The sequence below is a fragment of the Dysidea avara genome, chromosome 4 (genome assembly GCF_963678975.1).
Source record: "Dysidea avara chromosome 4, odDysAvar1.4, whole genome shotgun sequence".
Taxonomy (NCBI): Eukaryota; Metazoa; Porifera; class Demospongiae; order Dictyoceratida; family Dysideidae; genus Dysidea; species Dysidea avara.
The window spans coordinates 29,980,376-30,124,554 of NC_089275.1; the positions used below are offsets into that span (position 1 = coordinate 29,980,376).

The following is a 144,179-nucleotide window of genomic DNA, read 5'->3' on the forward strand; positions in this document are numbered from 1 at the left end:
TTTGTAGCTGAACTCCCTACAAGGTAACTTATTCTAGCTGATCTATCTACAGGGCGATTTGTTTGCAGCTGAGTTCTCTACAGGGTGTTTGTTTGCAGCTGAACTCTCTACAATGTGACTTCTTCTAGCTGAACTCTCTACAGGGTGACTTGTTTCTAGCTGATCTCTCTACAAGGTGACTTGTTTCTAGCTGAACTCTCTACAGGTGATTTGTTTGCAGCTGAACACTCTACATGGTGGTTGCTTTGTAGCTGAACTCTCTGAAAGGTGACTTCTTCTAGCTGAACTCTCTACAGTGTGATCTTTTCATAGCTGAACTCTCTACAGGATGATTTGTTTGCAGCTGAACTCTCTACAAGGTAACTTCTTCTAGCTGATCTTTCTACAGGGTGATTTGTTTGTAGCTGAATTTTCTACAGGGTGATTTATTTGCAGCTAAACTCTCTACAAGTTGACTTCTTCTAGCTGAACTCTCTACAGAGTGATTGATTTTTTTGCAGCTGAGCTCTCTACATGGTGGTTTCTTTGTAACTGAACTCTCTACAGGGTGATTTGTTTGTAGCTGAACTCTCTACAGGGTGATCTGTTTGTAGCTGAACTCCCTACATAGTAACTTCTTCTAGCTGATCTTTCTACAGGGTGATTTGTTCGTAGCTGAGTTCTCTACAGGGTGATTTGTTTGCAGCTGAACTCTCTACATGGTAGTTCTTTGTAGCTGAACTCTCTACAATGTGATTTCTTCTAGCTGAACTCTCTACAGGGTGACTTGTTTCTAGCTGATCTCTCTACAGGGTGACTTGTTTCTAGCTGAACTCTCTACAGGGGACTTGTTTACAGCTGAACTTTCTATATGGTGGTTTCTTTATAGCCGAACTCTCTACAAGGTGACTTCTTCTAGCTGATCTCTCTCTGCAGGGTGATTTGTTTGTAGCTGAACTCTCTACAGATGATTTGTTTGTACCTGAACTTTCTACAAGGTGATACTTCTAGCTGATCTCTCTACAGGATTACTTTTTCCTAACTGAACTCTCAACAGGGTGATCTGTTCATAGCTGAACTTTCTACTGGGTGATTTGTTTGCAGCTTAACTCTCTACATGGTGATTTCTTTGTAGCTGAACTCTCTACAAGGTAACTTCTTCTAGCTGATCTTTTTACAGGGCATGTTTGTTTGTAGCTGAGTTGTGATTGGTTTGCAGCTGAACTCTCTACATGATGGTTTCTTTGTTGCTGAACTCTCTACAAGGTGACTTCTTCTAGCTGATACAGGGTGACTTGTTTCTAGATCAACTCTCTACAGGGTGACTTGCATGTAGCTGAATTGTCTATCAGATTAACTGTTTGTTGCTGAATTCCGTACAGAATATCCTGCAATGTAATATAATTCTGTAATGGAGTAAGTTATAAACGTAGCTGAATGCTCTATTAGGGTGACTGTTCTATTAGAGTATCTCTATCTCGCATTTGCTACACGTAGTTGCCTTTCGAATCATAACTCAGTGGTTTGTAATCCGATTCTTCTGTACTACTGCAAGGACTTTCTATGATGATTATTCCAGCTACACACTGATTTTCAGCTCATTGCTCTAAGCGGTTTGCCTGATAGACACGAAAACTAATAGTATTTATATTCATAAAAATCGATCGCGTAATTTTGACACGGGTCGGGTTTTGTGTCATATCTCCGTGGTCTTTATCCCGATTCCTTTCAAACCACAAAAAGGCACTCCTACGATGGTTGCTCCACCTACATAGCAATTTTCAACTGATTCCTCAAAGGAGTTTACCCTGTAGGCGTAACAGACCTTCGACCTTATTTTACGCAAATAATCGGTCATAACTCAGTGAATGTTCATCGGATTTCTACCAACGTTGGTACAGAGATCCGCCTTAATGAGCCCTTTAAGTGTGCCAAATTTCAGCCCGATCCGAGCACGCATTCGTGTTTTATGGCGGATTTTGCGAAATGTGCGAAATGAAGAAGAAGTAGAAGAAGAAGAAAAGAACGAAGAAATTAAAACGAAATTTTGTTCGCTCGTATCTCGGAAATGGCTGGAGCGAGTTTCTTCAAATTTGGTGTGTAGACTCCCCTTGCTGGCCGGAACCTCTCTAGCAAATTTGGTTCCAATCGGATAAGGGATCACAGAGCTACATAGGTGTGAAAATTGCGTTTTCTTTCTTCCTGTTAATATACTTACGGGTGGCACGCCGGCTTCTTGGGCCGCACGACACACTACCGTGTGTCTTGATCACAGAAAGTCCTTGCAGTAGTACAGAATAATCGGAGTACAAACCACTGAGTTATGATTCCAAAGCCAACTACGTGTAGCATATGCGAGATCGAGATACTCTAACAGAACAGTCACCCTAATAGAGCATTGAGCTACGTTTATAACTTACTCCATTATAGAATTATATTACATTGCAAGTTATTCTGTAGGGAGTTCAGCTACAAAAGTTAATCTTACAGACAATTCAACTACAAGCAAGTCACCCTGTAGAGAGCTCAGTTAAAAACATGTAGCTGTAGAGATTCAGAATATTATAAGTCACACCGAAGAGAATTCAGCTATAAACAAGTCACCCTGTAGAGAGTTCAGCTATAACAAGTCACTCTGTAGAGAATTCAACTACAAACAAGTCACTGCGTAGAGGGTTCAGCTACAAAAAAGCTACTCAGTAGCTAGAGTTTATCTAGATCAGCTACAAACAAGTTACTTTATACAATGTTCAGCTACAAGTATAAGTCACTCTGTAGAGAGTTCAGCTACAAACAAGTCACTCTGTAGTACAAACAAGTCACCCTGTAGCTGGAGAGTTCAGCAACCAATCAAAAAAAACCACTCTGTAAAGAGTTCAGCTATACAAACATGTTATAACTCTATAGAGAAAGTTATAACTCTATAAAGAGACCAGCTAGAAACAAATCATCCAGTACAGAGATCAGCTACAAGACATCATCTTATAGACAGATCAGTTACAAAGAAACTACCATGTAGAGAGCTCAGTTGCAAACAAATCACCCTGTAGAGAGTTCAGCTATGAACAGATCATCCTGTAGAGAGTTGAGCTAGAAAAAGTCATCCTGTAGAGAGATCAGCTAGAAGGATCACCTTGTAGAGAGTTCAACTACAGACAATCATCCTACAGATTGTTCAGCTACAAAAAGATCATCCTGTAGAGAGATCAACTAGAAGAAATCACCTTGTAGAGAGTTCAGCTACAAAGAAACCACTATGTAGAGAGTTCAGCTGCAAACAAATTATCTGTAGAGAGTTCAGCCAGAAACAAGTTCACCCTGTATAGGGATCAGCTAGAAACAAGTCACCCCATAGAGAGATCAGCTACAAAAAACCATCCTGTAGAGAGTTCAATTACAAACATATAACCCTATAGAGAGTTCAGCTACAAACAAGTCACTGTGTAGAGAGATCAGCTAGAAACAAGCCACCCTGTAGAGAGATCAGCTAGAAACAACCTGTAGAGAGATCAGCTACAAAGAAACCAAATTTAATTGCAAACAAAAAACCCTATAGAGAGTTTAGTTAGAAATAAGTCACCATGTAGTGAGATCAGCTAGAAACAAGTCACCCTGTAGAGAGATCAGCTAGAAACAAGTCACCCTGTAGAAAGATCAGCTACAAAGAAACCATCCTGTAGAGAGTTCAGAAACAATCAAGTTACACTGTAGAGAGATCAGCTAGAAACAAATCATCTTATAGAGAGTTCAGTTGCAAACAAATCACCCTGTAGAGAGTTTTGAACAAGTCACCTTGTAGAGAGTTCAGCTACAAAGAAACCACCATGTAGAGAGTTCAGCTGCAAACAAATTACCCTACAGAGATTTCAGCTAGAAACAAATCATCTTGTAGAGAGTTCAGCTAGAAAAAAAGCCCTGAAAAGAGTTCAGCTACAAACAATGAGAGTTTCAGCTACAGTTCAGTTACAGTATGTAAGAAGTCACCTTATTAACTACAGTATGTGATAATCATCATTCAATGTTAGATATACAAATGTTTCATCAGACAAAAGCTATACACAATTACTTCCTTTGTTCCACAATTCATGCAAAAAAAAAACAAGTTAAAAGGAAGCAACAAAGCCATATGGCCAGGTTTGTGGCTTGCAATACGTACAAAAAGAAGTGATATCTAAACCAAAACAGCCAAACTGTAAAAAAAGAGTGCGCCCCCCCAAAAAGGCCAAGGTGAAAAAAGATGTGAAATTCAAGGTGGTGGCCAAGAAATGGCTGTGATGGTAGGAAAAAAATTTAATTACGACAATTAAGGTAAATTTGGTGCCGAATCCTAGTGGAGAAGGCAACACAAATTCACCTGAATTGTCGTAATTAAATTTTTGCCATTAACCTACCATCACAGCCATTTCTTGGCTGTCACCTTGGATTTCACATCTTTTTTCACCTTGGCCTTTTTGGGGGGCCGCGTTCTTTTTTTACAGCTTGGCTGTTTTAGTTTAGATACCATATATACAGTGGCCTAATTTTAATTTTGCTATTGATACTGAAAGCACACTTAGTTTCCAGTCACAAAATAGAAGGTACTGAGCAGTTTGATTATGTGCATTTGGGGAACATCTGCAATTACAGCTGGATATCAATAGATCTGGACTCCTAGAATGGCCTATATAATAAGTAGCTACTCAAATTCAATACATTGTTAAAAATGAAGTGCTATTTTTTGACTGGAGCAGTCAACATTTAGCATTTTTAGGTGCTACCGTTGCATATCAGTTTTAACAGTGTACTATGTACATAATTATGTAGGTAAGTTTAATGCATTTACTACACTGTGGTACCCTTTAGACATAATTATGGAGATTGCATGTTAGATGGTTCTTTTAACTTCTATGAAAAAAGTAAGTTGTGTGTTAAGTGTCATCAAAGAGTCATTTGTACAAGCTTGTACCAGTAGATCATGGAATTGCATGTCACAGAAAAAGATTGACAGACTGTACTGTATACATGCATTTCCTCCAGATCAAAAGTTATTATTATCAATAAAGAAAGTGCAAGAACATGAGGCAGAGGCAAAAAGTTGAGCATAATATGCAGATTTTTTTGCACTGCAGTGTAGCATAATTAATTAAAAACATAATAGACTGGCACTTAATTTTAATTTGTGATTCACAGGAGTTTGTCATCCTTTATTCCAAAAAAATCACCATACTACAGTTAAGAATACGTACTCTTACTAATGGTAACACATATACACATTACATCGATCCTGTATCTAGCAGGATTGAAAGGAAGAAAATCTTGCTGCATTGGCCATTGCTGGACTGAAAGTGCAGCAGCCAGCAAGTCATACAGCTAGCAGCAGCAGAAGAAGAAGCAGCACCTGGCACTAGCAGAAGAAGAGAAAAGCAGCAGCATTAACACGCTTGCTGGCTGCTATGTATCTAAACAGGCATCATACCACTGGACATCTTTCTGTTAGCTATGTACTAGTGTTAGACTATTATCGTTTGATAAATCTAAGGCTCCTGAGAGAAAACCATCAATTATGAAGTGATGAAAGTACATAAATTACAGAAAATATGATAGTCCTCAGTCACATGCGACCACGTGTATGGTCCTAAGGCTCTTTCCTTTAATGCACATATTTGAATTACAGAACATACTGTTTACTATCAAATCCATCATTGACAAGTTACAAACTAATCAGTTCAACATCAATGACTACATCACTTTCAATTCTACTAATACTAGATCAGATGCCAGCAACAAACTCTTGTTACCTCAACATCTTAACAACATATTATCACGACATTCTTACTTTCATCGTTTACCACCCCTGGGGAATGTCATGCCTATTCTAGACTTAAACATGTCAGTTTGTTTGTTGAAATCTAAACTGAAATCATATCTGTGGGATCATTTTCTGAGAAACTTAGATGAGAATAATAACTGCACTCTACACTATTTATGTCCATGCTGCAGATGTCTTAAAACAAAACCCACTTCAAACACTTAAAATTAATTATATACTTTATAATTAACTATAATTATTATTAAGTAATTAGCAATAACTGTACATTGTTATGGCTGTTGGGTGCTACCAACAGACCTCTAGTGCTTTCACACCATAAAGCATAACTAAATAAATTGTGTAGATGGCTAACAATGCAGCTATAGCTATGTAAAAAAAGATCTACAGTCTACACCGCATCAAACGCTGGGTCATCATTACTATTGCACAGCTAGCTAGCTAGATGGCTCAGTTAAGTCAATCACTTCATTGGGTTTGTTTACAGCTTCGCAAACAGTGCAGTAAGCTACCAAACTGTACGCAAACCATATAAATTCCCCCAATCACTTATATCTTCGTAGCTCAGGCTAAAGTCATAGATGAACGCACCTATCAATGATGTCATGCCCCACCCCCTAGTAGGGTGGGACAATACAGGAGATTTGACAAAGTCTAATGTCAAATTCCCCGGCACTGGGGCTAGGAAGTTGTCAAAACCCCACTAGCTATGTCCCAACATCGATAGAGGAGTTGAGTTTCTGTCGGGGATTTGATTTACCTATTAAAAATAATTTTGGTTCAGCAAACTACCGCCGTAAAAAACCCCAGGGGTGGGGCAAGTGTAGCCCAGTAGGTGTATGGTGACCCCCGGGATAGATGCATAAAAGTGCTGTGGCGCACGTGACCTTGAATTATTTATTATCAAAATACATTGTATCTCGTCTAAGTAAATTTGTGGAAACAACAGAATAGCTACTGATAAGAAAACTGCTTCATTCAGATACAACAGTAAGTTTAGCAATAGTGTACAGACTTTTGTGTCACGTAGCCGAAGCTAGGCCCTCAGCCAGATCTGCGATCGCGCCGGGTCAAAGCGGCTGAAATTTCACCTTGATCTGTGACTTAGCGACCAATATTTCATATTTGGTCTCAAATTATCGTCCCTGACCCTTAAAATTTAGAAACCTTGACCTGTGACTGTGAGTTTTACCGCAGTCGCAAGTCTGCCTACTGCATGTACAGCCGGTAGCTATCACCCTCTTGTTAACCATCAGACTGAATCAGTGTACGCGTCGTCTGGCTGTAGTGGACCGCAGCTACTGTACATACTGTGCTATGTTTGGTGATTGAAAGTGGTTAGCTATAGCCACCATACGTATATAATAAAAAAAAGGTGCTTACTTCACTACTGTCACAACTAACACCCAAATGGTTACATCACTGTGATGACTACCAGTAAACCACCTATGTTAGTACTGTACATAGCTACATGGTTAACTGATTAATAATGTACATGGCACCGGGAGCTTATGAGCTTCCGAAGGGATGCAATTGACTTCTGTGACTATATCCAAATCACGTCATGCATTTTATTATTTTGCTTACTAAGGTGATAAATGCTCGCATACTGAATTAACTGTGATTGTAGCCATGAAGAAACAGCACAATAAGTTGATTATAGTGATGAATCTATCATTGTCAAGAAGCTACACTCAAATTACAGTAAGAGTAATAACGATTTATATGTGGTGAAGTGGGAACTTCTCCCTGATATTTGTCCTGTTGTCAGATTGAATGCATCATATAACCATTCTTGTCAAGTTCTCACTTGCTCAGTACTAGTTAGTGAAAGTTGGCTAAAAGAAATCCTTGGTTGTGCTGTTGTCATTCGTGTGGTTACATGCACAATCCTTGCATGGCTGCTTTCCACATAATAAAATATTCAGTGCGGATTTGGAATGCGATGGCACCTAGTAGGCAGCATAAGTCGAATGCTTCTTCTTTGCTTTCAGCAGCTCATAAGTTCCTGTTGGAATATGTAGATACAGGTAAAAAGCTTATTTGCGCTTACGTAGTTGGATCTGCTCCACAGTGAAACATTAAGATTAACCTTTTGTAACTATTATAGCGTTGCTGTAGTCAAATCATCTCTAGCCTAATAGCATGAATAGCCTATGGAGAAATTACTGGCTATACGATAATCACTAGTAAAATTTAGAGATAAATACAATGTGATGAGGATTGTCTTCTCAAAAAATTAATGTACTTATCGAGTGTTTGATAACAGTGCCAGTCCATGCACACATGCAATTCTAGGTCGGGAAGACTGTATAAAAATCAGAGGAAGATATAGTTACAGTAGATAGCCTAGTAGTACAGTTAACCACACAAAGTTTAGTTTGCTGCTTAGCACATTGTTGCTAGCCTTGTTCATGTGAATGTTTACTAAATACGTATCATTGTGCAGTAGTGATGTGGCATGAAATTGTTTGGTCTGACAGTGTGGGAAGATTTAATGGACAGTTTTACAACATCCTGATTGTTTATATTCCAGGAAGACATGAATTACATTAATGGTGTTAAATAACTTCCTTTAGTAAACCATGCATGTAATAAAGCATATCAAAACATTTGTCTTAATGTCAATATAACTGTATAATTATTGAAAAACCTGTAAAGTCTAAAATAGCACTCTCTATTTAATATTACATTACCGGAACATCTGGTATGGCTTATATGAAAGGGTGATTTGAGTCATGTATGTGCAGTGACTAGCAGATTAATTAAGCAGGATGTAGCCTTGTATCGCCAGATTATGCACTCAGGTATGTAAAATAATATGGTGTTTCGCTGAAAATAATCTGTGAAGCAATACCTTTAGGCAGAGTTTTAATCAGTACACACACCAAGTATATCACATTGGTTGAGGTCAACACATGGGGTTTTCCCCAACCTGGTTATTCAGTAAAAAAATTGTTTAGAGTGCATAATTATGCTGTAATCAACAGTGAATAAATGTCACTAGGGTAATGTTGGACCAAACCATCATGCAGGTGGCATTGTATAGAATAATTCAAGGACTTTATATTGTGCTATAGAGATTATGAGTAATAATGATTGCTTTTACACATTTTTAAGTATTATTTTAGGACAAGAAATGATGCCTGTCATAAGGTCTTTCAGTCAACTGGTTTGACTAAGCTAAGGCTACAAAAGAAAGAAACATTCAAATATAAAACATTGACATTGATACAGGTTTTGTCTACAAAGTTGCGATGCTTCACATGTGTATGCTATTATAGACGTTGAGATAAATTACAGTTTGGCGATGTTGATTACTGTTTACTTGAAGCATGCAGGTAGAATGCAACATATTCAAAGCTTCTGAATCATTGTAAACACATTAGTTATGTGTGTGCAGCCCACCCAGCTGTAAAATCAAGGAAGCAGATGTCCAACTGTCCTTGTGGTGTTGGGGTCGTTGTGGTTCCATGACCTCTCTCTGTGAGACCTCCTGCAGGTTACTAGTCCTGCTCCAGGAGTGCACAAGATTCAAGTGCCCGAGTGGTACACAGGCATCCCAGTGCTAGTTTACTGGGTGGAAATAGCTGTTTCACATGGCTGCCATAGGCTTTGCTGTGTGTATGACACACAGAGAGAGGCAGCACAGTCAAGGGGTTAGAGTACTGGTCTGGTTATCACAAGGTTCCAGTTTCAATGCTCTGTGATGTCCAGTTATTGTTTCCTTGAGCACAAATATTTGCTCATATCTACTTATCCGTATGATGGGGATCTAGTGAATTACTGTAGGATGCATATGCTTTTCTCGCTTAACTATATTTTTTGTGGACATTGAAGAATAATATTATTATTTTATTATCCGTACTGTTTATTTAATAAAATGTCTGTATAGAAGATTACATACACAGGGGGGAAAGGGATAAAAAATAATTGGTGTACATGTGTGCGCAGCTTGCATACAAAACTATTGTAATTTCCTGAATCAGTAACATACAGTACTATGGTAAATTGCTCTATAATTGAGTTGAGTGAGGAAAGAATGAATGCTTAAACATATATTAACAAAAGGGGGAAATTTTGGATCGTTGTGAAATCAAATGTTAGGAATACGTATGAACCATGGAGACTCAATAGGAGTTGGATATAGTCATACTATGTTATTAACAATCTTGTAACCTTATTGTGTTTTAAACCAGGTGCGCGCCCACATCCGGCCGAAGGCTGGCTGTAAGCACGCGCCTGGTTTACTGAAATTGTTTTCGTAAAGTGTGTGTGTGTGTGTGTGTGTGTGTGTGTGTGTGTGTGTGTGTGTGTGTGTGTGTGTGTGTGTGTGTGTGTGTGTGTGTGTGTGTGTGTGTGTGTGTGTGTGTGTGTGTGTGTGTGTGTGTGTGTGTGTGTGTGTGTGTGTGTGTGTGTGTGTGTGTGTGTCCGTACGCACCCACGTGAGCAAAATCGTTAAATGGAAAAGCAGCTTTTACGTAAGAAGTAAAAGTTCTGTATTAAACTTCCCTATAGGTAAACTTTGCTCTTCGGCGGTCTGAAATACGGGTGTGGCAACTCTCTTCCGACTTCGTGAATTACCTTCCCTTCGGGTTTTACTGGCGTTTAACAACTGAACAACAACTGTGCAGGCCTCGTAGACTACTAGGAATAGCCTACGCCCGAGGGTCCAACACTTTGGAAAGAGCGTACGAGATTTACAGATTTTTACCTTGATTTCTGATTCCAGGGTTGATTTCTGCTGATATCCGCCTACGCAAGCTATAGTTTACGGAAAATATTCTCCAATTTACAGAGAAACACGGAGGTTAGATGCTTGATTTCTGATTTCTACTGCAGGGAGCGTACGACATTTCATAGTGTCGGACCCCTCGCCTATCCCTTCAAGTTGGAAATGGGGCGTATCCTCTACGTACGCAAACGAAAATGAAAAGCAGCTTTGAGGCTTTGTCGAGAGAATTTGTGGAAAACAACTATAAAGATACTTCTATGCGTAATGTGATAAAAGCGGTTTGTTTAACAAGCGCTTCCTTAGCAGCGCATAGCAACGTAATTGAAGGAATTATGAAAATTTCGTGTATTACGAAATACGAGAATTTTAATAAATTATGTATTATTTCACCAACCAAAAACCTATGTAATACATATAGTTGGTTAATAGAGCAGTTTCAAAACCATGGTAACCAAAAATTACGCAATGGACACACCCAAATCGCCATGTTTTTGTACCAGACTGTTTCATGTTGCAAGTTGAATTCGTCGCTAAATTCATGCCAAGACTTATTAATACGTAAGTAAAAGAGATGCCAGTGATAGAATAAAGCATGTAGGTAAGTTATTACGCGTTAAAAGATCCGTACTGCCTCCCAACAGGGTAGTTTCGTAGGAAGGAGAAATGCGTAAAGATGGATTTGGCCAAATTTCGACGTATTCACCGCCCAAAGGTGGTTAAAACTAGGGGAAACCTGCAGTATAGGTCTTTATCCAGCACCACAGCATCGTACAGCCACATCGAGCTATCCCCGAGTTAGCCAGAATCGCTCATGTGCTGGGATTCCCACTTCGTGTGAAAAATCAGACAGCAAAATAAGACCGCTAAAGTTTAACTGATGGTTGATTTCGACAATAAAACTTAACTCTAGCAAAATTCACCACTAAGAGTCTTCTTTTGCTGGCGTTTTATCACAGTTTGGTAGTACGCCATTACCGGTCTCATGCCTTTCAGGAGCTCTGGCTAACCCTGGGATAGCTGGATGTGGCTGTACGCTGCTGTGGTGCTGGGTAAAGACCTATACTGTAAGTTTCCCCTAGTTTTAACCACCTTTGGGCGGTGAATAGGTCGTAATTTGGCCAAATCCATTTTTACGCATTTCTCTTTCCTTCGAAACTGCCCTGTTGGGAGGCAGTACGTATCTTTTAATGCCTAATAACTCACCTGCACATTTTATTCTATCACTGGCATCTATCTACTCACGAATTAATAAGTCTTGGAATGGATTTAGCGAGGAATTCAACTTGCAACATCAAGCAATCTGATACAAAAACATGGCGATTTGGGTGTGGTCCATTGCGTAATTTTTGGTTACCATGGTTTTGAAACTGCTCTATAACTTCATTTCAGATGAGTTAGCTAGCTACATTGCGCCTTGTTTTTAGAAGTAGCACTACATCAACTTGTTTCTTCTACTGTTGTTCCAATGTAGGTCATGGACTATATTTATTACACTGGGGACCTGTTAGTATTTCTTGTAACAAACTGAGTTGCTCAACACTAAGTACATGTCTTCGCATAGCCATGGTGCCTGTCCTAAAACAACATATTTAATTTGTGATTGAACCATTAATTTGTTTCACTGCCTCTATCCATAAGACTACAGTTCTTCTACGAGTTATGGCCTGCCCCAGGAAGCTTCACAGACTTGGGTGCCTGAGTGGTGCACAAGCATCCCAGTATTGGTTTGCTGGTTAGTAATAATTGGTTTGCTTTGCTTTGTGTATGGTGTACCAAGTGAATATACAGTAGTGCTGGATTTTGAAAGCTGCTTGAGTTACAGTAGTCAATTAGCTAAAAACAATTGCCACATATTTGCAGAAATGCATAATTATAAATTACATCATTTGTTTTATAATCCACCTCACAGATATGTCACTCTTATCATACTTTTACCTACTATTAATGACATTTGTTGAAGTCAGCATGCAACAATGTGATATTGCTGATTTTAATGCTAATGATCAAGTGTTGTCTACAGAAATTATTAATCCTAATCAAACCATCACTATCAACAGTACATATTACAATTGTTTGTCCAGATCTGATACTAGTGATCATTACAGTTCCATGTCAGTGTCAATATTGTACATCAGATCAGATGATCCTAATAACACACGTGAAGTTTGTTACAACCTACAGTGTAATAATAGTGTTTGGGAAATTGTTGGAAACCAGCCAACTGCTTTGAGAAATAACAACACAAGATATTGTGAAGACTGTACTGATCAAACTGTGAATGAGTGCCATTGTACAGGTTAGCATTATCTAAAACTTATATCCCTCAAACACAAGTTGGTCATAATTACCTGTGTTGTGAATGTAAAGACACAATTATTCCTTAATATATATTTCTATATATATATATATATATAGACAAAGAGATCGTATATACATACAGATGTATGTAAGAATAGCTCGAAAAGCTAGACAACAATCATTTGTAGAAATTGGAGCTTAATAGTTTTTGAGTCATAAAACAAGTATGTATAGCAAATTTGTGATCGGGAAGTAATAAAAAGTATGTAGTAACTTCAACAACCACGGGCCTCACACTTAACACACAGGCCACTATATACCACTGGAACACCATCTCCAGTTGTATAATAGTTATTAGACTCTATTTAGGCTGTTTTGGGTGGGTAATAAATCTCATATACTCCACCTTGTTTTCTAATATACTCCACGCCTTTAAGCACAATATGACATATGCTCAAAATCGGATTTGTCCAATCGTTATGCGTTGTTCACGTGCAGTGATTTAACGAGCGCGATTATTTAGTCACGTGAGGACGCATAGTTGCCATGGCGCTAGTATTATCGTAAGAAAACCAGCCGCTTTTGCCGAGCCTACAGCAGAAACAGCCATGGATAAGGTAAGTGATCTGAGTGTAATGTGAAATAGAGTCTAAAGCAGTTATACGGGCACAATGTGGAGTCTATGAAATTTATAAACCCTCAGGCCCTTAGTAGCGCCCTCGCTTCGCTCGTGCGCTACAGCCCGGGCCTTCGGGTTTATAAATTTCATAGACTCCACATTGTGCCCGTATAACTATTATTTATAGTGTAGTAGTTTGGTTGTTGCATATAAATGAAGTTCCATAGCAATGAAGCTCTGAAATTACTGTAAAAGCTCATTTAAGTATCTATGACTGCTGTATTAGAATGCAAAAATAACTATAACCAAATTAAAATGCTGTTTCGTTTCTAAAGAGAGACGTAACCCAATGCTGGTCTACAGTAAGCTTTTGGGCTTACAAATAGCGAATGCAAAACACAATGATAACTACACTGTATAAACAACCAAACTGCAAAAAAATACGAAGCGTACAAAAATGGCACAAAAATGTATAAAATCAAAGGGAGCATGGATTTAGTGATTTAGATTTTGATCACATTTATACTATTGATGGTATACTATTGACAGTATTATTACACCATTACTGACATTGACATCATTGTAGTACCATTTCTTGTCCACCACTGTTGATTACAATATTAAACCATGAAGCTTAGCTTGGCCATTTTGATATAGATTTATGTAACACAGGTTTCACCTGCTGTAATCCTGAGAAGGATGATACATGGAGCATATCATGGTCAGCAGCAATGATTAATGAAACAGTTTATGAGAGATGTCCTGGTGGAATTGAAGTGATGGGTATGTACATACATATCCATATGCAGTGTATTCATATAAGGTGTAATTTTATTTTATGCTATCCATCAAGCCAGATTGTACTAAAATTTCAGATTCAGTAAATGCACTACAGTATATATCAAACAGTATGGTAGTACTGTTTCATAGGGTTCCACCCTAAAATGATGGTCGCCATCTAAAATTCTGCTTCTAAAAACCATTATAGAACACAGTATCATACATGATTTGGAAATCACCTTCTCAGAATATTCTTACTCCATCCACTGTAACATCAATTACAGCATTGACACCAGGAGGCGGTGGAGCAGGCCAAAGAGTGAGGGGGCCAGGCCAGCTGTAAGTTGAAGACCAAAAAAATGGTCACAGCCTGCTGACAATAGCTGTTCTCCACCAATTATATCTCATTAGATCTACACATACGTAGCTAAGTAACTTACCACACTGCTTCTCTAAATACTGCTCTATTAGAGTATGACTGTTCTATTAAAGTATTTTGATCTTTTCTTGCAAATAGTGTCCCATAAAAGTGGGGAGGCCACCTGGCCCCCTTGTCTCCACCGCCTATGATTGAAACACTTAATGTACAAGTGATAGAATATTGAGCATCTCTGTATGGTTTCCTTGCATGAAAGATGACCATGTGAATGAAGATAAAATGAATGGCAATCTGCAGAAGGCAGACATTAGTTGAAACTATAAAAGACACATGTCATCTGTGAATTTGTTATTGTAGTGTGAAATAGTGGCTATACGCTGCTAAGTTTTGGCCTTGCGACTGTGGTCAGATAAGCAGACCCAAATTCAGGTTTTGGCAACCAGTTAACATAATTTTTTTCCATATCAACATTTTCCTTAGAAGAGCATATGAATACCACAAAACTATTTGAAGCACTTAAGAGGGAGTAGATAAGTGTAACTGCACTTAATAAAACAATTGCATGGGATCACATCCTTAAACAATCACAACACACCACAATACTTTGATTGGAGCTGGATGATCATCGCCTTTAATGAACTAGCTGCAACCAGTGATAACCAAGATAATTATGGCAATAAACTAAGCTCCTTTAATTTATTTATATAGCTCAACAGCAAGAATGAGATACCTGTACTCTATTATCTTACCCCTACAACTATGCTAAAGTTAATAAACACCTGCAATTTAAAATTTAAATTTGAAATTCCAGTGATCTAAAGTAGTGAAGCAAGAATATGAATGGTGGTAGCTAGTTAAACATGCCAATGTAGGGATAGACTAGCTTCCATCATTCTTCTATAGTTTAAAAGTAACTACCCCAACACTGTAATTAGGTGATATACATGCACATAGCATGTGTATTACAAAATATGCATAAAGTTGTTTCAAAATGCATGCACTCATTTTAAAGGTGAATTTACCATGGTGGAATGGGATATCTAGACTTGTGAATAGTAGATTCAATAACATCATTCACTGAACTACCAGAGGACTTGTTAATAGAACAGTGGAGCATAAGCCCATGCTTTTGCACCAACTTTAAACAGGCTGTAGGACCAGGTGTCCTACAGTAGGGCCAGGTGTCCTACAGATCTTCAGCACTTGTGCTGTAAAGCTTTAATAAATAAATAAATAAATAAATAAAACTCATAACCAGCTCATCACGGCTGACAGTGAATACTTAATTATGACCCAGGTAGGGACCCGCCAATTATGCTCATTATTTTACCTATTATGCTATGCTACACTGCTCAAAATTTTTCCTGTTAGCTATGCTTAAATTAATGCTCAATATTTAGCTATTATGCTGAAATTATGCTCAATATTTATACCTCAGTTTCCATGTTTTCTAGTAAATTTGCACTTTATGGGAAAACAGTAAGTTGCTGTAGCACAGACTCTAAATCCTTGCTTGTCAAAATACATGTCACAGAAAAGTCGATATATTCTAATAGAACAGTCAGGGGCGTAGCTAGCCAGAAAGTGATGGAGGGGCAGGCATACCCCACGAAACACTCAAAATCATTCATGATTGCAAAAAAGGCTAATGACCCAATGGTGGGCTAGCCAACATACGGTGTAGTATTATTACAGCTTAAAGAACTAGCTACGTAACTATTGCAGTACTGACTGCTTCCAATCGAGGTAGCTATATTCGTCGAGCATCATCGCACGTGCCACAACTGTACTCCAACAAATTCATCCACAGTCCGGTAGAGCTAATACTTTAGTGCAAATACAGGTTACTTTACGTTAGCCACAGCCTGTACTGCAGTCCTAGCACACTGCTGACAGGATGACGTATTCACTCACTTCACTCGGCGAAATTGAAATGCCATGTATTACACGAAATCCCACCTGTCTTGCTAGCAGAACTTGTAAGCTTGACTGATCCACCTGACTGACTGACTGACAAAGTAAAAACAGACTGCACTGCCGTACGTACAAAGGTCCAGTGTGATCGACTCGATAAAATAAACTTGGTACATTTATTTAGCTAACACTTTATCACCTCGTAGGCAGTAGGTTCGTAGCGTCATCTGGTCTCCTTTGTCACTTGTGACTCCTGCCGCAGAGAAGCGGGTCACTCTTTTTAGATTCAAAAATGTTCTATCACGCGAGTAATCTAGGCTAAATATAGAAGTATGTCTCTAATATTTTCGTTCGATGGATTCACGAACGAGTTGAATGTTGTGTGTGCGCATTCACTAGCAACCCCTGGTGATACCGCGTAGTAATGTACATAATTTACAGTCATTTGCAATTGCGTGTCAGTTTAATACTGGTAAACTTGTGACGAAGGTTTAAAAAAAATATCATTTAGTGATGGGGGGGCAAATGCCCCCCCTTGCCCCCCCTTAGCTACGCCTCTGAGAACAGTCAGCTGTCTGATTATTCTCTGACTGTTCTAATAGAGTATATCGATCTTTTTCTGTGATATGTATTTTGATAAGCAAAAATATATAGTAATGCACAAGTGTTCTGTCTATTATGCTAGCATTATGCCCAATGCTTTCAGGCACCTATTATTCTCATTGTTATGCCAGCATAATCGGCAGGTCCCTAGACCCAAGTAAATTTTGCATAACCCATCTTCAGACAACTTAGCATGCAATGAAAAAAGTTCACACTGTATTGTGTACTCAGACACTTTCTCTATAAATCTACATTTAGCACATAACAGCTATATATGTATTTACAAGTTAATGAGAGAAACAAAGTTACTTTTGTACATGCATGCTTATATTGTATGTACAAATAATAAGTTTGACTTGAAATTGGCACATGCAAATATGTTTAGGGAATGCAAGTAGAAAGTGTTTAGAAAATGGTACATGGGATTACCCAGTTGTCATAGATTGTCAAACAATTGAGCAAATGATGCGAGAAAAGATGGCTAATGGGTTGCTCTCTATGAATGACACTACCAATGTGCCAGACACTGTAGCATCTATTGCCAATGAATTACAGCAGTTCACAAGCACTTCACGACCTCTCCTACCAACTGATGCATCTTCATCTGCTTTTACTTTAAATGATCTCATCATGTAAGTAGCTAAATATCAACTATTGGAATGTTCATGGTTTTAAAAACAAATTATATATGTAATAGTTATACCATGGGCAAGAGTGCTTTGCCTGATATATATGCACAAGCCCGAGGGCAAGTGCGTATATACAGGCAAAGCACGAGTGCCCATGGTATTTCTAATTTAGCATGTAGACTCACCTAATTGGCAAAATCTGTAGTTGCTATACCCTTCTATTATATAGGGAACCAAGTAAGCTGTGATTGTGGGATGTAATTATGCCAAGCAAACTGTGATTGTTGGATTCAATTTAATGCATCAAATAGTAGTTTGATTTTATTATTGCTAATATAGCAATTTTAATAAGAGGCTAGTGTTAATTATGTTACTTTAATTGCTACATTTACAAAAGTAAAAATACAAACTATTGTTGATGTATTAAAATTGAATCCCACAATCACAGGTTGTTTGGCAGAATTCAATCCCACAAGCACAACTTGCTTGATTCCATATATAAGAGAAGAGGATAACAGTAAAACATCAAAGAAATCTGATGATTTCTGGATATAGTGTGCACACCTATTAGGTATGCAATGTCTCGAGTTAACGACATATGTGACCGGGCCTGCGAAAATAGGGCATGTGGGCACATAAAAATTGCCTACATTTTCAAACTTAGATGTGTCATAACTTTGTATTCCATGACTCTGTAGCCATGAAAGTTTCAGCACTTATTCAACATTTAGATGGCATTATAATACAAGTTACAGAATGGAAATATTCTATTCCAGCACTGAGATATGACATGTTATGTAACAGGGTGTAGTTTGTGCCCACATGCCCTATTTTCGCAGGCCCGGTCACATATACGCACTGGTGGCAGTGCGTATATCTCGTTAAGGCAGTGTGTAACGAGATATATACCACACCTGTGATTGAGATCAAAAGCACCGCGCTGTGGATTATAGCTGATATGCCATGGCAAACTGTGGTATATAACTGATATACCACGCTTTGTGGCTACGCTTACCATATAATGGTGTAATTTCACACATTCCGCAAAATCCTTATCTAAACGGTAAACAAGTCTCTAACAACAAGCGCCTAAATCAACCAACAATTATTCACCTCAGGAACTGGAATAACTTTCGATGAGCATCTCCAGTAGGTGCCGTTTCACTATAACTTACTATCTATAATCATTTTCATCTACTGGGGTGTAGAATATAACAGTTATAACACGATTACTCAGGATATGACTAAATATATGCACTCTCACTCGAGCGCTGCACACTCTCGTGAATCGTGCGTATATTTTAGTCATATCCCTCGAAAGCGTGTTATAATTATAAAATATATAATATTTCAATACCATACCTGTTTCACTTCCCATACAAAAGTCTGTGAAATTTATCCCTTATTTCACTGGTAGCAGTGAAAAAGTTGTACTTGCAATTTTATTGGCTAGAATTTATGTTAACAATGTAGCACCAATTAGTGTTGACACATGTTTAGTACATAGTTACAAATTGTGTACACAGCAACACTAATGTCATATATGTAGCGAGTATGGTATTAACTGGGAATAGCATGGGTATAGCAGTGAAATTTGGGATAAATACCACTCTTGTTGCATTGGAAATGGAAATTTTTACTTGGCTTCTCCTCGTGAAATTTTACCCATTTTCAATGCAACACTCGTGGTATGTATCCCAGATTTCACTGCTACCCATGCTATTACTAGTACATATCTTCAAAAAGCTTATAAAGTCAGTTGAAATACTATATACAGTATAATACCATACCTGTTTCACTGCCCATACAAAAGTCTCAATAGTAGCAGTGAAATTTATCCCGTATTTCACTGGTAGCAGTGAAAAAGTTGTAATTGCAATTTCATTGGCTAGAATTTATGTTAACAATTAGTGTTGACACATGTTTAGTACATAGTGACAAATTGCGTACATAGCAATGCTAATGCACAGCATGCGTATATGCAGCGAGTATGGTATTAACTGGGAATAGCATGGGTAGCAGTGAAATTTGGGATAAATACCACTCTTGTTGTATTGGAAATGGTAAATTTCACTCAGCTTCGCCTCGTGAAATTTATCCCCATTTCCAATACAACACTCGTGGTATTTATCCCAAATTTCACTGCTACCCATGCTATTACTAGTACGTATGAAATGGTTACACAAATATTTTCACCAAGTATTCTTCACTTATGGCTATTTTTTATATGTGTACTACATTATATGCTAATAATGCCATTTAGTACTAGTAATAGCAAGGGTAGCAGTGAAATTTGGGATAAATACCACTCTTGTTGTATTGGAAATGGTAAATTTCACTTGGCTCTGCCTCGTGAAATTTATCCCTATTTCCAATACAACATCGTGGTATTTATCCCAAATTTCACTGCTACCCTTGCTATTACTAGTACTAAATGGCATTATTAGCATATAATGTAGTACACATATAAAAAATAGCCATAAGTGAAGAATACTTGGTGAAAATATTTGTGTAACCATTTCATACGTACTAGTAATAGCATGGGTAGCAGTGAAATTTGGGATAAATACCACTCTTGTTGCATTGGAAATGGAAATTTTTACTTGGCTTCTCCTCGTGAAATTTTACCCATTTTCAATGCAACACTCGTGGTATGTATCCCAGATTTCACTGCTACCCATGCTATTACTAGTACATATCTTCAAAAAGCTTATAAAGTCAGTTGAAATACTATATACAGTATAATACCATACCTGTTTCACTGCCCATACAAAAGTCTCAATAGTAGCAGTGAAATTTATCCCGTATTTCACTGGTAGCAGTGAAAAAGTTGTAATTGCAATTTCATTGGCTAGAATTTATGTTAACAATTAGTGTTGACACATGTTTAGTACATAGTGACAAATTGCGTACATAGCAATGCTAATGCACAGCATGCGTATATGCAGTGAGTATGGTATTAACTGGGAATAGCATGGGTAGCAGTGAAATTTGGGATAAATACCACTCTTGTTGTATTGGAAATGGTAAATTTCACTCAGCTTCGCCTCGTGAAATTTATCCCCATTTCCAATACAACACTCGTGGTATTTATCCCAAATTTCACTGCTACCCATGCTATTACTAGTACGTATGAAATGGTTACACAAATATTTTCACCAAGTATTCTTCACTTATGGCTATTTTTTATATGTGTACTACATTATATGCTAATAATGCCATTTAGTACTAGTAATAGCAAGGGTAGCAGTGAAATTTGGGATAAATACCACTCTTGTTGTATTGGAAATGGTAAATTTCACTTGGCTCTGCCTCGTGAAATTTATCCCTATTTCCAATACAACATCGTGGTATTTATCCCAAATTTCACTGCTACCCATGCTATTCCCAGTTAATACCATACTCGCTGCATATACACTGCATACTGGCATATACGCATACTGTGCATTAGCATTGCTATGTATGCAATTTGTCACTATGTACTAAACATGCATAAACACTAATTGGTGCTACATTGTTAACATCAATTCTAGCCAATGAAATTGCAATTACAACTTTTTCACTGCTACCAGTGAAATATGGGATAAATTTCACTACTACTATTGAGACTTTTGTATGGGCAGTGAAACAGGTATGGTATTATTATAGTAATCGTATAGTGTGAATGTTTGACGAGGGAAACTTTTAACTAATTGGACTATCAAGCAATTTCATGAGTAAATTTTTGACAAAATGCTTCAATATTGTATAATGGATGCACTAAATGTAAAAATTTGAGAAGAATATTTTGACAAATTGTAATGTAAATTGACATATATACTTGTCCAAATTTTCCTTTTGCACTATACACCTGTATAGTAGCTGTATTGCTTAGCAATACGGTAATAGATCTTTAATTGTAAATTTAATTTTTTAAAGTATATACATGCATGATTTTTTAAACTATGAGAATTATTACCACACAGAGTGACTTTAATGACTACTGATGAATTTGGAACAGAACTACTGAGCAACGTGACAGAGGTATGTGTATACAATATGTGCCATCTTATAGGCTTACATTTGTGTATAGTTTGTACATATAATATGTACATTTAGCATATTAAAACATGCATAATTAGATCTGGAGTAGAACCATGAAAAAATTATTTTCTATATAAGTGTTCTATATTCCACAGTAGCAATTCATAGTACAGTTTCAGTATACATGGAATCTGCTTCCAGACTACATGGGGCTGGTTGGCTACTCATCGGCATATCAATAATATGATTATAGTTTATTGTAAATGGGTCACATTATAACTGTAACACAGGCATGAGAGATTTGCCCGTAATGTATTCCCTCTGCCTTCGAGCCAAATGTATGTCTGACAGGCCGAGGGCCACAGGCCCGAGTACAGAGGTTTCAGGCAAAGCCCAAGTGCCCCATGTTACAGCAAATAAGTAACACTTCCCATCCATATCAGACTGATAGCCTGCACAGAGCAATCAATCACCCATTGCAAGCCAATGCAACTGTAACCACTAGATATCAAAGTACTATTGAAGTAGGGATCACCCCAAAATTTCATCTGCCACCCAAAATTTCACCTTTGAAAATCATCCTAGAGACATTTTATGCAACGTAAATCACCTTTACAGAATATTACTAGTCCATATAATATATAATACACCATTAAATTAATAAAACACTTACAAGTGGCTGGATATAGAGAATTTTTTTTAAATTGCCTAAACTCGAATTTTAGTCTCACTACCTTACTACCTCACAGCCTCACTGCCTCACTGCCTCACTGACCACAGTCGCAAGGCTAGAGGCCAAACGAAGCAGCACATGGCCACCATTTTATGCCACAATAACAAACTCAGCAGTAGGATGTTTGCCTTTTTTCTTTCATCTTCAATCAGGCTGCTTGTCTTCTTCTCCATTCAACGAAACCATATCGAAGCATTAATTTCCATATCAATACTTTCTTTCAGCAGCATAAATTTAGATGCCACAAAATTATTTCAGAGCTGGATAGAGTATGGAGACCACACCTCTTAACAATCCAGCTATTTACTTAACCCCTTCTTGGTCTAGCTAGCTACACACCCCTTGGCTGACTCGAGATACTCTAATACAGCAGTCACTCTAATACAAGTAATAGCTGTTACACGGGGCATTCGGGCTTTGCCTGATATGTATGCCCTCTGCCCAGTAATAGTTGTAACACGGGCATGAGGGCTTTGCCTGATATGATATGTATGCCCGACTGCCCGAGGGCAGAGGGCATACATATCAGGCAAAGCCTTAATGCCCCATGTTACAGCTAATATGTAACACTTTGCATGGGTAGATCAAAGAAATAATACCTTTGATCTGGGAAGATCAAAGGAATAATTCCTTTGATCTGCATATTTGTGTTGTTAAGTGTTTCTTTCTTTTAGAAACTAATAAATGTATATAAACCTATATAGGCAAGATGCACTTTACATTGTGGGTTTCATGTGGCTTACAATTGAGTCTTCTGTGGCTCTCAATTGAGACAAACTGAATCCCACAATAAAACTATCTCTTGGTGATATAGGTTTCTTATACATTTTGAAAACCTTACATAGTAAGTGCTAGTGCTATAGTTTAAACATTTTTGAAACTATACCAAACCACATCAAAAGCACTTTCAAGTACATCAAAAGTACTCTCAAATACATGAAGTAACTTTAAAGGCTTTAAACTGATTGATTTAATAACTTTAAGGCTTTAAATACAACTTCAAAGTATTGCATAATAGTTGTAATTACCACATTCATCCCTGATCTTCCTTATATGTGACCGGGCCTGCGATAATAGGGCATGTGGGCACATGATTTTTGCCTAATTTTTCACACTTTCATCACTCATAACATTTTGTACCATTATGGTATGGCATTGCAATTTTCAGCTTTGAGTAAGCATTTAATTGGCATCATGATGCAAGTTACAGAATGGAAATATACATTTCCAATACTGAGATATGACCTGTAGAGTGATGGAGTGTAGTTTGTGCCCACATGCCCTGTTGTCGCAGGCCCGGTCACATATGTCAAAATAGTCTAGCTGTCAAAACAGCCTAGTTGTAGCCCTGCTACATTTCGTATGTAGCCCGGCTAGCTGGGCTACATACGAAATGTAGCCCGGCTAGCTGGGCTACATACGAAATGTAGCCCGGGCGATTATTTTGATCTGAAGTGTGAAAGTGTTACATCATTCATATGTACTATTCTAATAGAACAGTCACAAGTTACACACTAGTTAGTTGTGCTACAACAAGAAACAAGTGATGAATGATGGTATTACAGCATAGTTCGGTGGGAAAGTCCTTACTTTGGCACATTAGCTATAATAATTATTTTGTTCAATACCAAAATAGGGACATCCCTCTAAGTTATGCTGTAATTCCATCATTCATCTCTTGTTTCACAACTTTTTTTGTGTACATCCCTACTTCATATTTAAATTAACATTTTAAATACTAGTATATATGCATGCCTAAAAACTTCTATTATGGGTCAACCGCTTGTACCTTCTGATTATGTTTGGTAATGAGCCAAGATTCAACTCCGTATGCCATTGTATCAGTAAAATGGTTTATGTAAGTGCTTGTAGATTATTTTCTTTATGGCTTCTGTACATAAATATTATTTATTTGCTCGTCCAGCTTTATTTGCTAGTCCAGCTGCCTAGTGCTGTATTTCCCACACTTCATAACTTACGAAGCTGAAACTTAACCAGTGTCCCTATAGACAACAAAGAAACAATAAAATGAATTCTGAAAAGTGTGTGTCTATAATTACGTTACATAATAGTTATACCATGGCTGCAAAGGATTTTGCTTTTATATAAACCCAAACCCTGAGGGCCACAGGCCCTTAGGGTTCAAGTGTTTATATCAGCAAAATCATGTGGTATAAAGGATATAATTATATCACTCAGGGCACATTCACCTGATAGGCGAAAGAACTACAGAGCGCTCACCCCATTCAATTTTGTTTTATACACAAGCATCTGATGATTGATTGATTGTGGTTTCAATAGCATGGGCAAATATCTCTCAAAGCATTATTCCTATTATCATTTTGTTTCAACACACCAGGAACTTTTGATTATGGGATTGGTTGTTGGAGAGTAAAAGATCTATGTTTTTCACTATTGTGACAGTAAATAAGTTAGTTGTCACATTTGTCTTATTTTGTGGTCTGCTCAATGGCTGACATGTCCCCCACGCAGAGGGTAGAAATATGCATCCATTCATCACCCAAGCAATTGTTTTACAGATCATGAAGTTTCAAAAATAGTTCAAATCTAAACTTAACAACTATGCTGAGACTTGCCTGATTTGTAAACCAAAACCCACAATAAAACGCTCTGTATTGCTCAATAAATGAGTCAAAGCATTTCATATCTTTGAACTGGTTGAGCATCACAGCAATGAACAAACCGCATTCCCATGATATTGCCCTGGTATTATTTAGATATTGCCTGGAAAATATGTGAATTAAACCCTGAGTAGTGCCTCTGAATGCCCACACTAAAGTGCAATATAATAGCTAATATACTCACATTTGGTTAGGTAAGTATAGTGCTTACCTGTGATTTGAAACATATGATAACAATGTCTGTGATGTCTACATGCAGACTAATAACCCATGGTGTGATAACCCACAGTGGACACTTGACCTGCATCAAATATGCCGCCACATTTAAAAGCATAATAAGCTGGAGTGCTATGCCAGCATAATGCATGTTAAGGGAAACTATGGAGCTTAATTCCTTGAAAATAGATAGAAATCCCTAATAGTGCAGTCAGTGGAAACTGCAACATACAATTATAGCAGTCAAATGCATTGTACATAGCTCATTAAATTGATACTCTAATAGAACAGTCACTTTGTAGTGAACCCTCTAAAGGAGAAAAATGTTCCAAGAAATTGTAATAAATGTTGCTACCCTGTGAGCATAATGCAGCAAACACAATGGGAACACTGAAGAGCATAATGAGTGAAAATTTTGGGAAATTCTTGAAAGCATTTTGGGAAAATTTTGAGCATACCATATTTGACTCAGGCCTAGTAGGTGCCAGTATATACTGTACAACCAATCATCTGAGCTAGAACAAGCAAATAACCTGCACTGCACTGGGTAACCAATCACCCCTGCTAGTATGAGTAAGATTTCTGCATTCATTTATAGACATGACTGATGACTTCGATGATGTGGTTAGTAGCAGATATCATTGTTATTACATTTGTTAATATGAATGGATGAGCTCTAGTCCTGGGAAAGTCACAGAAATATGCTATGAGCAAACTTAATCAATTGTGTGTTACCCACAATATTGAACACTAACTAGACTCAACACTAGAACACATATAGGTTGCCAAACTGCAGTGAAACACATGTAACCAATTGTATTAGTTAGTTTCTGCATGTATGGTGTGTTATTACTAGTTATAGTATCATATGAAGCTACTTTAGTGTATTGCACTTATATACACTCCTCATCCTCACACATCAGAAGTTTGTTATTGATAAACAACATTATGATAAACAACAGTAAATTTCCTTGGAGTCGGACTGTATTGTATATAAGTGCAATACATAATTGTGACCAGATTCACATAACCCGGCTTCCACACACACGAAATCAAACTTACTTTTTTACCGGATATGGATTGCTGGTGTAATACACTATCATATTCCACTCTGTATTTCCTTCAGGACAGGCAGGTTTGGTTTCTGCAGCAGCTTTCTTCTGACCCTGTCAAAGTCACGAGTGGAAGATTGGTGCTATTAAATGGCCATTAGGGACGCGTTAGTTTTGCCACAAAATTTTGGCATAATGGGTGGGTAAAAGCAATGAGCAAAATGCTAGCATAATAGGTACAATTTTTGTGAAGTGGACATAAAAATTGCACAAAAGATCGAGATACTCTAATAGAACAGTCAGGTGTGCTAAAATGTCGACAGTGCATAGGGATCATTCCGTGTCAAATGAACAAGGAATTTAGGGTCACTTCTCGGATTTTGACGAAACTTGGTGTGTTTGTAGTACTTATGGTGTTTATCACTCATGCAAATTTTTAGCTCCATACATTCCATAGTTTCTGATTTATGACCACAAATATTTTGAATATTTCATGAAAATTTGGTCCATCTCTTGTTAAAAATCAATTGCAACCTTGCACTGTGTAAATACAATTTTCGGTGATGGAAGACTGTTGATTGACCTTTCCAGTGATCCCTAAATTATGGGATATCTACTTAATTATGGTTCAAAAGTACTTCATTGAAAACTTTAATCCCTTATATTTTGAAAAATGCTGCTTGAAATTTTTCGAATTCTTTAGTGAATAATGATGGGGCTATAGTCTATGTTTGATAAATTTTTGTGGTGGGACCACAATGGGCTCAAGAGATATAATGAATTATGTTGTGGTATGCGGTGGAATTTCTAGTATATTATTGCTGTATTGGAGTATACACCTCCAATAAACACTCGCAACAAGGCCATGCCAAGTTTGCCTTACAGAGTGAAGGTGTCTAGGTGCATTGCAACCTGTATTAATGACCACCTCTATTGAAAGGCCATCAATGTGCTACAGTTAAGTTATACTTCTTTAATGTATAGCACCAAAGCATCAACCCTTTCTAGCAAATCCAAAAATGGTCCTTATTAGACAGGTTCACTATAAAGTACAGATCTGACCACCATGTGTCCATGAACATTATGTAAATGTATCATCTCTTCACAAATACCATCACTTCACAAATACCTTCTTTATTAAGTTGAATACCACTGTAGTGGACTTAGCCATATTTAAGTTGCGTATGTGGCTACATAGATACATGCAACAGAACTCCTCACCTGGATACTTTGATAACCAGGACACCTGTTTATACACTGTACTCCCACTCTAGTGGTGCACATACATTTAGACCATGATATTTCTGTGGCTTCTGTAATATGAGCACTTTATTATGGTCCTAACAATGGAGGGGTTTTACCATACATGCATTAATTGTACCTCAATATGTGAAATTAATTACAACATTACTTTACATTCATGACCACTTTGAAGATCAAGTCATAAACTCATACACATACTCACATAGGACATGCTGACCACATACTTAACATTTGCCTGTACTGATCTTCAAAGCGTCAACCCAAAATACTTTGAAAAACCATTTTAGTAATTGCAGTACTATAAATCACACATTGAGGTACAAGCAAGTATTAATAATATAAAAACTCTTGGTACAAGTAATGCATCTGCTGTATATAGTGTAACTATTCTATTCTCTGGACCATTGATGAAGTGTTCATTTTTGAGAAACCACAGACTTGTCTTGGGCCCAAAATGTACGTACAATTATAAAGTAAGATCATGAGGCTATTAAGGTGCCCAAGTATCCTTTTTGAGGAGGTCTGTTGTACCTATGCAGCCATGTATGTAACTTGAATAGTGTAGAGTGGGGATATGTATGTAAGTGCACTACAGCAAGATTTTATTTAATAAATAAGGTATAACTGAAGAGATGGTACAACATTAATGTGTTTATAGACGCATGGTAATCCCATTTATAGTCAACCTGTCTAATAAGGGACATTTTTGGATTTGCTAGAAAGGGTTGATGCTTTGATGCTATACGTACATTAATATCCAATTAAAGTATAAATTAGCTGCAGCTTATAGATGGTCTTTCAATACAGGTGGTCATTAATACAGGTTGTAATGTACCTAGACACCTTCACTCTGTAAGACAAACATGGCATGGCCTTGTTTTAAGTGGTTATTGGAGGTGTACACTCCAATACAGCAATAGTACACTGCAAATTCCACCGCATACCACAACATAATTAATTATATCTTATGAGCCCATTGTGGTCCCACCACAAAAATTTATTAAACATAGACTATGACCAAATCATTATTCACAAAAGAATTCAAAAAATTTCAAGCAGCATTTTTCAAAATATAAAGGATTAAAGTTTTCAATGAAGTACTTTTGAACCATAATTAAGTAGATATCCCATAATTTAAGGATCACTGGAAAGGTCAATCAACAGTCTTCCATCACTGAAAATTGTGTTTAAAAATATTTACACAGTACAAAGTTGCAGTTGATTTTGTAACTAGAGATGGACCAAATGTGACTGAATTTGACAAAACAAGGCTTCGACGCACAAAGCTTTGTTAGGAGATATGGCGATTTTAAGGAATCATTGTGTAATAACTTCCCAGTGCCTTCAGCTGTGCAAACAACATTTGCACCAATTGTTCATCTGTTCACTAGCTATCACTGAGTGGGTGTATACATTTCTGATACCCAAAATTTGCCCTGTTTTGAGCAGCTTTTTTCGAGCGGGTAATAATATCACAGATGGTAGTAATAGGGTGGGAGGGTGGGGGTGGACGGTGGTCTTAATATACGGGTATAAAATGGAGTAAGAAGACGATTGGAATCCAGAGGCCAAGTTTGGACTCTCCATGGCCCTCCATGGCCCTCAAATTACTCCAAATTGACTGAGAACACTATTGGGGAGCTCTCTGTGAAGTCCCAGCTCACTACACACCATTATCACAAAGCCATGGCCATTTAATGGTGCCAATCTCACACTCGTGGCTTTGACAGGGTCGGAAGAAAGCTGCTACAGAAACCAGACTTGTCAGTGCTGAAGGAAGTACAGTGTGAAATATGATAGTGTATTAGACCAGCAATCCATTTCTGGTAAAATCGTAAGTTTGATTTTGTGTGTGTGGAAGCCTGGTTTTGTGAAATCCGGTCACAAATTTTCATGAAATGTTCAAAATATTTGTGGTCATAAATCAGAAACTATGGAATGTATGGAGCTAAAAATTTGCATTAGTGATAAGCACCACAGGTACTACAAACACACCACGTTTCGTCAAAATGCGAGAGGTGACCCTAAATTCCTTGTTGATTTGACATGGAATGACCCATAGCTAATTGTTACAGGGACAATCGAGATTCCCTAATAAAACAGTCAGACATGTTAAGCAATATTAGCTTGCTACTTGCTTTACATGTTAGAAGTAATTTTTGATCGAGATACTCTAATAGAACAGTCACTTTAAGACAAAACTGTAGCTTTGCACTGGAAATATTCAATTAACGAAGATCAGTGCTGAGCAAAATTTATAATTCTTGAGGAACATAATAGGTGAAAAATAAAAGAATTGCTGGAAAGAAAAATAGATGAAAAAAAAAGCAAAATAGACTGGTCGTAATGGCCACGGCTTTGTTGTAATAGTGTGTAGTGAGCTGGGACTTCACAGAAAGCTCACCAATAGTGTTCTCAATCAATTTGGAGTAATTTGAGAGCCATGGAGGGCCCAAACTTGGCTTCTGGATTCCATTCATCTTCTTGCTGCCACCCCCCACCCACTGCCCTTATTATGACCACCTGTGATATCATTACCTACTTGAAAAAATCTTCCCAAAACAGGGAATATTTTGGGTATCAGAAACCTATACACCCACACAGTGATAGCTAGTAAATAGATGAATAATTGGTGCAAATTTTGTTTGCACAGCTGTAGGCACTGGAAAGTTACTACACAATGATTACTTAAAATTGCCATATCTCCTAACGAAGCTTATTGCGTCGAAGCTGGGTTTTGCCAAAGTTAGTTACAATATTATTATACCATATAGTAAAAAATTTTAGCGGTAAAAAACTTTGACGGATTTAGTGAATAGCATTCAATTCACCAAAGTTTTTTTGCCAATTATTTTAGATTATCACACGAGCACATCGAATAACTAGAACTTGAGATGAAGGCCAGCTCGTAATACCACGCAATAAAGATCAAGCTGGCTTTGGAGATCTTCCTAGGAATTTGTCCCACTGTTCAGTGTAAGCACTCCTTGGGATAAAATTTCCGACTGGCTTCCCGTTTGCACGCGTCAGCTTGTTCATTGTTTCGTGATGGATTTGGCCAAATGCTTTGATATATGTGATAACCTCTGCTACTGGAGTTCACTGGAAAAGTAAATACGGTCGCTCTCTGCATTGCAGGAGATAGCGAAGCATGCACCTTTGCTACCACGCTGTTAAATCAGTAGCTACAAAAGTACTGCTACAACAACAACAATGCTAGCTACCTATACACTTACTACACTACTTAATTGATGAGTTGACACCTTGTTGTTTAATCATAGATTATCGAGAGATAATCTATGGTTTAATACCCTTACGTACTGTACAGTAAAAATTTTGGCGATAAAAACTTTGGCAAATATTATTTAAATTGCCAAAGTTTTTTCCACCAATTTTTTCAACAGAGGGGTTCATCACACTTTTTTACTGCCAAAGTGTTTTACTATACGGTAGTAACACTATCAACTTTTCAAACTAGATTTTAATTGACTGCAAATAGCCTATTTTAAATATTTAGGCTAAGTGAGATGGTATTTTAGTTAATTTCACCAATAAATTGATTCTGGTGAACTTTGACAGACATCATGAAAGTCGAAAGCTTCAGCTTCTGGGAGCGTAGTTCCCCAGACCCCCTGCTGCTGGATATCCCATACTATAGTCATATCCCCCTCACCTCTGCCACTGCCAACATTACACTTAATGGAATTGAATTGTATTGACTATAAAATTGCAAGTAATCTTGGGACAAATTTAATGTGTCATTTGTGCCCTTATAAAGCCTGCGAATTGTGCAAACTAAAAAAATATTTAAAAAGTATGGACCATGATTACAATTATATTGAAATGAGGGTGTGGTGTACATATGTGACCGGATTTGACAAAACCAGGCTTCCACACACATCCAAATTAATGGCTTTAAAGGTTCATAACTCAATGTAGGAGCATGCTATCAGTTTAAACTTTGGATCTGTTATTATATAATGCAATGAATGCATTGTGTGAATATTGTAGGTCACTAGCATACTGCATCGTAAAATTACAAGCGATTAAAGTCAAAGAATTGGATGTGTGTGGAAGCCTGGTTTTGTCGAATCCGGTCACATATATAAGTGTATTACAGTAGACCCTTAATTATCCGTACTCTCGTTTATCCAAAATTGGAAACGGTTGTTCTATTGGACTATTTTGAGTACAGGTGTGTGTTCTTTAGAATATTTGAATAGAGCTCTGTATATAATTGTATGAGCTTCAGTTATCCTACGGTAACTATCCATTTATCTGAGCACTTTACCATTGCCTGAGACACATTGGAGTTCAGATAATGGAGGGTCTGCTGTCCTACACTATTATACAGTGTATCACTGCGGTTGTAGCTATGTATGTACAATTTAACTCCTTTTTCATACTGTATTCAGGATTTTACAAGTGTATTGGATAGTCTCCTAGATGAAAGAAATGATATAGCATTTGCTGAAAAAGGAAGAGAGGTTTGTTCATTAATGCAAGATACTGTATTGTTAATACAGTGGAACTTCATTATCCGGACCCCAATTATCCAGATTCTCGGTTAACTGAACTACAGAAATTACTGCTCTATTAGAGTAGTGACTGTTCTATTAGGGTAGTTGAAATACTAATATTGTAAAATTTTTTCTTTATACTATTTTAAGGTTATTTATACACAGTTTCAGAGATACTGACTTTTCAGACTTATGGACCACCCCTGCATAGTCCCAAGGGGTTCGGATAACTGAGGTTCCACTGCATACATATATATATATATATATATATATATATATATATATATATGTACCACTCTGCGTGGGCAGTTCAAAGGCACCGCCAGTGCCATAATTTGTATATTGCACTGCTGCAGACCGCAGCGAGTGCATTATAACTTATAACACACTGGTTGCGGTTTTGTAGACCACAACGAGTGCATTATAAGTTATAATGCACCGACTGCAGTGCAATATACAGATATTGCACTGGCTGCGGTTTTATGCAGCATAGCACAAGTGCCGGTGGCGAAGACCACTACGACACCTCACCTAATAGGTGGAAGGACACTTCACAGATCACTCGAATTCTTTTATATCCTGACATGTAAAGGTCGATTGTGGGCCATAACGTCACCAATACGTATAATGTTTACAAGCAGCCAATGGCGATCGAAAAAGCCAACATGGGTGGCCACAACTCTAGTCTACATATATATATAAACGTACTTATACACCTTACTAGTCTGGTGCCATCTTAGCCCAGATTAAACTGTAGTCCACTTCAACAATGACTCAATAAAACAAATATATTCTAAATAATACTAACCTTTACATTCGATTGTGGTAGCCAGTTTTGTCATGCCACCAGATTCGAGTTTAGCCAGTGTGAATAGTAAGAATTAGACTAGTATTGTTTAGTAGTTGGGTTTTGTTTACTTAAAACGTCTATTTAGCTCCTTTTTTTTCGCTCGAGGGAATCACTATGGTGATTAGTCTGGCGCTTAGTCTATATGGCGATTGAGTGATCACGCTGGCATGTTGAGCACTACATAATGAGAGTCGAACAGCGAATGCAGGTTAGTGATATAACCCATAGCGTACTAGCTTTCAATATCTCAGGTGGCTGCAGTACTGCAGGGGGAACGTCATTGCAACGTCCGGCTTGGTTACCCACAATCGATGTTAGAAACCTGGCCTTTATAAGTGTTACAGCTGTCTTGTGAGACTCTCCCCACCTATTAGGTGAGTGGTACATAACAGTTATACAACGTGCACTCGTGCTCTGCCTGTATAAACGCACTTGCCTTCGGGCCTAACGGCCTTCAGGCTCGTGCATTTATATCAGGCAGAACACTCGTGGCCGTTGTATAACTATATAATATTATAGTTTCAATGTACTAAATATAAAATATTTAGTGGTCATGGAATAGGAGCCATGATTTAATGCCAAAATCTGGTACTGCCTTTTTTCGCATAGCACCCTACCCTAACACAGTGATAACTGTTATTGCAGCTGCCTAGAAATATGAAATATATGTGTTAAATATTAAGATGATACCCATCAGCTACTTTAAGGTGGCGTTGAAGTAATCATGTGAAGCCATACAATTCCCATTGAACAAGTGCTTGTTTTCAACCACGTGCTTAATTGAAAATTTTAAAGTGCCAATAACTTTTGTTCAAATGGTACAAATTCTACAGGAATTTGTATCTAAACAACCTAAGACCATCTACATTACTAGATAAAATTCTGCAAGATACATATGTAGATTAATTTCTTTACAAGGATACATACTGCATAAATTACAGCCTTCTCCATCTTATTTCTCTACAATGGAGCAATGCAGCGACTAGCTGTTTGACTTACAAACATTTCTTACTTTGTAGAACAATGTGACAGAGCCCGAATTGTGTATAAAAGTATAAAAGCTTGAGAAAATAGCTTTTCACGGCTTCCATGTAGGATAAAACGCCCTGGAAACAAAGATCTCTAAAAATTTCTCTGTAGCCTTTTAGAGGCACGCTTTCTCAATGCCTGTACCAAATTTTGATGGCATATGGCACGTAATTTTGAAGATATTAGCAGGATAGTGAGACTAATTGGCTGGCAAGGGCGCGCTCCGTATAGCACTAATCACGAGACATCAGCACACTTCGTTTGCCAGTGATTTAACCAAAGCTTTGAAGCCTTCTAGACGTGAATATTATTACTTATATCAACAGCAGTAGCTCATAAGTCTGATGGAGTTAGTTCTTTCCAGCGCTACAATCATGTTTGAAATGGCTTACAGTTTTCCGGGTTTGTTCGCATATGACCACCAACATCCTGTTCAATTAACATTGTAAGGCTTCACATAATTACTTCAATGCCACCTTAAAATAATGCTCTTTTATGACCATTCTTTATTAATTTTATCAAGAGGCATTTTTGTAAATTTAAACTCCTCTAAAAAGTGCATCTTTGCAAAGTACGTACTCTGTTATGCTAATGGAAAGCTTAAAATCCTTTGAAACATCCGTAGCTAGTCTGTTATTTGAAATTGGTTAACTCTCATATAGTGTATTGTCATTGTGAAGACTCACCAAAATGAAATTTCACCAAAATGAAATTTTAGTTATTATCATTAATACAAACCAAGTACTAGGCCTTGAGACATAGGATAGATTCACCTGTGAACAAAGGCACAACCATATAATAATTATGCCTGCTTGTGCTGATGACTTTAACATACATGTAATTCTACATAACGCCCAGTATCACAACCATTTTTAATTTCAGAATTTGCAAAGAAGACAATTAGCAAATGCCCAAGAGTGACTGCAGGAGAGCCATAGGCCACTTTACATGTAAATAACAAAATTACTGTTTGTAGTTGTATTTTAAGTCCAGCATAGCACTCCAGGTATAGGGATCCGCCGATTATACTGGCATAATTTTGAGGTACCTGAAAGCATTGAGCATAATGCTAGCATAATAGGAAGAATATTTGAGCCATACTACAAATCCTTGATGGTCAAAATGCATATCACAGAAAAAGATCGATATACTCTAATAGAACAGTCAATCAGCTGACTGTTCTATTAGAGTATATTGATCTTTTCTGTCAAATGCATTTTAAAGAGCAAGGATGTGCTTTAGCTATTTATTATGTGCTCATAACTGCAAATTTATTGGGAAATGAGGTATAAATCTTGAGCATAATTTGAGCATAATAGGTAAAATTTTTGAGCAGTGCAGCATAGCATAATAGGTAAAATTTTGAACATAATAGGCGGGTCCCTATCCAGGTGTCAGTGCTGGAACAACCAGCTGACACCAGCTTGGATACCAGATGATGTGCTCGTGAACAACAAGGTAAGGAGTATGTTTCAATGTTTTACTTTTATTGTACATCTTCATTCTTCACATGGCTTGCTAGCTGGAATTTTTTCCACTTTTAGTTGCTAATATATAGTCAGTTGCCAATAATCTACAATCAACAAGAAGATGCACTGCTGCATATACAACAATGTTTAACTATCTCCTATATGTTGTGTGTATAATATTATAGACTGATCACTATGCCAACTAGTGCCAATGCCACACCACTGATTTACTGGCACATCACCTGTGGCCTATAGTTAGCTTCAACAGAATCTATTGTGCCATATAGGCTTGATTGGGATGATTTGCCAGTTGTGTCTTCATCACCTTGTGTGTCACTTCATTACTGACTCATCTTCAGAGACATGTCACACCTATAATATAAACAAATCAATTAATACCACTATAGCTAACTTAATTTGTTGTTTTTTTTGTTGTACAAGTTGCATTATTATTATTTTTAGTGTTGTGATATTCTGATGCCAATTAAACTCCCTTGCTTGTGTACATATGCATGCATATCATTTCCATAGGAACACACACTGCTCTGAGTGCTGGCTATGGCACTGTTTATACATGACCAATGGGTAGGTTGCAAAGTTAGTACATGTACATAGTTCATTGTTTTACACTTAACCTGGCTTGCATGCTAGCTGGAATTATTTTCTGCAGTTGTCAATGGTCTGTGATCTATAAGATGCATTGTTGCATATACAATAATGTGTAACTATCATTATGTTGTGTAATGTGTATGCATAATATTATAGACTGTGATCACTGTGCCAATGCAACAGTGCTGGCACATACCAGTGGCCTTTATATGCAACAGAGTTTATTGTGATCATTCAAGACTGGTGTCTCTTTGTTTTACAAGTGTTTCCAGGTGGCACAGTGAGTCCCAAGGTCCTGCAGGACAGCATCATCCTTCACCTGGCTTGCTATTAATATGATTTTCCACCTTCAGTGTTACCAATAATACATTGCTGCATACACTACTGCTTTAATGTGTATCTCCAGTTTGTCATCTATAGCTCAGAATGTTTTGTATGCACACAGTGTGCACATGCACATCAGCCACACCACTGATGTACTGGCACTTAGCTACCAGTTACCTTTAGTCTGTGCCATATTGGGGTCGTATGCTGATTGTGCTGGCCTTCACTACCTTGTCATGCATAGTGGCCTTACTTTTTGATTGAGTCACCTTCAGAAATCAGTTAATACCACTATAGTTAGCTCATTTTTTTTGTGTAAGCTACATTTTAGTATTGTGATGTTAGTTAAACTCTTTCCTGTGTATGCATGTATATCATTTCTGCCAGCACACGCACCCCTCTGAGTGCTGATAATGGCATTGTTTATTATACATGCCCTATGGGTAGGTTGTCGTGTTGGTATATGTACTTGGTTGTATATGTACTTGGATGGCACCAGAGTTAATGTTTTCATCTCAACGTGTACCCCAGTTATCAATTACTGGCTAGAAAGTTAAGTGGTCATTACGCTTCGCTTTTAGCTACAGACCATGAACAAACATCCTGGCTATCAAGATGTGTGGGTATCCTTTTGAGGAGGTCTGTTGTTGTAACTATGCAGCCATGTACGTAACTTGAATAGTGTGGAGTGGGGCTATATATGTAAGTGCATTACGTGTATGCTCAGCCTGTTTACACAAAAAACAGCATCAGAAACACCTCTAATCAATCCAGTCACCAAGGAAAATATGGATAATTCCCATTTACAAATGGGAAACCATGCATCGAAGTACCATGAATCGACACCTTGGGCAGTCAGCAGAAAGAAATGGGACACAAAGGAGGACAAAGACTAGTTCATGACGCATGCACTGTACGTACTGCAGTATGCCAAATGGCATGTCTTGAGACAAAACAACATCAAACAGTGAAAAAAATCAAGCCTATAGCCTTAGCTGTTATCGAGTTACACTTGCCTGAAAGCATCAGTCAGGCAGGAAGTTAGTCAGTAGAAATTCCATTGAATTTGTAACAATCTATTGGAAGTATTTAGGGTCATACTGAAGGCATTTTTGGGCTTGCTTATACCTAATCAATACTGCCAAGTTGCCAAGATGGTGTTATGAAGCTGCTTTTTGGGTGATTTTTGGCCAGTATTACCCAAACCTTTGTGATCCCTAATATACAGTACAGCCATACTGTGTGATAAATTAACTAATGGAGTGGCATATTTTATTATTTTTGTTTATCAAGACACGGCCCAAGAAGCCGGAGCGCAACACTCATGAGTATATTGACAGGAAGAAAGGAAACACGATTTTCGCACATCCGTAGCTTTGTGCCTTAACGAAACAAGACGATTCTTTTGTTGTGGATATGCCCGCCAACTTCAGTACTCCACATACCAAGTCTGACTTCAAAAATTGGCTTAGTTTCTTCGTTTTTTGTCCCTTCTTTTTCTTCGTCTTTTCATAATCTTACAAAACTGCCATAAAACGCGAACTCCATATCCGATTTCCTTGAAATTTGGCACACAGAAGGGAAGTATAAAGGTGCATCTTATTGCAGAGTCTGGCTGGAATACGATAAACAGGCAAAGAGTTATGAGCGCTTATTCACGAAACATAACACCAATATGTTGTCACGCTTACAGGGTAAACTGCTCACGGGAAGAAGCTGAAAATCGGTGGGTGAATAGGTTAACTATTGAACCTCAAACCTTTTGTGGTTTGAAAGAAATCAAGCTAAAAACCAGGAAGATACAATGAAAAAACCAACAGTGTGTAACAATTATGCAATCGAGATTAGCTAATAAAAAAAAGACTACTTGCCACACCTACCAGAAAAACCGCTTGGAGAAATACTTTGAAAGTGGCTGTACAAATGGAGTAATCATCTTAGAAAGGCTCTTCAATGGTGTAGAAGAATCAGACTTAAAGCCACAGAGTTATAACACAAAATCCAACTTGGTGTAGCAAGTGTGAGATTGAGATACTCTAATAGAGCAGTCATCCTAATAGAACATTCATCCTGAAGAAAATTCAAGAGATCAGCTAGAAACAAGTAACCTGTATAGAGATCAGCTACAAACAAATCACTCTGTAGAGAGTTCAGCTACAAACAATTCACCCTGTAGAGAGATCAGCTAGAAGAAGTTACCTTATAGAGAGTTCAGCTACAAAGATACCATCATGTAGAGAGTTCAGCTACAAACAAATCACCCTGTTGAGAGTTCAACTCTACGAACAGACCACCCTGTAGAGAGATAAGCTAGAAGAAGTCACCTTGTAGAGAGTTCAGCTACAAAGAAACCACCATGTAGAGGATTCAGCTACAAACAAATCGCCCCAGTAGCGGATTTAGAAATTTTCAGAGGGGGTTTCAGATTCCACTCAACTTCAGTCTAGCTGTAAGTCGAAGACCGAAAAAAGAAAAAGTTCACAACCTGCTGTTCAACACAGTAATTGTGATTTCAAAGACAAAAATATGAAATTTCGCCAGTAGAAGTCCTTCTATAGCACACTATGTATAACTCATGGCGATTTTATCACCCACATGATGACTCGCCAATAAAATTGGGGCATGCGCTATTTTCAGAGGGGTTTCAGCTGAAACCATTGCACCCCCCCTGTATCTGCCATTGCGCCCTGTATAAAGATCAGATAGAAGAAGTTACCTTGTAGAGAATTCAACTACAAAGAAACCATTCTGTAATGAGCTCAGCTGCAAACAAATCACCTGTACAGAATTCAGCTACAAACAAATCACCCTGTAAAGTAGGCTTGCATTGATTATACCTGCATAACTTTTGGCATAATAGGAGATGAAAAGCATACAGCATAATGCTGGCATAATGGAGCATAATTAGGAGCATAATGCCAATGGGCAAATTTCCACCATGGTATTTATGAGTTTTGCTATAATAGTCACAAAGTCAAGGGCAAACCTGTTTTAGATGGTGAAATGATTCCTGACAACGAATAGAATAATGCACTACTGCAGGTTTACACCACTAGATGAAATGAATGCTTTTCATTGTGGGTTTCAGTTTTATAGGACAAAAACAGTCACGCGCCAACTAGCACTAAGGCACAACAAAGCAGTTTAGCTGAGCTTCAATGTATTATTAACATGTATCATCGTCTGATTTTGAATAAAATGTGATACAGTGTATGATGATTATGATTATTGGAAGCTCTATTGGAAGATGCTCTGATGATAATATTTTTAAAGTTAGTGTTGAGCTAGTCATTGTCTGAACATTGAAAATAGTAAAGTATCTGCAGGTCTGGAGTGAGACTGGGGTTAATAGAAAATATTTCAAAAAGATTGAGGTTCTCTAATAGAACAGTCAAACACTCTAATAGAACAGTCATTGCATGCAACAGTGAGAATGAGTAAGTGTTTATCCCCAGGAGGCTAATATGTTTTTGGCATGGTGCTGCAAATGCAAGTTACAGTATACTGAGCAGTTGCTGTCCTTGAATACCAACTGCTACAACTCAGAAGATCAATCAGAAACAATGCATAATATTTTATTTGTATACAAAACTGCAAATATATTAGACAATAAAATGTGTATAGCTTCTAAGGGACTACAGACATGCCCCCAGACTCCCTGCACTAATATGCCTATGAGCTCTGGAGCACATGACACTTCTCCATTTACATTGTATCACATGAAGAACATTCCTGAACATTCCATTCATTCATTCCTGAAATGCCAAAAAGTATAATAAGCATATTTTGGAGCATAATAGACTCAAGCCTACTGTAGAGAGATGAGCTAGAAGAATTTACCTTGTAGATAGTTCAGTTATAAACAAATCACCCTTTAGAGAGAACAGCTAGAAGAAGATACCATGTAGATAGTTCAGCTACAAACAATTCACCCTGTAGAAAGATCAGCTAGAAGAAGTCACCTTGTAGAGTGTTCAGTTACAAAAAAACCGCCACGTAGAGAGTTCTGTAATAAATATATGTATTATATATAATTTGTACATTAATTTACTGATAAAATCAGAAATATTTAAAGTATTTAACATCTGCTTCATCTTTTCTTCTTCCTGTGAGAAAGAAAAAAAAAACAGGGTAAAAAAACCCATACAAATACAAAAAGAAGTGAAATCCAAAACAGCCAAGCTTTAAAAAAATAGTACGGCCCTCAAAAAGGCTATGGTAAAAAAAGATGCAAAATCCAAGGTGGCAGCCAAGAAATGGCTGTGATGGTAGGTTAATGGTAAAAATTTTAATAACGACAATTCAGGTGAATTTGTTGCTGCTTGGTCTTGGCGCAAATTTCACCTGAATTGTCGTTATTAAAATTTTTATAACCTGAATTGTCGTTATTAAAACCTTGGATTTCACATCTGTTTTCACCATAGCCTTTTTGAGGGCCGCACTCTTTTTTTACAGCTTGTCTGTTTTAGATTAGATGTATTTGACTTCATGATTTCTATTGGACTCACACTTTTTACAAATTAACTTCTAAGACTTCTTTTACGTTGAGGATTCTTTCTGAGGGGTGTGTTCTACTGGGATTTTGACAAAGCAAATATACAATTTTTCTTATGAATTGTTGTACATGATAAAGTAAAACCTATCCACAAAAACATAATTTTTTACATTAAAATGAAAGATCTGCATACAACAGATTGCTAATTGCAAGCACTTCGCTATAGTTGTTGTAGACTGCAAGACAGGTCCCAAAGCTGGCCATAGGCTACCTTTGAGGCTTGCATAGATGAAAGGAAGTAACACTAAAACAGCCAAGCTGTGAAAAGGTACAGCCCTCAATAAAGTTAGGAAGTTGTAAAAGATAACGTTTTTTTTAATGATGACACCCCACATACTTGTTCACAGCTTGGTTGTTTGATTTACATTTATTTACTGTGTGCAGCAACCTGTTGATGGAGAAGAACCATCTACAATACGTACTGTTGGTGAACTCCTACAAATGAATATGGAACAAACTGGATCTTTGTTTAGCAAAACTCTGAACAGTTCAAATGATCTAGCTAACATGACTACCGATAACATCAGTATGTTAATGTGTAATATTATACTATATATCAGGGGCAGCTCCAGGGGGGTTTCTGAGGTTTTCAGAAATCGGTCATGATCGGATCGAAATACTCTAATAGAGCAGTCAATCACTCTATACTAACTAATAAAGCAGTCACGGTATTCAGAGTGGCAGTCTAGCAATCTTTATGTACTTTATATGAGTGATATTTTATATAGTTAGTGGAGGGCAGTTACTTTCAGCAGGTAGCAACTTTTTTTTGGTCTTCACCCAAAAATCTAGCTATACTCTTGATTAGAAACCAGTCACCAAAAATCCTGGAGCCACCTAGGATATATGTGTGTGTGTATGTTAGAGTGGATGTAAAGTACTGTATATCCTGGAGTATCAATCAAGTTTACACTTGTATTTATTTGATTATTAGTGTTGCTCAGTAACAAGCTTAACATGCCCTTATTCTGCCTTCAGTGTGAACTCAAATTTGTTCTTCACCAACCTTTTAATGTAGACAATAATTAGCAATATTCTTAATAGTTGTAATTATTATAGATTATTTCAAGAATATGCTGGTCCTAACACTATTGCATTAAAACTGAACCAGTAACTTAATGTACGTACTTGGCTCAGGGCTAAAAATGAGGATTATAGTATAGTACTTCTCAAATCTGGTTACACATTTGTATGCAATTTAAATTTAAATTTTTGGTATTTAGTTGTTGGAGCACAGCTTGCCACTAAAGAAGGCTTGGAGGGCATCGTTACAATGACTTTCCCCCCACCTAACTCACGATTTGACTTAATAGATGGGTACATGATACCCATGATTGAAATACCAAGTGCTGCAATTATAAATCAGACTGCTGTGGAAGGTATTATTGCTAGTAAAATAATACACGCTTATTATAATGCTCTGTAACACAATTTTCATATCATAACTGTATACGTGCAGTACTGTACTAGGGCCATGTGATAAAGCAAAACCTATATATCAATAATAATTGTCATTATACTACTTTGACACCTTACATCAAAGAAACCACAAGGCTATATTTCAGCCTAACCACAACTGCTGTTGATGCTGAAGCAGTTACAAAGCATCAGTTCCCTTTGATTATTTATATAGAGCTGCTTAAAAGTTTTGCATTGTGGGTTAGTTTTGTTGGGATAGGCATTGTTTTGAAGATGAAAAAATAATCTAAACCAAAACAATCAAACTGTTAAAAAAGGAGTGTGGCCCACAAAGAGGGCCACGGTGAAAAATGTTAAAATCAAAAGTGATGGCCAGGAAGTTAGCCATAAACTGGCTTTGGTGTTTCCTTTTAACTTTTTTTTTCTTTACTACGAACAAAAGAAGAAATTATAATATTGTGTGTAAAGCTATTCGTCTTTTTGACTGAACAAAAGGAATGATTATCATATAGGTAATAAGGTGACTTCTTACATAATTGAACTGTTCAATTACAGAGTGACTTGTTTCTAGCTGAACTCTCTACAGAGTAACTTGATCAAACTGATCTTCCTACAGAGTAATTTGTTTCCAACTGGTCTCTCTACAGGGTGACGTGTTCCTAGCTGAATTCTCTGGTGACTTGATCAAGTTCTCTACAGGGTGATTTGTTTCTAGTTAATCTCTCTTCAGGGTGACTTGTTTCTAGCTGAATTATTTGGTTACTTGATTAAGTTATATACAGGGTGATTTGTTTCCAGTTAATATCTCTACAGGGTGACTTGTGTCTAGCTGAAATCTCTGCAGGGTGACTAGAAATGTAGTTGAACTCTCTACTGGTGACTTGATCTCTACAGGGTTACTTGTGACTAGTTATATTAAACTCCAGCTTTACAAGGTGACTTGTTTCTAGCTACGGTGGCTTGTTTCTAGGTGAACTCTCTACTAGGCGACTTGTTTCCAGCTGATCTGTCTACAGAGTGATTTGTTTGTAGTACAGGGTGACTTGATCACGTTGATCTCTCTACAGGGTGACTTGTGACTCTGGCTCTACAAGGTGACTTGTTTCTAGCTGGGGTGACTTGTTTCTAGCTGAACTCTCTACTAGATGACTTGTTTCCAGCTGATCTCTACAGGGTGACTTGCTTCTAGCTGAACTCTCTACTGGATGACTTGTTTCTAGCTGATCTCTCTACATGGTGATTTTTTTCCAGCAAATATTTCTACAGGGTGAATGGTATCATTTTTCCTCTTTGTATACGTATGTAAGTTTATAATGTGTTACATAAAGTTAGAAGGTTTTAAATCCTTAACAATTTTACATGCTGCCATCATCATTGGCTCACTACTATTCCCTTAAGACAGATTTGGGGTATGGGATGATGTCATTTGTGATGTCAGAACAGGCAGTTATATTGGTCTCTTTATGGCATTGGTGGATCTAGGAGACACTGCTTGGGGTGGGGGAGGCAAGAAGTTATAGGATAAAACAGTGTTTATTTCACTAAGAGGAGAAAATGGAACTCTAGTACACAACTTATACACATTTGCATAACTTCATTTGTTTGTTTGGTACCGCTGGATGAATAAAAGGCATAAACTTTTTTAGACTCTAGTTAGACATCTTCTGAGAAAATTAAAAAAATTAGATCGCCTACAGTAGGTTTGAATTTGGGAGCATTTTGAAAGCTATGTAGCTAACAAACTCCACACTTTGCAAATCATATACATAAGTTAGATAAACCTGTTTGATGGTAAAGTGTACTAAACAAAATAATATAGTATTGTTATACATTGCAAAAATTATTGGCTAATGACACTAGAATTGCGACTGGTCTATTAGAGTAGTAAGTGTTCTATTAGAGTATCTCTATCTTTATCCAAAATTCCAACCTATTTGTCTCATTGTCTTCACAGTGTACAGTTTATAACTTTCAAGTGCATTTATAACTGTTATCAAGACTCATGGTAGTGAGTCGTGAGGCCAAGAAGTACAAAGCGCGCGCCCACAATAATAAGCACGTGACCACTACTGTGAGTCATTTACATGAGGGATCGATTACACAATCTTTTAAAATCCGCATGGCAAAATCTCAGGCTTACAAAAAGATTCCACCTCGAAACCAGGGCATGTAACCTTTGTATGAGTAACTACCACACGAAAAGTCAGGCGAACTGTTGGAGTAGTTTGTTCCATTGCCCACCCATTTACCATGCATTAATTAAATTATTTATTCAAATGTGCATCGTTCTGTTTTTCATTTTCTTTGTCATCGCATCCCATTGAAGCGATTTTCTTTCAACCATGAAGTTGTATTGGAAAAGGGCTGCGGCTGTCAGAGGCTTTTACACAATGTATCTGTACATTTAGTTTCACTGAAAGTTGTTCGTTAGTTTATGAGATCGCTTTTGTGCTCTTTGAAGATTCAAACTTGCCGCCATGATGTCGAGGTGTGAGGCGCCCGCCTCAATTCCCAAACCCTAACAGTGTGGAAGTGGGCAAGGTCATTAGCCATAGCAAGCTGGCTGATTTGATAGACACTGTGCTGTCAACTCTTGGTTTAATTGTGAGCAGTCACTGATTTGTTTTAATTTTGCCATGGTATGCCTCCACTGACTCGCCAGCGTGACTCCAGCCCATGCAGGGCCGTACATATAGCTATAGCCAGCTGTTTCATATCCACTGTAGTGATACAGTTGAAGTAATTTACTGCTACATTACCCGTGCACGTCTCTAATCCCGCCCCAGCCCTTCAGTGCCTGTGAAACTTCAGTGTTGACTTTAAAAGCCAGCATCAGCGCATCACCTTTCAGTCACAGCACTTCGTAGACCCTCATGCAACCACCCACAATTATAGAAACTCTTTAATGATAGCATGCTATATTGTAATAGTAAACATTTAAATTATGATGATCCCATAAAAAAATTGACTACAATAGCACAAGAAGCCAGACACACTAGTGTTTGGCTATGAAGTACCACCAAGAGTTCATAATATAGTAGTGGGGTCTTGGTACCACATATTATTTTTTCTTCACCATTTGCGTGATTTGTCCATTGACCATAAACTCACCCACCAACAGTCACAACATCAGTATCCACCCTTCATATACAGCCGGAAAGGGATACAGTATGGTAAGGCACAGCTAACTAAAAACATGTAATCATATAGTCAGACTAACATGTCAACAAACACTTACTTCCACTATTATGATTATTGTTAAAGTGAGCATCCATTCCCAAGATGTATTCAGCATACTGCAGCAATTGATGACCAATTTTGGAGTATATTACTGGACTTCTTTTGTGGTTCTCACCTACATTGTTGACATAACAATTTTTGTTGCTAGGGGACATATAAACTAGGAGGGACTAATGTTTATAGCATAATGGCAAACAAGTTACAACAGCAAAGGAAATTTTAATAAACTAGCAGTGATTGGATAGTTGATAGATAAAAGTAGAAGACAATTTGTAGTTTTTCCAGTCCTGATTGTTTGAGGATAAGCACATTAGCTGAAAAAAGCAAGACAGACTAAATTTCAACACAGGGTTTATGATGCAAACTCATTATGCACCTACCAATGTGTTACCCTACCACCCCCCTTGGATGTAAGTGGGGCTTTACAAGGTGAATTGACATGAAACTGCTGCTTCACTATGGGGCTTTTGACAATTATTCATTAAGCACCCAAGTATTTTTTCTATGCTGTCAAATCCCCACGTTGCAACTGGAGCCAATGGTGGGGATTTAACACAATAGGTTTGTCCTACCATGGGGCATTTAACATTCGGTTGTGCCCACTATAGCCCTACATATGCCCAAAGGGGGGGGGGGGGGGGGGGGGTTAGTAGGGCAATATGTTGATATGTGCATTATATACAATGTGGTGCATCTACTGGGGTCAGTAGATTAAGCCTGTACCTTGCGGGCCTAAGCATGTTCCTCTCCTGTTTTGAAAAATAATCTTTTATTGCCTGCCCTTAACTGGAGTTTGCCTGACACCTTCAACATCACAAAAAGCTATCTAAAATGGTTAATTTAACTTTGACCATTGGCAAACTACAACACTCAACAATTATATCAGAGTATACATAACTCAGTATATCTGCCCAGTTACTATATAGTAGGGTCCATGGTTGTCTCAGATCTGTACATATTATCATCACATCAATCGATTGATGCATAGTAATTATGGTATACTGTATGTACGCATTGAGCTGAGCTCTCAAAAATATTAACTTATTAGTTTTGTAGTATTGACTTACTTGCTAATCATTCAAATGCCTGACACATTATTTATAGCCAAAAATTTTGCCATACATTAGATGAAGCCATAAAAGTATATAGCCTTTCCTGAACTGTTGATGGAAACATTTGTCTGCTCTTGATAACTTCGTTGTCACCACCAACCATCTGGTTGGTTGAAATGTTGAGAAAAAATCTTTCATTTTTAGCTGTTTTCTCACTAGGGTTCAGCTCAACTTGTTCACGGTCTGACCCACACAGCTGCTAGAACAAGCCAGCTGCAAGAATCTAGCTGGCCTACAAAAGCATATATATATAATCCCAGGAAGCTACTATGGTGTGGGGGGTTTCCTTGGGGATTCCTGTCTAAAATTATGATGGTAGTTATATATCCTTTTACAATGACTTATACACGAACTTACTCAGCAATTCGCTGAGAGAATAATGTGATGCATTCAGCGCCTTCATGTCCATTCCGAGGCATACATTCAGCAACAACTCGCAGCTGATTCGCCTCCACTTGTTACGCACACAGGCTAGTTATATCACCAATCCACCGCTTCAGGAAGAACCATTAAGATGGTAGCCTCGACTTTATCACTATCCCCGGTTCTTATTTTCATGTGAAACATCACGCAAAATATCATGTGAGTCCTTGAGGGAAATTTGAACGGTTTGAACCAGTTTTCTCTTAGCAAGTCACCACTCATCATGTTTGTACCTTGCCATAACTACAACACACACTGTAAAGACAGTTTTGGTAATCTGTTGAACTATCATTGATTAAACACCAAGAAGTACTTCCATTCATCCGGCGGAATTCATTAATCAACACTATACCAGTAAATTGTAATTATATTTCTTTTGTATCCTTTGCAAAGGAATTCTATCTTAAAGCCTTAGTTTAAATTTTTTAAAGTGTTTTTGAAATGTTGTATTGAATGTGTTGTTATTGTATGTATGTGTGCTCCAGTGGGGAAGAACGGCTCTGCCGACTACTGTGAGGGTAAATAAAAAACCATAGAGATCAGCTATAAACAAGTCACCATGTAGAGATATCAGCTAGAAACAAATTATGCTATAGAGCATATGCAGATCTGAGGGGGTGAAGGGGGCTTTGCCCCCCCCCCCCCCCACCCAGCCCTTTTCTTGCCCTTTTGGACTTACAGGACTATGTTGGCACTAGAAACAGAAATCATGCATTCACACTGTATTCAGTAGTGCAGAAAGCCACCAGGTAAATAGGAGACTTGTGCCAAAAACAGCCCAGCTGTAAAAAAAGGCAAGGCCAAGAATGCACAAGTACATGTTCATGGAGTAACTACAACCAAAAGACATGATATCAAAATCTGGCCAAGAAAGCATTTACAGTATAGGCACTTTTATGCATCAGTTTTCTATATGCTTCACATTATCACATCCAGCTAGCTGTACATGTGTGCTTGCAATATAAACAATACTACTGAGACGATAAAAGATGATTACACTGCATTGTTACCAAAATTAATTTAACTAAAAATTTACAATTGGTTTCTACTCGGCCATCTTTTTATTTTAATATACAGTGCAAAAAAATGGCCAAGTAGAAACCAATTGTAAATTCTTAGTTAAGGTAACAATGCAGTGTAATCATTTTTATCGTCTCAGTAGTATTGTTTATATTGCAAGCACACATGTACAGCTAGCTGGATGTGATAATGTGAAGCATATAGAAAATGAATGCATAAAAGTGCCTATACTGTAAATGCTTTCTTGGCCAGATTTTGATATCATGTCTTTTGGTTGTAGTTACTCCATGAACATGTACTTGTGCATTCTTGGCCTCGCCTTTTTTTACAGCTGGGCTGTTTTTGGCACAGGATATCACTACTTTTGTTGAATGGAGAACATACAGTTACTGAAGATTGGCCTATTATATTACATAAGAGACACTGCATGCATGCATGCATAATAACAGCTTCAGTATCAGATTAGCTAGCTAAATCAGTAGCAAAAGCTTCAAGTTCAGTGTTTAGAAACAAGGTTTTCTGCTATAATGTAGTGACAGTACAAGTTACTATACTCTATACTCTATACGGGTTACTTGTTTCTAGCTGATCTCTCTTTAGGATGACTGCTCTATTAGAGTATCTAGGGACCCGCCGATTATGCTGGCATAATTATGAGCATAATAGGTGCCTGAAGGCATTGAGCATAATGCTAGCATAATAGGTAGAATATTTGTGTAATAGTATGAATTCTTGCTTATTAAAATAGCTATCACAGAAAGATCGATATACTCTAATAGAACAGTCAGTAACTCTAATAGAACAATCACATAGCTGACTGTTCTATTAGAGTATAGCGATCTTTTCTGTGATATGTATTTTGACAAGTAAGTTTGTGCTGCAGCCACTTATTATTTATCCGGAAATTATTAGCAGAGCATGAGAACTAAGGCATAAATAATTTGGCATAATTTGAGCATAATGGGTAAGTATTGAGCATAAATTTAAGCATAATAGGTAAATTTTTGAGCAGTGCAGCATAGCATAATAGGTAAAATTATGAGCATAATCAGCGGGTCCCTAAGAGTATCTCAACCTTGCACTTGCTACTCCAAGTTTAGTAGAGTGGCTATGGCTAAGCAACGAATTTTGATGAAATTATTCGCTTTGTGATAAAAGCACCAAAATTTCTGTAGAAGTTGAATAAAGTATGCTAAATTATCTGAGATACGGTACCACGTCAAAATCATTGCCTGAGGGCATGTTAATACAATACAATACAATACAATGTTTGGAAGTTTTAAAACTAGATTATAAGCCCATTTCTAGCTGATCAGGAAATCATACAAGTGCATCTATTTTTTTTCTTCGATAGAGTGTATTTTCAATTTACAGACTCAATCAGAAAATCTTTCAAAATGTGGCAAAATAAACCATTTCTAAATGCTTCTAATGGAGGCAAAAAGCACAGGCACAATCCAAGAAAAATAGTACATTGCATATCTATGGCTTCATATACCATAACTCTCTGCACTTCTTAACATCAAAAGCTAATGATGACCTGGATGGAGATCAGCTTTTGGATATCACCATCCCTTGCTCATCTATGCAGATGCAAAGTTTCAGCATCATTCCTATGGAAACACTTTTATGGCCTCCCAGATACATTTTACTTGTTGAATTTTTGAGCGTGATATGATTGATAATTCTAATGGCACCATATCTATTATGAAATAGTTTAAGCAAATGTTGTATCAAGTTTAGTGCTTTTATCAAAAACGGAATGATTTTTTCGTTTAGCCGCTCTACTACATGTAGTTGGGTTTTGTGTTATAACTCTGTGGCTTTAAGTTTAATTCTTCTAAACTATTGAATAGGCTTTCTAAGGTGATTAATACATCTATACACTGATTTTTAAATCATTCCACTGAGCGGTTTGACTGGTAGGTGTGACATGTATTTGTGTGTGTATTTTTTATTAGCTAATCTTGATCAAGTAATTGTTACTCACTGTTTGTTGTATCACTGTATCTTCACAGTATTTAGCTCGATTCTTTCAAACCACAATTGGTTTGAGATTCAATAGTTAACCTATCCACGTAAAGATTTTCAGCTTCTTCCCGTGAGCAGTTTACCTGTAGGTGTGACAACATATTGGTGTTATTTTTGTAAAAAATTGCTACTAACTCCTTGACTGCTTATCATATTTCAGCCAAACTTGGTACCAAGATGTGCCTTTATACCCCCCTTCTCTGTGCAAATTTCACGGCATATTGCATTCACGTTTATGGCAATTTTTGTAAGTGTACAAAAGGACAAATAAGAAAAAGAAAAAATGAAGAAACTAAGCCACTTTTTGAAGTCTCATATCTTGGGAATGCTTGAAGCGATTTTGCTGAAATTTGGAATGCGGTTTACTGACATTGGCAGGTATGTCCACAGCAAAATCATCTTGTGTTCTAAAAGTAGCATGGAACTACGAATGTGTGAAAATCACATTTTCTTTCTTCTTGTCAATATACTCACAGTAGGGACCCGCCTATTATGCTGGCATAATAATGAGCATAATAGGTGCTTGAAAGCATTGAGCATAATGCTAGCATAATAGGCAGAACATTTGTTTATCTAAATACATATCACTGAAAAAAGATTGATATACTCTAATAGAACAGTCAGAGAATAAACAGATAGCTGACTGTTCTATTAGAGTATATCGATTTTTTTCTGTGACATGTATTTTGACAAGCAAGGATGAGTCTGTGCTTCAGTAACTTACTGTTATCCCATAAATTGCAAATTTATTAGAAAAACATGGGAACTGAGATATATTAATGGGCATAATTTGAGCATAATAGGTAAATATTGAGCATTAATTTAAGCATAATAGGCAAACTTTTGAGCAGTGCAGCATAGCATAATAGGTAAAATAATGAGCACAATCGGCGGGTCCCTAACTCACGGTGTTGCGTGCTGGCTTCTTGGGCCTCGCAACACACTACTGTGTGTCTTGATTGTGTGAGTCAGCATTGCATAATTCAGTTACTAGGCATCACAACAACCATTTTCATAATGTGGGGATCATTTTTCTACACATCACATTTCAACCATATGACAAGATGGTTCAGAAATTCTCAACCTATACTCCTAAGTAATACCTTAGACATTCACAAAGTGGTTATTTGGTTAAAAATGGTCAATCCAACCAGCAAAACCCACAATCATTACTTTTTGTTCTCACAATTTAAACCCATAATCGATGTTTGCAAACTCTGTATAAAAGTAAAATGGCAAATGTGGGTTTGTCTTCCTTCACCTATTCTATTAGGTGAGCATCCGTAAGTGATATATATATATCAAGACTCACGGTAGTGAGTCGCGCGGCCAGTAAAGCAGAAACGCGCGCCGCAGACAATAAATGAAGCGACCATTACTTGAGGATTTTACAGGAACAAACGTTGTCAAATTCAGCCGTCCTGTAACTCACCCGCCACTTACGCTATCCCTCTGAAACTCTAGAGTTGAACTCATCGTGTCACTAGTAACTACCACACAAGCAGTGAAGCAAATCCATGCCGATTGTTTCGTGATCGAGATTGCCGACATCAAAGGGGAAGTTTCTTTTTTTTTATCTCATGCAGTTAGACGCAACCGCAGGTATATGCCTTGCGTTCCTTTGTGCATTCCAAACATTGATTGCCCTGCTATCGCTTCAGTATTCACTCAATTGCCTCAAGATTCACATCATCGATTTCACCATACATGATTATCCTACAGTCGTAATTTCAGCACCAAACGAAGTTTCAGTCGTCCTCAGTCGACCTAGAGGCCAAATACAAAACCCAGATTGTTGTTTTCCGCAATACTCGCTTGGCATGTAGGACAATGTGTCTTTAAACTGTTCTAAAAGTTTCGTTTAGATTGAAACATATGTTTTTGAGAATGGCCAGTTTGAAATTTGAATTTAGTCGCCCCCACGTAATTTGCTCTCTCTAAGAATTTTACTCGGAATTTAAAGAATGACGCAGAGCACAACTGCGGTCACTGGGTATTGATGAACTGGCACTGTATGTAGTTAATCAGTGCATAAAGCCACAAAGAAGTGTGTTGCCATAGATTATAGTCCACAGATATAATCTATGGTGCTGCATACCATCGTTTGTTTTAAACAAATTTAGTCGCCCCCACCGTGACATAATTTGTCCTCTAAGGGCGCGGCTTAAAGAATGACACAGAGTACAACTGCAGTTACCACAAGCTGCGAGTAATTAGCACATGTAGCTAGCCAATTGTCACCATGCATTATTGCATTTTATAGCACCTCCGGCCCACACAAAAATTATACATGTAATTACAACATACAGAGGACACATGAATGCCAAACACTTTTCACAACAATAATGTAAGAATTGTACAAAATGACTGTAATATAACAGCTATGAAATGTTTTCCAGTGGCCCGCCATGGTAGCAAGTCTCACATGACGGCATGTATATTCATCCAATCCAAGCACAATGGGAGTAACACGTAAGTATGATGATGACAAGTTGGTATGACTCCATTTGTGGAATCCAGATGAGTGGGTGTGGCTCCAGTATGTCTAAACAGTTAACAAACATTCCTGTTATAAATACGTGCTAGAGTTGCAATATAATAGCATAGTATTTAAATGCAACAATACATAGTCTCCATTGCATCACTATCAAACAACACTAAGTGGAGGATATTGTTGCATCTCTAGTATGTACACTCTATCAGTACAACCTGTCTTAATGGCCACCAGTATAGAAAGACAACCTCTCTTGAAAAGCCAATTCCAATTGAGAATTTATACACTCTTACCTGCTTATTGAGTGAAGGTGACAATAAACAAGTTCCACCGTAATTTATACACATGATCTGATCTGTATATTCTGTCAGTGGATGAGATCCACTTGGCCAGGACAAAATGTGACCCAAATGTCCTGGATGATCCATACTCAACCCACTTATGACCCAGTGGCACAATGGAACTGAGTATAGAGAATAAATTTATATTTATTTCTAAGATGTGTGGATGTGTGGACACATTACAACACATTACATGTACATACAAGACATACTACATACTGTTTTAGCATTTCAAGTCACCACATTATGTACGGACCAGTCAACAATGCTTCATAGTGCCCATCAGTAAACCTGAAGAAAACTTACGAAAAATAAAAATTCACATAAGTACAATGAAACCTCATTAATATGGCCAGCTGTGGAACCAAAAATTTGGCCTGAATAATAAGATGGCCTTATGAATGAGGTCATAAAGTACTGCTTAGCTATATTTGGGATCTACTAGAGGTGGCCAATATAATGAGGTGGTCTTATTAAAGAGGTGGCTGCTAAGTGAGGTTTCACTGAAACCTGCAGGTCACTTGTGGAAGATTGCTCTCTACACAAAATGACACATTCAGAGATGGATGATACAGTAACACATTGTGACTTCAATACTCATGATGTGTCACTGCTAGGCAGCAACCATATACACGGCACTGCCAATGCACAACATCGCACTTGCTTGTACACAAAATTTTGCTCAAGATTTTACAAATTGATAATTAAGGGGTGTGGAAACTAGCTGCTCGCTCAAAAGACTGTGTGGCAGCTGTTTCCCTTCTGTACAAGTGGCCACCAAGACAGGTCCACTGTGGATGAAAGCCAGGCATTAGATATTTGGTATTTCATGTGTTGAAGGCATTCCAGGGCTTCCGGTAGTCTCAAATCTCATCACAGTTTAACTCAGGCAGTGTTGTAGTCACCACTAAACCACTGGAATGCTGTGTTATGTGAAAAATATATCCTATGGATAATGACTTCATCACTTTCTTCATCAGGAGCTTATAAGGACCAATAGTGAAACTTTTTACACTTTGGGCTGACAGCCAACTGCCTAAGTCTGAAGCAGTGCCTTTGGTGCTCTAACAGATTGTCTGCCCCCTTGCTGTCAGCACCCACTGTCTCATACATTGTCACACACTAATCCATCTCTATAGCCAGTTAGAACAGTATGCTTCTTACCTTTTTTAAGGCGCAAAATGCAGCCACCTCTTTAAAAAGCTAGGTCAGAAAATTTTTGTCCCTACGGCCTGAATAATGACCAGCTTTCACTGTACTATTAGTGATTAGTGATCATGGAGGATTATTTATTAAGATACTAAGATATACAAATGCTACAACCTCCAAATATAGCAGTAAATTTTTTACCCTGGTCCAATGTCTAATAATCGTGAGAGACTCTACTGTGACAAATACATGTTTATCATGATATGTGCTAATCGCCTTTTTACAATTAAGTTTTACAACACAAATACATGTATAATTAAACTCACCAATTGTGACTAAATCCCTTCAACACGAAAAGACAAGTAATGAGATAACCTTGGAGACAACAGCCTCACAATCCTATTCTGGTGCGCTTATTTAGTAGTAATATAAATTTTAAAGGCGTTTATTTACAACAGGACATAATTACGTGCCCCTCTATTGTCTCTGTACATACTTGCCTTTTCTTTATTATTCTCATTTCATTTCACAAGATCTCTTGGCAGGGGCATAGCTTCTTCACTTGAATTAGTCAATGCTTGAAGTAGATCGAGATACTCTAATAGAACAGTCACATTTCTACAAGTGCCATATTTTTATATTGTAAAGTGTGTAAGTAGCTAGTAATTTAAACTATACAATCCAATGCTAAGCAGAAGTTGTAACTATGCTAAATATTGATTGCAGTGCTACAGCTATTTTGTGACTGCTCTAATAGATTATTTTGATCGTTTTAATGCAGTACAAGATGAAAGGCAAAGTGTTATTAAGGGTTTACTAGTTAAAATGGGTGTTAGTTGACTGCAGTTGCATGCCACTAACAGGGCTGCCCAGAGAAATTACGGGGCCCAGGGAAAAGAGTTAAAGAGGGGCCCAGAGGCAAGGAAGGGTCTAGATCCTGACTGCTTTATTAGAGTATATCGATCTTTCTTTAAACAGGCAATCAAGGGGCCCCTTTTGGGCTGGGGCAGGGGGAAATACCCCCCCCCCCCCCCCCCCATGTGGGTGGCCCTGGCCACTAAAATTACAGCTATATTTTAATATTCTGTCACTGTAATCTGGGGTTTCTGTCAAAACCATGGAAACTCACCTACTGTTATCAACAGTGCATTGCAAAAAGTATTGAAATCCCATACAAAAACAGCTTATAGCTGTAAAACAGTGCACGTCCAAGTAAAGCAGAGTTAACTGCGACAAAAAGTAATGATATCATAATGCAGCCATGTACGAGGTGTGCAAGTTGTAAAATTCATATTAGCTAATCAGATAATACAATATTATTGTTAAAGTGTTAATGAGAACTATGTGCTGCTAGTTTATAAGTGTGTGAGCATCTTCATAAATGCCACACAAATTTAATTCTCAATAAAGCAATGTGTATAGATTCTCTGATAGCAATAAATAGTTTGAGTTTGGCTGCCTTTCCTGTATACGGCAATGCTACGAACACTTTTTTACAGCTATAAGCTGTTTTTGTATGGGATATATATTACTTATATCATGGCCACTTGCAATTTGCCTACCTGCACCCTCAGGACTGTGGCCCCTGGGCTTGGAAATATAATTATACAGCACATCAGACAAATCCCCCAAATAATGAAAACCTTTTTTATCAATAATATAACATGGAAAGGTTTTACAAGTGCAAATGTACAAGTGATACTTTCCAAAATGGTGGACATTATACAACACTGCCACAACTGGTTGGAAACCTGTGCCCACCGACTGCTGTTGATATACATATAGAAATTTATAGATGCTATGGATGCTTACATTTCATAAAAGTTAAAAGGCCACACCATCTTGGTATCTCAATTAATACAATATCATTAGGTATCACGATAAAGTTATTTGCAATTTTCACACAACTGTAAAATATACATGATGATGTTCCATATTATGTATTTTCATGGAGAGTTTCTGTTATGAATTTGTAACTCTATAATAACTGATAGCTACATGCCCTTATGCTTCTTTAATAAAGTATTGACCCTAAACCATCAGTCTGCAACTGACTTACATATATACAGTATGGACCAAACCACCATGCTAGCTGTTGGACTTCAATTTGATATAATACTGCTGCTATTTTGTGATTGATTGGTGATAGAATTTTAAGTAAACTTCTCTTGTTTTAGGAGTATTGGATATATAACTATTATGTTATATAAAATGCTGTATGTTCATATCTTAGAAAACAGCAGTGTCCCAATTGTCTTCATTATTAATAGAAACACACACCTGCCACCTGAAAGTGGGTAAGTAATAATTATGTACACATAATAAGCTCTTATGTGGTATATATTATGTACACACAGAGAAGAAACAACTAGTTTGGTAATATCTGCCCAAATTTCTGCAGACTCACAGCGTAAAACAGAGTTAGGTAGTAAACCTGTTCTATTAACTTTTAACATTGGACCGGTATGTGGCATAGAGCCTTCATGTTTATGTGCTGTATGTATGTATGTAGCAGGAAAATAAACCTGGGTATCATCCTCGCTGTGAGTTCTTCAATTTCTCAAAGTATATACTTTATTTATCAATGTAAAATTTATACTGTGCATTTATACAGCAATCCTGATCAAAGCGGCAGTTTTTCAACTGAGGGTATTACTCAGCTCAGTACAACTAACAGTACATTTGTTCAGTGCAATTCTAATCATTTGACAAGCTTTGCGGTTCTAGTGGATACATCTAAGAATAATGTAAGTACATAATATATTATTATTGTGACTTATATACATCAAGACACATGGTAGTGTGTCGTGTGGCCAAGAAAGCCGGCGCACCGCACTATGAGTATATTGACAGGAAGAAAGAAAACAGCTTTTTCACGTGTGCATGATAATTCCATGACCCCTTCTCCAAAACACACCATTTTTGCATTATACAGGTACTGTAGCTGTCTGCCAGGTAGGATACGCCACACAGCATATTTGATTAAGTTTGCAGCAGCCAATTGCGAGATATGGGCATTCAAAGTTTTATTTTGATTACTAAATTTTTTTTATTCTCATGCCACATGGGGGCTACGGGGGCTTTGATTTCTTTTCGCACACTTTGCAAAAATTGCTATAAAATGCAAGCATGTAACTTGGTTGCCTCGATCTTTGGCACAAATGAAGAATGTGCAATGGTGGATTCACGTACCAAGTTTGCTGTGAATCTGAGGAATATCCAAGGAGTAATGAGTGTTTATTCACGTAACAGAAGATCAAACTTCTGTCACATGAGGCTATAGGGTAAACCGAGTGTGGGAATAACTTGAAAATTGGTGTGTAGATAGGCTGATCATTGTAGCAGTGCCTTTTTATAGTTTGAATAGCAATAGAGTTACAATGACAAAGTTATAAAACAAAAACCAAGCAAATGTAAAATCATGGGATTGAGATACTCTAATAGAGCAGTCACCACGGGATAAAAAAGGTATACAAAAATGTTGAAAAAAACCTTATCAGAGTTCGAACCAGGGACCTATATACCTAACACCTGCATCCTTAATCACTGAACCACTGCTACCTTGGCTGATCACCTCACTTAATTTCTGCTTTATAAATGAAATTTCTAGTTGAAATCTGCTTATAATCAAATGTTTGTAATTTCATAGATCTACCAACCGAAATGCTAGATTGTTCTAGAAAATTCTATGTATGTTCTGTTAGAAGTCCTCAAAAATGTGCACTCTATTAGAGTATTACAATAATATTATCTAATATTGAATAAAATCATGCAATGAAATACATTTATAAGTCTGTCTTCAATAATCATCATTGTATCTACATAGAAAAGAAAAAATGTGAGCAAAAACAAATCTCTAAGTCAGCTATAGGCTGGTTTTGGGGCCTTATAATGTACAAAAAGAAATGAAATCCACACAAAAACAGCCAAGCTGTGAACAAATGTTGCAACCTTAAAAATCCTGGATGAAAAAAGTTGTAAAATCAAAAGTGGCGGCCAAGAAATGGCTGCAATGATGTTAATACTAAAAAGTTTTAATAATGGCTGTGTGCATTGTTAAAATTTATTAGCATTAACATCATTGCAGCCATTTCTTGGCCACCACCTTTGATTTCACAACTTTTTCACCCAGGAATTTTAAGGCCACACCATTTTTTCACAGTTTGGCTGTTTTTGTGGATGATTATTATGCAGACTGTATGGTACTGTAGTACTGTTTAGTGGAAATAATCCTAATAATGAATGGTGCCTGCCAAAATGGTACTTCTAAAAATCTCCCTAAAGCAGTGAAAGGTACCTTAACAGAATAGTTTTAGTACATCTCACTGTTACATCAAATTAACATAGCATTAAATCTAAACACAACCCCATGCACGTGCCAATATTGAGTTTTTTTACAATAATTTCCAAGCCCCAATTTTTGGTTTGCCTGCTTCCCTCCCTCCCTGACCACAGTTGCAAGGATAGAGGCTAAACAATGCATCACACAGCTATATACAAGTTTTTCTCCACAATACATCAACTCATGCGTGGCATGTGCGTTTTAGGCCTAGGGTTCCGATGAGTGTCTACCCTCTGCATCTTGCCTTTAATCTTCAATCATGCTGGTCATCTGAAACGAAACTATATTGAGGAAATATTATTCCATATCGACACTTTCTGTATTCCCAGTAATTAATAAACCAAAACAAAATCTATAAAATGAAAACAAAAACAAACGAACTGAAAATGAAAAAAAAAACAAACAATGTTACAGTTGCTGTTTAAAATCTGGTAGTCTGGGGATGAGATCAATCAATGCTGCTCTCAAAGCTGCCCTTTGAGGATCTAAATCCCCTTAAACATTTAATTTCTGATCTCAGAAGTAAAGCAGTGCTCACACTGCTTTAAGAGGTATGGATCTTATCTGCATTGACGAAATGTACTGGCATGATTGAAAAAAAATGACCGTAACTGTGTAGAGAATTCTGAATTTTGTTTGCAGCTTTCATGACATGGAACCATTGGATGATGAAGGTAAAAAAGACTAGCAAGCATGTTATGGTGATGTGATAGGCACAAATCATACCTAAACATCTGGTATGGATACAAAATAGTATGCATTTGTATTGTAAGTATGTATGCATATTCGTATGCCTCATCTTCACCCCTGCTGGATTATCATAGCAAAATGCCATCTTTTCCAATAACTTACCTTTTTCTAAAAGTCCCCACACTATTGCCACTAATTTTATGTCAATGCAGATTCTTACCTATTTATTTATTTAATGGATCAGAAAGAAAAACTTCCAATATTAATTAACCAAGTTAATAGGCCATTAGCCTCTCATTATGTCCATATCCAATTTCTGCCAATAATTGAGTTTTTGATCTAATTTAGCAATTTCTGCCCAAACATAATTTTTATCCAATTTGTGACTGGATCTGTGAAAAGGGGTCTTATAGCATTTCTAATTGCATGTACTTTATAATCCATAACTTGACTTGTGAGTACGGTACCAGCCTGAGATTTGTTCACTTTACACTCCTATAGCATAACACTATTCCTGGGTGTAATTTTAAGACACTAGGTGTAACACATGATGAGTTATGACTTGTCAAACATGGAAAGGCTATTAGATCCCTTTTTGCAGATCCAGTCACATTTGTTGTTAGATAAGGTCCATTACTGATAAACAGTTAGTAGACACTGTTAGGACTTTTTATGATCTTTTTAGAACCTTTTATGAACTACCTGAACTGATAACATGCCTCTTTACCATCTACGTAGCTGGATTAATGATAATTGAGGGACACACCTTTAACGATCTTATAGAACTTGATAATCATACAATATGGTAGTACTACATATTAGGGATCATGCAGTTTTGGGCTTCCTTGCCCAAAAATATCACCCTAAAACCAGCCTCAAATTTCCTTTATAACAGCTTGGCAGTATTGGCTAGGCATAGCCAAGCCCAAAAATGCCTTCAGAGTGACCCCAAACCCTTCCAACAAGTTTCTATGGAGTTTAAAAAAAATTTCTATAACTGAATTTTCTACTGACTAACTAACTAACTAACTAACTGATGCCTTCAGCCAAGCATAACTTGACAATGGATAAGGCTACGGGCTTGATTTTTTCACTGTTTAACGTTGCTTCATCCCAAGATGTGCCTTTTTATGAACCGCAGTACATGTCTTTTGCGAACTGCAGTACATACAATGCACATATCATGGACTTACCTTTGTCCTCCTTTGTGTTTCAGTTCTTTTCGCTGACAACACAAGGTGCCAATTTGCGATAGCATGATATGGCTTCCCTCTAGAGTGTGTCATGCTTTTTGCCCACATTTTTCCATAGCAACTGGATTCATTACAGAGAAGTTTCTTGTACTGTTCTTTGTTTGTAATGCTGTGTAATGAGCAGAGCATAGCTACAAATGAAGCGTAACAGCCACTTCATTTTTTAGTGTGTAGTTGATTATTGGGGCATGCGTTCAGACGCAAAATAATTTTGTGGAATGCCTGGCGCCATTCTTTCTTTTAATGTGGTACACGTGAATCCAGTAGTCATAAATGTGTTATTAAAAAAGTAAACAAACAAGTAGAAGGAAAAATTAGGAATTTTAAGCTGGATTAGGGATTAAAGAACAAGAAAGCAGAACAGTTAAAAAGTTGTGAAACCAGGGGCGTAGCCAGACTTTTGGTGATGCCAGGGCCTAGCTGTAAGCTAGACCAAAATGTTGCCAATATCTCCAAGGGCGTAACCAGCATTTTCTTGAAGGGGGTTCGGATTTCAAGTGGAATGTTCTTGGGGGAAGGCATAGGTGCTTTCCCCTAGACCACGTCTGGACGAAAATGATGCATACACAAAATGTGCCCTTAGGCAGTAACATCAAAAGGTGCTGTTTGTGCATCTAGCTAGCTAAAACCTACACACTGCTGTTTATGCAGCTTATAGAAACTATTAACCTATTGTAGCTAATACTAACTTAATCTTCACTTCCAGACAGCCGACTTCAAATTTTCTAGCACACGGGAACCCTTCACACGAGTCGCCTATTTGGCAATACTCCCTTCCAGGTATACGTTATTCTCAGTTGGCCCTCCTGTTGATGGTTAGTAACTTTCAGGCTCTGAGTAACTTTAGACTTGACTTGTACTCCAATGTATTCGAGACATCACGAGCCCACAACATGTGGCAAATAAACAAACCATTCATCAGATAAATATACATCAACTATTCACAGTTTGTGCTCACCTGACACATGTATAACACGACCACTCAAGTCTATCACAGCTGCTTCCTGGTAACATGTCTGCCTCAACCAATCAACACTTTCACCATTTCCACCATCCATCACATGCGCTACTGATCATGTGATGCAATAGATCTTGATGATTTGCAATAGTTCAGCATTAAAATGCAATGTGACCCTCAAGAGTAGTGCTAGCGTGCAAGTAGCTATCGGAGAGCTCCAGGGCTGTACTAGATTTGATGTGATTCTTAGTATTAAAATATTCTACCTCTGAAAAGTGGGGAGTTCATCTGAACTCCCCTTCCCCCCCCACCCCCCATCCCCCCAGCTACGTCCTACACCAACTACACCTCCTTATTTATAACTACATACATAGCTTGCTACTCTGCTTCTCTGAATACTGTGACTGATTTATCTTGATCTGACTGCTCTATTAGAGTATCTCGAAGTATTGATGCCCGGGCCTGGGCCCGGGTTCTGGCTATGCCCCTGTGTGAAACAAGGGAGATTGCCTATACCTGCAGATATACTAGTGGATATGTAATCCCTACTCTTCAGTCTATAACCACGACCTGCTTTTTTGTTCTTTGATCCCTAATCCAACTTAAAATTCCAAATTTTTCCTTCTACTTGTTAGATATAGTACTCTTATTGCTAGCATGGTGAAAACAAATCATGCTACAACCACATCTTTAGAGGTATTCTAGTAAAGCAGTCTCCATAATACAACTGCTGTGTTTAATATTATAACATTATAGTCACATGTGCATTTATAGCTGTAAAATCTGGCTGTAAAAGGTAATAAAAATACAATCCATCCAGAATTCCATTCCAGTACTCTAGTCCAGTCTGGTGAATGGATACATCCTTGTATAGTGTAGATAGCTTTAGAAGGCTAGAACAAGTTTCTAATAACAAATTTAAAGTAGCCTCATCCAGTACTTAAATATATTCAATACATGTGAATCTAGGACACTAATGTGTTTATATGCAAATATGAACATCCAAATATTTTACATTGAAGGTTATCTGTGAAGGATTTATGTTTACAATGGGTATAGTCTACTATATTTCAGAAAATCAGATAAGCAGTGTGTGTGTTTAATATTTTGCTACAGGAAGACAACTCTGGCAGTGAATCTGATGCTCTATCCATTGTTAGCTATATCGGATGTGTAATTTCTATTGTTTGTCTCTTGTTTGCCATTATTATGATTGTTCTATTAAGGTATGGCATGGTAGTCCAATAAAAATTTAGATGAAGAAAAAGTTGACTAATCCACACTTTATATTGGCTTTGATGAATTAAACGAATATGAAAGACATGAAGTTGTAAAGACCTTACAGTAACTGCACTTGTCAACATTTAGTGAATTAAGATTATCAACTTTTTATTCAGTCACAACATGGTGTAATGTGCAGTAATGAGATGAAAGCTGTATTTATTTTAGTTTATTTATACAGGAACAAAGTTTTCAATCAAGCACAACATTTTGTCCACTTCAACCTCTGTATTGCTCTACTATTGGGACTGGTAACATTTGTCAGTGGTATTGAGCCTGCTAGTGGATACAGGGTAGATCTTAACTAATATATTATACTGTATTTAAATTTTGTTCTCAACTTTAGGGTACCTGTCTTGCAGAAGCTATCCTACTTCACTACTTCTTCATGGCTGCATTCAGCTGGATGCTTTGTGAAGGAATTTTTCTCTTTGTGAAACTACATTTCCTATTTTACAGAGGGTTTTTTAAAAGCTGGATATTCTTCTTACTGATAGGCTGGGGTATGCTAATATAACTAACGTACATACAGTAGGCAGTGGAAATGGCAGGGTCAAGAGGGCTATGTCCCCTCCCCCACTTTTTGTATGAGATACTCTAATAGAGGAGTAAATTACTGTAATAGAAATGTCACACTTTTATGCATTTCTCTTTAAATCTACAAGTAATTACTTAATTTTTCTGTAACGACATAGTTAAAAACATCTCTCAGTGCTGTTGGATCCTGAATGTTTTCCTGGGAGCACGCATCCCAGTCCCTCACAATGGTATCCATGTCTGTTGTGTGCTTCAAATTCCACAGTATTACTTTCATTGTCAAAATTGCCCCCTCCCACCACCACTCTTGCCTACTTAACTTGATACTTTTATGCATACCTACAGTTTATTTGCAAACATTATAATTTTACATCTAAACACATTTTAGGACTACCCATTCCCATTGTTGCTATATCAGTTGCTGTGTCACATGAGCAGTATGGCATTAATGATATGTAAGATCAAAGACATTCTACTGATACAGTATGTCATTTATTTATATTAAACAGATGCTGGATATCCAAAGAATATGGTGCAATCTGGGCATTCATTGGTCCAATGCTCATTATAATTCTGGTAATACATAATTATTGTACAATCTGTGTAACAGTAAATTGTATGAATGGTATGGCAGGTAAACACATTCTTCTTAACTCTAACTATCTTTAAAGTATACAAAAGTGTACACTTCAAAGAAAGAGCTGTGCAACCCTCGAAGCTTAAAACTGCAAAGTAAGGAAATGCATCCTTTACTACTAAACATTGTATTGTTTCACACTTATTGTATTAAAAATTACAATGAATTGTATATAATTATGTAAATGTACACTGGTGTACATGTGTTGAGAGACAGTACACTGAAAATTGGACTATTAGACTGTAAAGATCAAATCAATGGTTAATGGATTGCTAGTAATAGTATAGCTAAGCTGTTTGGATTCTCCAGTTGCTAAAGTGAAACAAAACATGACAGTCGATTTTCTGAAGTTGACATTCTCTAGAGCAATCATGAATTCTAATAGAATAGTCAAGTTTCCATCACATAACAGGACATATGTATATCTCATTACCAGAATACAGTGTCTGCATTCTGTAACTTATATTATAAAGCTACCTTAATGCTTAATACAGCCTGTAAGTGCTAAAAATTGTGCATAATTTCTAAAAAGTTATGAGTCATAAAAATGGCAAATTTAGTGTGCTACTAGTGACAGTTATTTGCAAGCCCAGCTACATTTTGAAACAATATATATATTTTTAGAATTGTTATATACACAAATTAGTATTCATGAACAGTCATAAGCAAACACTTTTTTCAGTCCATTCTAAAATAACATTTTTTTTGCTTTAAAATTTACCTTTATCACAATTTTGCTTTAAAATATAACCCTGAAGTGCAAGAAAAAGTTAAGCAGTTCTTAAACTTCTTATTGTACTTTGCGTGGAAGGATCAAAGTGCCTCTGTGTGCTGTATTTTCAACAATTTACCAATTTTCTGCATAATATTATTGTACTGTTTGAGTCATGCAGTACAGTCATGTGGCTAAATGGGAAAATACAGTACAGTTATGCAGAACATTTATGTAAGGAATGTTACGAAGACAACCCTGTTCAGACAGCATGATTGATCACGTGCATGACATTGTAAATTGCTAAAACTAGCTGGACTAATCCTACCAGTTGGTTTTATGACTAGAAATAGATTACATGAACACTTACTGATAGTCTGATCATGGAACATTAAAGCTACAACCCTACACACACTGCACAATGGAACATGTGTGTGACACTGTCAAGTGCTAAAACAAACCCAACCTAATCCTTACCTAGCAGTTCATTCTGTGACTACAAATAGATTATGTGACCACTTACTGATAGTGGGATCGCCAAAAATTGAAGCAATTCAGGTACTCAAAAGGTTGCTTTGAGCAAGACAACCAGGAAGTATAATAAAATACTTAAAGCACCGCCTAGCTTGTATGTACAAAAAATACAGCACTCAGGAGTGTCTCAAGGCAAATACAACACTAGGCTTCACCTCATGCTGTATTAACCTCTCAACACACACCCTCGTGCTATATTTTCTGTACACCAACGTGGTGATGCTTTATCTATAACATAAGAATTTATTTGTTAAACATAACAAATCATTTGAGCATATGCAGTTAATTCATTTACCATGCACCTACAGTACATACATACATTTAAGTATTCAAAAATTATGTACAGATAACTTTTGTTGTACTGTAGGTCAATGATAAAAGCGGCTATAATCATTAATCCAGTGCTTGGATGCACATGGATATTTGGAGTATTAGCTGTTAATGAACACACAGTTGTGTTCGCTTGGCTTTTTACAATTCTCAATTCACTACAGGTACTGTATGAGTAGCATCATGATACATATTTTAATATCAATGTATTTGTTGTAATTTGTGTAGGGCTTTTTCATAATGTACTTTTATGTGCTGAATAGTGATATGGTAAGTAAAAATTATATGCCACATTTTGTTGTGTAACATAAAAGACAATGGAATGATGTACAGTAAATAAACAGAGTGTATTACAACGGACTTTTTGACAGTACATGATTTGTTTTGGCTGTATCCACATAACCTGTCCTATGCGTGACACAACTTTTGAATGGTTTAAACTTTGACTTCCACCTAAATGTTCCATATCTAATAATGCCATGTATATGACACAATATAAAATTAATCATGTTTCTTTGTGTGATATGTAGGGTGTCTTCATGCTGCTCCGTAGTCTGAGAAACAAAAAGGTATGAAATTACTATAAATATACACTGTAGTGTTATACCAATGGCGGATCCAGGATGTGATATTTGAGCCATACTTCTTTTGATAGAAATATTATACACCTTGTCAGACCCTAATCGATTATAACTCATGTAAACTACCATTTATTGCAAACTCACCTAAAACCAAAGTTAAAACAGCTGTCAAACACTCTAACTGTCACCCAGCTCATTAGTATGTACTAAGCACCTCTAAAAATAGTTTTCATGTTGCCGGTGCTTTATAAGATTTTTACATCCTTTTGAACTGCTTTTAAGACTTCACAACCATCTGCAATGGCCATAATGACAGAAATCAACATTGCTACTAAACAACTAACAAGAGAATATGATATTCCCTCCCCAACCACCTACAACTTGGCCTGTTTGTGCCCCTCCTCTTGCCAGCTCCTGGATCCTCCCCTCTATACATAAATACTTATAATGATGGTGTTTGGTATTAGGCCAAGCAAAGGTGATTCCTTGATTCTCATTTCTTGACCACATGCAAAATAGAAATGTAACAAAACTTTCGTTATTAATTTTGGTTACTTCCATCTCATAGATTTGCAAATGATTTATTATTGTATTGGTGGTTTTTTTTTTATCATTTTACCCTTATGGTTGCAGCTAATAATTATAAGTAATGAGTAATAAACACTTGCACACATCAATTTAGAACATGCTTGGAATGGGAATCAAGGAATTAAGTTTGCCCTTATGAACCTTTTCTTGCTTCGTTTTTGAAGTGATCTGTCATGACATATGTAGTGTGCCCTAATAGAAAGTATTCTAATGAACTTGACAAGTTGTTAAACTGTATAGACTCTGATTATTAGGTATGTGTACATGAACTTTTGGAGATCCTGAAGCTACACTGTATTTGTAAAATTCACTATGCTGGTTATGCGTGTGCATTTATAAGTGACAGCAATCAGCTTCTGCTGGGAGAGAATTATTCATGCCTACCACGAGTGATTTGGTTATCAGTATTCAGTCACATAGCGTGTAGGTGGCTGGGTCTGTGAAAGAGCTCTTAGACAATGGAATTCAGAGAATGCTTTGATAGTTACAAAGTATGCAAGGTTGTTGTTCTGGTAAGAGATTTATAGGTGTCTTACTGGATTTACCCACATACTTTGACAAATAATTTGCAGGGGTTCATATAAGGAGGTTTCCTGTGGTTCTGGACATCCCCTAAAAAATTGTGGGCTTGCAGCAAGTACAAAGTATAGATTGGATGCATAAATAATACAGAAAAATGGGAATAGAACAGAACTTAACAGTGCATGTAATTAAAAGGTTTGGGAGATAGGTGAGCATAAAGGTTCCCTGAGGTCCCCTAAGGGTCATTCCATACCAAATCAACAACAAAAAATATCCTAACCCCTTCAGATTGTCATGAAATTTGGAATAGACATGGACCCTACTACAAAACTTTTTCACATCAAAGTTTGGCCCATTCTATTGATCTTTCTTTAAGATATGACCACTCCAAGTTTATTACAAAATACTATACTGGTTTAATAAAATGATCATAACTTTGTCAGTGAGTATCACAAAATCTTATTGTTTAGATTTTTGGAATGCTTATTAAATTCTCTTTCACATGATACATAATTCATTATAATTACTCAAAGGGAAAGGTCAAACTGCAAAAATGTGACTTTTTTCTTTGTTCTTACTTTTTTCAAAAAGGATATTTCAATTACTTTCATTATTTGTTCAAATATTCTTCTAATACCCTCCTTTCATTACAGTAAGTTTGAAGTTGGGATGGCAAGTAGATCATGAGTTGTGGCTACATATGTAATTTTACATGCTACCTGGGGCATAAGTATGAACACTACTATAAAAAACAAAAGGCAGTGTGTCGTGCGGCCCAAGAAGCCGGCACGCAACACCCGTCAGTATATTGACAGGAAGAAAGAAAACGCAATTTTCGCACCTCCGTAACTCTGTGCTACCTTGATGAAACAAGACGATTTTTGCTGTGGACACTCCCGCCAACTTCAGCACTCCACATTCCAAATTTGAGTGAAATCGCTTCAAGCTTTTCCGAGATATTCAACTTCAAAAATTGGCTTAGTTTCTTGGTTTTTTTTCTCTTATTATTCTCATTCCTCTTTTCGCACACTTACAAAAACTGCTATAAAACATGAACGCCATATCCAATTTCCTTGACATTGGCACACTGATGGGGGTTACAAAGGCGCATCTCGGTACCAACTTTGGCTGAGTTGCTGAAGACTTCCCAGAGATTTCTGTTTGGGTTAAGTGGTGCTACTCACAACCTGCTGAGCTTCGTTTTAGTTCTAGACGTATCATGGCCTCATCTGGTGTACAACAAGGTGATCCTTTGGGCCCTTTGCTTTTTTCTTTAGTTCTGTTACAGTTTATTGATTTTGTCAAGCTTCATGATTTAGTCAAATTACATCTGTGGTATTTAGATGTTGGGACATTTATTGGTTCGAAATCTTCCTTACTGAAGCTTTTAGATTCTTTCTCAATTCATGGTCCCCGATTTGGTCTCCATTTAAATCTGTCCAAGTGCGAACTATTCTGGCCTTCTGGAGACTCTTTCTCTGAATTTCCCACCAGTATCAACCGAGCTGGTGAAGGTTTGGAGCTTTTGGGATCTCCTATTTGGGGAACTGACAACTTTTCGATCAGTTCTTGTTCTCTCGTTTAGCCAAGGTTACAGCTGCTCAAGACAGCACTGCAATTTTAGAAGACCCTCAAGTCGAGCTTCATTTACTACGCAGCTGCCTTGGAAGCTGCAAGATCATTCATCTTTTGCGCACAGTGCCATTCTGTATATTGCACTCCTTTTTAGAACAGTTTGATTCTAATCTTAAATCTTGCCTAAGTCGCATAATGCAATGTAGTCTTCTTGGTGCCAAGCCACTTTACCTTTTCACTTGGGGGTATGGGCTTGCGCTCATCCTTTTCTTCTGCTGCTGCGGCCTTTTTGGGTTCATGTAATAGTGTTCGTCTCCTGGCTTCTCATCTTCTATCCCAGGACTTTCATGATCTAGTGTTTCCAAATTAAGAACATGCTGTTGCTACCTTTGAAAGGTTTACATCTGATATCTTTATTCCCTCTGCTACCCAGCAGGACTTACAGGCTCTGTTAGATCAAAATCAGTATGACCAACTATTTGTTTCTTTCAACATCTGAAACCGTGCTCGACTTACTGCTCTCTCTCACTCATCTGGTACTAGCAGTGGATGGCTCAAAGCTATTCCTTAAGTCTCCCTTGCTTTGGCTATTCCTGGTCCTGAGTTTGTTGTTGGCCTTTGTTTGTGGCTCGGAATCCCTCTATTTCCACTTTCCCCATTATGTGTGTGTCTTACTTCCATTGACCAATTTGGTGACCATCTTCTAGAATGTTCTCATGGTCCTATGAGAATTCGTCGCCATGATGCTTTAGTTGACATTGTTTGTCATGCTTTGTCTCAGAGTCACTCAGGAGTTTTGAAGGAAGAACGTGTTTCTTATGAAGATAATTCTCGCCCAGGTGATGTGTACCACCCTGACTTTCAGCATGGTCGTCCAGCTTATTTTGATGTGTCTGTTCGTAGCACTACCCAGCCTTCTCACATTTCTTTTTCTTCTTGTTGTGCTGGGGTAGCTGCTGCAGCAGGTGAGTTAGCCAAGGACCAGAGACATCAAGATGCTGTAGAGGAGGCAGGGTGTGACTTTGTCCCACTTGTTGTAGAAACTTTTGGTTTTTGGTCACCATTTGCGCTTCAGACCCTTCGTACCATTGCTGAATGCACCACAGCCAGAAGTGATGCATCAACCAAACAGGCTCGTAAACATTTGTTACAACAACTTTCAGTTTCTTTATGGACGAACAATGCCCGTATGATTTTACGGTACTGGGCTTTGCAGTGTGAGGACCCTGATTTTCCTTTCCCCAAACCCCTGTTGTAATTAATTGTGTTTGTAGTTTACTTGTAGAGTAATTTGTATTGTAACTGTAAAAAAAAAAAAAAAAAAAAAATTTTGGCTGGAATACGATAAACAGGCAAAGAGTTATGAGCGATTATTCACGAAAAATAACAACAATACGTTGTCACGCCTACAAGGTAAACCGCGTATGGGAAGAAGCTGAAAATCGGTGAGTGAATAGGTAAACTATTGAAACTCAAACCTTTTGTGGTTTGAAAGAAATCGAGCTAAAAACCAGGAAGATACAACGAAAAAACCAACAGTGTGTAACAATTACGCAATCGAGATTAGCTAATAAAAAACGACTGCTTGCCACGCCTACCAGATAAACCGCTTGGGGTAATGCTTTGAAAATCGCTGTATAGATGGAGTAATCATCTTAGAAAGGCTCTTCAATGGTGTAGAAGAATCAGACATAAAGCCACGGAGTTATAACACGAAATCCAACTTGGTGTAGCAAGTGCGAGATCGAGATACTCTAATAGAGCAGTCATCCTAATAGAGCAGTCACCCTGAAGAGAATTCAAGAGATCAACTAGAAACAAGTAACCTGTAGAGAGATAAGCTAGAAGAAGTTACCTTGCAGAGAGTTCAGCTACAAAGAAACCATCATGTAGAGAATTCAGCTACAAACTAGTGACCCTGTAAAGACATCAGTTTGAAGAAGTTACCTTGTAGAGAGTTCAGCTACAAAGAAACCATTCTGCAAAGACCTCAGCTGCATACAAATCACCAATATACAGAATTCAGCTACAAACAAATCACCCTGTTGAGAGATCACCTAGAAGAATTTACCTTGTAGAGAGTTCAGCTACAAAGAAACCATCATGTAGAGAGTTCAGCTGCAAACAAATCACCTGTAGAGAGCTCAGCTACAAACAAATCTCCCTGTAGAGAGATCAGCTAGAAGAAGTTTCCTTGTAGAGAGTTCAGCTACAAACAAATCACCCTGTAGAAAGATCAGTTAGAAGAAGTCACCTTGTAGAGAGTTCAGCTACAAACAAGCCACCATGTAGAGAGATCAGCTAGAAGAAATTACCTTGTAGAGAGTTCAGCTACAAAGAAACCACCATGTGGAGAGTTCAGCTAAAAACAAATCACCCCGTAGAGAGATCAGCTAGAAGATGTTACCTTGTAGATAGTTCAGCTACAAACAAATCACCCTGTAGAAAGATCAGCTAGAAGAAGTCACCTTGTAGATCGTTCAGCTACAAACAATTCACCCTGTAGAGAGAGCAGCTAGAAGAAGTCACCTTGTAGAGTATTCAGTTACAAAGAAACCACCATGGATAGTTCTGTAATAAATATATGTATTATATATACAAGTACACGAAAAAGTTAGGAATTTTCAACTAGAGTAGGGACCATAGCACATCGATAAAAAGTACTGTAACAAGTTGGAGCAGTCCATGATATTAAATCACTGTAAAACGATAAGAAGTGTTATATTCCTACTGTGCTCAAGATACCATAACGGAAATGCACAGTAGGGATGTAACACTTCTTATTGTTTTACAGTGATTTAATATCATGGACTACTCCAACTTGTTTCAGTACTTTTTATCGATGTGCTATGGTCCCTACTCTAGTTGAAAATTCCTAATTTTGTCGTGTACTTATTTGTTAACTTTTTTGTAAATAATTTTATTATGATTGGTGAACCCATGCATACTGCATCTGAAAAGGTACGCGCACCCTAGCTATATCAATTATCATCTGAAAAGTGAAGTATCCATTACGCTTCGTTGTCAGCTGTGTTCAACCCGTTACACAGCATTTCGAATCAAGAACTGTTCGAAAAGCACCTCTACAATGCACGCATACCAAAAGAAAGAAATCATGCCGCATGCCACAATCATATTAATTATCGTCTGAAAAGTGAAGTATCCATTACGCTTCGCTGTAGGCTATGTTCAACCCGTTACACAGCAGTATGAATCAAGAACTGTTTGAAAAGCACCTCTGCAATCGAAATAGCCGCGATCAAAAATATGGATGATTTCCGTTTCGAAGGGAAGCCATCACCTGCTTGCACCAAATCGAAACCTTTCCCTGTCAGCAAAGATGAATGGGACACAAAGGAGGACACTGGTAAGTCCAGGAAGAATCCATTGCACATACTGCGGTATGCCAAAAGGCACCTGTCGGGCTGAAGCGACGTCGAACAGTGAAAAAATCAAGCCCATAAACTTAGCAGTTATAGAGTTACGCTTGTCTGAAGGCATCAGTCAGTCAGTCAGTCAGTCAGTCAGTCAGTCAGTCAGTTACTCAGTCAGTCAGTAGAAAATTCCGTTGAATAAAAAATTTTCCGTAGCAACTTGTTGAAAACGTTTCAGGTCGGTCTGAAAGCTTGTTTGGGCTTAGTTTTACCTCACCAATACTGCCTCATTGTCATCAGGGAAAATTGAGGCTGGTTTTTGGGTGATATTATTTCGTGGGCCATGCCTACTCCTTTGTGGTCCCTACTATACAGTTACTATCGTACTGTATGATATATAATTTGTACATTTACTGATAAAATCAGAAATATTTAAAGTACATCTGCTTCATCTTTTCTTCTTCCTGTGGTAAAGAAAAAAAGATTGGTTAAAAAAGTCCCAAAGCCGGCCATAGGCCGGCTTTGGGGTATACAAATACAAAAAGAAGTGAAATCTAATCCAAAACAGCCAAGCTGTAAAAAAAGAGTGCGGCCCTCAAAAAGGCTATGGTGAAAAAAGATTTGAAATCCAAGGTGGCGGCCAAGAAATGGCTGTGATGGTAGGTTAATGGTAAAAATTTTAATAACAACAATTCAGGTGAATTTTGTGCCTATTGACCAAGCGGCACCAAAATTCACCTGAATTGTCGTTATTAAAATTTTTACCATTAACCTACCATCACAGCCATTTCTTGGCCGCCACCTTGGATTTCACATCTTTTTTCACCATAGCCTTTTTAAGGGCCACACTCTTTTTTTACAGCTTGGCTGTTTTGGATTAGATAAACTTTGCAATTAAATTATAGTATGGAATTTCATCAGAATGTGGTCAAGTAGTAATACACATACAGTTGGAGGCATAGTATAGAAGTATCATCTGGTGATTAAACAGAAAATCAATACTCACCATTGCTGAAGCCACACCAATATCCCATATTGTTATGTACATCAATGCAGTTATGACAACAGCATGATTTTGGCGCAAACACCATTAAGAGTCCATAGTAGAGACTTTATGAACTCCTGATGCCATATAGTGGGGGGGCTTGGCAGCAAATTGATACTGTAAGTTTTGTGAGAGAAAGTTTGACAAAATTGTGGAAACTTCACAATTAAAATTATGAAGTTGGAGGGTTTTAATTTGGTACAGTGACTGTACTATAGAAAGGCCACTGTATAATGGCCAATTATAAATATTCCAAATGATATATATCTATACACTAATCCGCCTGTCAAAAGCAGCCATCTGCCTGAAGGTGACCAACCTGAAGTTTTCACCGGCTTAGATAAGTTCCACTGTAAATCATTCCTTATTCACCAAATTCTCCACCAAATATTTCCTCCACCAAACTTTTCTGTTATTATGTGATGTCTGCTGACATGTACGGATGTCCTACAGAATAACAGAAAAGTTTGGCGAGGGAATTTGGTGAATAAGGAATGAATTAGCCTCCAACTGCATGATGTTAATGTAAAGTATAAAACACATGATGCGATACAATTATTGCATTGATTTGACCTTTGCGATAATATCGTCTAGGCAGTATTATCGCATGTAGGTGATGTTACGAAGCTACATTAAAACAAACGAATTAAGATGTAAGCAAATCAGCTAGCAGCTGTTATGATTTCCCACTGTAGCAGGCAAGCTGGTGCCATTGAACAAAAACAAGTTGTTAACAAGAACGAGCAGCAGTTAAGTACACAAACACAGGATCCTTGACTTAACCTAACAAGACTACACACAAGCTTACTCTTACTCTAGCGCGTAGACACTAGACAATAAACCTTGCTTGCAATGAACAAGCCATTGTTGTCAGTAAACAGCTGTTTAATTAGAATTTTTTAAAAGTACAAGTGTTTCAATGGCGGAACAGCAGGAGGATGAACCACAGTATATTATTTCAGACAGTGATGATGATAGTGATACTTTAGTGTTGGTTAGAAAAAGGAGAGTGAAAGGTGTAATATGGAATTACTTTGGCTTAAAAGGGGATGAAAGTGGCAAACCACTAAAATAGGATATTGACTAACCAATTTGTAAGTTGTGTAAAAGGCATTTTCAGCGAAAAGGGCAAACACTACTAATCTTTTTTACCCATTTACAAGAACACCACCCAGTTGTTTACAATGAAATAGTTCCACCTTCCAAGTCATCAGGTAAACAGGTACAAAAGCACCCAACACTACAGGAAGTTATTGATAGAGGGAAAAAGTATGATTCAAAATCCACACGTGCTTGTGAGCTTAATAAAGCTGTGGCATATTATCTGGCTAAGGATATGCATCCTTTATATTCTGTGGAAAGGCCAGGGTTTAAAAGGCTTGTGTCTAAACTTGATCCAAAGTATGTGCTACCCTCACGGAACTATTTTTCTGACACAGAAATCCCAGGTTTGTATAATCAAGTCAGAGATAATGTAGTATACCCAAAAATAAAGGAAGCTCAGTACTTTTCATCAACTACTGACCTGTGGACTAGTTGTGCTGCCCACCTGTATCTTACTGTAACCGTTCATTTTGTTGATAAGGATTGGGCACTTCAATCTTTCTGTCTTGATACAACCCCACTATTTGAGGACCACACGGGTCAGAATATTTCCAAAGCAGTTAAAGATATCTATCAAAACTGGAACTTACCTGTTTCTAGTTTAGTGACTATTACAACTGATAATGGTTCTATTTCGGCTTACAAGCAGTTAAACTGGGTTTGGCTAAGTTGCTTTGGTCATAACCTAGACTTGGCAATAAACAAATCACTAAATAATCTAAGAGCTCAACAAGCAATTCGCAAATGCCATTCTTTGATTGAACTTTTTCACAGAAGTTGGAAGAAGAATTAAGATCTTCGCCAAAAGCAACAAGAGCTAGGTATTGAGGAGCACAAACTGATATCAAGTGTCTCTACTAGGTGGGAATCTACATAATATGCTATGATGAAGCACATATTAGAGCAGCAGCAGGCAATATGTGCAGTGCTTAGTAATGACAGAAAAAATTGGTCAAAAATGCCCAGTGATGATGAGTTCACTAATATAGAGACAGTTGTAGCAGTTCTTCACCCATTGTCAGTTTTTACTGATGCATTGTCAGGGGAAAAATGGGTCAATATTTCTGCAGTGCGACCATTGCTTAATCACATTTTGGATGGTTTGCTCGTACCATCTGATGATGACTCAGAGTTTGCCAAACAGTTGAAGGTGGATATTTCCTCTGACTTGAGGCCTAGATACTCTGAGCCTGAAGTATTAGTACTACTCAATAAATGTAGTTTTCTTAACCCCAGATTCCGTTGTAAGTGTCTTGATGATCCAGAAGGTACAAAAAATAAAATCGCAGATGAAGGTGTTACTGTGCTGATGAACACTACAACTGAGTCTTCCCCCAACACTCCCATTTCAAGTGGTTCTCACACAGAAGAATGCCAACCTCCACTGAAAAAAAAGCGAAAAGGTTTGGGTGCTATTTTAACAAAAAAACTTAGCAATGATTCTGAAGGTAAAAGTCGAGCACCACTGTGTCCACAAGAAAAGATAGAAGCTGAGATAACTAGATACTTAGACTTACCAGTAGTGGATGATATGGATTCTGATCCTTTGGAATGGTGGAAACATGAAGCAAAGCATTTACCTGTGCTAGCAGTCTTAGCAAAGAAATATGTGTGCATATGTGGGACCAGTGTCCCTTCTGAGAGACTTTTCAGCAAGTCAGGATACATTACTAATGCATTGCGGAGACGTTTATTACCTGAAAAGGTCAACACACTTACCTTTCTTCCAATGAACCTTCCTTAAATACTACATGTTAACATTTTAATTTCTACTAACTCTTGTCTAAAAGAAAAGTGAATCTTTTGTTATTTCTTGTACTTTATATTATACACAGTTTGTACTTATGTGATTGTGATAGTGTCATAGTACATTGTGTAAATGTGTTGTACATTAGATGCAATGTTGCAATAATCGCATTGATTGGGTTAGGCAATAATTGCATGTGTGAATTTAAATATCTCCCAACCCTAATGTAAAGTTTCCACAATTTTGTCAAACCTTTCTCTTACCAAATTTACAGTATCATAAGATAGTATGCTACCAAGCCCTCTTATGGCATCAGGAGTCATAAAATCTCTATTATGGACTCTTGATGGTGTTTGCACCAAAATCATGTTGTTATCATAACTGCATTGATATACATAACAATAGGGGATATTGGTGTGGCTTCAGCAATGGTGAGTATTGATTTTCTGTTTAATCACCTTATGATACTTCTATACTATGCTTCCAACTGTATGTGTATTACAACTTGACCACATTCTGATGAGATTCCATACTATAATTTAATTGTAAGGTTTATATTGTTATAGTAGTGTTCATACTTATACCCCTGGTAGCATGTAAAATTACGTATGTAGCCACAACTCATGATCTACTTGCCATCCAAATTTCAAACTTACTGTTTGAAAGGAGGGTATTAGAAGAATATTTGAACAAAAAATGAAAGTAATTGAAATATCTTTTCTTGAAAAAAGTAAGATCAAAGAAAAAAGTCACATTTTTGTGGCTTGACTTTTCCCTTTGAGTAATTATAATGAATTATATATCATGTGAACGAGAATTTAATAAGCATTCCAAAAATCTAAACAATAAGATTCTGTGACAATCACTGACAAAGTTATGACCATTTTATTAAACCAGTGTAGTATTTTGTAATAAACTTGGAGTGGTCATATCTTATAGGGAGATCAATATAGTATGTTAACGTTGAGCTGAACCCTGAAAAACAACTAAAAATTAAAAGTGGATTTTTTCTCAGCAGAGTTAACATTTCTGCCAACCAGATGATTATTGGTAACAGCAAAGGTGTCAACAACAGGCATGTACGGTTTGGCTCCATTAAAAGTTCAGGAAAGGGCTCTAATGGACACTGTACTTATATGGCTTCTCCATAGGAAATGTATTGTTAAAAATTTGATTGGCCGTAAATATTATGTCAAACATTTGAACAACAAGATTTGGAAATATTTTTAGCGGGTCAAGCAGTACTACAAATGAGCCAAATTTCAAGATTGTGTGTAATTGCATCCATGAGTTATTAAATGTTTTTGAGGATTCAGCTCAACGCGAACGTATTATAGAATGGGCCAAATTTTGGTGTGAGAAAGTTTCTTAGTAGAGTCCATGTTTATGCCAAATTTCATGACAATCCGAAGTGGTCAGGATTTTTTTTGTTAATTTGGCATGGAATGACCCCTAAAAGTGTGTGTGTGTGTGTGTGTGTGTGTGTGTGTGTGTGTGTGTGTGTGTGTGTGTGTGTGTGTGTGTGTGTGTGTGTGTGTGTGTGTGTGTGTGTGTGTGTGTGTGTGTGTGTGTGTGTGTGTGTGTGTGTGTGTGTGTGTGTGTGTGTGTGTGTGTGTGTGTGTGTGTGTGTGTGTGTGTGTGTGTGTGTGTGTGTGTGTGTGTGTGTGTGTGTGTGTGTGTGTGTGTGTGTGTGTGTGTGTGTGTGTGTGTGTGTGTGTGTGTGTGTGTGTGTGTGTGTGTGTGTGTGTGTGTGTGTGTGTGTGTGTGTGTGTGTGTGTGTGTGTGTGTGTGTGTGTGTGTGTGTGTGTGTGTGTGTGTGTGTGTGTGTGTGTGTGTGTGTGTGTGTGTGTGTGTGTGTGTGTGTGTGTGTGTGTGTGTGTGTGTGTGTGTGTGTGTGTGTGAAACTTTGGGTTTCAGGACCTCTCTTGTTGAGAAATGGACAGTACTCCTGTGGGTTACTAGCCATGCCCCAGGAGGATTTTCATGCATGAGGCTCAAGCACCTGAGTGGTGCACAGGCATCCTAATGCTGATTCACTGAGTGGCAATAGCTGTGTTCTGCACAGCTGCCATAGACTTTACTTTGTGTGTGTGTGAGTGAGTGTGTGTGTGTGTGTATGTGTGTGTGTGTGTGTTTGTGGGTGCAGGCTAACTAAGATGGTTGGGACATGTTGCTAGAATGTCAGAAAACAGACACCTGAAGAAGCTGTTATTTGGTAGGCTCCCAGAAGCATCCTGCACATGGTACTAAGCTTCGTTGGAGGGACAAGCTCTGTCAGGATTTGAAGGAAGCGTGGGATAGAAAAATATCATTGTCATCATGGTATAAGGAAGCTCAGGATAAGGTTGCGGCAATTATGCTGGCATAATTTCGGGAATAATAGGTATGTGCGGGAATCAGGAATTATGCTAGCATTTTGAGGTGATCATGAAGCTTTAACAGTAGGAAAATCTGCAAATGCACAATTCCATTAAAAAAGATCAAGATGCTCTAATAGAGCAGTCAGTAATTCTAATAGAACTCACTGAATCAATGAAATACTCTAATACAGCAACCGACTAAAGAATTCAAGACTATTTGAAGCTTAAACATCTATGAAAACGGTCTGATACAACAATAAACTGGCCAATCATGGTGGCATAATTTTGGGAATAATGGGAAATTCTCAAAAGTATAATAGGTGATTTTTTGAGCACTGCCCAAAGGCATAAAGGCTCAATTTGTGGAGCATAATAGCCTCATTCCTAGCTCAGGATCATACCAGATGGTGTTCACTGTGTACTTATGGATAGATAAACATGTGATGGTGCCATCTTTAAACAAGCCTTTTATTTGTGCCACCTGCCATCGCTCATTTAGGAGAACACAAGATATTACAAGGCATAAATGTACCACCACTCGTCCTCATCAAAGATAGGAAAGAGTGACCACATCCCTTGACAGCATCATCTCATGATAGCTGGCTTCAAGTCAAGTCAAGTCAAGCCAAGTGTGGGTATATACCTGGTATTAACTAGGGAAGCAAATACCCAACTGTCCTTGTCTTGCTTAGCAGTGTTAGGGTCATTGTGGAACTTTGGGTTCTGTGTCCTTTTCACATGGTACCTGGACATTTAATCCTGTCAGTTACTAATCCTACCTCGCTGGAGGATATGTTTACCTACATAAGACTCTAGTGCCTAAGTGGAACACAGGAAACCCAGTGCTGGTTTGCTGGGAAGCAGTAGCTGTGTTTTGCGTGGTTGCTTTTGCTTTGCTTTGTGTGTGCGAGTGTGTGTGTGTGTGTGTGTGTGTTGTGTGTGTGTGATTACTAGGGTAATCATGAGTGCAATAGATTTCAGACGTTATTTCAAACAGAATGCTCTTGAAATTTGCCACTGATCATCTGTTTTCATAATCATAGGTAAAAATCCCATCAGCAAGATATGAAGCAGAACCTAAAGGTATTTTATGTGCATTATTAGTGTATATACAGTGCTGTATGATTCTTACCACAAGATGGTGTGCATTGTGTGTATAGTAGATACAGTATGCATTTATAGTAAGAATTTCTATAAAGCAGTGTAAAATGCATTAAACAGCCATAAAATTAAAGGGTTAGAAGGTACTGTATTTTTGGTCAAGAAAGCACACCGAGCCTCTACAATCCCCTACTACAGTATACAGTACTACCATGTTCTACGATACTGTATAATATATCAAACAGTACAGTAGTAGGGTTCAGCCATAAAGTGACACACGCACCTAAAAATGTCACATCTAAGACCCATCATAGAAAAATCATACATGACAAAAATCACCTTCACAGCATAGATTTTTTTTCTTTCAACATCAAAATAAAGCATTAAAAACAAGAAAACACAGGTATCCAGATATAGAATTTTTTTAAAAAAAGCTAAAACCCCATATTTGGCTTGTCTGCCTGCCAGCCTCACTGCCTGATCACAGTCACAAGGCTAGAGGCCAATCGAAGCAGCACATGGCCACCATATCATTTTACACCACAACAACAAACTCATGGGTTGGATGTGCCTTTTGTGGTTCTGACAAATGTCTACCTTCTGTACTTGTCTATTCCTTTTATCTTCAATATTAAATGGTCGTCTTCCTACTCATGCCAGGAAATCATACAAAGGTGACATTAACTTTCCTTAAAAGAGCATAAATTTAGATGCAATTCCATAGTCAAATCTGCTTCACTATCTTTCAACTACACAGCATCTTAAGCAGCAATTTCCTTTTCATGGCATTCCTCTATAGTAAACAGACAATCCATCAAATCCAGCAGCACTAGACATCTGCATCAACCTTGACTGTTACTCTTTTTTCATTAACTCACCGTTTTTGGAGCAATTAACATACTGTACCTGCCAATATCTTAGAGGTAACCAAATTTAGTTTTACCCTAGCTCAGACACTTTCTTTTGTAGCTATTGCTGTGTGTTGATTATATTTGTGTTGCTTTTGCATTGGTGTATAGTTATCACCTACACATGCAGTTATCATACAGTACGATAGTACTGTATAGTTGGGGTTGGTAAGAAATCATATGGTTTCGTAGATTTTCACACCATAAAAAAGTGGCCTTGCAATACATTTTAGCCGAAAAAACCACCTGGAATGCATTAGTACTATTATAATGATGCTGTACCTTGGATAAACAAAGTGAAAAGTCGAATGTTTCGATGTACAGTGAGTTTTAAAAATTTCTAAATTCACCTACATTTCATCTGCCTACCTGCTTGCCTGCCTGTCTGACTGCCTGCCTGCCTGCTATAAGACCTGGTAGGCTAGGTGTACAGCACCAGAAATCTCAGACAACTAAGGTAATGACGGCAGATTCACAAATCTGTTGTTCCGATTACATTCTGTCCACTGCATCATGCTGTTTGCTTTCATCATTCATTGGCTCCTTTGTTCTTCTAGAAGGATAATTAATAGTTGCGGTGCTTAATAGTTGCGGTGCTTAATAGTTGCAGTGCTTAATAGTTGTGGTGCTTAATAGTTGCGATGCTTAATAGTTGTGGCGCACGCCACAACCCAAACATGTGATTTAATGAAGTATGAATACGTGTGCGTTAGATGAGGGTGAACGGGTGTAGTACCCAAGGAGTTGTCTCTAGCATTTATTAATGCTGGGTATAGTCGTTTTAAATAGTATTAATTACACACCAGTTTAGATTTTTTTGTGAGGTAGCTAGGTAATAATGTCTTTGAGGGGTGGATCCACCTCGGGATCCAGATTTCTAAAAGCGAGGGTTTCACTCTTATAATGGTGGACTCTCCAGTGATGTTTTACTGTAAAATAATCAACATGTAGGCCATTGCAAATTCAGCTGAAGCCATTAACAGTTGGTGTAATAGCTTTAAAAGACAAAGGGATAACTATTTTAGATGCGCTTATTGCATACGAAGGTAAAAGATAGCTGCTTCAAGTGATATTTATACTATGTGGAAAACAAAAAGAGTATAATATAGCTAGCTAGCTAGACAAAAGAAATAACCAAACTAGCTATTTAAAAATTAAAAATTTCAAAAGGAAATAGGAGTTGATATAATCTAATCAAAAACAGCCAAGCTGCAAAAAAGGTGTGGCCCCAAAAAAGGCCATGGTGAAAAAAGATGTGAAATACAAGGTGGTGGCCAAGAAATGGCTGTGATGGTAGGTTACTGGTAAAAATTTTAACAACGACAATTCAGGTGAAATTGTGTTGCCTCCTCCAAGTTTCACTAGGATTCGGCACCAAATTTACCTGAATTGTCGGTTATTAAATTGTTTACCATTAACCTACCATCACAGCCATTTCTTGACTGCCACCTTGGATTTCACATCTTTTTTCACCATGGCCTTTTTTGGGGACACACCTTTTTTTACAGCTTGGCTGCTTTTGATCAGATATCACCTCTTTTTTTATTTGTATACCCCAAATCCGGCCTATGGCTGGCTTTTGAGTTTTTTTAACCTAATTTTTTTTCTTTACTATAAAAGACGTAAAGTAGATTTTTGATACTTCAAGCATTTTTTTATTTTATTAGTAATTATACAAACTATTTACATAATTATTACATACCAATTATTCCTTACAGGATAACTTGTTTGCAGCTGATCTCTCTACTGGGTGACTTGAAATGTAGCTGAACTCTCTACATGTTGTGATTTGCTTGCAACTGAAGGACTCTCGGTATAGTTTCTATTTGAACTCTCTTCAGGTTTATCTGTTCGTAGTTGAACTCTCTACAGGGTGATTTCTTTGTAGATGAAGTCTCTACAGGGTGGGTGATTTGTTTGTAACTGGACTCGCTACAGGTTGATTTGTTTGTAGTTAAACTCTCTATAAGGTGATTTGTTTCTAGCAGATCTCTCTACAGGGGGTGATATGTTTTTAACTGAACTCTTTACAGGGTAATTTGTTTGTAGCTGAACTCTCTACAAGGTGATTTGTTTCTAGCCAATTTCTCTACAGGATATAACTTTTTTGTAGTTGATCTCTCTACAGGGTAACTTGTTTGTAGCTGAACTCTCTACAGGGTGATTTGCTTTAACGTAGCTAAACTTTATACATTGTGTCTGATTTCTAGATGATCTCTCTACAGAGTGATATGTTTGTAGCTGAACTCTCTGCAGGGTGATTTGTTTCTAGCTGAACTCTCTACAGAATGGTTTCCTTGTAGTTGAACTCTTTACGAGGTGATTTGCTTGTATCTGAAATATCTACAGGGTGATTTGTTTGTAGCTGAACATTCTACAGGGAAATTTTTTGCAGCTGAACTCTCTGCAGGGTGACTTGTTTCTAATTGATCTCTCTACAAAGTAAATTCTTCTAGCTGATCTCTCTACAGGGTGACTTGTATCTAACTGAACTCTCTACAGGGAGATCTGTTCATAGTACAGAGTGATTTGTTCATAGCCGAAGCCTCTGCAGGATGACATGTTTCTAGGTGATCTCTCTGAAGGGTAACTTGCTTGTAGCTGAACTCACTACAGGATGGTTTCTTTGTAGCTGAACTATCTACCAGGAGACTTGTTTCTAGCTCATCTCTCTACAGGGTGATTTTTTTGTAGCTGAACTCACTGCAGGGTAACTTTTGTTTAGCTGAACTCTCTATAGGGTGATTTGTTTGTAGCTGAACTATCTACAGGGTGATTTGTTTGTAACTAAACTCTCTACTGGGTGATTTGTTTGCAGCTGAACTCTCTACATGGTGGTTTCATTGTAGCTGAACTCTCTACAAGGTGACTTCTTCTAGCTGATCTCTCTACAGGGTGATTTGTTTGCAGCTGAACTCTCTACATGGTGGTTTCATTGTAGCTGAACTCTCTACAAGGTGACTTCTTCTAGCTAATCTCTCTACAGGGTGATTTGTTTGTAGCTGAACTATCTGCTGGGTGATTTGTACACTCTGCAGGGTGATTTGTTTGTAGCTGAACTCTCTACAAGGTGACTTCTTCTAGTTGATCTCTCTACAGGGTGATTTGTTTGTAGCTGAACTATTTGCAGGGTGATTTGTTTGTAGATTAGCTAGAAACAAGAGAGAGCTCAGCTAGAAGACGTCACCTTGTAGAGAGTTCAGTTACAAATAAATCACCCTGCAGAGTGTGCAGCTACAAACAAATCACCCTGCAGATAGTTCAGCTATAAACAAATCACCTTGTAGAGAGATCAACTAGAAGAAATCACCTAGCTGAGCACTCTGCAGGGTGATTTGTTTGTAGCTGAACTCTCTACAAGGTGACGTCTTCTAGCTGAGCACTCTCTTGTTTCTAGCTGATCTCTCTACAGAGTAGCTTGTTTGTAAAACTGAACTCTTTACAGGGTGGTTTTTTGGTTGTTAAACTGTACACGATGACTTGTTTGTAGTTGAACTCCCTACAGGGTGCATGACTTGTTGATAGCTGAACTCTTTTCAGTGCAACTTGTAATATTCTGAATCTCTACAGTGATATATTTGTAGCTAAACTCTCTACAGGGTGACTTGCTTTGTCTATAATATTAACCATTTGCTGCTGAACTCCCTACAGAATAACTTGCAATGTAATAGAATCTATAATGTAGTAAGTCATAAACTATCTGAATGCTCTATTAGGGTGACTGTTCTATTAGAGTATCTCGATCTCGCATTTACTACACGGAGTTGGCTTTCGAATCATAATTCAGTGGTTTGTATACCGATTGTTCTGTACTACTGCAAGGACTTTCTACGATAAGTAATCCAGTTACATACCGAATTTTAGCTTATTGCTCTAAGCGGTTTGCCTGGTAGGCATGAAAAGTATTGGTATTTTTATTCACGAATCTCGATCGTGCAATTGTTGCACACCTTCGGTTTCGTGTCATATCTTCATGAACTTTATTTCGATTACTTTCAAACCACCAAAAGGAATTCCTAAAATGATTGATCTATCCACAAACCGATTTTCAACTCATTCCACGAAGCGGTTTACCCTGTAGGCGTGACAACAAATTGATCTTGTTTTACGCGAATAATTGGGCATAACTCCTGAACCGTTCTTCAGGTTTGCACCAAATTTGATACTATGATTGGCCTTAGGACTCCCTTTCTTTGTGCCACATTTCAAGGTGATCGGATTACGCGTTTGCATTTTATAGCAATTTTTGCAAGTGTACGAAAAGACGAAGAAAAAAAATCGCAACTTTGGCCGCTCGTATCTTGGAAATGGTTTCAACAATTTCCTTCAAATTTGGCATGTGGACACCCCTAGCAGGCGAGCAACTTTGCAGCAAATGTTGTTCCAATTGGATAAGGGATCACCGAGATACAAAAGTGTGAAAATGACGTTTTCTTTCTTCCTGTCAATATACCCAAAGTGTGGTGCCGCGGCTTCTTGGGCCGCACGACACACTATCGTGTGTCTTGATAGTTTTAAAAATTGTTAATTTAAAACTGAAGTAGGGATCTATGTAATAAAATGTAGTGAAACAAGAGATGAATGATGGCATTGCAGCATAGCTCAATGGCGAAGTCCCTACTTTGCATTGAGCAAAATTATAGCTAATTTGCCAAAGTAGGGACTTTCCCATCCAGCTATGCTGTAATACCATCATTCATCTCTTGTTTCACTACTTTTTATTGCATAGATCCCTACCTTATTTTAATTAACAGTTTTTTTTAAATAGCTAGTGATAGTACAAAGTAATTCCTACTTCAGTAATTACAGCCTGTCAATAGTACTGTTACAGTAGCTATTGCGTTGAAATTAAATGTTCACTAGTATAGCTGCTGGTGTGTGTGTTCACTAGTATAGGTGCTGGTATATCTCCCTTGTTTCATTGCGTTTTATTTTTATGATCCCAACTCAAACCATTTTTTCATTGTTTTGTGACATGATTTATGAATGATGAACCAGTGCATACTACATGAGTCAAATTATGAAGCATTTGAGTCAAATTATGAAGCATTTGGGGACCAAAATATCCTTTCAGACAAGCAGTTTGGATTTAGATCAAAACATTCCTGTGAGACTCAACTCTCATTACTGTTAATGACATTGCAAAAGATATTGACAGGAACCCTCAAGTTGATGCGGCTATATTAGGCTTTTCTAAAGCGTTTGACAGAGTAGCTCATTCTAGATTTCTCTACAAATTGAATTACTATGGTATAAGAGGAACTGTCTTACAATGGCTACAGTCCTTCCTTCATGGTCATACCCAACAGGTTGTAGTAGAAGGCTCTAGATCTTCTACATGTCAAGTTACATCTGGTGTTCCACAAGGTTCCGTACTTGGTCCCATGTTGTTCATAATTTACATTAATGATATTGTAACAAACATCAAGAGTGAAATTAGATTATTTGCTGATGACACTCTACTCTATAAAACTATAGCTACGTCCAACGATCACAGAATACTGCAAAATGACTTAGATTCCCTAACACAATGGGCTAGCAACTGGCTGATGGAATTTAACATTCCCAAATGCAATATTTTACAATTTACAACCCACCACAGTAAAAGCACTTATACATATAAAATGTTTAATATTCCATTGAATATTGTATCAGAGCACACCGATCTTGGTATCCACCTCCACCATACACTATCGTGGGAACCTCATATTAACTATATTTGTGGAAAGGCAAACCGTCTTCTTGGATTTCTGAAAAGGAATTTATATAATGCCCCAATACAAATCAAAGAACATTTATACAAACAATTATTGTTACCTTCTATTGAATACTGCTCAGCCATCTGGGATCCTTATCACCAAACAACAGTTAGCAAATTAGAAATGATCCAACACCGAGCTGCAAGATTTGTTCTTAATAAACCATGGCACAGATCCAGTCAACAACACAGTATTAAAGATATGCTTAATTACCTTCAATGGCCAAGTTTAAAAAGTAGGAGAAGGAATGCTAGACTTATCTTATTATTCAAGATTGTGAGAAACTTACTGGTGCTACCAAATCGTTGTTTACCTCAGCCAACCCCTGTATCATAATTATTATACTCGTGCCAATAATCCCCTCAAATTTGTACAGCTGTAATCCAGAATTGATTTATACAAGTATTCTTTTCTGCCAAGAACAATTATTGATTGGAATAACTTGAAAATTGATAACATTGACACAATTAACCTTGACACTTTTAAGAATATTATAGATAAGCTAAATAACTTGTGATTTGTAATGCACATTAGCGTGTTGCCCCTGGTGGGCTTTGCTAATTAATAATAAAAGTAAAAAACATTGAGGGATCAGACTTATTACTGTGTGACTGAACTTGCACCCAACTATCAATCACCTATATAATCAAAGTGACTAAATGTTACGCCTTTTTTTAAGCTATGTTCTGCCCGTTACATAGTGTAACAAATGAAAAACAGTACAAGAGAGTGCAAACAATCCACGTACTATGAATATTGTGAGTGGTTTTCATGATAGTTGGCACAAAATCCATCACAATGCTACCAACGAATTATCACCTATAAGGTAGTAGAGAAAGAAAAATGGGTGAGTCGATGATGTATGGATTGTAGCTGTGGTGACAAGTAAAGGACCTATCTTGGGCTTAAGCAACATCAAGCAGTAAAAGAATTGAGCGCTTAGTATTTATATTTAGCTACAGTTGAAATATACTTAATTTAGTTAATCAGGTAGTCGTTAGTAGAATAATCGGTTAATTTATTGTGTATTAAAAGAGGCATTTGGGTCTCTCTGAAGGCACAGTTAGATTGGTTATACCTAACCAAAACTGCCAAGTCTGAGGCTGGTTATAGAGTTATACGTGATCCAGTCTGACAAAACCAGTCTTATCACCCATGTCAGCAGATTCGATTTTTCACCCAGGTCACAAAGCTACATGAGTAAACTATCTAATTCCACAATCAAAATCAGCTAGACTTGAGTGGTCTGGTTTTGCTGGCTGCTTTTCCCAAGCCCAGTGGTGATCTGTACATGCGGTGTGGTGCCTTAATGGAGCTCTGGTCAGCCTGGGGATGACTGTATGTGGCTGTACAGCTCTGTGGTGTTGAATAAGTACCTCTGCTGTGAATTTCCTACCATTTTAGCCAATTTTAAGACCTAAATGGCCCTAAACGTGGCCTAATTCATCCCTACGCTTTCCTTTACAATTTTTGAACTCCATCTTGCCCGCCTTCCAGGCCCCCCCCCCCCCCCCCCCGCCTCTCACCCATTTTGCAGCTCACATGATACAGTCAACCTCGGTTTAAAAACTATCTAAAATGGTGAGAAACTTAGTTGTTGACTACTTGCACAGTGGATGTTGGGAATTGGTGTAAAATGTGTGAAAATCTGGTACAAACAGCTTCAACCATTGGCGAACTACAACACGCTAAATACTTAAAACCGGCGTTTCTCAATACTTTTAAATAGGCGATAAGCCCGGTTTTCCCAGACTGGGTCACATATGTATGCATGGCAGGAAAGTTTATGATCACTACTATACAGCACTACCATACTGTTACAGTATCATACATCAAGACACACGGTAAGCGTTCCCGAGATATGCGACTTCAAAAATTGGCTTAGTTTCTTCGTTTTTTTTCTTCTTATTTTTCTTCCTCTTTTTGCACACTTACAAAAACTGCTATAAAACGCGAACGCCATATCCGATCGCCTTGAAATTTGGCACACAGAAGGGGGGTATAAAGGCGCATCTCTGTACCAACTTTGGCTGGAATACCATAAATAGGCAAAGAGTTATGAGCGATTATTCACGTAAAATAACACCAATATGTTGTCACGCCTACAGGGTAAACCGCGTATGGGAAGAAGCTGAAAATCGGTGGGTGAATAGGTTAACTATTGAACCTCAAACCTTTTGTGGTTTGAAGGAAATCGAGCTAAAAACCAACGAAAAAACCAACAGTGTGTAACAATTACGCAATCGAGATTAGCTAATAAAAAACGACTGCTTGCCACGCCTACCAGATAAACCGCTTGGGGTAATGCTTTGAAAATCGCTGTACAGATGGAGTTATCATCTTAGAAAGGATCTTCAATGGTGTAGAAGAATCAGATGTAAAACCACGGAGTTATAACACGAAATCCAACTAGGTGTAGCAAGTGCGAGATCGAGATACTCTAATAGAGCAGTCATCCTAATAGAGCAGTCACACGAAGAAAATTCAAGAGATCAGCTAGAAACAAGTAACCTGTATAGAGATCAGCTACAAACAAGTCACCCTGTAGAGAGATCAGCCACAAACAATTCACCCTGTAGAGAGATCAGCTAGAAGAAGTTACCTTGTAGGGAATTCATGCAACTATAGAAAGAGATAATTCAGCTAGAAGAAATCACCCTGTAGAGTTCAGCTACAAAGAAACCACTATGTATAGAGTTCAGCTACAAACAAATCACCCTGTAGAGAGATCAGATAGAAGAAGTTAACTTGTAGAGAGTTCAGCTACAAAGAAACCATCATGTAGAGAGTTCAGCTGCAAACAAATCAACTGTAGAGAGTTCAGCTACAAAGAAATCTCCCTGTAGAGAGATCAGCTAGGAGAAGTTTCCTTGTAGAGAGTTCAGTTACAAAGAAACCACCATGTAGAGAATTCGTTTACAAACTAGTGACCCTGTAGAGACATCAGCTAGAAGAAGTTACCTTGTAAGGAGTTCAGCTACAAAGAAACCATTCTGTAAAGAGCTCAGCTGCAAAAAAAATCACCTGTACAGAATTCCACTACAAACAAGTCACCCTATAGAAAGATCAGCTAGAAGAAGTTACCTCGTAGAGAGTTCAGTTACAAAGAAACCACCATGTAGAGAATTCATTTACAAACTAGTGACCCTGTAGAGACATCAGCTAGAAGAAGTTACCTTGTAAAGAGTTCAGCTACATAGAAACCATTCTGTAAAGAGCTCAGCTGCAAACAAATCACCTATACAGAATTCAGCTACAAACAAATCACCCTGTAGAGAGATCAGCTAGAAGAAGTTACCTTGTTGATTGTTCAGCTACAAACAAATCACCCTGTAGAGAGATCAACTAGAAGAAGTTACCTTGTAGAGAGTTCAGCTACAAAGAAACCATCATGTGGAGAGTTCAGCTGCAAATAAATCACCTGTAGAGAATTCAGCTACAAACAAATCTCCCTGTAGAGAGATCAGCTAGGAGAAGTTTCCTTGTAGAGAGTTCAGTTACAAAGAAACCACCATGTAGAGAATTCGTTTACAAACTAGTGACCCTGTAGAGAAATCAGCTAGAAGAAGTTACCTTGTAAAGAGTTCAGCTACAAAGAAACCATTCTGTAAAGAGCTCAGCTGCAAAAAAAATCACCTTTACAGAATTCCAGTACAAACAATTCACCCTATAGAAAGATCAGCTAGAAGAAGTTACCTCGTAGAGAGTTCAGTTACAAAGAAACCACCTTGTAGAGAATTCATTTACAAACTAGTGACCCTGTGGAGACATCAGCTAGAATAAATTACCTTGTAAAGAGCTCAGCTACATAGAAACCATTCTTAAAAGAGCTCAGCTGCAAACAGATCACCTATACAGAATTCAGCTACAAACAAATCGCCCTGTAGAGAGATCAGCTAGAAGAAGTTACCTTGTAGAGAGTTCAGCTACAAAGAAAACATCATGTAGAGAGTTCAGCTGCAAACAAATCACGTGTAGAGAGTTCAGCTACAAACCAATCTCCCTGTAGAGAGATCAGCTAGAAGAAGTTTCCTTGTAGACATTTCAGCCACAAACAAATCACCCTGTAGAAAGATCAGCTAGAAGAAGTTACCTTGTAGAGAGTTCAGTTACAAAGAAACCACCATGTAGAAAGTTCAGCTACAAACTAGTGACCTTGTGGAGACATCAGCTAGAAGAAACTACCTTGTAGAGAGTTCAGCTACAAAGAAACCATTCTGTAAAGAGCTCAGCTGCAAACAAATCACCTGTACAGAATTCAGCTACAAACAAATCACCCTGTAGAAAGATCAGCTAGAAGAAGTCACCTTGTAGAGAGTTCAGCTACAAAGAAACCACCATGTAGGAAGTTCAGCTAGAAGAAGTTACCTTGTAGAGAGTTCAGCTACAAAGAAACCATCATGAAGAGAGTTCAGCTGCAAACAAATCTCCCTGTAGAGAGTTCAGTTAGAAGAAGTTACCTTGTAGAGAGTTCAGCTACAAAGAAACCATCATGAAGAGAGTTCAGCTACAAACAAATCACCCTGTAGAGAGTTCAGGTACAAAGAAACCACCATGTAGAAAGTTCAGCTACAAACTAGTGACCTTGTGGAGACATCAGCCAGAAGAAACTACCTTGTAGAGAGTTCAGCTACAAACCAATCTCCCTGTAGAGAGATCAGCTAGAAGAAGTTTCCTTGTAGACAGTTCAGCCACAAACAAATCACCCTGTAGAAAGATCAGCTAGAAGAAGTTACCTTGTAGAGAGTTCAGTTACAAAGAAACCACCATGTAGAAAGTTCAGCTACAAACTAGTGACCTTGTGGAGACATCAGCTAGAAGAAACTACCTTGTAGAGATTTCAGCTACAAAGAAACCATTCTGTAAAGAGCTCAGCTGCAAACAAATCACCTGTACAGAATTCAGCTACAAACAAATCACCCTGTAGAAAGATCAGCTAGAAGAAGTCACCTTGTAGAGAGTTCAGCTACAAAGAAACCACCATGTAGGAAGTTCAGCTAGAAGAAGTTACCTTGTAGAGAGTTCAGCTACAAAGAAACCATCATGAAGAGAGTTCAGCTGCAAACAAATCTCCCTGTAGAGAGTTCAGTTAGAAGAAGTTACCTTGTAGAGAGTTCAGCTACAAAGAAACCATCATGAAGAGAGTTCAGCTACAAACAAATCACCCTGTAGAGAGATCAGCTAGAAGAAGTCACCTTGTAGAGAGTTCAGGTACAAAGAAACCACCATGTAGAAAGTTCAGCTACAAACTAGTGACCTTGTGGAGACATCAGCCAGAAGAAACTACCTTGTAGAGAGTTCAGCTACAAACCAATCTCCCTGTAGAGAGATCAGCTAGAAGAAGTTTCCTTGTAGACAGTTCAGCCACAAACAAATCACCCTGTAGAAAGATCAGCTAGAAGAAGTTACCTTGTAGAGAGTTCAGTTACAAAGAAACCACCATGTAGAAAGTTCAGCTACAAACTAGTGACCTTGTGGAGACATCAGCTAGAAGAAACTACCTTGTAGAGATTTCAGCTACAAAGAAACCATTCTGTAAAGAGCTCAGCTGCAAACAAATCACCTGTACAGAATTCAGCTACAAACAAATCACCCTGTAGAAAGATCAGCTAGAAGAAGTCACCTTGTAGAGAGTTCAGCTACAAAGAAACCACCATGTAGGGAGTTCAGCTAGAAGAAGTTACCTTGTAGAGAGTTCAGCTACAAAAAAACCATCATGAAGAGAGTTCAGCTGCAAACATATCTCCCTGTAGAGAGTTTAGTTAGAAGAAGTTACCTTGTAGAGAGTTCAGCTACAAAGAAAACATTCTGTAAAGAGCTCAGCTGCAAACAAATCACCTGTACAGAATTCAGCTACAAACAGATCACCCAGTAGAGAGATCAGCTAGAAGAAGTTACCTTGTAGATCGTTCAGCTACAAACAAATCACCCTGTAGAGAGATCAGCTAGAAGAATTTACCTTGTAGAGAGTTCAGCTACAAATTTAAAGAAACCATCGTGTGGAGAGTTCAGCTGCAAACAAATCACCTGTAGAGAGTTCAGCTACAAAGAAACCACCATGTAGGGAGTTCAGCTAGAAGAAGTTACCTTGTAGAGAGTTCAGCTACAAAGAAACCATCATGAAGAGAGTTCAGCTGCAAACAAATCTCCCTGTAGAGAGTTCAGTTAGAAGAAGTTACCTTGTAGAGAGTTCAGCTACAAAGAAACCATCATGAAGAGAGTTCAGCTACAAACAAATCACCCTGTAGAGAGATCAGCTAGAAGAAGTCACCTTGTAGAGAGTTCAGCTACAAAGAAACCACCATATAGAGAGTTCAGCTGCAAACAAATCACCCTGTAGAAAAATCAGCTACAAACAAATCACCCTGTAGAAAGATCAGCTAGAAGAAGTCACCTTGTAGAGAGTTCAGCTACAAAGAATGTAGGGAGTTCAGCTAGAAGAAGTTACCTTGTAGAGAGTTCAGCTACAAAGAAACCATCATGAAGAGAGTTCAGATGCAAACAAATCTCCCTGTTGAGAGTTCAGTTAGAAGAAGTTACCTTGTAGAGAGTTCAGCTACAAAGAAACCATTCTGTAAAGAGCTCAGCTGCAAACAAATCACCCTGTAGAGAGATCAGCTAGAAGAAATTACCTTGTAGAGAGTTCAGCTACAGTGAAAAGAAACCACCATGTAGAGAGTTCAGCTGCAAAGAAATCACCCTGTAGAAAATTCTGCCACAAACAAATTGCCCTGTAGAAAGATCAGTTAGAAGAAGTTATCTTGTAGAGAGTTCAGCTACAAAGAAACCACCATGTAGAGAGTTCAGCTAGAAGAAATTACCTTGTAGAGAGTTCAGCTACAAAGAAACCATTCTGTAAAGAGCTCAGCTGCAAACAAATCACCTGTATAGAATTCAGCTACAAACAAATCACCCTGTAGAGAGATCAGCTAGAAGAAATTACTTTGTAGAGAGTTCAGCTACAGTAAAAAGAAACCACCATGTAGAGAGTTCAGCTGCAAAGAAATCACCCTGTAGAAAATTCTGCCACAAGCAAATTGCCCTGTAGAAGGATCAGTTAGAAGAAGTTATCTTGTAGAGAGTTCAGCTACAAAGAAACCACCATGTATAGAGTTCAGCTAGAAGAAATTACCGTGTAGATAGTTCAGCTACAAAGAAACCATCATCTAGATAGTTCAGCTGCAAACAAATCACCTGTAGAGAGTTCAGCTACAAACAAATCTCCCTGTAGAGAGATCAGTTAGAAGAAGTTACCTTGTAGAGAGTTCAGCTACAAAGAAACCATTCTGTAAAGAGCTCAGCAGCAAAAAAATCACCTGTACAGAATCCAGCTACAAATATATCACCCTGTAGAGAGAACAGCTAGTAGAAGTTACCTTGAAGAGTGTTCAGTTACAAAGAAACCACCATAGACAGTTCTGTAATAAATATATGTATTATATATATAATTTGTACATTTACTGATAAAATCAGAAATATTTAAGGTACATCTGCTTCATCTTTTCTTCTTCCTGTGGTAAAGAAAAAAGATAGGTTTAAAAAGTCCCAAAGCAGGCCATAGGCCGGCTTTGGGGTATACAAATACAAAAATAAGTGAAATCTAATTCAAAACAGCCAAGCTGTAAAAAATGTGTGCGGCCCTCAAAAAGGCTATGGTGAAAAAAGATGTGAAATCCAAGGTGGCGGCCAAGAAATGGCTGTGATGGTAGGCTAATGGTAAAAATTTTAATAACGACAATTCAGGTGAATTTTGTGCCAATTGACCAAGCAGCACCAAAATTCACCTGAATTGGCGTTATTAAAATTTTTACCATTAACCTACCATCACAGCCATTTCTTGGTCGTCACCTTGGATTTCACATCTTTTTTCACCATAGCCTTTTGAGGGCCGCACACTTTTTTACAGCTTGGCTGTTTTGGATTAGATATTACTGTATAGTAGGAATCAGCCAAAATGAAGGGAATCTGCCAAAACACTTGTGCAAAAAGTGTCTAAAAATATCTTACAAAATACATTAACAATGGTGATAAGTTTTAATTTTACAGTTACGGAATACGAGAGTTGCAACAAAAGGCTTTATATTTGTTAATGGAGCTTACTGTATTGTTGTGATTATATAGTAACTGACAATATTCATGATGACACAACTCCCAAACCAGAAACTGCTGTTCCCAAATCCAACCTCTCTTCAGATCAACAGCAAACACAGCCACTAAATGGTGTCTGTGAGTTATACTATTATCTGCAATGACAATGACCATTTGTATGTCATAGGTATTGTAAGTGATGGTAAAAGTGGTGAAACTGATCACTCTACTCAACATTGTGAAAGCCTGTGGTCTACTATACCATTGTATGGACATCAAACAGAAGCAGTGGTTTTGCCATGCAATCCAGCACACAAGACTAATATCTGATACACAGACTTGTAAATTAACATAATAACATTCTGACTGATATTTAGATTTGTATGAAGATCACATTCTGCATAGCCTTATCTCATGATACATGTATGTGTGTAACATGTTTGTCATAGGGGAGGGGGGATGGCCCCCTGCTGAAAAATAAGTTTTGAAAAATCTTAGAGAAAAGTTGTGGTATAGATTAGCATTGTTATTGTTAGCATTTTTTTATGTTTTTAGTATATATTTTAAGCTGTTTTGAAGCCTTCAGATTGAAATAAATCCTGCAGCTTCTGGGGTTGCACCACCAGCCCCCCTGAAATTCTACTTTATATTACAGCCATGCAACAATAGCCATGCTGTGCCCTACTTGGCTCCCCTGTAGGTCAGGTCTAGAATCACCACTGATGCCTGTGAATCAAATTGATGTACTGTAATAAAGTATTTGGAGGAGAGCAATTTATCTTCATTAATGCTTTGTTAGTGAATGTGCTGGATCAAGACACACGGTAGTGTGTCGTGCGGCCCAAGAAGCCGACGCGCGGTCTTGCAGAAATTTACTTAAAACGCAAAAATTACCATACCCTTTACGGGAAAATTTTAAGTAACCAGCGCCATCATACTTACGGAGTAACTTTAAGTTATGTGTTCCGTCTTCATTACGGGGAAACTTTAAGCAATCATCTCCGTCATCTTTACGGGAGAATTTCAAGTCATTGCGTCACGTGATCTTAGTTATCTGTAGTTGTGACGTGTCTGCCTCCCACTGTCACGCAATCCGTCCCATGAATTCACTACTACAGTACCGTATTTATTAGCTTATTACTGGGCTGCTCCAAATCAATTGTGGTACCATCGCGCACACCCTCTATGATCACTCGCTGCCTTAGCCAGTATCACGTGATTTTAGCGGCCCTTAACCACTTGATTTTGATCACGTGACTGGCGGTTCAACCACATGGATTATGAAGTGTGCTGTAATGAGGCTGCAGATTTTCGATGCTATGACTGCAGTCCTGAAGGAAGGCCTCTTTGCAGCAGTTGCTCAGAATTATTACAACGTAACCCCAAAAGAACTGGACATTCACTGGTGCGTCTTATACCTCATGAATCTTCATACAAAATTAAATAATACTGTGTTGTGTGCATAGGTGCCTGTAGAAGAGAGTCCCAGCACCTGACTGCCCAGCACCAACACTTAGTTCTTATAGCTCCCATCACAGTAATGATTCTTTGGATGGTGCCAAGGCCAGTAAAGTTTTAACTTTAGTTGAATCTTTTTTGCTTCTCTCCTTTTATCCGCATCAGAAGTCCATCATTGATGCTGTACTGGATATGAAGAACACAATCATTATCCAATCTACTGGAAATATGAAAAGTCTTTATATAGCAATATGTTAATCTGTGTCAACCTTAACCATAACTTTAGTATTGCCTGTTTAGCAAAATGATGACTTTCACTGTCCGTACGAAGGTAATTTTGTCTGAGCTCAAGGCGAGCATGGGTTGAAGTGAATAACTGAGCAAACCCTAACCAAAATTTATACTAGTGTGTTTGATAATACTGAAGTCTGTTGATAAATATTAGTGGTAACATATGAAGAATTAAATAAATAGACTGGTTAAGTTGGCTGGAAGAATAGCCTCTATGCTTATTAATGCACTATCAACAGGGTCAGTAAAATATTTGCAAGTGTTAATATACCCTAGCAAAATATTGTAGGTATGTAGCAACTATGGGCAGCACTAGTTAGGTACCATAAATGATGGTGACTTAATTTTGGCGAATCAGCATGCAAAGCAGGAAATGTTTGGCAAACATACTGTATATGGCCAGTACTGAACAGTATAAAAATAACTAATAGGCAAATAAAGTTTGGCAAATTTCTTTTATTTGTCAAATTTGCTTAAGCCACGCTAAACTTTCGTTGTTTATGGTAGTAACAAACCTAACAGTATCTTCAGAACAGCCAATAAATGTTTCGGATAGATTGATACAGAATTTTTAAAAACAGAATTTTTAAAAACAGAATTTTGGAATGACGGACTGCCTTCAGTCAGAACGGCTAAGGATACAAGCTCGCTGTTAGATGCTGACCGTTGCCTTTTGGCATACTGTAGTATATACAATGCACACACACATCATGCCATTCACATGCTTTCATTTGTCCTCCTTTTTGTCCAATTTCTTACAGTGCAAGGTGTTGATTCTGTAGCTCTGGCCACATAGTGGCATTTATGGTTTCCCAGTGAATTGTCCATTTCTCCATAATGACTGGATTGAATACAGAATGGCTTTTCTACTAAGTGTTGTTTAAATGCTGTGTAACGGGGACATAGCTGTAATGATAATGATACGGCTAACAAACTTCTACAAATTAATAGGAGGAACACACATTCGGACAATAATGTCTGTATTAGCTATGCCAAATGAGCTATGCACAGGATTACCAGCACACTGATTCTTATCTAAGCACACCATACAAGTATAAGAAATACGATTACATTTGTTTACTTATTTGCAACACAATTATCACTGTAATTAGAGTCTTGTATGTAACATGTGCTGATAAACAAGTTATTAAATTCTGTTATAACAAAAACAGGTAGAAAGAAAAATATTAATAAGCTTTGGATTCATGGAGAAAGGTCAGGAAACAAGGGAGATTGCCAGCACCTGCGGACCCCTACTGACTGTTCTGTGTGTGCAACATTACAATGCTGTTAATAATATATATTAGTTAATGGCTTAATGATTAATGTTATATGCTATTGGTAGATCAGAGGATGCTAAAAAGAAACGATTACAAAGCAAAAGAAGCCAAGAGATACTGCAGCTATCTATGGTCCTCCAGACAAGCAGCAACACTTTTTGAATGATGAAGATGACTTAAAGCAGGCAAGAAAAAGAAGGGTGCCAGTCCTAACAATAAACCCAAGATAGGAGGAAAAGTAAAGGCAAAATATGACTGAGAGTGGTTTACAGGAGAATTGGTTTCCTACAATAAAGACATTGATCAGTGGACAATTTACTTTAAAGATAATGATTATACCATTTATGTGATTTTTTCCAGACAGACGTTAAAATGGAATATGACAAGCTTTAAGCAGGAAATTTTTATTATGTAATTGTGATATTGACATAAAATTACAATTTCGTGCCTACATGTACTGAGACATATCGACAATATAAACCCCCATGTAGCAAAACTTGAGGTTCATGGCTAGGAGGGGATATACACAGTTGCATGTATATGTGATCTATATTCCGACTTTGAGCCAGGCTTTAGTAATACAAGTGTAGTGGCTGGCATCCAAAGAATGTTTCAAATCTTGCATTGGTATTGCTCTTGGGCACCCTGAAATTTTAACAATACAACCTCCACCTTCCCTTAATGGACCATATCCACAATTAGAGGTGTACCGATAATCAGATTGGCCACCAATATGGGAATTTTAGCCCATATCGGTAATTGGTAAAGGTGCTACAAGAATCGATATTGCTAGCAATATTCACACAGTGGGATTACATTGGTTTCTTACTTAATCAGTAGCACTTTTAGTGTCACTGCTCCTTGTTTATTGAGGCTCTGCTGAACAAAGCTAGAAGCCATACAAACACAGGCGATTGTTTCCTTGTTGAAGTGCTTATCCATTGTCTAAAATGAAATAGTAAAAGCCAGTACTTTAGAGATGATGAAAAAGCCATAGGAGAACTAAGGAAGGCAGAATCTGTCTTCTCTACCAGCCATTAAAATGTGAAGTAATGCAAAGTAATCCGTTTAAGCCTTGATGGGAGCATGCATAAAATAATCATTTGTGGTGCTTCTGGGTTGCACAATGGAAGCGACACCACAAACATAGACCATAGATTGCATTTAGCATAAAAGAGCTACAGTAGATCATAGATAGGTGTAGCATTATCTATGGCTGGCTATATACATTTGTTGAAAACTGTGCCTTGCAAATATCAGATCGACCATCTGTTATTGGTTTAATTTCTTTAGGTGACATCAGTATCGGATATCGGAAAATGGCAAAAACCCATATCGGTAAACCTCTATCCACAATGACATCATAATTGACAAAATAGCCATGTTAGTGGGGTCTTCACTACGTTTTCAACTGTAGTAGCCAAAAGGAATTTCACTTGTGGCTTTTACGACATGGAACCATTAGATAAGGTAGCATGTATGATCAAGTGATGTGACTAAGCAAAACCAGACCAAAGTTGTGATGTGGATACAAACTATCAGAATTTGTCTTGTAAGTAGATGTATATGCCTCACCTTCCCACTTGCTGCAGTGCATGCATTATCACCGCATCTCCCAATACCCCTCTGTACAATTGCAAGTTCCCCACTATTGCCACCATTTTTATGTTGTAATATCATTGTGTATAAGGTTCATACCCTCAGCCCATACTTGTGGTATTCGGACATTACATTGATAGGTGCATTTAAGGGTATACAGGACTAAACAAGCTGAGAGATACCTTGCTACAACTAATTGGTTTCTCGTGGTTTGAATTGGCCATTATGATTATCAAATGTACAACTACATTAATTTTATTCCCATAATGCCTATCCCCCTAACACAGTATGGGCAGGGTGAGGAATGAGTGGGGATTCACAAATCGAAGTGGAAAATGCCCCACCGTTTCCCTTCCCAACTTTGAAGTAATTCCAAAGAACCAACACGAAGCCAAGAAAACTAATGCCAAAGGCCATTATAAATAGTGAATCTCCATATAGCTAATTCCCTCTGTACTGTGGGTACCAGGGGCGGATTTAGGGAGTGGGTGGGCTAAGGTGGCTGTAGCCCCCTTCCTTAGTACTTAGCTAATAAAACCCTATATCTTCTGTGTGTATCATTATTTCAGGAACTATATACATCACTACCAACACAAATAATGTCTATGTAACTATACCTATTGTTCAACTTTGTTCCAGTAGAATATAGCTTCCTTTTCCTATAAGTTCTTCAAAAACAAGTTTCGATTGTAGGTTGCATCTCCAGTTACAAAAGTTGTAATTGTGGGTTTTGTTTTATTCAAATGATTAGCAGTGTGGTTATAAGAGGTGATTAGTGTGGTTTTTATATTTAAAATAAATTATATGATTCAAAAAGTGTTAGTTGGTTTAATTGGTTAGATTTATCAGCTTCAGTATAATATGTAGCTACCAATTCAGCCATTTAGCAAACTGTAGTCTTTTGAAATTTGCAGTCTCATAAGGCAGCTATAGCATATTCACCCACTTTGCTTTAAATATAAAATATGTATCAGTTACCTTCTGATATGATCCCATGTTGTGGGTTATGGTGCTGGCATTTGTAACTAGCCTATAGTTCAGTCTTCATAACCTGGCAGATCTAATAAATTGACTATCACAACAATAAATTCAGAAAGTCCATAAATGCAAATATAGTTGCACTTTGCTAAGGATTGCCAGTGGACTAGCTAATAGCTACTAGTACCCTTCATTGCATTCCATTTTCAGTACACTTCATTGGTTTTATGGCTAACAAATAGGCTAAGGAGCATGCATCATAGTTGTGACGTTCAACACCACTACTACTTAGCTATACATGTTTCTGCTTCACAGATTTAGGCATGGCTAAGAGGAGCTGATGCATTATGGCATATAGCTAGCTATATCTAAAAGCTTGGTAGCTACAAGTAAAAAGGAATGCATGATAGCTATACTCAATGCATATTGCAATCAGTCTTGATTTAATGGAAAGGTAAAATTTGAATGATAAAATAATAAACTTCCATTATTTTCCACTGAAAAACTGCTAAAATACTCTCAAATTCACCTTTAGAGGGCCTAATTTTCAAACATTTCCTGGGGGGAATGCCCCCAGACCCCCTAGGTTGGTTTTCACACTAATGTAGTCATTATTCCAAACAGGGGCAGATCCAGACTTATGGAAAGTGGGGGTCAAAATTTAACTGAGGCACTACATTGTTTCTGGTTTGATAAGGTGAGACCCCAAAAAAAAAGGTCACAACTAGCTGACAATAGCTGCCCACCTCACCAACCACGCATTTATAGCTGGTAAAGTACATAAAAATCCTTAAATAGCTCACTACACACTGTTCTAATACTGTGACTGCTTTATTAGAGTGACTGCTCTATTAGAGTATCTCGATCTTGGTATACTAATAATTTTTGGAGGGGGTCAAGAGCCCCCTTTGACCCCCCCCCCCCCCCCCCTGTATCCGCCCTTGATTCCAAATAGCTAATTTTACTATGGATACTACATGAATCTTACAACTAGGGCCTTGTGAGAAGGCTTGGTATCTTCTGATGTCTGGCTAATTACCTATGTCCCTGTCCAGCTTAGCCCCCCTTTCAAAAAATCACCCCTGGGTACTAGGTGATACAAATTATAGGTGTATAATTACTAGCTTACCACAACTGGATGTCAGGAATTAGTGTGATACCAATTCTCAGCTATTCCGGATGCCGCAAAGGCACCATGCTACAGCTGACTATTCGCCATTTTGTCTTGCACGTCTACACTAAGGTTAATAGATCACGTGATCTTTTGAAAAGTACTTAAAAGTTCCCCGTATAAGGTATGGAGTTGCTTACTTAAAATTTCCCCGTAATATAAGTGGCGTTGCTTACTTAAAGTTATCCCGTAATAGATATGGAGTACCTTACTTAAAGTTTCCCCGTATATATCAAGGAATTCATTACGTTTTTAAGTAAATATATGTAGGACCCCGACGCGCAACACAAGTGAGTATATTAACAGGAAGAACGAAAACGCAATTTTCGCACCTCCGTAGCTCTGTGCTGCCTTGATGAAACAAAACATTTTTTCTGTGGATACGCCATCCAACTTCAGCACTCCACATTCCAAATTTGAGCCAAATCGCTCCCAGCGTTCTCGAGATATGCGACTTCAAAAATTGGCTTAGTTTCTTCGCTTTTTTTGTTTCTTCTTATTTTTCTTCCACTTTTCGCACACTTACAAAAACTGCTATAAAACGCGAATGCCATATCCGATTGCCTTGAAATTTGGCACACAGAAGAGGAGTATAAAGGCGCATCTCTGTACCACCATTGGCTGGAACACGATAAATAGGCAGAGTTATGAGCGATTATTCACGAAAAATATTACCAATATGTTAGATTAGATTGTTGTCACGCCTACAGGGTAAACCGCTTATGGGAAGAAGCTGAAACTCGGTGGGTGAATAGGTTAACTATTGAACCTCATACCTTTTGTGGTTTGAAAGAAATCGAGCTAAAAACCAGGAAGATACAACAAAAAACCAACAGTGTGTAACAATTACGCAATCGAGATTAGCTAATAAAAAACGACTACTTGCTACGCCTACCAGGAAAGCCGCTTGGGTAATGCTTTGAAATTCACTGTACAGATGGAGTAATCATCTTAGAATGGCTCTTCAATGGTGTAGAAGAATCAGACTTAAAGCCACGGAGTTATAACGCGGAACTCTCTGACTTGCAACATGGTTTCAGAAGATTTAATCTTGTGAATCACAATTAATTGCATTTGTACATGATCTGATGTTGAACCACAACAATGGTATTCAGTTCGACATTATTTTTACAGGCTTTGCCAAAGCCTTCGACAAGGTTCCTCATCAGCGTTTACTTTATAAGGTTAAATGGTATGGCATAGATAACAATATTTATCACACACGTCTAGCTTCTGGAAACAAGCTACTCCAAACAAGATCACCTGACAATTCCACTAGTAACTTTTATTTTAACCGGCTTCCTCGCATCTGGAATGCCCTTCCCATTATCAACTACCAGGACAATCCACTCAAGATAAAGGCCAAACTTTTAGATTATCTGTGGAATCATTTCACTGCCAATTTCACCTCCAACAACACCTGCTCTTTTTCATTTCTATGTCCATGCTCAAAGTGTTCAAAGATCCCTCACCAACCTAACTTCAACTCCCTTTAACTGTTAACTTCCCCCCCCTTTTAAGTAATCTTAGACTAGTAAGTAAACTTTGTAGCTAATCACTGCTACAATTTAGCTTCCGGCCACTGACACAGGATGTCAGTGGACCATCAGTGTGCTGCCATATGTCCCAATTGTATCATACCAACATCTGCAACTTGTATGTATGTAGGTATATGTACACTGTAAAGTTTATTATTATTATTATTATTATTATTATTATCAGTGGATTAAATCTTTTCTAACAAATCGTCATCAACAAGTAATCATAGATGGCTCAATTTCTTCTCCAATTCCAGTTACTTCCGGAGTTCCACGAGGCACACTCCTAGGTCCCATACTGTTTTGAATATACATAAATGATCTACCAGAAGTCATCAAACACTCCACAATAAGACTATTTGCTGATGACTGCATATTATACAGACAAATTAAATGTACAGAAGATGCTATTTTACTCCAAAGTGATGTTGTTACCAATACGCATATTTGTCCTATATGCATATGGGATATCCCACACGCCAGGGGCGGATCTAGGATTTCAGAAGGGGGGGTGCTAACAATTGGTGGTTGGCTAAGAAAAGTGAAACTGGTTACAACTAACTATAGCGTGCGAAGCACACTCAGCATGTGGAGCATGCTCTATCTAGAGAGGTCTGGGGGGCATGCCCCCACAGAAAATTTTGCAAATTAGCCTATTCAGTATTAAAATTTGGCAGTGTTTTAACTGAAAAATGATGCCACTTTGTTGAAGTGATGCACAATACTTGTATTTAAAGCATTATGATTCACTTAGGTGTAATAACGTTGAAACAACACCATTATTCCAGAAAAGTTGTAACAGCTACTAGCTGCATGTCATATACGGCTACAGCCAGTAACTAAAAATATCAAGACACACGGTAGTGTGTCGTGCGGCCCAAGAAGCCGGCGCGGCGCGCAACACCCTTAAGTATATTGACAGGAAGAAAGAAAACGCAATTTTCGCACCTCCGTAGCTCTGTGCTGCCTTAATCAAACAAGACGATTTTTGCTGTGGACACTCCCTCCACCTTCAGCACTCCACATTCCAAATTTGAGCGAAATCGCTTCAAGCCTTCCCGAGATATTCGACTTCAAAAATTGGCTTAGTTTCTTCGTTTTATTTTCCTTCTTATTTTCCTTCCTTTTTCGCACACTTACAAAAACTACTATCAAACGCGAACGCAATATCCAATTGCCTTGAAATTTGGCACACTGAAGGGGGGTATAAAGGCGCATCACTGTACCAACTTTGGCTAGAATACGATAAAAAGGAAAAGAGTTATGAGCACTTATTCACGAAACATAACACCAATATGTTGTCATGCCTACAGGGTAAACCTCGTATGGGAAGAAGCTGAAAATCGGTGGGTAAATAGGTTAACTATTGAACCTCAAACCTTTTGTGGTTTGAAAGAAATCGAGCTAAAAACCAGGAAGATACAACGAAAAAACCAACAATGTGTAACAATTACACAATCGAAATTAGCTAATAAAAAAAAATACTACTTGCCATGCCTACCAGATAAACCGCTTGAGACAATGCTTTAAAATCGCTGTATAGATGGAGTAATCATCTAAGAAAGGCTCTTCAATGGTGTAGAAGAATCAGACTTAAAGTCACGGAGTTGTAACACGAAATCCAACTTGGTGTAGCAAGTGCGAGATCGAGATACTCTAATAGAGCAGTCATCCTAATAGAGCAGTCACCCTGAAGAGATTTCAAGAGATCAGTTAGAAACAAGTAACCTGTATAGAGATCAGCTACAAACAATTCACCCTGTAAAGAGATCAGCTAGAAGAAGTTGCCTTGTAGGGAGTTCATGCAACTATGGAAAGAGATAGTTCAGCTAGAAGAAATCACCTTGTAGAGTTCAGCTACAATGAAACCACCATGTAGAGAGTTCAGCTACTAACAAATCGCCCTGTAGAGAGATCAATAGAAGAAATTACCTTGTAGAGAGTTCAGCTACAAAGAAACCATCATGTAGAGAGTTTAGCTGCAAACAAATCAGCTGTAGAGAGTTCAGCTACAAGCAAATCTCTCTGTAGAGAGATCAGCTAGAAGAAGTTTCCTTGTAGAGAGTTCAGCTACAAACAAATCACCCTCTAGAAAAATCAGCTAGAAGAAGTTACCTTGTAGAGAGTTCAGCTACAAAGAAACCATCATGTAGAGAGTTCAGCTGCAAACAAATCACCTGTAGAGAGTTCAGTTACAAACAAATCTCCCTGTAGAAAGATCAGCTAGAAGGAGTCACCTTGTAGGGAGTTCAGCAGCTACAAACTAGTGACCTTGAAGAGACATCAGCTAAAAGAAATTACCTTGTAGAGAGTTCAGCTACAAAGAAACCATCATGTAGAGAGTTCGGCTGCAAACAAATCACCTGTAGAGAGTTCAACTACAGACAAATCTCCCTGTAGAGAGATCAGCTAGAAGAAGTTTCCTTGTAGAGAGTTCAGCTACAAACAAATCACCCTCTAGAAAGATCAGCTAGAAGAAGTCACCTTGTAGAGAGCTCAGTTACAAAGAAACCACCATGTAGAGAGTTCAGCTACAAACTAGTGACCTTGTAGAGACATCAGTTACCTTGTAGAGAGTTCAGCTAAAAAGAAACCATCATGTAGAGAGTTCAGCTATAAACAAATCTCCCTGTAGAAAGATCAGCTAGAAGAAGTCACCTTGTAGAGAGTTCAGCTACAAAGAAACCAACATGTAGAGAGTTCAACTGCAAACAAATCACCTGAAGAGAATTCAGCTACAAACAAAATTAACAGTAGAGAGATCAGCTAGAAGAAGTTTCCTTGTAGAGAGTTAAGCTACAAAGAAACCATCATGTAGAGAGTTCAGCTGCAAACAAATCACCTGTAAAGAGTTCAGTTACAAACAAAACTCCCTGTTGAGAGATCAGCTAGAAGAAATTACCTTGTAGAGAGTTCAGCTACAAAGAAACCGTCATGTAGAGAGTTCAGCTGCAAAGAAATCACATGTAGAGAGTTTGGCTACAAACAAATCTCCCTCTAGAAAGATCAGCTAGAAGAAGCCACCTTGTAGAGAGTTCAGTTACAAAGAAACCACCGTGTAGAGAGTTCAACTACAAACTAGTGACCTTGTAGAGACATCAGTTACCTTGTAGAGAGTTCAACTACAAAGAAACCATCATGTAGAGAGTTCAGCTGCAAACAAATCACCTGTAGAGAGTTCAGCTACAAACAAATCTCCCTGTAGAGAGATCAGCTAGAAGAAGTTTCCTTGTAGAGAGTTCAGCTACAAACAAATCACCCTGTAGAAAGATCAGCTAGAAGAAGTTACCTTGTGGAGAGTTCAGTTACAAAGAAACCATCATGTAGAGAGTTCAGCTACAAACAAATCTTCCTGTAGAGAGATCAGCTAGAAGAAATTACCTTGTAGAGAGTTCAGCTACAAAGAAACTACCATGTAGAGAATTCAGCTGCAAAGAAATCACCCTGTAGAAAATTCAGCCACAACCAAATTGCCCTGTAGAAAGATCAGTTAGAAGAAGTTACCTTTTAGAGAGTTCAGCTACAAAGAAACCATTCTGTAAAGAGCTCAGCTGCAAACAAATCACCTGCACAGAATTCAGCTACAAACAAATCACCCTGTAGAGAGTTCAGCTAGAAGAAGTTACCTTGTAGATTGTTCAGCTACAAACAATTCACCCTGTAGAGAGAGCAGCTAGAAGAAGTCACCTTGTAGAGTGTTCAACCACCATGGTGAGTTCTATAATAAATAAATGTATTACTTAAATATAATTTGTACATTTACTAATAAAATCAGAAATATTTAAAGTACATCTGCTTCATCTTTTCTTCTTCCTGTGGCAAAGAAAAAAGATAGGTTAAAAAAGTCCCAAAGCAGGCCATAGGCTGGCTTTGGGGTATACAAATACAAAAATAAGTGAAATCTAATCCAAAACAGCCAAGCTGTAAAAAAACAGTGCGGCCCTCAAAATGGCTATCGTGAAAAAAGATGTGAAATCCAAGGTGGCGGCCAAGAAATGGCTGTGATGGTAGGTTAATGGTAAAAATTTTAATAATGGCTATTTAGGCCATACCTATTGGATTTTATGTTGCACGGGCCCGACCAACTGTCTTTTTTCATGACCTGTAATGATAATGATAATCACGTGATATAGGATCACGTGTGACAAGATGGTCAATCTCGTATGTGCTAGTGAAAATCAGCTATTGGGATAAGTCCTTTAGGCATTAAACTCTTCAAAAGGTTGAGCTTTAATATATTCCAAACGAAGTAGTTCGTATACTCAAGAGGTTTGTTTCATTGTACAGTAATACATTATGGTGCTGCATATGTTTCATGCAACGTTTTTTGTAGTTGTTGCTCTTTTAATTTTGTATGGTAAATTTCACCATAAAACTTGAATTTTCTATTATGTACTAATTATTATTATCATTATCAAATCGACCTACCTACCCAAATTTTCTGAGGTTTTGCCTGCGCAACATAAGACCCAGTAGGTATGGCCTTAGGTGAATTTTGTGCCAAGACCAAGCAGCACAAAAATTCACCTAAATTGTCGTTACTAAAATTTTTACCATTAACCTACCATCACAGCCATTTCTTGGCCACCACCTTGGATTTCACATCTTTTTTCACTATAGCCTTTTTGAGGGCCGCACTGTTTTTTTTTACAGCTTGGCTGTTTTTGACTAGATATTCTTTACAAGGAGAAGGATGCAGCTACACATATGATCAAATTACTTGCCATTAATTTTGTGTTTGAAATACCTTCATTTAATGGTACATTAAATTTAGCAATTTTAGAGTTTGGTTTTTTTGCTAAACGATTGCATCAATTCACGAATTAATAAAATTGATATGCTGAATTCATCAATATACAAGATAGCTAAATTTATAGTGTATTACTTGGCTGTATTTAGGGACCCGCCGATTATGCTGGCATAATTATGAGCATAATAGGTACTTGAAAGCATTGAGCATAATGCTAGCATAATAGGTAGAATATTTGTGTAATAGTATGAATTCTTGCTTATTAAAATAGCTATCACAGAAAGACCGATATACTCTAATAGAACAGTCAGTAACTCTAATAGAACAATCACATAGCTGACTGTTCTATTAGAGTATATCGATCTTTTCTGTGATATGCATTTTGACAAGTAAGTTTGTGCTGCAGCCACTTATTATTTATCCATAAATTGGAAATTATTAGCAGAGCATGAGAACTGAGGCATAAATAATTGGGCATAATTTGAGCATAATAGGTAAGTTTTGAGCATAAATTTAAGCATAATAGGTAAATTTTTGAGCAGTGCAGCATAGCATAATAGGTAAAATTATGAGCATAATCGGCGGGTCCCTAGCTGTATTCCTATACGCGCATGGGATACCCATACTCGTACAGGGCGCCCATACGCGCTTATGGGTCACTAGCTTAAATTGATCTATTAGCTAAATCCTTCATCCAAGGAGATGATAAAAATTCATTTTAAAACTTTCTGGTTAACTATTTATAGCTAACTAGCTCCAGGCCCGTAGCCAGGGGGGTTCGGGGGGTTCTGAAGAACCACCCTCTTGGAAAAAAAGGTCCACAATTTGGGATGGGGTGAAACCGGGACGGGTACAGGGACGGGGACGGGGACGGCCAACAGGAGTAAAACCGGGACGAGGACAGCCGAGGTATAGGGACCACTGTTAGAGTAAGCGATTTTCTCTGAAGGGATTGAATCTTGGATTGGATATAAGTTATGTATGGCTAAGCAAAAATATCAAGTAGCTTTGAGGTAATTTAATCTTTAAACTGTCACTTAAGGTTTGAGAGATTTTGACGACCTTATAAGCTAGTGCATGGCTTAGCTAAGAAAAAATCAAGTAGCTTTCTCGAGTAACCTTTGAACTACCGTATAAGGTTAGAGAGATTTTGACATCTTCAGCTAGCTATATAAACCCAGACCTCACACTAAGACACTCTTCAGTGGTTTTTCAAATGGATTGTCAAGTGGAAGATCAAATCATTTCGTGCCCAGATTGTAATTATTGTCTTTGTGCATACAAGATCCCCGGGAAGCCTGCACAGTATTAAAAATTACTTTCTAGCGATTTGAATGTAGCTCTGGACTATAACCAAGTTGTAGACCACTTGGAGAATTCTGACACAACGTATAAGGAGTACATCAACACTTTGGATGCTAATTCTCCCATCCAACCTATAAAGGAGGGACAGTGTTCCTTTATGATCTAGGCCTTTAGATAAAGCACAGTGGGAAGTCAAGAAAAAGAAGCTAAGGCAAGTGGAATTATTTAGCTCAAGCCGCTGTGTAAGCTGAAAATTAGTTTACTCATATGCTAGGCAAGAGCTCATAATATAGTAGTGGGGGAGAGTGTCTAACTGAAATACTTCCATGGAACACACTGTGTTAAGTTACACCTGAGTCTGATCAAAGAATAAAGGCTTGACCTTATCAGCACCAATTAATGCTAATCAAATGTTCTCTATCACCAGTGGAGGTAGTTTTCTGTTTATATCCACAAGTATTTTCAGCATACAATGAGCCTGCCAGAATGGAGCTTTACTATCATGCTGGAATTTCTGTCCACACATTAGTTCAGTTAGCTCTTGCTTATCACACATCAGTCCAGTGCTTTAACACTGATTATGCAGATATCATTACAGCAGTGCTGCTAATTGTAGCTTGTATGGATGAACACCTAGACCTGGCCAATATTGAATTGGACAACGAAGCTGCTACAAAAATGCCGCATACAATTTCCTTTCTTTGAAAGAAGCCAATGATAAAATGTTTGATCTTTCTTCCTCCTCAGAGGATCTTTATCAGTCTGAGATGGATGAAGTTAAACTTCATTGTTTTTGCTTGACTCCTTGGATTGATGGATCATATTTCCCATCCCAGGCCATGTCATGGCTTATTGTGGAACTGAATTTCTCAGCACGCCACCTTGAAAGGCAAAATATATCATTGCTGATTGAATTGCTGCTACTGCCTGTACAGCAAACAGTATAAGAAATCAGTTTTATGAATGCAAAGGTAAATCAAAAGTTTTGTCATGCCTGTTTACCAATAAAAGTCTATGGGTAATTCTGATCAGCATAGAATCAACCGGCCTCAAAGAAATCAATAACTTAATTGTCATTGTTACGCATCATTATTCTATCAAGATATTGTGGCATGGACGTCCCTAATATTATGATGGTATGAAGTCAACAAAACAACAGTCATTTGTAAAATATTCCTCTAACATGACCACAAAGTTGAAAATTTCAACTGGTTCACATGCTAATCAGTTACCTTTTGTAGATAATAACTCTATGTTTTACATGCCACACATTGTTATGTCTATGATTTTTCTTAGCATTTGTTTTATTATACTGTAGGTACTGAGCTTCATTTTTAATTCATGATTTTAGTGTCTTAAATAGCTAATCCTATAATTATTTTCAGTGTTTATCATGTCATAATTTGTCTTATCAGTATAGCTAGCTAGTGGCAATCTTATACATAGGCGGATCTAGGAGGCGGCCAAGGAGGTGCAAGGAGCTTTAGTGTACAACAGTGTTTATTCCACTAAGAAGAATTCTAGTACACAAGTTATATTTAGTTGCATAACTTTATTCAGTATGGCTGGATGAATGATAGACATACAGTTGTAAGACTGTAGTTAGAGAAAATTTTTAAAAATTAGACCTCCTATAGGTTTGAATTTGGGAGCATTTTTGATAACATTTAGCTAACAACGTGTATGCTTGCAATGCATGTAAAGATTAGTTAGCCTATTTGAGATAAAATCTGTTTGATGGTAAAGTGTACTAAATCTATAATAAGGTACAGCTATAGTATTGTTATAATGACATTAGAATTGTGACTGTTCTATTAGAGTAGTGACTGCTCTATTAGAGTATCTCGATCTTAGCACAAAAATCAAACTAATTTGTCTCACTTTCTTTACAATATACAGTATAACTGTAAAGTGTACTTATAACTGTTGTCTTCTATCTGTCCATTAGTTTTCTATACTTTTGAACAGTATGAATGCATGATTCCAGTTTCTGGTATCAATATAGTGCCGTAGGTCCAAGGGGGGCCAGGGGGGCACAGCACCCCTTGCACCACCCTCAGATCCGCCTATGACCTTATATATTACTAAGTATAGCTATATTATCCTGCATGAAAATACCTGTGTATATAAACAGAAACTACCTCCACTGGTGATAGAGAATGTTTGATTAGCATTAATTGGTGCTGCTAAGGGCAAGTCTTTATTCTTTGATCAGACTCAGGTGTAACTCAACACAGTGGGTTCCATGGAAGTATTTCAGTTAGACACTCTCCCCCACTACTATATTATGAACTCTTGCCTAGCATATGAGTAAACTAATTTTCAGCTTGCACAACGGCTTGAGCTAAATAATTCCACTTGCCTTAGCTTCTTTTTCTTGACTTCCCACTGTGCTTTATCTAAAGGCCTAGATCATAAAGGAACACTGTCCCTCCTTTATAGGTTGGATGGGAGAATTAGCATCCAAAGTGTTGATGTACTCCTTATACGTTGTGTCAGAATTCTCCAAGTGATCTACAACTTGGTTATAGTCCAGAGCTACATTCAAATCGCTAGAAAGTAATTTTTAATACTGTGCAGGCTTCCCGGGGATCTTGTATGCACAAAGACAATAATTACAATCTGGGCACGAAATGATTTGATCTTCCACTTGACAATCCATTTGAAAAACCACTGAAGAGTGTCTTAGTGTGAGGTCTGGGTTTATATAGCTAGCTGAAGATGTCAAAATCTCTCTAACCTTATACGGTAGTTCAAAGGTTACTCGAGAAAGCTACTTGATTTTTTCTTAGCTAAGCCATGCACTAGCTTATAAGGTCGTCAAAATCTCTCAAACCTTAAGTGACAGTTTAAAGATTAAATTACCTCAAAGCTACTTGATATTTTTGCTTAGCCATACATAACTTATATCCAATCCAAGATTCAATCCCTTCAGAGAAAATCGCTTACTCTAACAGTGGTCCCTATACCTCGGCTGTCCTCGTCCCGGTTTTACTCCTGTTGGCCGTCCCCGTCCCTGTCCCAGTCCCGGTTTTATCCTTATTTTCCCCGTCCCCGTCCCGGTTTTACCCCTATTGTCCCCGTCCCCGTCCCGGTTTTACCCCATCCCCACAATTTTAGTACACAAATCCAAATTTTCAGGAGTAAAAGTCCATTAGTTACAGTTTACTAGATACCACTAATAAGAAGCGAAATTAATTGCTCCGAGTAACTCATTCAGTGCTTGTATTAAATGCAATGCAAGATCGAGATACTCTAATAGAGCAGTCAATCACGCCCCTAGGTCAATCACTCTAATAGAGCAATCACTCAAATAGAACATTCACAATTACATTCTCTTCAAAAGGTACTGTGTAGATTGTCTAAACTTTCATTAAAATATAAGATTTTGGTGGACATGCCCCCTCCATGCAGAGCCCATGCACGAATAGCATCCATGCTTCAACTCCATGCAATGTGTATATTTCATTGTTTAGGACACCCTTTGTTCTGCTCCACTTTCCCTGTTGATCATGGCAAAGTGCTCAATATTTCCCATTCTTATTCACTGTGACATTCCAATATATAATATTTAGACACATGCATGTGCAGATCAAGACACACGGTAGTGTGTCGTGCGGCCCAAGAAGCCGGCGCGCCACACCGTGAGTATATTGACAGGAAGAACGAAAACGTCATTTTCACACCTTTGTATCTCGGTGATCACTTATCTGATTGGAACCAAATTTGCTACACAGTTGCCCGCCAGCCAAGGGAGTCTACATTCCAAATTTGAAGGAAATCGCTCCAGCCATTTCCGAGATACGAGCTGCCAAAGTTTCGTTTTTTTTTCTTGGTTTTTTTTTTCTTCTTCGTCTTTTCGCACACTTGCAAAAATTGCTATAACAAGCAAACGCGTACTCCGATCGCCTTGAAATTTGGCACACAGAAAAGGAGTCCAAAGGCGAATCCTAGCATCAACTTTGGTACAAATCCGATGAATGGTTCAGGAGTTATGACCGATTATTCGCGTAAAACAAGATCGATTTGTTGTCACGCCTACAGGGTAAACCGCTTCATGGAATGAGTTGAAAATTGCTATGTAGATGGAGTAACCATCGTAGGAGTGCCTTTTGGTGGTTTGAAAGGAATCGAGATAAAGACCACGGAGATATGACACAAAACCCAACCTGTGTCACAATTACGCGATCGATTTTTATGAATAAAAAAGTATTAGTTTTCACGCCTACTAGGCAAACCGCTTAGAGCAATGAGCTGAAAATCGGTGTATAGCTGGAATAATCTTCATAGAAAGTCCTTGCAGTAGTACAGAAGAATCGGATTACAAACCACTGAGTTATGATTCGAAAGCCAACTCCGTGTAGCAAATGCGAGATCGAGATACTCTAATAGAACAGTCACCCTAATAGAGCATTTGGCTAATTTATTTACTCCATTATAGAATTTTATTACATCACAAGTTATTCTGTAGGGAGTTCAGCTGCAAACAGTTAATCTTATAGACAGTTCAGCAAGAAGACAGTCACCATGTGGAGAGTTAAGCAAATATACCACTATAGAGATTCAGAACATTACAAGTCACACTGAAGAAAGTTCAGCTATAAACAAGTCATGCACTGTGTAGAGAATTCAGCTACAATTAAGTCACTCTCTAGAGAATTCAGTTACACAGAATTCTGCTACACACAAGTCACTGTGGAGAGAGTTCAGCTACAAACAAATTACCCTTTAGAGTGATCAGCTACAAACAAAACACTTTGCAGGGTGTTCAACTGCAACAAATCAATTACCTTTAGAGCGATCAGCAATGAACAAATCAACACAAATCTACCAGTAGAGAGATCAGCTAGAAACAAATCACCCTGAAGAGAGTTTAGCTACAAAAAATCACCCTGTAGAGACATCAGCTAGAAACTAGACACAATGTAAGGAGTTCAGCTACAAGCAATCACCCTGTAGAGAGTTCAGCTAAAACAAATCAACCTGCAGAGAGATCAGCTACAAACAAATCACCTTATAGAGAGTTCAGCTACAAACAGATTACCTGTAGAGAGATCGGCTACAAACAAATCAACCTGCAGAGAGATCAGCTATATACACACAAATCAACTTGTAGAGAGATCAGCTACAAACAAATCACCCTGTAGAGAGATCAGCTAGAAACTACACACAATGTAAGGAGTTCAGCTACAAACAAATCACCCTGTAGAGAGATCAGCTACAAACTAGACACAAAGTAAGGAGTTTAGCTACAAGCAAATTACCCTGTAGAGAGTTCATCTACAAACAAATCAACCTGTAGAGCAATCAGCTAGAAACAAATCACCCTGAAGAGAGGTCAGCTACAAAAAATCACCCTGTAGAGAGATCAGCTACAAACAAATTGCCCTGTAGAGAGATCGGCTACAAACAAATCAACCTGCAGAGAGATCAGCTACACACAAATCAACTTGTAGAGAGTTCAGCTACAAACAAATCACCTTATAGAGAGTTCAGCTACAAACAAATCTCCCTGTAGAGAGATCAGCTAGAAGAAGTTACCTTGTAGAGAGTTCAGCTTCAAACAAATCACCCTGTAGAAAGATCAGCTAGAAGAGGTCACCTTGTAGAGAGTTCAGCTACAAAAAAACCACCATGTAGAGAGTTCAGCTACAAACTAGTGACCTTGTAGAGACATCAGCTAGAAGAAGTTACCTTGTAGAGAGTTCAGCTACAAAGAAACCATTCTTTAAAGAGCTCAGCTGCAAACAAACCACCTGTACAGAATTCAGCTACAAATAAATCACCCTGTAGAAAGATGAGCTAGAAAAAGTTACCTTGTAGAGAGTTCAGTTACAAAGAAACCACCATGTAGAGAATTCAGCTACAAACTAGTGACCCTGTAAAGACATCAGCTAGAAGAAGTTACCTTGAGAGAGTTCAACTACAAAGAAACCATCATGTAGAGAGTTCAGCTACAAACAAATCTACCTGTAGAGAGATCAGCTAGAAGAAGTTACCTTGTAGAGAGTTCAGCTTCAAACAAATCACCCTGTAGAAAGATCAGCTAGAAGAGGTCACCTTGTAGAGAGTTCAGTTACAAAAAAACCACCATGTAGAGAGCTCAACTACAAACTAGTGACATTGTAGAGACATCAGCTAGAAGAAGTTACCTTGTAGAGAGTTCAGCTACAAATAAACCATTCTTTAAAGAGCTCAGCTGCAAACAAACCACCTGTACAGAATTCAGCTACAAACAATCACCATGTAGAGAGATCAGCTAGAAGAAGTTAACTTGTAGAGAGTTCAGCTACAAAGAAACCATCATTTAGAGCGTTCAGCTTCAAACAAATCACCTGTAGATCGTTCAGCTACAAACAAATCACCCTGTAGAGAGATCAGCTGGAAGAAGTTACCTTGTAGAGAGTTCAGCAACAAAGAAACCACCATGTAGAGAGTTCAGCTGCAAAGAAATCACCCTGTATAAAATTCTGCCACGAACAAATTGCCCTGTAGAAAGATCAGTTAGAAGGATTCACCTTGTAGATAGTTCAGCTACAAACAAATCACCATGTAGAGAGATCAGCTAGAAGAAGTTAACTTGTAGAGAGTTCAGCTACAAAGAAACCATCATTTAGAGAGTTCAGCTTCAAACAAATCACCTGTAGAGAGTTCAACTACAAACAAATCTCCCTGTAGAGAGATCAGCTAGAAGAAGTTACCTTGTAGATCGTTCAGCTACGAACAAGTCACCCTGTAGAGAGATCAGCTAGAAGAAGTTACCTTGTAGAGAGTTCAGCTATAAAGAAAACACCATGTAGAGAGTTCAGCTGCAAAGAAATCACCCTGTAGAAAATTCTGCCAGAAACAAATTGCCGCGTAGAAAGATCAGTTAGAAGAAGTTACCTTGTAGAGAGTTCAGCTACAAAGAAACCATTCTGTAAAGAGCTCAGCTGCAAACAAATCACCTGTACAGAATTCAGCTACAAACAAATCACCCTGCAGAGAGATCAGCTAGAAGAAGTTAACTTGTAGAGAGTTCAGCTACAAAGAAACCATCATTTAGAAAGTTCAGTTACAAACAAATCTCCCTGTAGAGAGATCAGCTAGAAGAAGTTACCTTGTAGAGAGTGAAGCTACAAACAAATCACCCTATTGAAAGATCAGCTAGAAGAAGTCACCTTGTAGAAAGTTCTGTTACAAAGAAACCACCATGTAGAGAATTCAGCTACAAACAAATCACCCTGTAGAGAGATCAGCTAGAAGAAGTTACCTTGTAGATAGTTCAGCTACAAAGAAACCATCATTTAGAGAGTTCAGCTTCAAACAAATCACCTGTAGAGAGTTCAGCTACAAACAAATCTCCCTGTAGAGAGATCAGCTAGAAGAAGTTACCTTGTAGATAGTTCAGCTACAAACAAATCACCATGTAGAGAGATCAGCTAGAAGAAGTTAACTTGTAGAGAGTTCAGCTACAAAGAAACCATCATTTAGAGAGTTCAGCTTCAAACAAATCACCTGTAGAGAGTTCAGCTACAAACAAATCTCCCTGTAGAGAGATCAGCTAGAAGAAGTTACCTTGTAGATAGTTCAGCTACAAAACAAATCACCATGTAGAGAGATCAGCTAGAAGAAGTTAACTTGTAGAGAGTTCAGCTACAAAGAAACCATCATTTAGAGAGTTCAGCTTCAAACAAATCACCTGTAGAGAGTTCAGCTACAAACAAATCTCCCTGTAGAGAGATCAGCTAGAAGAAGTTACCTTGTAGATCGTTCAGCTACGAACAAGTCACCCTGTAGAGAGATCAGCTAGAAGAAGTTACCTTGTAGAGAGTTCAGCTACAAAGAAAACACCATGTAGAGAGTTCAGCTGCAAAGAAATCACCCTGTAGAAAATTTTGCCAGAAACAAATTGCCCCGTAGAAAGATCAGTTAGAAGAAGTTACCTTGTAGAGAGTTCAGCTACAAAGAAACCATTCTGTAAAGAGCTCAGCTGCAAACAAATCACCTGTACAGAATTCAGCTACAAACAAATCACCCTGCAGAGAGATCAGCTAGAAGAAGTTAACTTGTAGAGAGTTCAGCTACAAAGAAACCATCATTTAGAAAGTTCAGTTACAAACAAATCTCCCTGTAGAGAGATCAGCTAGAAGAAGTTACCTTGTAGAGAGTGAAGCTACAAACAAATCACCCTATTGAAAGATCAGCTAGAAGAAGTCACCTTGTAGAAAGTTCTGTTACAAAGAAACCACCATGTAGAGAGTTCAGCTACAAACTAGCTACCTTGTAGAGACATCAGCTAGAAAAGTTACCTTGTAGAGAGTTCAGCTACAAAGAAACCATTCTGTAAAGAGCTCAGCTGCAAACAATCACCTGTACAGAATTCAGCTACGAACAAATCATCCTGTAGAGAGATCAGCTAGAAGGAGTTACCTTGTAGATAGTTCAGCTACAAACAAATCACCCTGTAGAGAGATCAGTTAGAAGAAATTACCTTGTAGAGTGTTCCACTACAAAGAAACCATCATGTAGAGAGTTCAGCTGCAAAGAAATCACCCTGTAGAAAATTCTGCCAGAAACAAATTGCCCTGTAGAAAGATCAGTTAGAAGAAGTTACCTTTTAGAGAGTTCAGCTACAAAGAAACCACCTGTACAGAATTCAGCTACAAACAAATCACCTTTACAGAATTCAGCTACATACAAATCACCTGTAGAGAGTTCAGCTACAAACAAATCTCCCTGTAGAGGGATCAGCTAGAAGAAGTTACTTTGTAGATAGTTCAGCTACAAACAAATCACCCTGTAGAAAGATCAGTTAGAAGTAGTTACTTTGTAGAGAGTTCAGCTACAAAGAAACCATTCTGTAAAGAGCTCAGCTGCAAACAAATCACCTGTAAAGAATTCAGCTACAAACAAATCACCCTGTAGAGAGATCAGCTAGAAGAAGTTATCTTGTAGATAGTTCAGCTACAAAAAATCTCCCTGTAGAGAGATCAGCTAGAAGAAATTACCTTGTAGAGAGTTCAGCTACAAAGAAACTATCATGTAGAGAGTTCAGCTGCAAAGAAATCACCACTGTTCAAATTTCAAGGCAATAGCTCTTTCCAATCTGAAGTTATCAATTGTCAAAGTTGGCAAATTGGATGTGTGTGGAAGACCCCTTTTCGCAAATCCGATCACATATGTATTATATATATAATTTGTACATTTACTGATAAAATATTTAAAGTACATCTACTTCATCTTTTCGTCTTCCTGTAGTAAAGAAAGAAAACATAGGTTAAAAAAGTCCCAAAGCTGGCCATAGGCCGGCTTTGGGGTATACAAATACAAAAAGAAATGAAATCTAATCCAAAACAGCCAAGCTGTAAAAAAAGTGTGCGGCCCTCAGAAAGGCTATGGTGAAAAAAGATGTGAAATCCAAGGTGGCGGCCAAGAAATGGCTGTGATGGTAGGTTAATGGTAAAAATTTTAATAACGACAATTCAGGGGAATTTTTGTGCCGCTTCACAAAATTTACCTGAATTGTCATTATTAAAATTTTTACCATTAACCTACCATCACAGCCATTTCTTGGCCGCCACCTTGGATTTCACATCTTTTTTCACCATAGCCTTTCTGAGGGCCGCACACTTTTTTTACAGCTTGGCTGTTTTGGATTAGATAGTATAATTACAGCAGCAGTAGAGATATTTTCCAGATATCATCCATATAATATATACAGCTGGTCTTCAGCTTACCTAAAAGTTTGCTATTTTATTGACTGAAATGCCACTAAATTCAACCTTTTATTATCTATTTTCAAAAATTTCCTGGGGGCATGCTCCCAGACCCCCCTAGTTTCAACATGCACACCATAATATAATCTAAATCATGTCAAATAAAAAGGTCCACTTTTTTTTTCTAAAAGAACCTACCCAGACCAAAGTCTGGCTATGGCCCTGCAGACCTACTCAAGTACTGACAGTTTCATGCAGTGGTGAATCTAGATGGGTTTCTTTGGTTGTGGCATAATCCTTTTCAAACTTAGCTGAGTAGCTATAGCAATTCTAGTAGGTACTGAACCTTATTAGCAATTTATCATGGAAAAACTACTGCTATACTAAACAGTATTTCAAAGCTACATGCATTCGATTAGAGCTATTCAACCCCAACCAAACTTTACTTTTGATTTTATACAAAGTGGTCGAGATACTCTAATAGAATAGTTACCCTAATAGAGTAGTCAGGCTACAACTAGTACAACTCTTTCCCTACAGTTAGTTTATTTCACAGTCTAAACTATTTATTTTTATTAAAACTTCACGGCATAAAAGCTGAAGGTCAACAGGACTCAACGGTTCTGTAGCCTGAAAACAAATTGAACTACATGCAGCTTTGCATACAGTGTGTGCATGAGTGAATTACAAGTAAATTGTATGCAGTCACTGATCAGAGTTAATTGTGCTAAAAGTGTGAAAATTTAGTTGAAATTGGAATAGCTGAACATTGATAACAGGGCTTGACAGTATGAAAGTTGCAGGGTAAATCAGGATTAAGAATTATTCCTGGAGATAGTTTATAAATGTGATGTACTAAAGAGATGTGTTGAATACATGCAGGTAGGTGATTCCACAGTCTGACAATTCTGCTGAAATAGAAGTGCTGATGTATGGAAGAAGGTGATTTGGAATGAACTACGTTAACATGCAAAAGTTTCCAGATCTTGTATAGTTTATAGCTGTTTTCATTAGCTTACTGCTAATTTTATGCTGACGAATGTTAATGATCAGATAGCTACTTAGGGCACTTTACTGATACATTATAGTCATTGAGTTCATAATGTGTAGTAGTATATATGTACATTAGTGCATGGTAGCATTTGTAGCTGCTCAAGTCGAATGTTTAAATTCATAGCTATTGACACAGCAAAAATAGTGCTCCAATACATACCTATATGAACCCGTCTTTAGTCAGTATTGAAACTATATAATATTATTTCAAAATACTCCCCTATAACAAGACAAAGTGGACCTCAAATCTATAAATGACTCTAATGTTATTTACTATTGTAGGCTGTGGTCTGTTTTTGGTTGAGCTTATGTAAAATATTTGGATTATTAGTTCCAACACCAAATAATAGACAGAATAAATACAGTACGTATTTTTGTATAAATTATGTTGTGTTAAATGATTTAATATGAATTTCATTTCCCTGCATTAAATCCATTCCAATGTGAGTGTTATGTTCTTGATTAACTTGGACTCCATAGCTGAGAACAATAGAGTAACTGCATGAGATCTGACTAAGGACATGAATAATAATTGTTTTTCAAAGGATCGTGTTTGTCTCTAAAAGTACGATGGAGAATTCCCAGGGTTGTTAGGCTTTTCCTGCAATGATTTTATAGCTAGTGCTCTGCATGACCATTGGGGGTTGTCAGTAAAAGTAATACCGAGGTCTTTGTGCAAAGTTTTGTTCGGAGAGTTGGAGCTCTTGGCCAGAATTTTAGGTGAATAGCTAAATTCAGCTTCATTGAAAAGAATACTAGTGTTTCAGCTCCAGAGTGAGATGATGGTATAATGTCCTCTTGAAGTCATTGGATATAAATTGATAATCTGCAGTCATTTAGATCATCAGCAAACACAAAAGGAATTTGAAGAGCGAATACTCTCTAGAAGATCATTAATAAAAATGATGGCCCACGCCGGCCACTATATCTTGTGGTACTCCTGACAGAATATTTGCATAGCATGCATTTTGACACACTGAGATTAGTACTTCAGTTATATAATTTGTATTTGTATTTTAAGGATAAAGGCTTATGCCTGTACATCCATAAAAAAAGTTAATTATGTACTTAGCTATTCTAATTACTATACAAAATCAAATAAGCAATTACTGTAGTGTCTGTCCAGCAGTGTTTTAAAATCATTGACAGAGGGAGAATCAACAATAGATTGGGGTAATGAATTCCAGTCATTGATTACTCTGTTACTATAAAAATTAGATCTTGTATACGAATTAGTGTGATGCTTGAATAATTTCCTTGTGTGACCTCTTGTTACAGTAGAAGTGGATGGGGTAAATAAATAATTTTCTATGTCATAACTGCCTTTGAGAATTTGGTACAAATAGATCAAATCACCCCTTTGTCTACAATGTTGTAAAGATGGTATGTTTAGATGTCTTAATCTGTCATAGTATGATAAATGGCTGATAGATGGAATCATTTTGGTTACTTTATGCTGTATTCTTTCAAGTTTTTGATTGTCAAGTGTGTAAGAAGGTCCCCATATGACATTGTTATATTCAGCAATTGGGTGAACAATTGTTTTATATAGTTTTACCATGACATCAGAGTCTTTACACTCAAATGATTTACAGATGAGACCTAGAATCCGGTAGGCCTTTTTAACTACCATATCTGTGTGAATATGAAATCTTAATTTTGAGTCAATTTGTATGCCGAGATCTCAAATGTTATCCAATAGCTCCAGCTGGATTTCTGCTATAGTATAATTGCTGGTGTATGGAGTATTGCCAATATGTAAGACCTTGCATTTTAAAATATTAAAAGATAATAACCAACGTTTTGACCAGTCAAGCAAGATATTTATGTCATTTTGCAGTACAAAGCAGTCTTCAGAAGAACTGATGGTATGATAGAGCTTTATATATATCTGCAAACATCAGTAACTGACTAGAGACAAGTGACGGCAGTTCGTTAACATATAGAGAAAACAACAACGGACCAAGTATTGAACCTTGTGGGACACCACTGGAAACCTGTACCCAAGATGACAAGACACCACTAATTTTAACACATTGACGTCAACCAGTAAGAAAACTTTTGAACCAGTTCAAAAGTTGACCGTTAATTCCATATGCTTGAAGTTTCAATAAAAGTCTAGTATATGGGATGCTGTCAAATGCTTTTGAGAAATCAAAACAAATTACATCAGTAGAGAGACGTTCATCGAGTGATAAGGTCCAATCATTTAAAGCATGTAGTAGTTGAGTACAACATGATCTTCTAGGAACAAACCCATGCTGATTAGGTGAGAGTAAGTTATTGTCAGAGAGGTAATTGGACAAAGTGTCATTCAAATATTTTAATTATAAGTAAGATTAGAGCCATTGCCACATGCAGATTAGCTAGTTAAGTGCTCAGTAGTTAAAGTAGCCTAAAATCTTCTAGAATCTAAATTAAAACTTTCTAGAATACCAAAATTTTCTGGATTTCCTCAGAACTTTAGCTATAATTATTTTCATTATTATTTCATGATCAGAATTCAACCCCTTTCAAAATCCTAGATCCGCCACTGAGTTTACATCATGTAGCTGCTGTAGTCTGTAGCTTTGCATGAGGTGTATTGATTTTTTGCAATAATTAATGTTTCACGCAGTTTCTGGAAACCTCAGAATTGCCCCTGACTGGTCTGGGCAAAGTGAGGGGCAGGGTCAGTAGCTAATACTGTATACACGTGCATGCCATCTTTCATATGCGGCTGGGGCGAGCTGGGGATGGTATGCAGTTCATCAAGCCCAGGTAGCTAAAATACAGGGGAGAGCTGTCCCATATGCGTATGGGCTGCCCATACGCGTACGGTTCATAACAGTGACATTAACTCCTTTATGGAATGGGCCTCGATATGGCAAATGGTCAATAAATGTCACAGGATGAGTGTAACCCTAAGTAAGCTTTATACTATGTCAAGAACCTATTACATGGATAACTCTCCCTTGTCCCAAGTTGATAGTTGCAAGTACTTAGTTGTCATCATCCAATCAGACCTAAAATGGAACATGCATGTCAACTATTTATTATTTATTTAATTTATTTATTAGTTTTACAACCACACCGTACATGTACAAAATTATAGTTGATTACAAGAGTGTCGATGATAATTGGTGATTGGAGTAGGGTGGCTGATAGCTAAAGGCCACGAACTGCCAATAGCTAATTACAAATACTAACTACCTACTTAAAATATACTACTTAATTACATATAGAGTAAAAAGGGGTAGTGTGTGTATTGTTTGTACATGAAGAGCAGGGACAGCAAAAATGAAATGTAAAGGTATTATTAGAGTTAAAATTGTTTAAAAAGTGATGCCATAGAAATTGGGTAAGTTGCTTTTTTATTGTAATATAAGATAGATTCAGGTCAATCGAGGGTAAAGAGTTACATAATCTTGGTAGTCTGCAAAAATAAAAATGACGGTTCGAATTGGTTGTAGAAATACGATGGACTAACTTGCCTGATGATGATGATCTTGTTGTGGATACTGATGCTTTCATTGATATGTTAATGTCAAAGTGGGGATAGGGAGGTTTGTAGGACTTTATGAAAAAAAGTAAATCACTTAGTTCGTATTGGTACATTAAAGGAAGTAAATCAAGTTGTATTAGTCTACTTTTGTAGGTTGGGTGATAGTCATTTAATATATACTTCGTTGCCCTCCTTTGAACTCTTTCCAGGAGTGAGATGTCTTTTAGTAAGTAGGGTCTCCATAGTTGGCTATAATATGTCAACCGTGATCGTACCAGTGTGAGGTATAGATAACTACATAACAGATAAAGCCAACAAAACCTTGGGATTTGTCAAACGTAATATCTCATGTGCCTCAATCCATGCTAAGAAATTAGCATACACAGTATTTATTCGTCACAGTCCCCAACTCGAATATGCTGCAACAGTGTGGGCACCCTGGCAGTCTACCTTAATATCCCAGTTAGAGCAGATACAACGAAGAGCACCCCGGTTTGTGACCAATACATACACACGTGACCCTACTGTTAGCGTAACTAACCTTATGGACCAGCTGGACTGGGAATCACTTGAAAGCAGACGATTAAAATTAAGATTATCCATGATGTACAAAATTATCCACAATGAAATTGATATCCCATTTGATTTGTATACTAACTTTGCAACATATTCCAGTACAAGAAATTATCATCCTTTTAACCTCCTATCATTGCAAGCATCAAAGACCTCATATCAGTCCTCATTTTTTCCAGCAACAATTTCACTTTGGAATGATTTACCTAACCTAGCTAAAGACTCTAATTCACTTGAAGTATTTAAATCTATAATTAAATTATAATTTACTTATTGTATTGAATTATTTTTTTTGTGATTTGTCTGTACATTTTTCTTCATTTCTGAAGTTGTACAGTATAGGTAAATAATAATAATAAACCCAACTTAGTGTAGAAAGTGCGAGATCGAGATACTCTAATAGAACAGTCACCCTAATAGAGCAGCCACCCTGAAGAAAATTCAATAGATCAGCTAGAAACAAGTAACCTGTATAGAGATCAGCTATAAACAAGTCACCCTGCAGAGAGATCAGCTACAAACAATTCACCCTGTAGAGACATCAGCTAGAAGAAGTTACCTTGTTGGGAGTTCATGCAACTATGGAAGAGATAGTTCAGCTAGAAGAAATCACCTTGTAGAGTTCAGCTACAAAGAAACCACCATGTAGAGAGTTCAGCTACAAACAAATCGCCCTGTAGAGAGATCAGCTAGAAGAATTTACCTTGCAGAGAGTTCAGCTACAAAGAAGCCATCATGTAGAGAGTTCAGCTACAAACAAATTGGCCTTTTAGAGAGATCAGCTAGAAGAAGTTAACTTGTAGAGAGTTCAGCTACAAAGAAACTACCATGTAGAGAGTTCAGCTGCAAAGAAGTCACCCTGTAGAAAATTCAGCTACAAACAAATCACCCTGTAGAGAGATCACTGATCAGCTAGAAGAAGTTACCCTGTAGAGAGTTCGCCTACAAATAAACTATTCTGTAAAGAGCTCAGCTGCAAAAAAATCACCTGGACAGAATTCAGCTACAAACAAGTCACCCTGTAGAGAGATCAGCTAGAAGAAGTTATCTTGTAGATAGTTCAGCTACAAACAAATCACCCTGTAGAGACCAGCTAGAAGATGTTACCTTGTAGATAGTTCAGCTACAAACAAGTCACCCTGTAGAAAGATTAGCTAGAAGAAGTCACCTTGTAGAGAGTTCAACTACAAACAAACCACCATGTAGAGAGTTCAGCTAGAAGAAGTTACCTTGTAGAGAGTTCAGCTACAAAGAAACCATTCAGTAAAGAGATCAGCTGCAAACAAATCACCTGTACAGAATTCAGCTACAAACAATTCACCCTGTAGAGAGATCAGCTAGAAGAAGTTATCTTGTAGATAGTTCAGCTACAAACAAATCACCATGTAGAGATCAGCTAGAAGATGTTACCTTGTAGATAGTTCAGCTACAAACAAGTCACCCTGTAGAAAGATTAGCTAAAAGAAGTCACCTTGTAGAGAGTTCAGCTGCAAACAAACCACCATGTAGAGAGTTCAGCTAGAAGAAGTTACCTTGTAGAGAGTTCAGCTACAAAGAAACCATTCTGTAAAGAGCTCAGCTGCAAACAAATCACCAGTACAGAATTCAGCTACAAACAAATCACCCTGTAGAGAGATCAGCTAGAAGAAATTACCTTGTGGAGAGTTCAGCTACAAAGAAATCACCCTGTAGAAATTCAGCCACTAACAATTAGTAACAAATGTGACCGGATCTTGGAAAACCTACCTTTTGGGCACAAGCAAACATTTTGGGAAAACTCAATCAAAAATTTCAACATCTTTTCAATATTAATTTTTTTCTCATTTGGATAAAGCAACTATTAAACCTTCTTGCTGTGAAGTTTCAAACCCATAGCTTCCTTTTCTTAGGAGATATGGATGATTATATCAGACCATGTAGTAATTTCACATGCATGGGACAACAATTAACTTACAAATTGGGTGATTTGTTCAGGTGCTGGAATGGTCTTAGACAATAATACATGGGATTTAATTGCAGAAATGTACCAAGAATACTTCATTTAATTATCAGAAATATCTTTAAAAGTATTCTAGATAGTAAAAACGGAATTATTGGCAAACAAATTGATTTGTCACCATTTGTCACCCTTAATCACTCACAGAACTCAATACATTACCATAAAAGTTAGTTTGTAATGTACAGGAGAGAAAATTGGCCATATCTCAGGAATGCTTAAAGATATTAAGCTGAAATTTTGATACAAGATAGATGAGTACCCAGTACCTTATTTAAGCTATAAAACAGAAAATTGACCAATGTGTCCAAAAGGTAGGTTTTCCAAGATCAGGTCACAAATTGCCCTGTAGAAAGATCAGTTAGAAGAAGTTGCCTTGTAGAGAGTTCAGCTACAAAGAAACCATTCTGTAAAGTGCTCAGCTGCAAACAAATCACCTGTACAGACTTCAGCTACAAACAAATCACCCTGTAGAGAGATCAGCTAGAAGAAATTACCTTGTAGAGAGTTCAGCTACAAACAATTCACCCTGTAGAGAGAGCATTCTAGAAGAAGTCACCTTGTAGAGTGTTCAGTTAAAAAGAAACCACCGTGGAGATTTCTGTAATAAATGTATGTATTATATATATAATTTGTACATTTACTGATAAAATATTTAAAGTACATCTCCTTCATCTTTTCTTCTTCCTGAGGTAAAGAAAAAGAGATAGGTTAAAAAAGTCCCAAAGCAGGCCATAGGCTGGCTTTGGGGTATACAAATACAAAAAGAAGTGAAATCTAATCCAAAACAGCCAAGCTGTAAAAAAAGAGTGCGGCCCTCAAAAAGGCTATGGTGAAAAAAGTTGTGAAATCCAAGGTGGTGGCCAAGAAATGGCTGTGATGGTAGGCTAATGGTAAAAATTTTAATAACGACAAAATCCATGAGCGTGAATATCAGCTCTGGCATCATCTTGTTGGTTGGCAGACTGAGGAGTAATCACTTCTCCACTGAGAGATTGAAGAGGTGGCTCGATGGCAAACGTCATTACAAACCTTAGACAGTAACTCAGCTGTGATGTCACGTAAATCATTATGATGTACGAATGTTAAGCCACCTGTCGACATATCATGGCATGATTAGTAGAAAAATTGGCACCACAAACACAGTGACTAGGAGTATTCAGTAAATTCCAACCATAACGCAGGTGGAGTGCATCCCAGAACTCCTGTTTAGTAAGATGGAAACCTTGATCTTGTAGTGGCAGGGCTAACAACCATGAAGAGGCTCCAGATTCACTATTCAAATCAATAGTTCTTTGAAGTTGTGTAAAGAGACTGTTCTTAATCTCCAGGGCATGTTTCTTAGTTACCATACGCCTGCTCAGATGGACCTGAGCCTTGATGGATCGAGTATCAGGGGGATGAGCACAAACAGACTGTTTAATTATTACCAAACTAAGTACTTTAACTACAAAACTAGCTACCTTAACTACAAAACAACCTTAATTAATAACTTAGTTCAACAAGTCTATGCCATCTTCTGGGCATAAGCCATAATGCCTCAGGATTATTTTGGCATTATATCGCCAGAGAGTAACTGACAAGCGCTGAAGCAATTGTTTCCTTGCTAACTGTCTGGGAATACCACTTTTAACAGTGGTACGGTCGGCAATCGTGGATAAGGTTGATAAAGAAAAGGGTGTCCAAACACCAAACGACTCGCAAACCTAATGATTAGTTCTTTCAATGGAGCTGTAATCTGTTGAGAAGCAGCAAACTGTGAATCACAAATGGTAGTGGGATTAACCACACCATTTGTGGATTTGGATTGTTTATATGTGTGCTGGGTGCAGTATCCAAGCTGCTACTGTAAGAGAAGTCTAAATGCAATGTAGCTATTAAGGCAAAAATCAAGGTACGGCCATCGTTAGGGTCCGCAACGCGAAAAATCGATATCCTCCAATCAACTTCCTAACTATTGTCATGTGTTAGGCTAAGTGTAACTTGAATAACACCAGCGTGGCAGCCAAGTTTGTTACTTTCTTCTGGTAGAAAACGATACAAATGTCTTAAAATCACGTGATATTTCGTTGCAGCAGTTCGTAGGATTCTTCGTATGCCACGATATTCACTCTCAACATTGTTCCAGTAGTCTATCATCAACTCAAAGTATTGGTGGTTTGATTTTATTGTCAATTTCCGGTGGCAGCACGATCTGTGTAGCTTTTCGGCCTCAGACAAAATGTTTCTTGCTCTGGAGCACAGGACAAGCAGAGCAGCAACTGCGCCGTGGGTCAGCAATGACCAGTACTAGGTAAAGTACCTGCACGCGGAGTATGGTTATAATTGAAGCTTGTTAGCCATCTGGCTGAGCCATCTGTATGCTGAAATTTGGCCAAAATGACGCGATTTTTGCAAACAAATACCAGAATGATTGATACATCAGTGAGACAGTCTCCAACAGCAAGGATACGAAGCTTATAAACACCTAACAATACGGCTATCTCGCCCAGTAAACGCATAGAACAATCCAATGCATGAAATAGGCACTCACGTGATCGAAATTCAAATAGCGGAAATACCCATGAAATTGCTTTCATTTCTGAATAGGAACCATGCAGTGGGCTCCTTTTGTAAATATTTGTGTTAATTGTTCACTCAGGCGTGGTCTGGGCCAGTGCAGGTGTGTTTTATGCCGTGATGGCATCATAGGGAGAGTCTCAGACTGCTGGGCTAATCGAGATGTTGAACGTAATGCACACAAACTGATTATCACTTGATTCCAAGTGATTTTAATGTCATTGGAATAGATTATTGTTGTATTTCCGAGATTTGAATATCAATCGCGTGAGTGCCTGTTTCATGCATTGGATTGCTCTATACGTTTACTGGGCGAGATAGCCGTATTGTTAGGTGTTTATAAGCTTCGTATCCTTGCTGTTGGAGACTGTCTCACTGATGTATCAACCATTCTGGTATTTGTTTGCAAAAATCGCGTCATTCTGGCCGAATTTCAGCATATAGACCTTATTCACTGAATTAATTTCTTAGCGCTTACAACCCGTTGCGAAGGAGTTTTCCGCCAATATTCGCAATTTGCAGTACCAAAACCATAGTAACATCACAATTCTCCGCCAAATTCGCCATTTACAGTACCATAACTATGGTAACATGATAGCAACCGTTGTGCTCGCCCAGTTTTAGAACTCAAAATGGCGTCCGAAAGACCATCACCATGGCAAATAGGGAGCCTTTTATGGCTTCGCGTGACATCAGAGGGCGCTTACAGTTCTAAATGAATAAGGTCTATAGATGGCTCAGCCAGATGGCTAACAAGATTCAATTATAACCATACTCCGCGTGCAGGTACTTAACCTAGTACTGGTCATTGCTGACCCACGGCGCAGTTGCTGCTCTGCTTGTCCTGTGCTCCAGAGCAAGAAACATTTTGTCTGTCGCCAAAAAGCTGCACGGATCGTGCTGCCACCGGAAACTGACCAATAAAATCAAACCACCAATACTTTGAGTTGATGATAGACTACTTGAACAATGTTGAGAGTGAATATCCTAGCATACGAAGAACCCTACGAACTGTTGCAACGAAAAATCACGTGATTTTAAGACATTTGTATCGTTTTCTATCAGAAGAAAGTGACAAACTTGGCTGCCACGCTGGTGTTATTCAAGTCACACTTAGCCTAACACATGACAATAGTTAGGTAGTTGATTGGAGGATATCGATTTTTCGCGTTGCGAACCCTACCATCATGCATGTGTTTATAATTTTTACTATTAAATGGTAGCTGATGCTCTTAATGTTCATAAAAATAGCTTTGAATTCGGTATAGGTAACTATTTGATTTGCACTAGCTTCACACGTGGCCGAATTTAAGATTGCACGACAGAGGTGACTTTGGAGCTTTGTCGTGCAATCTTAAATTCGGCCACGTGGCTTAGTCCACGTGGCTTATTTGGCTTAGTCCTTATCGGCCACGTGCCAATAAGGACTAAGCCAAATATCTGCATATATTTGGAGAGTATAAGAGATGCTCTTTCATATCAAGTACAGAAAGAATTGATCAGCTTCAAGCGCTACGAGCTTCAAGCACATACCATCTTTACAACACCGTAGACGAAGGGGGTGATTTGATCTATTTGTACCAAATTTTCAAAGGCAGTTATGATATCATTTATTTACCCCATCAACTTCTACTGTAACAAGAGGTCACACAAGGAAATTATTCAAACATCACACTAATTCGTATACAAGATCTAATTTTTATAGTAACAGAGTAATTAATGACTGGAATTCATTACCCCAATCTATTGTTGATTCTCCCTCTGTCAATGATTTTAAAACACTGCTGGACAGACACTACAGTAATTACTTATTTGATTTTGTATACGTAATTAATTTTGTTTATGGATGTATATAGGCATAAGCCTTTATTCTTTACATAGGTTTTGGTTGTGCAATAATACATAATTAATTTATTGTAATTCTTGTATTTCGTAATTCACGAAATTTTTGTAATTCTTCAATTACGTTGCTATACGCTCCTAGGGAAGAGCTTGTTAAACAAACCGCTTTTATCAACACATTACACTCAGAAGTGTCTTTTAAACTGTTTTATAGTTTGACTATCGTGTTTTTTCAACAAATTCTCTCGACAAAACCGGCCTCAAAGCTGGTCTTCATTTTCGTTCGCGTACGTCCTTTCCAACTCGAAGGGATAGGCTATTCCTGGTAGTCTATACGAGGCCTGCACAGTTGTTTTTTAGTTGTTAGTCAGAGGAGAGCTTGTCGCCACACCCGTATTTCAGACCACCGAAAGAAACCACCTCAGAGCAAAGTTTACCTGTTTATTTATTTATTTTTATTAGTAGCGCTAGTATTTATACAGGGAAAACAGCATCAGCCGAAGAGGCTGTTTTTCAGCTGTGCCCTGTGAAATTACATGCAATCAAACAACACAAAATGGTACAGCACACAAAACAAAAATAAATTTACAAAGAACAAAATAATGATTTAAACTGTCTGACAGAGGTGGCATTGTACAACACAGCAGATAGACGGTTCCATATCAAGGTTCCCCGATACCGTAAAGATCTCTTGCCATAGTTGGTTCTGATTCTAGGAACATACCTGTGCGGAAGTTTAATACAGACTTCAATTAACTTTACTTCTTACGTAAAAGTTGCTTTTCTGCTTAACAATTCAGCTCACGTGGGTGCGTACGGACAAACATAGGTAGATAGGTAGGTACACACACACACCCACACTTTTACGAAAACGATTTCACAAAACAGTAAACCAGGCGCGCGCCCACAGCCGGCCGAAGGCCGGCGGGTGCGCGCCTGGTTGAAAAAGTTATTACTATGGCTATAGTTACAGTTAGGATGGGTTTGACTTAAGAGGAGAGTAGCTAAATACCACGTGGGAAGAGACAATAATATTGCTAATGCTGAACAGAGTATAATCATGTAACATTTACTTAGTCTGGCGCCGCCCGCCCCTTCGCATAAAGTAAGGGTCTGGTGAAATACAGATACTAAATCATTTCTAGCGCCCAGATTCGGCGCTAGCCAATTAGTGCATGCCAAATGACGTTCACACAGAAATCGCCTTGGCAACACAATGCTTTTGTTCGAATTGAAGTGCAATCACCTGACGTAACAAGCATTACGTGCGCTGTCTAATTGAATTCCTTTTGAAATGATTAGGTATTTGTATTTCACCAAACCCTTACTTTTTGCGAAGGGGCGGGCGGCGCCAGACTAACATTTACTGTGGTTTATTACAGCTTCTAGCAGGGGCGGAGGAAGTAGTTGATATGAGGGGGGGCTGACCAGGGGTGGATCCAGACTTATGGTAAAAAAAATGAACTGAAGCACTACGTTGTCTCTGGTTTGATATTAAGGTGAGACCAAAAAAAAAAGGTCACAACCAGCTAACAATACCTGCCCACGTCACCAGTTACGAATTTATACTGATAAACTACATAAAAATCCTTACATAGCTCACTACACACTGCTCTAATACTGTGATTGCTTTATTAGAGTGACTGCTCTATTAGAGTATTTCGATCTTGATCACGGTTTTCAACCCCACTCCAAGAAGGATAATTTCGCGTGATATCATTCTGAGAGGGGGAGACCTAGGGGAGGCTTCAGCTCCCTACCCCCCCCCCCCCTTTCCGCCGCCTATGGCTTCTAGTATTGTATTGTCAAATGTTACTGTAACATGAAGCATAGATACTAGACTTATAATAGGGGCAACGCACTATGAAATTATTATTTTCGTAATTTAATGCGCGTTTCGCTGTTTCGCTGGTGAAGTAAAAATGAGTGACTGGCACTTGAGCAGGCGTACAGTGCACGTATTCTTCGTGTGTTAAAGCTGAAACTATGGCTATATGAAGTACATTGGATGGGTAAGTTTCTTATTTGTGTGTTTTAGCGCGCTGTCATTTTGTTGTTTACTGTGGAGTTCAACGATATTTACCGTTGTGTAGTTTTTTTTGAAGTGACACAACGTTCCTAAACGGTGTTAACATTTCCCACCCTTTTATTTTGACCTTGGAAGTGTTAATGGATCAAAATTTCTAACAATAGGGGCGTTGTTTGAGGGGGAATGCTTATTTACAGGGCTTTTTATAGCGAAATTTATACTAGTGACATGTAGTGACAAGTCTGTGTAGTTTTACTGAGCTTCGTGAAGTACTGGCTGAAGAGTTTCCATGGTTCAGTACAAATGTTAACTTTGGAGAATGTCACTCCATATCTAGTTTATGAATCCTTCCTGTTACTTCGTGTAGGCAGAGTTTAAAATGAGCAACAGAAAGTTTTGCATGTATAGTCTTGGCATCAGAACCTTGATTAAAGATTTCCAACTTACCGATTTGTCACATATGTATTTGCTAATCAAATTACACCCCTTCAACAAGTGTTTCACAAGCTGCTGTTCTAGTATGTAGTAGCCAATGCTTCGTACTTCGTAATGCACTTTACCGAATTGAAATTCATCCAGTATTTATTGAAATACGCAAAATCAAAGTTGGAGAAATAAAATTCCCCAATGGGAGCCCATACAAAAATTCTGTACGACGTAATGTATGGGAAACACTGGATTTTACAGCACCACTTGTAGTCAAATGTTATCGGGTTTTCCGCGAGTTTCTGTGACCTGTAAGGCTGAAAGAAGTACTCCAAGGCAAAGTAGATACGCTGATTCTGATTTTGGCATCGGTTTTCTGATGAAAAGATGTTTTGTGGTGGTCAACGACGAAAATTTGTCTTGTGAAAGGGTATAGCACCAACTAGAACACTTCAGAATTCTGCATTACAACCATCCTTACGTTCAAGACATCCATCCACATCAATCCAAGTATAGTTTGAAAGTGAGCAGTTTGTTGTGTTGCGCGGAATTGCTTTATAGCATGCAAGGTGATGCATAACTTTTGAAAAAGCAGTGTTTGGCAATTGATACCAACCTTGTAAGGCTTCACAACTACCTGTTGTGATGTTCTGATATGCACACTACTGTTATTGTTCATTTTGTTGCAGCTGCATGACTGTAATTCTAGTCAGAGACAGTTTATTGTTTCTCTTTGTTGTACAATGATGTCATCATATTATATAATAATTACTATCTTCTGTACTTTTAGTGTGGCAAATAAAGTGAAGTAGTATCAAAAAATTGCTGCCTTACAATAATATTGAAGAGTAGTGGTCATATATGTCAGAATCCAATTGTTATATTTTGCAAAGTAATTGTTAATTGTGCCCTGTAATGTCAAAGGTCACTCTGTAATACAATGTCACTAGTTCATCATTTGTAAATATGTGTGGGGTACACCTGTATGTAATTTGACTTACAGAACTCATGCTATTCTTAGCAAATTACTGACTCAAACATTAAATATTACAAGTGGTCATTCTACAAAGAGTGGTCACTCTTGAGAGGTCTTACCTAGCTCATGCATTTTACTACATTAAGTGGTTTATGTGGTGAAAATTTCATGTCATTAGGAGATTCATATTCAAATTTATGGCACTTTGGATATTGTGCTTGGTGCCATGCTAATGTACAGAAAAGTCCTAAAAATGTCGTACACAAAAATCACTGCTCTGCTGACTTCTTTTGCATGTATCTTTTGGCAGGAGCCACCGATTGAGGTGTGGTTTGCACTAAAATGATTCTAATAGATAACACAATATTTACCATACCAAAGAATTTAAGGAATGTAAAATTTTTAATTTGGTTGGAAATCTCTACTTTGATGGAAGGAGAGAAATTACAAGAAATTTAAGGTTAGAAGACCACCTAAGAACCAGAGGGAAGAATATTACAGAATGATCTAGTGTGTGTTCTTTAGCAAAGGTCTCAAACTGGGTTTTTGGAATTACTATTGCTGAAAGCTTTGCTTTAATGTGTGTGTACGTGGCTGCTATACTATTACCAAAAGCTTTGCTTTAGTGTGCGTGCATGTGTGACTTTGTAGTACAAAAGTGTGTTTTTGTGTGTACCTTTGTGTGTGTGCTGCATCGCCAACACATAGGTGTGGTAACGAGAAAACAATGAGTGACATGTTTTTCGAACTTATTTCAAACAAATTACCCTCTTCATGGATATAATTGTGCACATAATAATACAACTTGACTTAATATTACTTTTACCAACTACCTCAGTAAACAATCTGATGAAATTGCATATTGCACAAAGGTATCTAATCTCCTTTGGTATTAATCTTAAGTGCCAGACATATTGTTTGGGGACTGCAAGTAAATTACCTAGTCACTGTTCTCCATATTCCATGATCACAGCTGGAGTGTTGACAGGGCTAACTCTACACATTGTATAGTTCACATTCTTTGCACAGCAAATTTGCTGTAAATTTGCACAGCAAATGGTTGAATGTGGATTACAGCCTTTTTTTTTGCTGAACTTTGAAAGTACTGTGGGCTTAGGTTCTTGACTTCCCCAATATGGAGTTGAATCTGGTTCACTATGCATATGTAAATTTATCACTTTTAGTGCAAAACTATGATGACGTAATTTATTGTATATTGGGGAAAACTGTGCAACAGTGACCAGGAGTCTTTCCTGCTGCCCACATAAAATGTTTGGCAGGAAAAATTACTCTGGTGTAATGAATTATTTGTGGTGTGTTTATGTAGTAGTCTTAATTTGATTTTTGATTTATTGTAATGCTAGGTAAGCTGTTAACATCTGAGAGAGCAGTTGCAGATTAACCAACCTCCTAGTCAGATTTGCAATGTTTACATCATGTAGTTTCATATTGACATGTAAATAATAGCCTGGCAAGGTGTTGTTATTTGTAACTTTGGGTTATGTGGCACATGAATCAAAGTTGTATAGGGTGTATGAACTGTGCTATGATTTTGATCCTGTGTGACAGTACTGCCTCATGATACGGGATGTCCCTCATTGTTGAGACCAAGGATGATGCTTCACTGACTTCAAATTCAGTTTATGGTCTGGTGTACATAATAGGTCTTACTCCTACTAGAGTCCAGGAGCTGTAAAAGTAGGGGCACAACCAGTCCGCTACAGTATCTCATTTGAACTTGAGTGGTCTGAACTGATGGACCATCAATGCTGACTTGAAAGGTTCAGATATACTCTAATAAAGCAGTCAATAACTCTAATAGAACAGTCAGTGCTTGAAGTGTGAATAATTTGTGGTTCTGTACAGGTAAGCCAGAGATGTGAGGATGTCCTATAGTTAAATTCATGCTTTAGCAGATTAGCTACAGCTTCTCGTCATACTTTTGTCCAGACTGATAAAATGTGGGAGAGGGAAAATTGTTCTGTCCCAGATCCACCATTAGAAAGATGGCAGGAGAAAGTTATTAATCTCAGCTGCTTAGCTCTCATCTATTAGTCTAGTCTTCTCACTGTCGCAATGCGAGAGATAAAGACGCAAGGCACTTACACCCGGCTTCACTGCACTGCATAAAGACCTTGATAAAGACGTAAAGGCAGGTTTCACTTCCGTACTGAAATTCTTCACGCATGCTAGCAAGAATCCCAAGCGGATCTACGTACCTTTAAAGACTAAATCTTCATGGAAACACATGAGATAAACATTCTCAGTAGCATAGCGGTCAGCTGGTAGTGACTTGAAATTTCCTAACAGTATTACGGGAAAGCGAAACGCGGATTATTTCCGTTTACGCCTCCGTTGCCAATCCCTATTATAAGTCTAGTATCTATGCTTGAAGGCACAACTGACAACTAAGGAGCTACATTATAAAACAATCAGGAAATTGTGATTGCAATTTAAGTTGTAATATAAATTGTATTCTGAATAACATGCCAATAACTAACTACTATTACTATAAAGAGCAAAATAGTCATTGGTGTTTAAAGCCTAATCAAATCCCAGTAGACTAAAAGCCATAGCTATGTAACACTATTAATTTTTTATTATATAACTACATGATACAGAGGCAATCACTAACCTAAAGTAGCCATGTCAATTAATAAAGAAGTCAGTGTTTATTTTAGGGCTGTTAGGGGGGAACTTCCCCCCCCCCCACCCCCCTAAAATCTCTGACTCACCCCCTAAAATTGTAATTGACAGACTGGCTTTTAAAATGACACACAAAACATATTAAAAATGCTCTCAGATTCAATCTCAGTGTAGTTAATACATAAAAATTTCCCAAGTCAAAATTGTGAATGCAACCTTAAAGTGCTCTCAGATTCAGTATCAAGTTTTAAAATCCTCCTAGTATACAGCTAACAAAAATTTCATGCATATAGTGACGGCTATTCAATATCTGAGAGCCCAAGTTTACCTAGTATAATTATATAGCACGCTTAATCCTCCTTAAATTCAATCTCAGAAAGCATAATTTGTAAAAAAAAATCTACTTTTAAAATGGCCAGCACAAATACTCCAGATTTAATCTCAGAATGCCTGATTTTTAAAAACTTTCTTGTTTTGCTATAACCATGAAAATTCCCTATTTCAAGTTTTGAATTATTTCTTGAAAGACACACCCATGCAGATCTTGTAATTTGCTAGTGCTTTGTGCTATCATATGATGGTCAATACTGCATAATGATCTCATACAAATTGTACACTTGATATGAAGCGCATTAATAATAGAATATGTACAGTATACATGAGGTGCACATGGTTGTCCTAACATTATGTGATCACTACTACACTCATGCATCAAGCTCTACCAACCTTAGGATCTGGCTTCACCCAATCACAAAAATCAACACTCATGACACAGCCGTGTTTGGAAACTATTTCTCAACTGTTTTATATAGCTAGCTATGTAGTTGTGAACTTGGACAACTATATAACAGACTTCACCTGGTCATCCCCCAAATTCCTGATTCCCCCTCAAAGGAGAAATCCTAGAATAAACACTGAAAGAAGTGAACTTAAAAAGCATTTTTCATACTATAAATTCCAAAGTATATGAATTTTACTTGCACCAAAGGGATGACTCCTGTGACAACTTGTATAATACATTGATAAGTATAAAACAAGTTGCCACATGAGTCATTGTCTCCTTGGTATGAAATTCATACTCTAGAATTTACAGTGCATTTGGTATAATTACATAGTGACCTTTAGTTCAGCTTTATATTTACAGACCACACTGATATAATAGTGGCAGCTATGTGCACACATAAACATCATTTTTGTGAAGTAGCTAGCCTTATTATATTGTAATGTGTGTGTACTATGATTACAAGTAATGTTGAGAAGACATAAACAACACCACTCACATCATCATTTCTCAGAACATTGTGTAGGTGAACTACATACATTTAAGAGTTATCACCTACTTCATGTAACTACATACAAACTGTTCTCAGCATTCCAATCTGATACTTGATCATGACTGATGCATGAATACTCTGAACAGAATTGATGTAGCTATAAGCCATTTCATAATTATTTACATTCCATTATACAGTATAGAGCGGTTAAAATAAAACAATGGTTATCTGTTAAGAGTAAAATATTTAGCTCATGCACTAGTCAGGCCAATAATGTCTAAAGTCTTGTGGTTGTTATGGAAATGGATATTATAGGTATTATTGTTATTATAACTAGACCTGGGGACACACAACCACCAACAGGACAATCTACTAACCGGACTGTCAGGACATGTGCACATAGTGTGGGTGAAAAGATACAGTACACATACACAATTCTAACACTTATTCGGAATGGCTATGGGCACACTGCTGGCACAATAATTATATTATTCCACATCACATTATTGCCTGTATAGTCTGCTCACCTATCTATATGTACCCAGTTTATCCTGCCTAATAACATCAACTTGCTTAAAAGCTAATACTCAATGACATCAAGTACAAAAGATTCATTAAAAATGTGCTAGTGTTTTTTTTTTTTTTTTTTGAAAACAGTAATGGTAAGTGAACAATGGTGCTTGGCTTGAAAAGTCATAGGCAGTGGAAAAGTAAGTCATACAGTACGTGCCCTATATGTGCAGAACTTTATTGCCCTGTATACACTCTCTCGGTATAACTACTTAAATTCAGTGACAAAAGATTAGTGGCATGAAACTATATGCTGAGGTGTTTGGTAGCCATATATAAAGTAGTTATTGGATTATGGGTGCGTGCAGCTAGTAATAGTAACATTCTTTAAGTAAGGTATTTCAAGTGAGCTTATAACCTACCATACCTGTACTCCCGCTCTATATCCTACCTATATGACAGTATGTAAATAGCTACAGAGAGTTAACATGGGAGAGGTATTATTAACTCTTGGTGACACAAAAAAGGAAGGTGCATAATGAGAGATAAAGATGTCATAAAAGCTTCACAATCATAACAGGGTGGTGGTTATGAAAAAAAATGCGTACATAAATTGTTGCTAAATGAAACAGAAAACAGAACAATTTGAACCCACATGTCGCACACAGCATTGGGATTATGAAGCGCATAACTCCACCATTAAGCCAAATGCACATACTGGCATACATTAACTAAAAAGTGTTTATAAATCCATGCATGGGTAAGTTGAAAGGCATAGGTGTTTATTTATGGTCATGCATGTGGTTTATAGAAAGACTTTCACCGAGCTTTTGTGTTGAGGAATGCAGACGGACAGACAGCATTTCAGATTTATATATAATTATAGCTATGAGTTCTGATGGACCGCTATTATAGTGACAATTCTCTTGATTGCCCTACCATGGAAGTTATTGAAAGGAAATGGCTGTCAGAACTCTAAATGGAACATGGAAAACAACTGAACACAGTCGTATAAGTGATGGGAGCCAGGTAAATGCAAGACATCTTGTAGATGCAAGATGATTAATTTGCGTATAAGGTTCTATAGTCCAGCAGACCACGTGAATCAGTCGTGGTTATCACTGTAATAATAATGAGTCAATGTAATCATCATAGCTAGTACACACACCCTGAATATCATACAGTTGTATCAATGGCTGGGGCATGTATAAACAGTGCCATAGCCATTACCAGTAAGGTGTGCTAGTGGGAAATCCGAATGATGCATATAATATAGCTATAGCAAGGAAGTTTAATTAGTATCTGAAAATCACAACACTAAAACTACTATTTCAAGTACATATTTGACATAAGCTAAAAAAACAAGTGAGCCAATGCAGGTTCTAGTAGATTTAAATTTGTTTACATTGTAGGTGTGCAGATGATCTCAGTCAAGAAATGAGGATAGGGTAGCTATCCTGAGGCTAGCTACTGTATGTACAACAAGATGGTGAAGGCTGGCATAATCACCAGGTCAAGCCTAATAAGCCAATATGGCACAATAATAATAGTAACAGACCCTGTTGTAACTAGACGCAATGTCTGGCTACCGGTCGTGCAATTGACTACAGTAATGATCCGTAACACGATCCGTATATTAATGCAAGGGTACGAGATGCGAAACGTTTTTTTTATTTTGCAATAACAACAAAAAGAAACTGCGTGTGTGTGAAAACTGCTACCGTGGTCGGCACAGTGGCGTTTGGTAAGTATAGTTCTGTATAACATGTATATACGTCCACCTGTTAGGCTAGTGTTATTATTATTATTATTATTATTAATTAGCAAAGCCCACTAGGGGCAACACGCTAATGAGCATTACAATCACGCATTATATTATATTACTTACAGCGTTCTTAAATGTTTCAAGACCTATTGTGTCGATGTTAGGAATTTGAAGGGAGTTTCATTGAATAATTGTTCGAGGGAGGAAGGAGTATTTGTACACATCAACTCTTGTTTGCAATTGAGTTAGCTTGAGAGGATGTTGAACACGGGTGGAGGACACTGGAGTTGGTGACGGTAAGCAATGATCAGGTATTGCTAGTAAATTCCTGACAATCTTGAATAGGAAGGTGAGTCTAGCAATTGTTCTAGTGTATAGCCATGCATGCCATCACTGGTTATCTAACTAAGGTAAGTAAGGGGGTTTCCGGACAGCTGGGTATTCCGGACACTTCGTTTTTAATCTGCTACTGAAGGACGGAATAGAAACCAATCAGGCTATGGTTTAAGTACCTACTTGTGTACTATAAAACACTAAAATTTTGTTTCGATAGCTTAAAGGATTGCCGAGATACATCACAATTTGCTTGCGCGTGTAGAATATTTTTGTGTAAAAAACTTTTACTACGCATATTAACAGGAGATTGAGGGCACCGTTCGTAATTCTAAGCGACCATAGGCAGCACAGATGATCAGTCACACTATTCAGTGAACGAATATATGATTTAGAGATAGTATAACAGGAAACCAAGTCCATTACCTGCCAGAGGCGTAGCTAAGGGGGGGCATTTGTCCCCCCATCACTAAATGATTTTTTTAAAAACCTTCGTCACAAGTTTACCAGTATTAAACCGACACGCAAATGCCTGTAAATTATGTACACTACTACGCGGTATCACCAGGGGTTGCTAGTGAATGCGCACACACACACACATCATTCAACTCGCTCGTGAATCCATCGAACGAAAATATTAGAGACATACTTCTATATTTAGCCTAGATTACTCGCGTGATAGAACATTTTTGAATCTAAAAAGAGTGACCCGTTTCTCCTCGGCAGGAGTCACAACTCACAAGTGACAAAGGAGACCAGATGAGGCTATAAACCTACTGCCTACGAGGTCAAAGCGTTAGCTAAATAAATGTACCATTATCGAGTCGATCACACTGGACCTTTGTACGTACGGCAGTGCAGTCTGTTTTTACTTTGTCAGTCAGTCAGGTGGATCAGTCAAGCTTACAAGTTCTGCTAGCAAGACAGGTGGGATTTCATGCAATACATGGCATTTGAATTTCGCCGAGTGAAGTGAGTGAATACGTCATCCTGTCAGCAGTGTGCTAGGACTGCAGCACAGGCTGTGGCTAACGTTTGTATTTGCACTAAAGTATTAGCTCTACCGGACTGTGGATGAATTTGTTGGAGTACAGTTGTGGCACGTGCGATGATGCTCGACGAATGTAGCTACCTCGATTGGAAGCAGTCAGTACTGAAATAGCTACGTAGCTAGTTATTTAAGCTGTAATAATACAACACCGTATGTTGGCTAGCCCACCATTGGGTTATTAGCCTTTTTTTGCAATCATGAATGATTTTGAATGTTTCGTGGGGGCATGCCTGCCCCTCCATCACCTTCTGGCTAGCTACGCCCCTGGGGACGATGTTTGAAAAATTATTTAAATGCGCAATACGCGCGCCTGAAAGAAAGCAAATATTCACTGCCAATAGTATTATTAGGGCATTTTATAATCAAAAACACGTAGTACACCTTATTAAACCGTTTCTTTGTTGGTTATTCACACTTTGCAGAAATAAGATCGAGATACTCTAATAGAGCAGTCAGGAAAGGCTGATATACTCTAATAAAACAGTCACTTCTAGAGCATAATTTTGATTTTGAGCATAATAGGCTTAATTTTTGAGCAATGCTCAAAAGCATAATAGGTAAAATTTCGGGCATAATAGGCCGGTGCCTAGCTCTTTACCGGGTAACTTGAAACACAGCTGAACTCTCTACAAAGTGATGTGTTTGCTGCTGAGCTGTCTTCAGGGTGACTTGTTTGTAGTTGAACTCTCTACAGGGTGACATGTTTGTAACTAAACTCTCTACAGGGTTACTTGTTTTTGATACAAGTTGAAGGGTGATTTGATTGCATTTGAACTCTCTATGTTGTTAGCTGAAATCTCTACATGGTGACATGATTGTAGCTGAATGTTCTAATAGAGTGACTTATTGTACAGCTGATTGTTTTATTAGAGTATCTCGATCACAAACTTGTTAAATCTAGTTCACTTTCACAGTGTAGCTCAATGGATTTTAATCTGATTCCTTTTAAACCACTGAAAGATCATTCTAAAATGATTTATCTACTTCTCTACCTGATTTCAGCTGATTCTGTTAACTAGTTTGCCTGGTATGTAGATGTGAAAGTATAACTTTTTTGTTAACAAAACTCAATCATTGTGTAGCATAGTGGCTAGATAGCACTGAATGACTGATGAACATTCCAAATAGAGGAGACAAAATAACGAGCTACAACATGTATTCGCGCCTTGTACCAAACCTAATATATTAGAATCACACATGTGCATATTTACAAAAGCTAATAATAATAATAAGTCTACAACTAGATGTGTAATGTCAATCAGTCTGTGATATCCTTGGGGGGGGGGGGGGGGGGGGCATTGCTGTACCCCTTTGTTGTCTATATACTACTGCATAACGAGCTGGCCTTGGTGTCAATTCCACTGTGGGATGTTTATCAGTACTGTTGTCTTTCTAGGTAAATCTGCTGCTGTGACCTCAAGAGGGTAAAATTTAGCTATGGGTCAATTAGTTCGTACGGTGGATGTTCTAACATTGGCAGAATGAGCTAATCCATCATTACCCTTGTTGAGATGTTCAATGTCTCCAGGCATGTCATCATGAATGAGAATAACATCACCAACTCCTATTGTCTGGGTGTTATTGCCCATTGAATGGTGGAATTCTCGTAGCGAAGTCAAATATTCCTTCTCCCACCTGGTCCATAAATGTTTCAACAACAGTGCTTGGATCTTAGTTCACTTCCTTAAGTCTGCATCATCACCATATGTTGGATCATTTACTTCGTCATCTTGTACATCTTGATAGGGCAGAGAGATAATGGATCTGCCATATAGGAGGTGGGAGGGGGTTACCGGGTCCATATCCTTGACATCAGGTGAAATGTTGGTTAGAGGATGATTGTTCAGTACAGCCTCTACCTCTACCACTATGGTCTGGAGACTCTCCAACGTTGCATGAGTGAGGCCCAGTATCTTCTTGAGAGTTGACTTAGTAAGTCCTATGAGTCTCTCCCAAAAAAACCCCAAACCAAGGGGCATGCTTTGGGATACACTGCCATTTGATACCTCTCCTAGAAAGGTTCTCAGCTAGCTCCACAGATGATAATAGGCACTGGAGCTCCTCGGCTGCAGCCAAATAATTATGTGGAGGCATTATCAGAAAGCATCACGTTTGGTAAGGATCTTCTGCTGATGGAGCAACAAAATGCCTGTAAGAAACATGCAACAGTAAGGTCAACAATTACTTCCAGATGGATTGCTCTGGAAACAGCACAGGTGAAGAGACAAATGTAAGCCTTTCACCTTGGACATACAGTGCACCAGTGAAATCCATTCCAGTCACTTCAAACGGATTTGTTGCATTGACTCACATTTGACAAATGGCAGAGGGTCTGGTGTTGAGTATGGTTTTCCTGAAACCTTCCTGCAGGTTGCACACTTCTGAAGCAGTGAGCAGATATGCTGTCTTCATGACGGTATCCAGTACTACTGCCGGATCACCGTCAGGGTGGTTCACACCACTGTGATGTTGCGATACCTGTGCTTGCAATATCACAATGTTTGTGTATTGATGTTTGGATGACAGTAGGTAGGGAACCTTGTGAGCTCTGATAGTTGAGTATTATGGATGCACCCACCACATCTGATCAGTTGGTTTTGGTCCAGGAATAGCCTAAGCTGTTGTACCAGTGGAAGGTGGCAAAATTTCGAAGTCAATTTGGGAATCTCTGTGGGCATGTTGGACAGCTTCAAGTAACTTTAAGTTTTCTCTTGATAGTTGAATTAAGGTTAGATGTTGTGTGCTAACAGGTGATAGATGCTTTGTGTTGTGGATGAAGTGTAGCACATATGCAATTACAGCAAGCAACTTCTGCAGGGAGCTATACCTCTTAATGTTTATGATGTTTTGGAGGCTGGTTGATGGACTGCTTTCTTTCTGTTTAGTGTGGCAGTTTTGATCTGGTTGTTCTAGGTCAATTTCTGTTGTGACAAAAGGACCTCTGTTGAATCCCAGGTTGGCCAATATGTTGGAGATGGCAGCCATGATGGTCCATGTAGCCAAACAATTGATGAGCTGAGCTGTAGAAAGGTGATCCCTCTTGTGATGAGGTCTGCTGGGTTGTCCGTAGATGGACAATATTGCCAATTCTTGGAAATCGAGTGAATCTCAGCAACTCTGTGGCTTACATAATGTTTTCAACATTTTCTGGCTGGTGATCCAATACAGAACGACCTGGCTATCTGACCACAAGTGAATAGTCAGATTGATGATCAGGAATTTCATAATCAAGTGGCCTAGCCTGGCTGCAAATACAGCTGCATTCAATTCCAACCTGGGAAGTGACAGCTGCTTCAGCTCTAGTCTTGGACA

General features: G+C 37.9%; 1 protein-coding gene and 1 long non-coding RNA gene across 2 annotated transcripts; one reads left to right on the plus strand and one right to left on the minus strand.

Moving 5' to 3' along the window:
- The first annotated feature begins 17,670 nt into the window (after window positions 1-17,670).
- LOC136254628 (adhesion G protein-coupled receptor L3-like) lies at window positions 17,671-94,689 on the plus strand. Its single transcript, XM_066047372.1, has 21 exons — window positions 17,671-17,745; window positions 21,708-21,765; window positions 32,087-32,158; window positions 41,412-41,553; window positions 42,251-42,406; window positions 56,490-56,553; window positions 56,614-56,719; window positions 56,769-56,821; window positions 56,871-57,003; window positions 62,616-62,725; window positions 62,962-63,073; window positions 63,127-63,283; window positions 63,706-63,772; window positions 63,827-63,893; window positions 63,952-64,049; window positions 65,568-65,694; window positions 65,759-65,800; window positions 66,061-66,099; window positions 79,470-79,509; window positions 94,316-94,420; window positions 94,470-94,689. Exons 2-21 carry the CDS (start codon window positions 21,718-21,720, stop codon window positions 94,610-94,612), a joined length of 1,881 nt encoding a protein of 626 aa, XP_065903444.1. The 5' UTR covers window positions 17,671-17,745; window positions 21,708-21,717; the 3' UTR covers window positions 94,613-94,689.
- On the minus strand, window positions 52,545-54,666 carry LOC136254671 (uncharacterized). Its single transcript, XR_010700661.1, has 3 exons — window positions 54,583-54,666; window positions 53,327-53,398; window positions 52,545-52,817 (listed from the first exon to the last, which is right to left on the minus strand). It is a non-coding gene; the product is annotated as an uncharacterized lncRNA (long non-coding RNA).
- Window positions 94,690-144,179: the final 49,490 nt, after the last annotated feature.

What these genes read in the sequence shown, in the direction of transcription:
- LOC136254628 (XM_066047372.1), top strand. Translation starts at nt 21,718, where the DNA reads ATGACTACTGATGAATTTGGAACAGAACTACTGAGCAACGTGACAGAG. An exon ending in TGGATACATCTAAGAATAAT is followed by an intron (nt 57,004 to 62,615) that starts GTAAGTACATAA and finishes ATTTTGCTACAG; the next exon opens with GAAGACAACTCTGGCAGTGA. An exon ending in CTTCTTACTGATAGGCTGGG is followed by an intron (nt 63,284 to 63,705) that starts GTATGCTAATAT and finishes AACACATTTTAG; the next exon opens with GACTACCCATTCCCATTGTT.